We start from the raw sequence: 144,179 nt of genomic DNA, 5'->3' as shown, positions 1-144,179 counted from the left end.
AAGTTAGCTGGCTAAATGAATATGTGGGTACTTATCTGGCTAACTTATAACCAGCTTATAGGAAAGCTGGCTAATTTAATAGCTTTCTGGGGTATAAATTTTAGAGATGTGAATCGGAACTGGAATCGGTTCGGATTCCGGTTCAGATTCACATGTGGCTTTTTTCCCATCGGGCCCGATCGCGTTTTGTTTATCGGCTGCCCGATTTCCTACTGGAAATACGGCCTGAGTGCAGGAGGTCGCTCCCGGACCCCCGCTGGACATTTGGCAAGTTTTGTGGGGGTCAGGAGGCCCCCCCAAGCTGGCCAAAAGTCCCTGGGGGTCCAGCGGGGATCCAGGAGCGATCTCCTGCACTCGTGCCGTCGGGTGCCAGGAACAAAAATGGCGCCGATAGCCTTGCCCTTACTATGTCACAGGGGCTACCGGTGCCATTGGTCAGCCCCTGTCACATGGTAGGAGCACAAGATGGCGCCGGCCATCCAGTGCTCCTACCATGTGACAGGATCCGGCCAATGGCACGGATACCCTGTCACAAGGTAAGGGCAAAGGACGGCCCGGTAGCCGGAGGACGGCCCGGAGCGGGATATCGCTCCCGGGACCCCCACTGGACCACCAGGTACCTGTAAAAAGGTTTTGGGGGGGGGTCGGGAGGGTGGGGGAAGCTAAGGGGTTACTTTTAAAGAGTCAGGGTGGGTTTAGGCATTATTTTTGTGTGCCGTTTTTCCCGCCCTCCCCCAAAACGATAAGGGAAGCCCCACGATCAATATCATGGGGTTTTCCTATTGTTTTGGGAGAGCCCCCGATTTCTGACGATTTTGAAAATATCGACGATATTTTCAATCGTCCGAAGCCCGATTCACATCCCTAGTAAATTTAGGCCTAGAGTCATCATTTTGCTAATAGCACTTGTGATTTAAAAAAGGGACATGGTTAGGATACTTTTTCAGATATTGTAGCAGGTGGAGATAGAGGGTAGACCCGGCCCCATGGGGGCATATCTCTGGGAATGAGCTTGATGCCGCAGTCATAAGGGTGATGAGGTGGCAGGGTCCCGGTGCTCTTCATAGAAAAAATATTTGTATTCTCTACATATTGAGGAGGAAGTCCTGGAAGCACAGAAGCCATGATCACTGGGCAAGATGGTTCCATGGGTACTAAGCAGGAGTCAGCACATCCTTGCCTCCATCAGGCGAGTTCCAAAGTGGACCAATCAAACTGAGGTTGATGTTGGAGCTATGGCAGGCCTAATATCACAGGATTAACAGCTCTGGAAATGACATAGAAACCAATCTCTTCCATATGCAAGAGATCCATGATTAATGTCAGAGGGACAGTGGTCCAGGAAGGTAAAGCCAGTTTACCCAAGATCACACAAAAGAGAGTCAATGGCAATGATGAGTCTTGAACTCATGGCTCAGATTTTTACCTAAGTCTTGGTTTGCATATTAACAGCTATGAAAGAAAAAAAGAAGTGTGTGAACCGCACAATAAAGATGAAAACAACAGGAGTGGTACACTAAAAGTGCACTACTCCTGTTTTCATATTAACAGCTATACCACTTTCCCTCTTTCATAAATTAGAAAAAAAATAGATAATTCCACAGGTCATTCTCTCTAGCTTATCCATCATGTCTAAATTATTTTAGATTAGATACACAGTGAAGCTGAATTTTAACATGTGTTTGCTTTTTCACTATTGAGCAGTAAAATACAAGAACTGCTAATGTGACTAACCACTAAGTACTTGGAAAATGTGTTCAATGCATACCTAAAGGAGCACTATTTTGAGTCCGTAGCTTTTCTTTACAATTCACATCCAAATTGTCAACCAATTATAGTCAAAGGAAGTGCGTCAAAGCATGCACATTTGTTTTTTATTTATATACTGTACATCTAACATTTCATGCAGGGACATTCACTCTGATGGCACCGATAAATTCCAACAATCTTAAGTAATGTGGCCTGTTGAATACCCATGTAGAAATGGAAATGTAGAAGATATCAGCAGAAAAGGACCACTCGGTCCACCCAGTCTGCCCATTTATACCTGCCTACTAGGGATGTGCATTCATTTGAAATGAAATAAGAAAGGTCAATGATATTTCTTATTTCATTTCATTATATTTTCTACATTTTTATTGGTTTACTTCAGTTTCATTTTATAAATATATTTAGAAAAAAAAACTTTTGGGGTCCACCAATTCCTCCACCCCCAAAGAGTTAAAGTACTGGAGGCTAGGAACCACCCCGGCCCTCACCCCCATCTGCAGGGGTCAGGATGGGCAGGAAGGATGCCTACTCACCTCCTGCCCTGATGAAATCCACATACCAGGCAATGGCTTGGCTGGCCAGTGACATACTATGATGTTTAAAATGGTGACGTCTCAAGGCTGGCCTCAAGTCTAAATGTTCATTTCGTTTTTCAGAATTTGATTTCCTGCCTTACACTATGCACATCTGTGGTCTTTGTGTCTGACCTTGCACATGAATGAATTCTGCCAATGTTTTGGCTTTTATGGCTTCTGATGGGAGTTTGTTCTAGACATCCACAACTGTCTTGGTGAAAAAGTATTTTCTCACATTCTTTTTGATCTTCCCTCCCATCATTCATATGAAGATCCTTTGTCCCTGAGCTTTTCATTTTATGGAAAATGCTACCTTATGATACAAATATTCAAGTATCTAACGGCTTCAAACAATAAATAAATCTCCCCTTTCCCTTCCTTCATTGAGTGCCCTCAGTCTCTCTGTGTATGGTTTAAAGTGCAGGCTATGCACCATTTAGGTGCCCCTCCTTTGAAGTTCCTCTACCTTGTCAGTGTTCTTTTGTAGATGTAGACTCCAGAACAGAACAGGTGGGGGGGGGGGGGGGGGAGGGGGGTGTCTCACCTTAGATGTGTAAAGAAGTGTTTATTTATATATGGTTTATCCAAAAAGGCCCTAGGTGATTAACATCATATAACAACAATGCTACAAATTATAAGAGATCCTTTCCAAATGACATACTACAGATACTCTAGTTCCTCTTAACACATATAAAAGCAACATTACTTCCCTCTTTCTGCTAGAGATACCTCTCTTTATGCACCCAGATACACAATTAGGGCCGGATTTTAAAAGGGTTACGCGCATAATTCGTTCTAAAAAAATGCACATCCCTAGCAGCCTCTGATCCAGCTATGTTCAGCTGCCACTAGACAGCTAGATAAGTGACTTATCCGGTTAACTTGTGAGTGAGCATTTGGGTGGATTGGGATGGCTCTACTTATCCGGTTAACTTAATCGGATAAGTGGTGATATTTGCTTTTACCTGTTTAAGTTAACCAGATAAGTTAGACCTATCTCTAGGAACCTCTCCTGTTTCAAGGAATAAGTTGAAGAGAGCTATGTGGAGTACACTCAGCACTTCCTTTCGCTTCTTCAACATCTTGAGATGTATCTCAATGTATTCACACCACAGCCACAGTCTTGCCTTTTGCCTGTCACCCTCTCATTCTAGAGTGAATACCAAGCAAAAGTATTTCTTTATGACACCTACTTTCTCTTGTTTCTCTTCTTTATTAAACCTGTCCTTCCTTTTAATAGTTACTAGAACCTTTTTGATCTTGCTATTTTCAGTTATATATCTAAAGAAAGCCTTATCCCCTGCCTTTACTGATTGAGCAATATACTCCTCTGTCTGAGTCTTTGCCTGTCTGTCCTTCCTGCTTTCCTTTGTTTGTCTGCTCTGTTTCTGCAACTGTTTCTATTTCCTGAAAGCCATTTTTGCTCTTACTTATTCTTCTACTTCTTTACTGAACCATAGTGATCTATTTATTCCCTTCTCTTGCTAACATGCCTAATACAATGATTTGTGATCATTTCAATTCTCCTTTTTATTGCTGTCTAAATAGTTTCTCTGTATCTCTTAGTAGGAGTTTGCCCCAAATCAAAAATTGTGGGGTTTTTTTATGTTTTTAAATTTTACATTTTACATTTTGCTTTTGTTTTGTTTTTCTTTGTGGTAGTTTTCATTTCATTTGATGTTTATTTCTGCTTGTTTCAATTATGTGAAACAAACATCAAAAAGAACAGGAAAAAAATGGAAAAGGAACACATAAGGAAACTAAAGGGCAGTGTTCCCCCACCCCCTGCCATAATGAACTACCACCAAAACTTAAAAATGTAACCCCTTTAGTCCATTTTCCATGCCTCCCTGCTCCCACCAGACATCTCTTATTCCTTCTGTAAGGTCTCAGAAGTCCAAATGGGGTAGGAGCCATACTCAGGTGTTCCTGCTCTACTGTGTCCAGATTTAAAAATGGTACCAGCTGGTCCTGAGGCCTGTATCCTTTTCTTTTACAGCCATATAGCATATGGTCATTCAACAAAATGCACACAAATTGCAAACTGGTATCGCTTAGGGTTGTGAATCGTTTTTTGACGATTTTAAAAAATCGTCCAATATTTTTTAAATCGTCAAAAATCATTAGAGTGCACGATACAATAGAAATTCCCCCGATTTATCGTGAAAAATCATTAATGGGTTAGTGTCCACTAACGGGAGTTATTTGGGGGGAGGGCGGGAAAACCGGCACACCAAAACAACCCCTAAACCCACCCCGACGCTTTAAAACTAAACCCTTACCTTCCCCCACCCTCCCGAACCCCCCCCAAAACATTTTACGAGTACCTGGTAGTCCAGTGGAAGCCCTGGGACCGATCTCCAGCTCTCAGGCCATCAGCGCCATTTTGGCTGCCACTAATAAAAATGGCGCCGATGGCCAGATAAAAATAAAACCCACTGACCCTTTAAAAATGACCCCTTTGCTTCCCCCACCCTCCCGAACCCCCACAAAACCATTTTAAAATTACCTGGTGGTCCAGTGGGGGCACGGGGAGCGATCTCCCGCTCTCGGGCCGTCGGCTGCCACTAATAAAAATGGCCCTTTGCCATTACCATGTGACAGGGTATCCGTGCCATTGGCCGGCCCCTGTCACATGGTACGAGCACTGGATGGCCGGCGCCATCTTTAAAGATGGCGCTGACCATCTTTAAAATCTTTTTAAAGATGGACCAGACATCCAGTGCTCCTACCATGTGACAGGGGCCGGCCAATGGCATGGATATCCTGTCACATGGTAAGGGCAAAGAGCAAAGGGCCATCGGCGCCATTTTTATTAGCGTAGCCGATGGCCTGAGAGCAGGAGATCACTCCCCGCGCCCCCACTGGACCACCAGGTAATTTCAAAACAGTTTTGGGGGGGTTCGGGAAGCAAAGGGGTCATTTTTAAAGGGTCGGGTGGGTTTTTTGTTTATCGGCTCGGGAGCAGCCGATAAACAAAAAACCAATCGTGCCGGACTATAAAAATTGTAAGATTTGAATCGGAACCGGAACCGAACCGATTCCGGTTCCAATTCACATCTCTAGTATCGCTTGAAAATTTGTTGCAAAATAAATAACCCAAGAAACTGAAGAAAAATAAACAAAATGAATTTGAATACAAAAAAGTAAATTTTTCAAAACGTTGCACACGTAAAGTATAACATATACATGCAGAAGTAGCCTCCACTCATGTATTCCATATTTTATAAGAATCAAAAATATGCACATATGTTCACTTTCATGCACACATATACACGTGGAATCAGGCTCGGTCAAGGGGCATTCTGGGATGAGGCTACAGTTCCACATGTAAGTTGCTATTTTAAATAACAGATGCATACATTTTCCAACTTAACTTGCATATTTTTACGCCTGCTAATTAACTGGTCTAAGTGATATTAAAAGTGTTTATTGTGTCTTGAGTCCTACATCCTTCTGTTTTATTTCTATGGCAACAATAGAATGTGTACATCCCCTTATTAGAGTGGTTTTTCCTTTAGATTTCTCTTCTCATGTGCACAGCAAATAATTAAGTGGAGAAGATGAGCAGTATACTCGCTGGTAATAGACCATGTATCAATGGTATAGAGCTACGGGTTCTAGGATCTTTGTAGAGATGATCAAATCAAAAGCTCAGTGAGGATATTGGTAAAGCATTTCAAGATTTTTATTCAAAGCTTGCAGTAAATTTCGGTCTTCCTTGAACTATTTACACTGCATCATATAAATATAAATAGTCAAGGGGGAACAAAATTTACTGCAAAGCTTTGAATAAATTTACTAGGGATGTGCATTCATTTCATCAATTTCATACGTTTCCTATATAAGCATGTAATATGAAACGTATGAAACATATGAAACAAATGCACATTAATTGACATGTAATGGGAAATGTATGAAACGAATTAAACGAATGAAATAAATGCACATCACTAAAATTTACTGCAAGATTTGAATAAAAATCTGGAAATGTTTTACCAACATCCTCACTGATCTTTTGATTTGATTGTCTCTACAAAGATCCTAGAACCCATAGCGCTATACCATTGATGTCGTGCCTCGCGGCTGCGCGGCATCGGGTCTGCCGCGGCAGTGTCGGGAACTCTGGCCCATTCACCTCCGCACCTTGACGCAGGCTTCTGAGGAGGTTGCTGGCGGGGGAACCGCCTCAGAGCTTCCCTCACGGCGTCGGGCCGTTCCGCACCGCTCCCAGGACCAAGATGGCCACCCTGCCCTTAGGCACGAGGCCAAGCCTCCTCTCTAGATTTAAAGGGGCCTTGCACTCCAAATTGTCTGCACCTGCTCTTGATGGGCTAGGCACAGGGGAAGTATAAAAGGAGACTTCCTCCGCTCACTCCTTGACTTGGCAACAAGTCTGCTCGCTTCGGTGAGTCTCCTGGTGCCTCTGGTTCCTGGTTCCTGCTTCTTCTCGGGCAATTCCTCGGTGTGTGACTTCGGACTGGCAAGCGGTGATCCCTCGGTGTGTGACTTCGGATTGGCAAGCGGCAGTCCTCTGGTACTCAACCTCAGACTTATCCCAGACCTTCCATCTTCAGGGGCCCACCTAAGTCTCAGTGGCCCGGGCCCCTACGGGCTCCTCCTGGGGGGGACATGGGCTTCCAGTGGCGAAGATCCAGTTGGCCCTTGCATCGACCTCATGCCTCCTCGACCTCTCAAAGGTCCACCTAAGTCCCAGCAGCCTGGGTCCCTACAGGCTCCTCCTGGGGGGGCCACGGACTTCCAGTGGTGAAGATCCAGCGGGCCCTTGCTCCGACTTCACACCTCTTCTCCCTCTCAACGGCCATCTGAGTCTCCAGCACCGAAGATCCAGCCAGTCCCAACTTCTGTTCCGCCTCGCCACCCGATGGGGAACCTGAGGAGCCATTCCTAAGGTAATACCAACCTCCTGTCGGTCCAAGGGTTCATGTCCCCTCCTGGTCATAACAATTGATACATTGTCTTCTACAAGCGCGACATCTCAGGTTGTATATACAGTTAAATGTGAAAAACTATATGTTGGGAAAACAATGTGTGCAATTCAAACTCACATCTCAGAACACAGAAGTTTTCTAAAAAAAGAAAAGAAAAGAAGCTCCATTGGTGACTCATTGATACATGATCATAAGTTTGAGCAACTTCTTTTTTGAGTTATTGACAAGGTAGAGAAACATCTAAAAGGAAGGGATTTAAATCAAGAATTAAGCAGATGGAAACAGTGGTGCGTTTTTAAATTAAACACCATTGAGCCCCACTGACTCAATTTAGAAATCGAATGGCATCATTTTTTGTAAAAAAAAAAAAAAAAATGCTCTATTTTTAATTTGACAGCATACTTTTGAACAGATGCAATTTGAATTGGTATAAAACATCATGGAATTGAATGGACTGTGTCCATGATATAATATATTTTTAGATGAAAGTTAAAAAGATGCACATTTAATTCCTCTAGTATCATTCTTGAAGGATATTATTTTTCAAATTCACATCTTATTAAGACTATCAATGGCTATGATAAAAAGAAATGTGAAAACATCATTAGATGCGGATAGAGATAGGTTCATTTAAATTTCCATTTACCAATAAGCATAAGCACAGCTCCAAGATGCCATCTTTACGGAATCAATGTATCACATAAAATTCTGTGCAGTTCTAAAATCATGGGTGAGCAGAAATAAAGAAAAGACTGATATTTTTAATATTTTGTGTTTCAACCAATGACTTTATTTTCTGTAGGAATATACCCTGGAGAAGGGTTGGGCAAACTGGTGGACTAATTCTTCACTCCATCCATACTCCTCCTGCCTGGGAATGAATGTAGATTAATTCCTCCTTGAGGACACAGATGATCCCTTAGTTCCTTCCTGCTCTATGAAAGGCACCAGCTCCTCTGATGTTACATGGATCTGACTTCCTAGGGCCTAGGCTACTCCGTCAACATACAAAGGAAAAATTGTACTCAGAAAAAAGAAACCAAAGTAAGAGACAGGAAGGGTGGATAAAACTTCCTCCTCATTCAAAACAGGGTTGCCAAACTCATGGTAGACAGTAGATATAGGTACTCTGCTTCCTGTCTTTGGCCAAGTCTCAATCCCTGAGACCCCAGAATCCTTTAATTGAAAAGTAAACAGAGAACAGCAAAAGACCATGCTGTCCCTAATAGGGACAACTAAAGATTCCATAAAGTAACATGGTGGCATGGACTTATATGGGCTAGGAACTCTCCATTTACTACCCCCATATGGGGGAGTTAATCCCATTCTGAAGCTAACCCTACTCCTCCATACAACATGGATTGTTCCTTCTGGTAAAGATCCTTTACGTTCTCTACAAAATAATAAGGTATCATAACCATGGAACTTTTGCAAGACTTGATACCTAAGGAAACCACACCAGGATCATCATTTTCCACTCTTATAACAAAAAAAAAATAAATTTCAATTTTTAAAAAAATTCTAACAAACAGTGTTCAATGAAAGTTATTTGCAAGTTTTTTAAGTAAGTGATGCCAAACAGTGTAAACATCCAGATATGAACTTATAAAAATTAGCTACTTGCTTCAGTGCAGATTCAGATGTGGAAATGTCTTAGATATGGGCATATCGAAAACAGCTACTTAGCTTCAGTGTGACTTCAGATACTGATGGGTCCCGACACTGGTGTTTCAAACAATTGCATCATGAGACCTGTGCAAATAAATCCCAATGCTGCAGAATAGATTCAAGTGCTCAGCAATACTTACCTTAATTATTATTGTTAAACTTTCAAATTCAGCATTTAATAACAATGGAGTTAGTTTTCAAAGAGCCACTGGAAAGCAAAGTGAACCAGATAATTTTAACTGGTTATCTTTAGGAAATTTTTCATCAAACCCTAACAGGGTAGATTTTTGACTAAAAATTCTCCTAAATTTAGCCACATAAAATATAGCCAATTAGATTTAGGACTGCTATTTGTATGACTGTAATTGCTTACATTTAGCCAGTTAATGCCACGTATCAGTGCTAAACCACTTAAGTCATTAGAATGCCACAGAAACATCTCTGGCTCTGCCCATTTTTTACTAGCTAAATGTATGAATTTTATGCATTTTGCCAACTAAGGCCTAGATTTATCATTTTGCTATAAATTTTGCATGAATAAAGTCTGCGATAAAAAAAAGTGGGCATGATTAGGGTAATTTTTGAGTTATTGCAGCACATACTATTTTACTGCTTTGCATAGGTATTTTACCACAATCTGTGTTAAATTAATCACATCTGTGGTATTTTTCCTTTTTGAGCTGCTCCTGGAGAGAAAGAGAGAGAGAAACTCTGTAAAAGAGTTGCATATAAGTAAACTATTTATACCACTATAGGAGGGTGAACTAGTAACTCGAAGTAAGGTTTTTGTGCTGGTCTAGGGCAGTGATTCTCAACCGGGGTGTCGCCAAGCACTGGCAGGTGTGTTACAGCTCCCAGTGTCCAACTGCCACGGTTGTGCTTCCTTTTTCCTGCCCCTAGTGCCCAATAGGAAACCTCCTTCCTTCTTCCTGCCCCTGCGCAGGCCAATTGGAAGCCTCCTCCCTTCTTCCTGCCAGTGGGAGTAGGAAGAAAGGAGGAAGCCTTTGGCCAGTGGGGCTGGAAGAAGGGATTTCCCATAGCCCGGGGGTAGGGTGGTTTGAGGGGAGCTGGGAGGAGTGGCAGTGTTCAGGCCAGGGTGGCGAAGAAGCCCGACCTCGCTGAAGCAAGGTAGCCATGGGAGCTATTCCTTGTGGTGGTGAAGAGGAAACCCAACCCCCATTGGTACTACAATCTATCATCCTTCCGAAATTGGATTACTGCAACTCACTCCTTCTGGACCTACCCGCTAACACAATCAAACCACTTCAGATGGTCCAGAATGCGACTGCTAGGATCCTCACAAACACCAACAAAAGGGAACACATCACCCCTATCCTTCAGAACCTTCACTGGCTGCCAATTAAATTCAGGATACTCTTTAAAGCCCTCATGATGATCCACAAGGCTCTACACAACATCTCCCCCTTCAACCTAACCTTCCAACTGCAGCCACACACTTCTAATAGACCCATCAGAAGAGCGTACAAGGACATGCTGCACACCCAGCTGGCCAAAACCTCACTAAGGAAACGCGCCCTCTCCACAGCGAGTCCTCCCCTTTGGAACTCGCTCCCACCGGACCTCCGCCAAGAACCCTGCCCTCTGGTTTTCAAAAAGAAACTAAAAACATGGCTATTCAGCCAGGCATTCCCGGAGGGTTAAGGTCCGATGAAAGGTGCTTCACAGCCGTTCTTCCACTTATACCACTGTAAATATGTCATTGTAAATATGTTTTAATTGTACCAATCATGTTAGCTATCATGTTTTAATTGCATCCCTCTTGTTCACTGTAAGTTCGTATCAACCGAAGTTCGTATCAACCTTGTTCCAATGTATCTGCCCCTGGGGCGACAGTTCAGTTCTCTGTAAACCGGTGCGATATGTATTCTATACAGGAACATCGGTATATAAAAATTAAAAATAAATAAATAAATAAATAAATTGAAGCAAGACTGCCACAGGAACTCACCCCCGTGGCATTGAAGAGGAAACCTGACACCACTGGAGCAAGGCCATCACGGGAGCCCATCTCCATGGCAGCAAAGAAGCCTGATCCCAATGAAGCAAGGTCACCACAGTAGCTCATCCCTATGGCGGTGAAAAAGAAGACTTGTTGGAGTAAAGCCACGTTAGAACTGGAGCTCATCCATGCAGTGAAGGAAGAAGAGGTTTGGTGGTGAGGCTGGTGCATGCATGTGAGAATGGGAGCCTGGGTGTGGGTGTTTGCGTGGGTGTGAATGGGTGCCTGGGTGCATGAGTGAGAACTTGTGTGTGGTAGAATGGGTACCTGGGTGTGTGGGTGAGAACTTGTGTGTGTGGTAAAATGGGTGCATGGGTCAGCACTTGTGTATGTGGTAGAATGGGTGTCTGGGTGCGTGAGAGCTTGTGTGTGTAGTAGAATGGGTGCCTGGGTGCGTGGGTGAGAGCTTGTGTGTGTGGTAGAATGGGTGCCTGGGTGTATGGTTGAGAGTTTGTGTGTGTGTGGTAGAATGGGAGCGAAAGCATTTATGTGTGAGAGACAGACTGGTCAGGGAAGTGACTATGTATGTGAGAGACTGGTCAGAAAGATGATTAGTGTGTGTGTGAGAGACAGGCTGGTCAGGGAAGTGACTATGTATGTGAGAGACTGGTCAGGAAGATGACTGTGTGTGTGTGAGAGACAAAGACTGGTCAGGGAGGTGACTGGTGTGTGTGTGTGTGTGAGAGACAGAGGCTGATCGTGTTGTCTGAGGGGGGGGATATGTGTGTGTGTGTGCGAGTGACTGCATTAGGGCCCTAATGTTTGAGATAATGCCCTAACACATTTTGATGAATGACCCTGTAAATTTGACCTCTTGGAGGGGGCCATTTTTAACAACTGAGATTTAACTGGCTAAGTCATAAAGTTAAAAACAATCAAGAGCCAAGCTCTGTCGCTAAACAATTGAATAAACTTTTCAATGGGTAATGTATGTTTTGCAAGTGATTTTAAATAAAGTAAATACCTACACTATCAAATGGAAAAGTTTTGTTTGTTGATGTGATTTATAAAAAATATTTAATGGAGTCAGAGAAAGGTTTCATACTGAATGTAGGTGCCCTGCACCTCTGTAAGGTGAACATATAATCATCAACCTTCCTCCTCCTCCTCGATTGATTTTTAACAATAATTTTTTTTAAAAAAGATTTTTTTATATATATGCTTGTGTTATCCCTGAAAACACCTACAGGATTCTTCCGTGGCAATGTAATTTTTAAATGCAATGCTGCAAACTATTTACTCAGTGCTACTCAACGAGAATGTTAATAAAGGGTATAAAAACAGACTTCCCCGTTTGTGGTTGGTGTGTCCATCTTCTTCTGTGTTATCCCAACATGTTTCAGACAGAAATGCCTTTCCTCAGGGGGTTCGATGTTTCCCAAGACCAACTTCACGGAGTCTGCAACCCTCTTCTCAACTGTTTCTCCTGAGCTCAATGTGTTGTGCCCCAAAGCGATCTTCCTCTTCCGGGCGTTCCAGAGAGGAAGATCGCTTTGGGGCACAACACATTGAGCTCAGGAGAAACCGTTGAGAAGAGGGTTGCAGACTCCGTGAAGTTGGTCTTGGGAAACATCGAACCCCCTGAGGAAAGGCATTTCTGTCTGAAACATGTTGGGATAACACAGAAGAAGATGGACACACCAACCACAAACGGGGAAGTCTGTTTTTATACCCTTTATTAACATTCTCGTTGAGTAGCACTGAGTAAATAGTTTGCAGCATTGCATTTAAAAATTACATTGCCACGGAAGAATCCTGTAGGTGTTTTCAGGGCACCTACACTCAGTATGAAACCTTTCTCTGACTCCATTAAATATTTTTTATAAATCACATCAACAAACAAAACTTTTCCATTTGATAGTGTAGGTATTTACTTTATTTAAAATCACTTGCAAAACATACATTACCCATTGAAAAGTTTATTCAATTGTTTAGCGACAGAGCTTGGCTCTTGATTGTTTTTGATTAATAGCAGTTCGCTACTTCGGTGTATTTTTGGATATTTATTGGTAAGTCATAAAGTTAGCCTGTTAAACCTTTTGAAAATCAACCCCGATGTAATAATTAAAGTGCAAGCTAATGGAAAGGTTTATTTCTAAATGAAAATATTGTGCAGTGCCATCCAAATACTTTACATGCTATTTCACTGTAGAATGATTTGCATGGTTGGCAGGGGTAAAGGTTATTTGTTGGTAGATAATGTGTCATTGTATTCAAAATTGCACTATTCATTTTTGTAGTTCTTATTTAAAATACTCTACTTACAAGTGAAGGATCTTTGCTGAATAATAGTTATCTCCAAACATACATATTCATTTATTAAATATGTTACTAGAAATGACAAAGCTATAAAACTGGACTCAAAATTTGCCTTCAAGAACCTGGCCTGACAGAATTATGACAGTGGAAGGCCACAATATGACCATCCTGCTAGCACCCTTCCTTTCCTGGATTTTGAAGGGCCCTCTATTTCTCCCTTCATGCTGCTTTCTGAGGAGGGGCAGTGGCTGGAAACAGCTGCTAGTCAGACCTGCAACCTAGCCCCCAGTCCCAGTGATGGATCCTTCCCACCTCAGGCTAGGGAGTGAATCCAGGCAAAGGGTGGGGGAGAGTCCAATAACTTCCTCTGTTTAAGTCTCTGGTAGCCTCCTCCCTGATATCTTACATATGGTACTGGCTACTCTTCCTGCTCATTGCACCCATAAGTGCAGCAATATTCCAAACTGCGGGTTGACCTGGGAGGCTTAAGAATGGCAATATTCTCAGTATAAAAAGATGAAAGTTGCCACATTTAGGGCACACAGAAAAATAAACATGAAATGTTATATTGGACAGGGATTCCTACAAGACGAGTTCTATGGGAGTGTGCCAGGATGGGCCTACTCCAAAAGAGAATGACCTATACTGGTGATGTGATCAACATATGCTCTTTTATAAAAGGGTATGAGGGCCTCACTGAAGAGACATGGTGACAAGAATCAAAAGGAGATTTGGTAATAGGATTTTTTTGCAGGATTATTAATAGAGGGAACTCAGTTTTGAGGCCTGGGCTCCTCATAACAACAGAAAGATTATATTACAGGATAGCCATGGTGGGATAGGCCTGGAATGTCATGCTGTAGTGAGACTATGGGATGGGGTGTTTGCCGTGTGTGACCCATTAGAAAAAAGACACACATAAAGAGATACTAGCAAGTAGCAAAGAAATATATAGAGAGAGAGAAGAGAGAGAGAGAGAGAGAGAGAGAGAGATCATAAAAGGCAATGGCTATAAACACGCAACGTAGGCAGCAACACAATTTACTGATAAGAAACACAGTGATTATATTGGACCTTTTATAAGAATGATCCAGAGAGAAATATGAAATAAAGTTAATTAGCAATAGCAAAGATATGCCTTCAGTAACCTGCTCGGCTTGCTTGGACAGGCAATCCAATGAAGTTTGGTGAGTTCCAGTCTCCTGTTCCAGTCCCCTTTGGACAAGCAGGGCAACTCTGATGGTTCTTCTCAGGTTTGGGTGTCAGATCTGTCTATCCTGGGTCTGGGGACTTCAGCACTGGGGTCATAGTGGTCATCGTGGACTGAAATCTGGGTCGGTAGTCCACTCTGTGCCATCTGTCTGTCGTTGGGCTCTTCTTTTTATGCTTCCCAGATCGAATCTGGCCTCATTAAGGTGCAATGTTAGTTTCTTTGCTCTCCGCTGCCCAGTCACCACTGCAATTAGGAAGTACGGGGGAGGGAGAGGCCCATGAGTTACATATTACATGTCATGTATACATCCTTGTTTCATCTCTTATTGAAATAGAAACATACTTCCTCATTCTTGAGCTGACTGCACTTATTGTAATTACCTCCTCTTTCTGAATAGCAGTATGTCTCTTTAATGAAAGGGAAATATTTTCTTTGATTAAATACTTAACAGAAAAGCATTTAAAGTAAGATTTCAGAACAGTCTCTGTATTTCCCCTGAAAAATTATGAGACAGTTTATTCTAAGCAAGCTACAGAACCTCTCTTTTTAGGTCTATTTTGGTCTTTGAGGTAGTTCCTCATTTCTGGACCCTCAGTCATTCTTGGCAGATGTCCAGTTCAGGGCTTATGGCCAGAGATGTCTGATTTTTCTTATCTGAAGAAACAGATGGACTTCTGCAAGACTATTATTTCTTAGCTATCACAAGACTGTCTGGTTCTGATGCCTAAGTGTCAGCCCTAAGGTCTGAAATGGTTACAGGCTTGTCTTTTCTGTCAGGAGAAAATGTCTCCATAGTATCTCAAATGCAGTTTCTATGGTTAACACTACCTATAATATGCTGTATGAATCCTAATGCAATGTCTCAGCCTGCACTTGCCAGTTTATTAAGCAAAACAGTTAATTATAGAAAGCAAGCAGTTATGTACACTATGTGTGTGTGGCTCTTGCAGTGATCCATTTTATCTTGGGGCAACCTAACTCTCTGTATCCTTTTTTCCTAATTCCTAATTCCAAATACGCTTGCTTACAAGAGAACATTGGAAATGGTTAGCTTGTACAACTAATCTCTTACAATGCAATATGATGTTTTTTTTGTGAGATAAGGTGTTGATATTTGTCAGCTTTGCCCAGATGGGGACTGGTCTACCCTGGAGAAGTTTAGGAAAAATGATCTTGCCATTATTTTTGTGTAAACTTTTTATTCTGTATATGTCATTTTGTTTTAGTTAACGACATATGCTGTGGCCATGACTATCCAATATAGAGGGTGCAATTTGGTCTGCAAGATAATTTTCAAATTTAAAAACTCGAGCCACTGGTGGAATGTGGGATTGTAGATGAATTAGTTGGTGTGGATGGGCAGACTAGATAGGCAGAATGGTATTTTTCTGCCATAATGTTTCAATGTTTCAAAATTTCTATATTTCTATCTGCTTTGGAGCAAGTGCAAAGTATGCAAGTGAAAGGATCCACGAGGACTTCAAAATGAAATAAATCCTTGCCCGTACTTATCCTCCCTGATCTAACTTTGCCCCTTTTATCTACACTGAGAGGGTTACAATTGGTAAACACCGTTTTACTTCTGTGGGAAGTTTTGAAAATTAACTTCTATAAGAACATCTTTTATTCTAAATACATGCGTGTGACAGCGTTTGCAGACGGGGGGGACCCAGAAGCCAACTACCCGCCTGTATGCATGTTGTGTGGTCTTGATTTTATCCAGAAACGTTTGATACAGGTCAGTTTCAGTTTAAAAGATATGCCTTCTTGAAAATGTGTGATTAATGAGTCTCCCAGCTTGTGATCTCTGACACGTCTGAGTTTTTGCAATCTCTCATTGTGATTCATAATTTGTAATGTCTCAGTCATGGTTCATGATTTGTAAATCAGTTTTAGGAGTATGTGTGTGACTAGTTTACTGAGAAACAGGACCTTTGAACTTATTTAAAGTAGATACATGGTCAGTACAGAGTAGCAAGTTCAAAATATCACTCACTCTAAGGGCCAGAAATACTAAGCTGTTTTCCCATAGACACAAAGGACCTGATTCACCAAACTGTCTTTTTCTATAGGCGTCCATATACTAAATTGGATTAAAATGGACTGCTTTTGCATTGATATTAACACTTTGCATTAGCAGCACTGCTATCGCATGATGTACTTAAAAGAGTAAAGTTTGTGCATTAAAAGCAGACTTTTGTGTCTGAGTTAATTCCACAGGTAACACAAAAGTTTAACTACACTTCTGGGAGGTATAGTTAATTTTTTTCATTAATGGCGGTATTTACATAAATGCATTAATTAATGCAAATTGCACATTCCTGTAATAATTTTAAATGAACTGATCAGCATGTTTTTGTATCTAATTAGCTCATCTAATTTTTTTTTTTTGCATTAGGCCTTGTTAATGCTAACACAGACTAATGTTCAGTTTCACAGATGTCTGTAAAGCTGCACATTAACTATCACAGGCACTTAACGGGCATTAAGGCCTACGTTAATCCTAATATAATTTAGTATATAGATCCCATAGACCCAGAATGAGAAAAAAAGCCTTAGTGAATCAAACCCAAAATGGGAAAAACCCTTTCCTACATAGGACAAATGAAAGACTTAACGCATCTAGATACATATTGTACATATGCTTTCACTTAATTCTGAGGAACATTGTACATTTCATTCATCAAAAAGTAGGAAATCATTATTAAAAGTAAAAGAGCATTCATTATTGAAAGAATGGTTTGACTACTTCAGTAACTGGTAGATTTTTAAAGGCCTACGTGCGCCAAAGCCAGGAGATATGTGCGTGTCTCTGGCCAGCACGCGCCATGCGGATTTTAAAAAGTGGCCGCATATGTGCGTATCTCCCAGTAAGCACCCAAATGCAAAAAAACAAAAAATGGGTGGGACATGGGAAGAGTCTGGGTGGGATATGGGCGGTTCGAATCTGTAAGTAAAAATGTACACGCAAGTACTTACGTGCACAAGCGTGTGCCGGGTTCCTCTACCGCGTAACTTTACTTATGCTATGGAGGAGAAGTAAGTAGAAAAACAAAAACATCTAGGCTACTCAACAGGGTTTCAAGGGTCGGGGCAGGTAGGATAAAAGAAAGGATAGTTAGCTGGGAGGGTAAGGAAGTATTATCGTTTAATGGAGCAAACTGGGAATGGACTGGGGAAATAGATATTGCTGTCGGCATGCGTATCTTACAAAATCCCCCCACTTACACACTACACAGTAGACTCAGTATTGGCGCACACCCATATAAAACTGTGCGCACATGGATGCGTCCATTTTATAACATGTGCATATATGCACACATGTTATAAAATTGGCAGGATGTGTGTACATGTGCGCACAATTTTATATGGGTGTGCTCAAATACTGAGTCTACTGTGTAAGTGGGGGGGATTTTGTAAGATATGTGCGCCAATGGCAAAAACACACACACAAGTGCACCTGCGTGCCAGAATGAAAGTTACTGTATGTTTGTGTGTTCTAATTTCTTAGTTTCTTTTTGCAATGCATCTACTTGCTTATTCAATAGAACTTGGCTCAGCAATCCCAGTCCTCAAATGTCAGTCTACTTTAACCAAACCTTGAAAAAGAATCTGTGCTTGCCAACATATTCTAGTTCGGTACTTAAGAGTATCATAGCATAATTTTTTTTTCAGATTTAATAATTACATAAAGAAATTCTTGATAAAAGAAAAAAGAGAAGACATATTAATGCAAATTAACCATAACAAATAATAAAATATATTAACAATACAAATATTATCATGCTTTCTCTAATACCCACAATATAATTGGGAGATTCATAAGGAAAAACCTGAGAGCCAAGTATCATCAGGAAAAAGAAAAGGGAAAATTAAAAACTCAACCAACCCAGAAACAATATATACAGTATATCATTAGAGACCCAACACTCTACAGTCCACATCTTCATTAATTTGGAACTTCCCATTTCCATCATTTTCTAAGTCAAAATAAGAATAAAAGGTATATGGCTGCACTGTGCTTCCTGGAAGGCATGGGGAAACCTGCACAGTGTGGCAGTTGCAACCCTAAAGGGAACACGACGAATTTGGGGGGTTGGATTCCATGTGAGAATTTGATCTAATTTGAGTAAATGCACATAAAATCGCTGCTGGGCAGACTAGATAGGCCTTTTTGATCTTTATCTGCCATCATTTAGTATGTTACTATTTCCACTAAAAGCACTCATTTGGTAGTGGCATTCCAGTCATGTGGTTGTCTGGCCACTCATGTCAACATCCCCAACACCTATCTGCCTCCTCAGCACCTGTTGACTGTGTCACAGCTGATACTTCTGTGGCACTGTGCAATCTGTGGCATATATTTCCTTGTGTAACCATGTCCCAGTGGCATTTCTCCCTCCAGCATGCTCTCTCTCCAGATAACCATAGTGTCCCTGCCACTGTGACATCACTGACATTTCTTTCCTTCGTCAGGGTCTCAGTGCTAATCCCATTCATCTGCCAATTGCAGTGCATAACTTCTGCAGTCCTGCCTGTCAAACCTTCCTGGGCCAGATTTACATCCCTGAGAGCTAAAGATATGCGTTTGTTTGAAATGAATGGGTAATCTGAAATGAAACAGGACATTTTTCATTTTATTTCATTGAAAACAAATCAAATGGATAGTGCTCCTGAAAATAATAATATTTGTTTTCTTATCTCATTCCAGTCCTTGGGGTACGTTTTTTTCCCTGCTCAAGGCAAGCCAGTACAGCCACTGAAGCTACACTGAATGGCATCAGGATTGGATGGCACAAGGAAAGAACAGGAGCAATCAAGGTCAAGCATTTTTTCAACAAGCCCATCCCAGTTGGCACTTGCATAGACTGACAATAAGGTCCTCATTTTTATTTCAAATGAATATAGTGATTAGAATAACAGGTTGCGAACCAAGGAAGCCAGGGTTCAAACCTACTTCCATTCCTTATGACCCTTGCAAGTCACTTTACTCTCCATTAACTCAAATACAAACTTACAGAAATATGCAGTATTTTATATGCATCTTTTAGGAATACACAGGCTATAAAATGTGCATATGTTTCCTCATGCAATAATTCCTGCAATGCATTGAAAGCATGTACTTTTCCCACCTGTTTTATAAACAGATGCATGTATATTTTGGGCTGGATTTTAAGAATTATGCGCGGGCGTAGATTTGTGCGCGCAACCCAGCACGCACAAATCTACGCCCGATTTTATAACATGCTCGCGCAGCCGCGCACATGTTATAAAATCCAGGGTCAGCACACGCAAGGGGGTGCACAATTGTGCAACTTGCGCGTGCCGAGAAGCACAGCCTTCCTCCGTTCCTCTCCCTTCCTCTACCTAACCCCCCCTTACCTTTAACTTTTAAGTTGCGCCTGCCTCCGAGCAGGCGTAGATTGTGCGCGCTGGCAAATGGCCAGCCCGCGATCCCAGGCAAATGGTCGCTGTGCTTGGAGGCTCTGGCCCTGTCCCCTTCCCACCCCGGACCGCCCGCCCATACCCTTCCCATGCCCCGCCCCCTTTTTCAAGCCCCGGGACATATGCACGTCCTGGGGCTTGCGCTCATCGCCGAGCCTGTGCAAAATAGCTAGGCACGCGCAGGAGCGGGTTTTCGATGTTACGCGCGTAATATACGCCACGCGTAACCCTTGGAAAATCCACCCCTTTATGCGCAAAAAATGTATATATAACTTGGTCACATAAAACCCTGATTTATACGAGGAAGTCAGTATATTTTAAAATAATCACACATACTTGAAATTACCAGTGTGCCAATACCTCCACCAGTTCACCCAGTCCTTCTCCTGGTCATCAAGACCCTCCTAGTTCTTCACCCTGAACTCCCCCCAGTTCACCCAGACCTCCCACCCAACAATAGAAGACAATGTACACTGCTTTGAACTGCCTGAAAAGCAGAATATAAATCAAATAAATAAACAACATACACATGTACGTTTGATGTTTATAAAGTAGCATATACATGAGTACAAGCTGCTTACATATGTATATGCTAATTTTAAATGCATAAATGTTCTGACAATTAATTTGTTAGATTGTAAGCCCACTGGGGCACAAGGAAATACCTTCAGGACCTGTATGAAGTGCCTGAAAGGTGAAATATAAATCAAATAAATAAACTTTCAGCCATCACTATTTTTTCCCTTCATTTCTCTACTGGATTTCAGAAGGACAGGTTGTGCTTCTAAAGCTCTTTCTCAGAAAAAAAATGCTTTGAAAAGGAAAAGAAGTAGAACAGAAAATGTGGATTATTGTCACCCCATTTTCACTGAATAAGAGGAGAAACTGAAATGTTCTGTCTATTCAGTGTTACAGAGTTACTGTGGCATTGAACATGCAGAAGCAAGAGGCAGCATGTCTCTCTTTCTCTCTGTGTGCACTTCAAGTGCACAGAAAGATCTATTTTTATTTTAACAGATGCAGTGACCCCACACCCTGACTCCACAGAGAACACCAGCCTTTCTTTTCTTTCTGCTCTCTTTCTGTGAGCGGAAAAAGGAGTCAGTGTGTGACTCTCTTTCTGTATGCTGTGGCATTACATAATCAGTCAGCAAGAAGATTGTGGGTGACACACTTTTTAACAAAAGAGACTCTATGCTATCTGGGTGTCTCTGCTCTCTACACCAGTAGTTCTCAACAGGTGTGTCGGGACACTAGTGTGTCACAAGGTCCCGGGAGGTGTGTCACAAAGCCAGCAGAAGGCTGCTCTTTCCTCATCAGTCTGGGCAGGGGTTGCTCTCGCTTCCTTTTCCTCTTCTTGTCCCAGTGGGAGGTTGTTCCCTCCTCCTTCACCAAGATCAGAGCAAGATACCACCAACATCTGGGCCTGGCAGGACACCAACTTTATCTTCCCCTGCCTGGCCTGGTAGTGAGGCTGCTGATGCTCTCTTCACCCCATGGGGTCTGGATATGAAAGCAGGGGTATGAGGGAGAGAGGTGCATGCTAGGGATGTGAATCGTTTTTGAACGATTAAAATTATCGTCAGATAATTTTAAAATCGTCCAAAATCGTTAGATACGCGATACAATTCAAATGCCCCCAATTTATCGTCAGGGGCATTTGTATTGTATCGTTAAATAGGGCGCGGGAAAACCGGCACACCAAAAAAACCCTAAAACCCACCTGAACCTTTAAAACAAATCCCCCACCCTCCCGAACCCCCCCCCCCCAAAATGTTTTAAATTACCTGGGGTCCAGTGGGGGGGTCCCGACGCGATCTCCTCCCACTCTCTGGCCACTGCTGCATTGAGAAATGGCGCCGGTGGCCCTTTGCCCTTATCATGTGACAGGGCAAAGGTAGTTCAAGTACAGATCCCTGAGGCACTCCACTGTTTACCCTTTTCTACTGCGAAAATTGACCGTTTAATCCTACTCTCTGTTTCCTGTCTTCTAACCAGTTTGTAATCCACGAAAGGACATCGCCTCCTATCCCATGACTTTTTAGTTTTCGTAGAAGCCTCTCATGAGGGACTTTGTCAAACGCCTTCTGAAAATCCAAATACACTACATCTACCGGTTCACCTTTAGCCACATGTTTATTAACCCCTTCAAAAAAATGAAGCAGATTTGTTAGGCAAGACTTCCCTTGGGTAAATCCATGTTGACTGTGTCCCATTAAATCATGTCTTTCTATATGCTCTACGATTTTGACCTTGAGAATAATTTCCACTATTTTTCCCGGCACTGAAGTCAGGCTCACTGGTCTATAGTTACCCGGATCGCCCCTGGAGCCTTTTTTAAATATTGGGGTTACATTGGCCACCCTCCAGTCTTCAGGTACAATGGATGATTTTAATGATAGGTTACAAATTTTAACTAATAGATCAGAAATTTCATTTTTTAGTTCCTTCAGAACCCTAGGATGCATACCATCCGGTCCAGGTGATTTGCTACTCTTTAGTTTGTCAATCTGGCCTACTACATTTTCCAGGTTCACATTGATTTCGTTCAGTTCGTCTGAGTCATCACCCCTGAAAACCATCTCTGGAACTGGTATCTCCCCAACATCCTCATTAGTAAACACGGAGGCAAAGAATTCATTTAGTCTTTCTGCAATGGCCTTATCTTCCCCTAAGAGCCCTTTTAACCCCTCTGTCATCTAATGGTCCAACCAACTCCCTCACAGGTTTCTTGCTTTGGATATATTTTAAAAAGTTTTTATTATGAGTTTTTGCCTCTATGGCCAACTTCATTTCAAATTCTCTTTTCGCCTGTCTTATCAATGTTTTACACTTACCTTGACAATGCTTATGTTTTATCCTATTTTCTTCAGATGGATCCTTCTTCCAATTTTTGAAGGATGTTTTTTTGGCTAAAATAGCCTCTTTCACCTCACCTTTTAACCACGACAGTAATCGATGGCAGGTCTGTCTGTGTTCTGGTTGTATGTGACTGAGATAAGGTAATTTACTAGCCATGTAGGGATTTGTATCAGCCTTATTTGTTACATTTTCTCAATATGATATTGCACTAGTGGTGAATGTGCTGCCTTTCCATGGGTAGGGTTATTGCTATTTCATTTCTTGGAGTTAGTGCTGCTGTGGTATGGCAGGTTTTATAGACATGGACAGAGTGGAATTTTTATTTTTTTTCCAGGTTTTGTATTATTTTACAATTCACCTGATAGTAGAGGGAGTTTGTGAGATAACACCAGAATCAGAATACCTTTTTTGTATGGTGAGTTGTACAGGGAAATGCCTTAGTTCTGCTCTGTACACATTATTAGGAAGCAGGGGATTCCTGTGGATGCAGAGTACATGTTTATATTTTCTCCCATGATGGTCATGTGATCAGTGTGTCACTCATGTGAGCATCATCTCTCAGGTGTGTCATGATAGAAAAAAGGTTGATAACCATTGATCTGTACAACACTAGTACTGGTGCACAGTACAACAGGACACTACCTTTACTATAAGAAAATCCCTAGCCATTCCTAGTGACTAAGCAACTGGATCAAATGCCATCAGAGGTAGAGGTGGCACTAATAGCATTAACAATGGGAAAGGAAGGCTTTTCCTCCAAAGGAACATAGGGCAAGTGCAAATAGCGATACTGACGATAGCAGCAAGAAGACCAGGACTCCTCCACCCAAGCTAAAGAGAGTTTCTTTTTAGAGAGGGGAAACTACAGGCAGGGTTGGGCAAGAAGAAGCTCAAGCTGGAAAAGCATGCGCTACCTGCTCCCACCCTTATCTCTGTTCCTATGATGCAGTGGCAAGAGAAGGTAGAGTCAATGGAAAATGGTATCAGGAGTGGAGGGCAGGAGCACTAGGACTGGAACACATCTGAGACTAGGGATGTGAATCGTTTTCCATATCGTCTTAACGATAGAAATCGTGTGGCAGGGCAAGAAAATCGTCTTAGGCACGATTTTTTAGTTAAAAAATCGTTAAAAATCGTTTTTTTCCGATTAGTGCGCACTAACTGGGAGTTAGTGCGCACTAACTGAAAATGATACAATTTGACACTTTTCAGGTCAGTTAAGGTCAGTTTAGGAATGAATATGTATTCCTATTGGCTGCCCTCTTATTTATTCATGTTACCAAGTTTCCTACTGACAGTATATGGGGGATGGGAAATGGAAACAGTTGGTAGCTTGACAAAACAAGTAATGTGATCAGTCAATGTGACTAGAACTTGTGCCCTAACCCTGATACCAGGGGTATTGTGATCTTCCTGCACACAGTGCCCTATCCCTATTAATACCAGGAGTGTTGTGATCTTCCTGCACACAGTGCCCTATCCCTAATACCAGGGGTGTTGTGATCTTCCTGCACACAGTGCCCTATTCCTGATACTGGGGGTGTTGTGATCTTCCTGCACACAGTGCCCTATTCCTGATACCGGGGGTGTTGTGATCTTCTTGCACACATCCCGGTATCAGGGATAGGGCACTGCATGCAGGAAGATCACAACACTCCTGGTATTAATAGGGATAGGGCACTGCATGCAGGAAGATCACAACACTCCTGGTATTAATAGGGATAGGGCACTGCATGCAGGAAGATCACAACACCCCTGGTATCAGGGATAGGGCACTGTGTGCAGGAAGATCACAATACCCCGGAGGAGTGAGGGTCAGGCAGCTCCCCCCTGTCTGTGAAGCCAGCCTCTCACTAGTAATGCAGGGAGGGAGCTGTCTCAGACTTCACCATCCTCCCCCCCCCCCTCACCCACACACCATTCACTAGCTGGGACATGGGGGAAGTCAGGAGTGAGGGTCAGGCAGCCCCCCCCTGTCTGTGAAGCCAGCCTCTCACTAGTAATGCAGGGAGGGAGCTGTCTCAGACTTCACCATCCTCCCCCCCCCCCCTCACCCACACACCATTCACTAGCTGGGACATGGGGGAAGTCAGGAGTGAGGGTCAGGCAGCTCCCCCCTGTCTGTGAAGCCAGCCTCTCACTAGTAATGCAGGGAGGGAGCTGTCTCAGACTTCACCATCCTCCCCCCCCCCTCACCCACACACCATTCACTAGCTGGGACATGGGGGAAGTCAGGAGTGAGGGTCAGGCAGCTCCCCCCTGTCTGTGAAGCCAGCCTCTCACTAGTAATGCAGGGAGGGAGCTGTCTCAGACTTCACCATCCTCCCCCCCCCCCCCCTCACCCACACACCATTCACTAGCTGGGACATGGGGGAAGTCAGGGGTGAGGGTCAGGCAGCTCCCCCCTGTCTGTGAAGCCAGCCTCTCACTAGTAATGCAGGGAGGGAGCTGTCTCAGACTGGTATCAGGGTTAGGGCACTGTGTGCAGGAAGATCACAACACTCCTGGTATTAATAGGGATAGGGCACTGTAAGAGATGACTGTAGTAGATTGAATAAAGATCTGATGTTTCTGCTCTCCTCACACCAAACAAAAACAACACACAAGCAGAGAAGCCCTTCTTACAAAGCTGAGCTAGTGAGTTAAGTAGGAGGAAAAGTAAACATACTTGTGCCAGTGTGGCTACTTAAAAAATACACTTACCAACAATCAATTACATATATTTGAACTGTGTACAGTTCCAGCCAGGACCACCTTTCTAAAATGCACAGTGATTGGCAAATTCAACATGCACTAGCATTTCAGGTGCCTGCTAACAAAAATAATAAACAAACAAGTTCTAGTCACGTGAGTGCTGATCATTACATTACTTTTTTTGTCAAGCTTCCAACTGTTTCCATTTCACATCCCCCCAACCATTACCTCAGTATTAGCCTTGGTAACATCAATAGATAAGAGCACAGCCAGCCAATAGGAATACATACATACATATTCATTCCTAAGTGACCTTTACTGACCTGGGAAGTGTGAACACTTTGTTTCATTTTCTGTTGGTGTTCGTTAGTTTCCAGTTCCATTTCCCATCCCCCCAACCATCACCTCAGTGGTAACCTTGGTAACATCAATAGATAAGAGGGCAGCCAGCCAATAGGAACACATATTCATTCCTAACTGACCTTCAGTGACCTGGAAAGTGTTTATTTGTATCATTTTCAGTTAGTGCGCACTAAATCGAGTTAGTGCGCACTAACACGATTTAACGATTTTTAACGATAAATCGTTAGAATTTCTATTGTATCGTGTTCTATAACGATTTAAGACGATATAAACATTATCGGACGATAATTTTAATCGTTGAAAAACGATTCACATCCCTATCTGAGACATCATAAAAGCATGGGACCAGAACCATCTTTGCTTTTTAATGATGTTTCGTAATCACATTAAAAAGTATCAAGTTTGCTGATGTGAAGCAACCTACCATCCATTTCTATGACCTCTTTGCCTGGATACTCATGCAGCTTGATCCACTGTATTATAGTATCAATGAAAGGTATGGCTGAAATGTGACCCCTTATTTTTTTTTAGGATTATGTTTTCCACCCAAATATGAACTTTCGTTTGAATAGGGAATTTTTTTCAATATACCTGAGTTTTTTTAAATGCTACATCTGCAACCAGACTAGGCAGACAAATGATATTGGCAAATGCCTTCTGAATCTAGCTCAGGTTAAATTTTAATGGAGGGGAGGGTAATCAAAAAGGCAATTGCCCTTATTTCCCAAACCACAAGGCACCCTCTTCATAAAATTGAGTAATCACTAAGGCAGAGCTTCAGGGTGTTTAACATTGGCTGGGCCCACTTCTTAATTTCTGCCCTGGGCTGCAGTATATCTGTTGCTGGCTTCTGAAAACATTCTGCTTTTTAATTACAGTTTTTCAATTTACACAAGCTGCCTTTTACCCTATAGCCAGATAATTAATTGTGGCATTTTTTTCTATTTTGTGTGTATAATAAACTGGGCCTTGTTTTTGTGTATGTGCAGATGATCTTCTCCACTGTTAAATCCATATTCACTTTATTCCAAACTGAGGCCTCACTAAACCTCCATGACATATGTGTAATAGAAATATTATCATAATATAAAAGAATGAACATAGTGTAGGAATTTTAACAAGGAATATAAAACAACATCCAGAAAAATCTGAAATTATTCAGAGGAGGAGGAGGAGGATTATTAAGACCCTGGGGGGGGGGGGGGGGGGGGGCGATATTCAGCTGCATAGCTGCTAGTTACGTTAACTGGATATGGCTATCTGGCTAATTTAATGGGGATATTCAGTGGCGCGGACAACTTTAGGACAGCCCTGCAGCGCGACCAGAGTTAGCCACATTAGTTAAGCTGCTAACTCTGAATATCGACTAACTCTGCTCTGCCCAGAAGCACCTCCCGCCCTCCCCGGAACACCCCCAACTTGTGAGGCTAAATTCTAGCTGCACAAGTCAGTATGCAGCTAGAATTTATCTGCATACGGCTTTGACTATAGCTGGGTAGCCATTTAGATGGATAACTGGCTTTTGAATTATCCGTCTAAATGGCTTGTGAATATCTACCTCTAGAGCAGTACCACTGTGGCTTAGAGGTTGCTTGCAATGCTGTGACCTGCTTATAATGTGTTCTGGAGAGAGCAACGTGTTATGACAACTTATAAATTATTTATCCACATGATAACATGGCACTGAATCACTTGTCAATCATTTATAGTACAGCTCTAAAATGTTACTGATCTAAGTTATTAAATCCATTGTCAATCCATTCCAAACACAACAAAACACAAAGGGGTTATAGTTTGTTTATTCTTTCTTAAGTATGTTCACAGCTTGCAGAAATGCTATTTTTATTTACAATAAGGTTACTATGTTTGCATTCAGCCTCCACTAGGCAGCATTTTTTGAAATGAGTTCTTTAATTGATTGGATTTGGTGGGAGGTATAAAGTAGTGTGTGCCGTTTGCTGGCATCAATATTTTTTCAGTGCAGCATCCTCTCTCTTTACAGTACAATACAATTTATATTTCTATAGCACTCTTTCAAAAGGGAGTGGTGAGGTGGTTCATGATATAATAACATCGAAATATTATAAAATACCAACAAATACAAAAACACATTGACATCCTCAAACCCCAATCCCCTCGCTCACTAAGGGCAGGGGTAGAGGGAAGCACCCACTATATCAATATCCACCCCAAACAAAACAATAACAATTATCCTTTCCAAAAGGCCTGAAGGAATTCCCAAAGGGGCAAATCCCTTTGCTCTGCCCTTCGGTGGTGACCCACTAAGGGTGCATCACCACCTACAATGAACTTCTACTTATATTTGGCCCCGATGACATCAGCAGGAGAGGGAAGGACTGCAGAGCTAGGGCTACAGCAGCTGGAAGGAGGAACCAGGAAGACCTTCCAGCAGCAGAGGGGAAAAGGGTAAAATAGCTACAGGAGCCCGAGATGCAGCAGCTGTAAAAGAAGTCAGGAACACCCTCAAGCAGCAGAGGAGGCTAGAAAAGATGAATCTCTCCCCCTCCAACAGGTCTTGCCAGTAAAATCTCAGCTGTTTCCTCTCACCTGCAGCAGGCTTTTTTTTTTTTTTTTTTAAATCTTGGTTGCATAATCCTATGCTGGATAAGCGTGGTTAGGAATACTACAGATGTTTAGTGTAAAAATGTATTTTTGCTAGAAGCCCCTGCACCTGAGGTTTCTGATCCGATTGTGTTTAAAAATTTTGATTTAGGGCCTCATTTTTCAATGTCTTCTCCCACAGACACGGAATGGGAGAAAAGCTTCAATGAATCGGGCCCTTAACATGTTAACTGTACAAGCAGTGCTTTCTTTCTAGAAAAATAAGGTGCCAATATTCACATGCAGGATGCATTTTTTTTTTTTTTTTTTTTGGAGGGACTACAGGGTTTATCAAGCAGGCTCAGGAAAAAGATTCCAGTACTGCGTAACTGCAAGCACCGCCTTCAATAAAGCCCTGCACATCATACCATAAAGGTGAATGTCCAGAAGTTGCTCGCATAAAATAGCACATAAGCAGGTCTATGCTATTTTAAAAACCGCTACATACAAGCGTAAATCAGGGTGCATGGATAAATTTGCACATGTAAAACAAAAAGGGGCGGGCTGGGAACAATCCGGTCAGGGGCCAACATTTATGTTATATAACAACCTGCCAAAGTGAAGCATGTAAGACTTTTATTTGCGTATATTTATACCGGGTCGTTATCTGCTGTAAACGATGATAAATATCTTAAAAGTGTAAAAATGGCTGGGTGGGTGGCGGGGACTGGGTGAAATGGGGGAACTTCAGGCTGAACAGCCAGGAAGGTCCTTCCCAAGCTGGATGAACTGCTAGACTAATTAGTAAAACTGGTCATTTATTTGCCACACACATGTTAGAAAATCCCCTGATTTATGTGTCTAAATACCAACTAACAGGGGGGGCGGGGGGGAGTAAAACGTAAGTAAAATCTGCTCATGTATCCCTTTAAAAGCTGAAGCATAAATACGCACACACTTATCCAGCTAAATTTCAACTTAGACAAATTTGAACTTTTTTTTACACTTATATGACTATTTTACAAAGCAGGTTAAGTCTGAGAAATGCTACTTAGATGTGATTTTCAGACAACTGCCGCTACTTTTCCAGATAAGTCCAAACTTGCACGGCTTGTTATTTTTACATACATAAGCATTTGTGTGTGTGTTTATGTACTTATATTTTGTAACCTGCTCATATCGTATCCTCGCAGGTTATAAAATACACTAGTAACTTTGCATATGCCCATATATACGCGTAAATGGGCTCACGCAAGCAGTTTTGAAAATTATTTTCTTAGTTATTACACTGGTTTAATGACTTTATTCCACCTGTGAAGACTTTTCACTGAGACTGAGTTCCCAAAACTTAGGCCTCACTATATTGGCAAGCGTTAATTCATTTTCAGTCCAGCAAGAGAGCAGATGTACTAACCATAACTGGATTTATAAGGGGAAAGAAAGTAATTGGGGATGCTTTCATCACTTCCTAGCAGCATTCTGTTGCATTTTATCTGGCTGGAATTCTTCCCTGTGTTTGGGAGGTGGTTATACCTAATCCCACGCAGTCCATCCATTAGGTTTCTGCAAGCTCAGGTATAGGCAGAATGAAGAGAAACTACATGAGCACCTGAAATTCATAGCAACATAGGAGATAACAGCAGAAAATGACCAATTGGCTCATCCCATCTGCTCAGTTATTCCTAGCCACATTGCTTCAAACAGATCCCAGCAGCCAGCCATAGAAGCATGACTGCCTGTAGAATAGCAATTGCTTATCCAAGTCGCTTCTTGTGGTCTTTCTCATTGGCTCTCTACCATTCTGAGATGAGTATATATATTTTATCCCAACCACCCCCCACCCCCAATGTCTCACCATCAAGATTTGGAATAATCTAAACAGTTACCAAAACTAAGTGAGGCTGTTACCCAAACATCTGGCCTACTTGTTCGCCCATGACCTCGCTGGATAGTACCCAGCAACTGCCTACCTGCCAGCACTGAGTCAATTGGTTTCTGGGAAGTTGTAGGCCTCTAGTAACAACCTGGCTATCCTATTTTCTGCTGTAGGCAAGGTTCCTTATATTACTTTCTTCTAGGTAATCAATCGAGTTGCAAATTACTAAAAGTTGGCTTTTCATAATGCTTCTGAATTCTCTCCTGATATTTTCCTATCATTTTGTGTACAAATTTGTAGTTGATTTACTCTACTGGTATGGATTTTATGGGGATTATATTGTAATTACTCATTTCTCCAAATCTGTTATTACTTTCAGACAAATCACCAATAGTCAAATTTAAAAAGTAAGAGATTCAAAAAAGAGGATTGCTGATTGAACGCTGATCACACCAGTTGTCCCTCCAACTTTAAGCATCTTCAGCATTAACAATATTTGATTTACATTAACTTACTTAAAGGACTATGGTCCCTAGTCAATAAAAACAAATTTCCATAGGGACAGAGTGGACGAAAAATTGATGTTTTAAATAACTCCATCTGACCTTTCAAGAATTAACAACAAAACATGTTCAGATTTCTGCTGTATCTGCTCCCAGCTTAAACGTCCTGTTGCTGGTTTGTTATTTTAGTTTAGGCACAAGTACTCACATCGAACCATTTATTCATTTCCCAGTTCTGGCTAAACTAAAAGATGTTATAGTAAGGCCAATAAATCTTCACGTCAGGAAAGAAAATAAGAGGAAAAAGAGACCAGTATGGTTTTCAAAAGAGGTGGCCAAAAAAGTAAGGGCAAAATGTAGCTTTCAAATAGTACAAAGGATCCCATAAAGAAGAGCACATGGAAGAGTATCTGGTAAAGCTGAAAGAAACAGAGAAGGTAATCCAGAAGATGAAGGCAAAAATGGGAGAAAGGATAGCAAGAATGGAAGATAACTGAAAATAGACTTTTTAGGTATATCAGTGAAAGGAAAAAGTGCCGACGTGGGATGGTAAGATGAGGAGAAGAGGAGGATTGTGTTGAGGGTGACAAGGAAAGAACAAAAATGCTTACATATTTTTGTTCAGTAGTCACTGAAGAAGGGATTGAGATGGACCACTAATAGATGGCAGAGATAGGTGAAAGATCAGGGTAGGGTTGCTGGTATTGGTTTGCATGTGGGAATGTATATGTTCATCTACCCAAGCTGATAGAAACGTAGAGGAACAGACTCAACTGGGCAGACCAAATGGGCAAATTGGTCTTTATTTGCCATCATTTACTGGGTTACTATGGTTCTTCCTTGCCACAAGCTGTCCCTTGATAAGCATCAGGTGACACCGGAGGATATGCAGAGCATTAAATGCAATACTAGGCCCCAAAATAAGAATGGAAAAATAGTTTTAAATGAAAAAGTTTATTTCTGCCTATAGTAAGTGTACGGAGATTCATAATGTTCTATGTACCTGCTCAAAGCAAATCAATATAAATAATGACCAACATGCCATCTACTCTGTTCTATAAAGAGGCTTTTTAAGTATACACATGGCTCTGTAATTCTCATATTGAGGCAGCTTGATCGGAGTAGTGTTGATATGCAGAATGTCAACGTGATGAGAACTGTCTGATCACATGACAGACCATTTCTAATTTTTCAATTCAGAAGGGATTTTTTTGGGCTTCTGCACCCTGGATGAGTTCTCACAAACTAGTGTTATGATGGGAGTTGTGTTTTGTCAATAGAGGTTTGTCTTGCCTATTCTGTAAATAAACATGTTCAGTATTGCCCATTATCAGTTGAAAAAAAAACATATTCTGTAATTCAGTGTATAGGTTGTATAGCATTTGATTTGAAATACTTAGGCCCTGGCTCATCAAGGACTTTCTACAGTTGCAAAGTGGGAGAAAAATCTTAAGGCCTGATTTTCAAAAGCATTTACATGCTTAAAACTGGGTCTTACATGTGTAAATGCATTTTACCCAGGTAAGTGGGCTTTTGAAAATTGCTACAATACATGCCATAGAATTGTTCCCAGGATTTACTCACATTAAGTATACTTACATGTGTAAATGGCTTTTGAAGATTGCTATGATAATGTTACATTTACATGCATAACTCCTTTGAAAAATTCACCTGATAATGAATAAAGCTCTTAGTGTAATGCTATATAACACTGGTAAAAAGGAAATAGAGGAACCCCTTATGCATAATTTAAAAATATATTTTTTTTCAGCACACTTACAGCAATTTTATGCCTCTCTATTCCTATGAGATTGTTTTGTTAACCTGTCGAGTTCAATTTTCATGGATTGCACGTGTCCACTTTCATTTTTACACAGATCATTTCCATCATCTTCTGTCTTTAGGTGTCTGGCATTCCTCAGTGTAGTTTCCTTCTGCTGCTGCATCTTTTCTTTTTCAATCATACGATAATTGTAATAGTTCATGATGAAAAGAAATGTCCCAGAAGTTAGCATAATAGTTCCACATTTATAAAACATGTACTTGTAGTCACTAAAAGTGTCTACGAGAATCCCTGTAAAACACAAATTACAAGTGGCATTTTAAAAAATGTGATCAAAAAATGGAAATGGGCAAAAAGATTAATATTTGGTGTTGTGCTTATAAACTCCTCCCATCTCCTGGGCATTGAGATATATCAGACCATGATCCAAGATCATATGGAAATGATTTGCAAAAAGCAGAAGAAAGTAAGAGAGTCCCCAGTAAGATACTATCAGGGTCTTTTTTTCCCCCCCTATATTTTTGTTATCTTAGATCATGATCCAAAAACCCCCACCCAATAGTTAATCGTCAAATAATGGGCAAAGTTTACAATCACAATCCAAAATCATAATATTTTTGCCACTCTTACAATATTATAGGCAAAATATAAATTACAGATTGATTTTCTTTCAAGCTAATTCAATGCTTTAATGCAGCTATCATAATTTTTTACACAACTAAACACCAATGAGAAATGTATCTGTAACCAGAGTTATATATCCTGCAAAGGTGAAAGTGACAAACACAGTTATCTGGTTAGTAGGGATGTACATTTGGATAATACGAATGGGGAAATTGATCTAAATGAGATGATTTTCACTTCAGTTTGCATTATCCAAACTGAAAATGGTTCATTCCGAACATTTTGAAAATTTTTGTATTATTCATTTCAGCAAATATTGTATACTACTATTTGATAAAAGCATACAATATTTGTGAATAGCACATGCTATTTGTGGTAGTGTACACTATTTTCTGAAATAAATAATGGTAAAAATCTGAAGAAAACATGCTGAAAATGAAATTTGGTCAGAAAATGGCCCAATAACAAATTCCTAAAATAAAAATAAAAGGTAGAACATCCCTATAAGAAACATAAGATATATAAGAAGTTGCAATACTGGGTCAGACCAAGGGTTCATCAAGCCCAGAATCCTGTTTCCAACAGTGGCCAATCCAGATTACAAGTATCTAGCAAGTACCCAAACAGTAAATAAACCCCATGCTACCAAAGCTGGTAATAATCGATAAACCGATACGATGTGCAAACGGATGTCGGTATATAAAAAAAATGCAAATAAATAAATAAATAAATAAATAATCAGTGGCTATTCCCTAAGTCAAATTGTTTAATATCAGTTTATGGAATTCTCACACAGGAACTTATTTAAACCTTTTCTAAACCTAGGTACACTCATTGCCTTAACCACATCCTCTGGCAATAAATTCCAGAGCTTAACTGTGCATTGAGTGAAAAATTTTTTTCTCTGATTTGTTTTAAATGTGCTAATTGCTAACTTCATGAGTGCCCCCTAATCCTTGTATTATCTGAAAGAGTAAATAACTATATCTTTTTTGAGATGCGGAAACCAAAATTGCACACAGTATTCTAGGTGCATTCTCACCATGGAATGATTCGGAGACATTATGACACTTTATTCACCATTCCCTTCCTAATAATCCCTAAATTATGTTTGCTTTTTTTAGCAGCAGCACACTGAGCTGATAAGTTCAGTGTATTATCCACTATGACGCTTAGATCTTTTTCCAGGGTGGTAACTCCTAATATGGAACCTAACAATGTATAACTACTGTATGGGTTATTTTTCCTATATGCATCACCTTGCACTTGTCCACATTAAATTTTAGCTGCCATTTGGACACCCAATCTTCCAGTCTTTCAAGGTCCTCCTACAATTTACCACAATTCGCTTGTGATTTAACTACTCTGAATAATTTTGTGTCATCTGCAAATTTCTCACCTCACTGGTTGTATTCATTTCCAGATCATTTATAAATATATTAAAAAGCACTGGTCCAAGTAGAGATCCCTGAGGCACTCAACTGTTTACCTTTTTCCACTGTTCAATTTGTTTTGGGAGAGCGTGTTTCCATGAATTTCGTATCACTTAGGGGTAGATTTTAAAAGGTGCGCGCGGGAGTAGATTTGTTTGCGCAACCCGGCGCGAACAAATGTACTCCCAATTTTATAACATGTGTGCGCTGATGCGCGCATGTTACAAAATACAGGGTCGGCGCACACAAGGCTGTGCAAAATCGGCAGCCTGCGCGCGCCGAGCCGCGTAGCCATCCTCCGTTCCTCTGAGGCCGCTCTGAAATCAGAGCGGCTTCGGAGGGAATTTTCCTTCCGGCCCCCCCCAACCTTCCCCTCCCTTCCCCTATCTAACCCACCCCCCATCCCTAACTAATTCCCCCCCTACCTTTATTTTACAAGTTACGCCTGCCCAAGGCAGGCATAACTTGCGCACGCCGGCCATGTTCCGGTCCGGGGGCTGGTCCAGAGGCCACGGTGTCGCCTCCGGAACGCTCCTGGGCCGGAACCACGCCCGCGGCCCGCCCCCAAACGCCCCCGATGATGCACGAGCCGCGACACGCCTCCCGACACGCCCCCCCCCCCCAGGAAAGCCACGGGACTTACACGCGTCCCGGGGCTTGCGCGTGCCGCCGAGCCTATGCAAGATAGGCTCAGCGCACGCAGGGGGTGGAAGGGGCATCTTTTCGGGGGTTACACGCATATCTTACACGCGTAACCCTTTGAAAATCTGCCCCAAATGTTTATTTTGTTTCTTTAATTAAAAAAAATGAAACAAACATTAAAAAAAAAAACCAGAAAAGAAAAAGGGATCTCCCAAAGCCTCCAGTGCCCACAATCCATCCCTCCCATTCAGAAAAATGCTGGGGCCAGGATCCTCCCCGGCCCCCACTTAACAGGTGTGGGGGGGGGAGCCACAGATGAGGCCTCAGCCTTGTGTAGACCTAGGCCTCAGTAGGTAGACTTCAACTTGGCCTAGGTGCTATGTAAGGCTGAAGCTTGGAGGCCAGGTCCCGATGCCTGGGTCTCAGCTCAAGCCCAAGCCTGATGCCAGAGCCTGGCAAGGAGGCCGTGTTCAAATGCCAAGGCATAGGCCCAGGGACAGACTAAGGCCAGAAGCCCAGAGTTCAGGCATTATAGATCCTCTTCCATCATCTTCTTTCATCTTTTCTTCAAATGACAGCATCTGCTTCGGATGCACTAGAGTAAATTAACTCCTGCACATCCTCCCCAGTGGAGGGCACCATTTTGGTGTACAGTAGTTCCAGAATGGACCCTGGCATTGGGTTGGGCTCAGGCCTTGGCCTAGCCAAGTTCTACTCATCGGGTCTCGGCTCGAGTCTTGGTCTAGGCCAAAGCCTATGGGCTGGATTTTCAAAAGCCTACGCACGTAAATCCAGTGCATTTACACGTGTAGGTGGCCTTACGTGCACCGAGCACGTGCACCTGACCCCAGTTATAAAATTGGGCACATATGTTCATCCGCACGCCAATTTGAAAATCTACCCCAATGGGCCGGATTTTCAAAAGGTTACATGCGCTGGGCCTATTTTCAAAAGGCCCGGCAACGCGCATAAAGCCCCGGGACATGTGTAAGTCCCAGGGCTTGCAAAAAGGGGCAGGAAGAGGACGGTCCAGGGGCAGGGTGGGGTCAGAGGCTCCCTGCACAGTGGCCATTTGCCGCTGTGCTGGGGATCGCGTGCTGGCTCATTGCCGGCGCGGGCAACATACTTCAGCCCCAGAGCTGAAGTAAGTTTTAAAAACAACAAAAAAAAAAAGAAGAGAAAGGTAGGGGGAAAGGGCGGGGGAGGTAAGGATGTTCCCTCCGAGGCTGCTCAGATTTCGGAGCGGCCTGGGAGGGAATGCAGCGTGAGCTCGGCACGTGCAAGGTGCACAATTGTGCACCTCCTTGCGTGTGCTGACCCCTGATTTTATAACATGCATGCGCATGTGCATGCATGTTATAAAATCGAGCGTACATGTGTGTGCGCCAGGTATCGTGCACACATGTACGCCCGCACATACTTTTGAAAATCTACCCCAATGTGAGTGTTTCATAGTGTTTTCCATTTCATGTAAAAACAAATTCATACCCCTAGTAAACTGAGGAAACAGATCTAAATATTACCATGAAGGGAGCTTAACACTATATCATGCTTTCATTTAACAGAAGAGTTTATTTACTCAGACCCACACTGACAAATGCCTGACTTCCCTTTTCTCTGCTTCTCTTCCCCTATAGTGATATGCACAGAAAGAAAACAGATTAACTTGTTAAATGCAGCATGTTCCTCATAAAATTAGCAAATAAAATAAAGGGGAAAAAAATCCACTGGGAAATTACATTGAGGTAAACTTTAGCATTTTTATAAGAATTTAATGGAAATCATTTATTAAATGCAGCTTATTTTCAGTATGCTAAACTTGAATATGGGGTAAAAATCAGTCATGGAATTCTTAAGGTCATATTTTCAAGGTAGAGGGAAGAGAAGCAGGAAATGTTATACAATTAGATTTTTAGAAAACATTTGATGGTTTTGTGTCACAGGTCAATCTTTAGGTTACAAAGTCATGGAATAATTGGAAAATGGAAGGTTTAATTGAAATGTCAGTGTTTTTCTCCATTATCACAAAAAAAACCACCCCAAATCTGACACTGTGGGCAATGATCATGCAAATTAACATCTATTCAGTTGGAGCAATCAAAGCTGGTGTTATCACTGTTGATAATTATAACAAGATTGACTTGCATTCTTTTTTGGTCTGGTCAACTGATTTCCTTGGTTATCGTCTTAGACAGGAACATTATTGTTTAGGTGCACTTTTTTCTGTTAGGAAAGGTCAAATTAATTATACCTTAAAGCAATAATTTGTAGTAAGACTCATAATGAAATTTTGCAATGTAGATTTACATTAACCAAGGGTTTCATTGACACTCAAAAAACTAAAACACCAAAAACTAAAAAATTCTTGACTGTGAAATTACATATAGCTAAGACAAATCAGTTTCTAGCTGTTAGCATTCAACAGTGCAAGTTGAAAGTCTATTAAATATATTTTTCCATGAGTATCATTCATAAAGAACTCCAACAAAATGATGGCTTATAATAGGTTAATCAGGATAACATGATGTCTACTTAGTGGCTTTGCTTATAATGGACAGGTATAGGTAAAGCAATCACATATCACAGAGAACATGTTACTTAAATCCTTAAAATAGATCCCTGCATTGGATGAGTAGATACCAGAGAGCTAGGACAAGACAAGTAGTAATTTATTACAAGTACTCATAATGTATTCTGTTTCTGGTAATTAGTATATACTTATATATGTTTTGCATGACCATTTATAAAATAGAATTGTTGGGTAGAAATGTCTCCTTTCATATACTTGCAGTTAGTTCATTTATTCAAATCATTGAAAGGATTAAATTTGAAAAGTTATTTGATACTTAAAGATAAATAAAAATGCATGAGTCAGCCCTATGTATCTGTTGCGCTTCCTGACCAGGCCTGCTCACCTCTTTGTCCTGTCTACCAGCACCGGACTCCCTTCCGCCGCAGGCAGCTCGTGGTGTCCCCAGCTCCCCCGCTCACCGTCTCCGAGGTCGGCCTCACAGTCGCCAGACTTAAAGGGCCAAACACAGGAAACCCAAACCCGATGCCACTCAATGACATCACACTCCCTGGGTATATAAGGCAAGGCCCGTTCCCTTGAATGGTGCCTTGGCAATCGGGTCTTACACTCCAGTGTCTTTAGTTTGCCTGTTCCTAAGTCTCTCATTCCAGTGTCTCCAGTGTCTCCTGTTCCAGCGTCTTGTTCCAGTGTTTCCAGTGTCTCCTGTTCCAGCATCTCCTGTGTCTCCTGTTCCAGCATCTTATGTTCCTTCGTCTCTCCATTCCTGGTAGTTCCCTTCAGACTGATCTCACGGTATTGACCTTTGCTTGTTCACTGACTACTCCTGCTTGCTGCCCGGACCTTACCTCTGCCTGTTCACAGACTACGCTTGATCGCTGCCTGGAACCGACCTCTGCCTGACTACTGTCTACTCTGATCGCTGCCTGGAACCTGACCTCTGCCTGACTCGACTACTCTGGATTGACTACAGGTACTGACCCCTGCTTCGGCTGACCACTCTGAACTGTTACTCTGGCCTTGATCCTCGCTATCCACTTGGACACTCTTTTCTGGCCTCCTGCGATCTCTGGACATTCCTACTCTGACTGCGACCGCGCATCCTTGTTCGTGGTGGGCACTCCTTTACGCTTCCATGTGGATAAAGGTGAACCAGTAGATGTATTTGGATTTTCAGGTGGTGTTTTGATGAGAAGCATCTAAGGCCTAGATTTATCAAAATGCACAAAATATCACATGCGATAGGAAAAGGGGTGTGTTTTATGGTAATGGGCTGTTTATCGCAAAGTGTGCTATCTTAGCGCTTTGCATAGTTATTAGCACAAACTGCGATAACTTTTTCACACTTTGCAATAAGTGCCAGAATGGTTGTATTTCCTACCTACAACCACGGGGGGGGGGGGGGGGGGGGGGGGGGGGGGAGAAAGAGAGAGAGAGCCTAGCTATAAGGCCCTCATACTAGGTAGGTATTTATACCTCTATATGAGGCCCACCTAGCTACTCGAGGTGAGGTTTAGGTAGGGGTTAGGGGCCACTTTGACATTCAAAATGAGACGTACGAACAGAACAGTGCTCACTTGTGAAGATTTGCTGACCTTCAGAGTGAGGAAACTCGCCCAAAGATGAGATTTGTGCAATCTTCTCTCAACCTAGCTTGATGGACTCTCTACCTGGGTAACAAGAGAACATTGCACAAATCTTATCTTTGTTGTGTTTCTCTCTCCGAAGGTCATCAAATATTCACAAGAGAGCACTGTTCTGTTCGTACATCTCACTTTGAATGTCAAAGTGGCCCCTAACCCCTACACTCCTACCTAAACCTCACCTCGAGTAACTAGGTGGGCCTCATATAGAGGTATAACGTTCATAAACAGTTATTAGGTGGACTTGGGAAAACCAGCACTTATCCTTGGGAGTGAAATACAAGAAATAGATCAACTATTGAAGATCTGATGGGTATTTATGATCAGGACTGGCCACTGCTGGGCTCGATGGACCTCGGTCTAACCCAGCATGGCACTTCTTATGTTCTTATGTTTTAAGCTGTATTGTTGGGACTTTCTAACTCAGAGGTCCACTTTCAAACCAGAGAAGAGACAGGAAATCCCCTGGCCTCTATTAGGAGCCCACCTTTTATCACTGGGGGTGTTGGGTCTCCTTCCCTAGTGCCAGCCATCTGAAGGGACACTAACTCAGCTGTGCAGGGCTGAGGCAATAAGTATTATTAGATTTTTTTGAGAAGACCAAATAGAGATTTTAATAGGGATGTGAATCGTTTTAGGACGATTAAAATTATCGTCCGATAATTTTAATATCGTCTTAAACCGTTATGGAACACAATACAATACAGATTCTAACGATTTATCGTTATAAATCGTTAGAATCGTGAGCCGGCACACTAAAACCCCCTAAAACCCACCCCCGACCCTTTAAATTAAATCCCCCACCCTCCCGAACCCCCCCCCCAAATAACTTAAATAACCTGCGGGTCCAGCGGCGGTCCGGAACGGCAGCAGTCCGGAACGGGCTCCTGCTCTGAATCTTGTCGTCTTCAGCCGGCGCCATTTTCCAAAATGGCGCCGAAAATGGCGGCGGCCATAGACGAAAAAGATTGGACGGCAGGAGGTCCTTCCGGACCCCCGCTGGACTTTTGGCAAGTCTCGTGGGGGTCAGGAACCCTCGCTGAACGACCTCCTGCAGTCGATCTCCTGCCGGCGCCATTTTCCGTACGAAAACGATTCGCGGCGGGAAATCGCTCCCTGACCCCCGCTGGACCTCCAGGAACTTTTGGCCAGCTTGTGGGGGGCCTCCTGACCCCCACGAGACTTGCCAAAAGTCCAGCGGGGGTCCGGAAGGACCTCCTGCCGTCCAATCTTTTTCGTCTATGGCCGCCGCCATTTTCGGCGCCATTTTGGAAAATGGCGCCGGCTGAAGACGACAAGATTCAGAGCAGGAGCCCGTTCCGGACCGCTGCCGTTCCGGACCGCCGCTGGACCCGCAGGTTATTTAAGTTATTTGGTGGGGGATTTAATTTAAAGGGTCGGGGGTGGGTTTTAGGGGGTTTTAATGTGCCGGTTTTTCGATTTTTCGATTTTTAACGATTTTTAACGATTTTTCACGATATTTTACCCCCCCAAACGGCAACAATACGATTCCCTCCCCCTCCCAGCCGAAATCGATCGTTAAGACGATCGAGGACACGATTCACATCCCTAGATTTTAAGGCTGATCTTTTTGAAGATATTTTTGGTTGCAGTACAATTTTGTTGGAACACCCCAGACACATGTCCAGCATCCTTTGGGGGTTTAGGGTGACCCTACTGCTAGGACCACAATTGTGTGAGAAAGAGATGGAGAGACTGTTCCCCCTGTGCACCTTGGGCCTTGAGATTGAATCCTATCACCTATTGTCCCACACCCCACTTGAAGGAACCTGACCCCTGGGGTTATTGACCAGAAAGTGAGAGTTGTGGCCCCAGAACACAGTTTACCCTGCATTTAGAGCACCCACTGAAAAGGTGGCTAAAAACCCCTATTAATAAAAAAAAAACTTCATTTTTGTTGCTATCTTCAGTGCACAAATTGAACTATAACTTTTCCCTGAGGTCTGCCCTGGTATCTAATTATATCCACAATAAGAGGAGAAATTATAAAGATATCATAATTTTACAGATTTTACAAGGTCAGAATAAACAATAACGAATCACACCCAGTCTGCGCCACTCTAGGAGTTCCTCAAGGCTCTTCCTTATCCCCCACCCTTTTCAACATTTATCTTTTACCACTCTGCCAGCTCCTCACCAAACTAAAATTAACTCACTACATCTACGCAGACGATGTGCAAATATTCATCCCGGTGACCATATCTCTACTAAAAACTATAGAATTCTGGAACAACTGCCTCCAAGCCATCAACAAACTTCTCTTGAGCCTTAATTTAATCCTTAATTCCAACAAAACCAAAATACTACTCGTCTCACAAGACGACAGCTATGCAATGTCGAACATTCACCCTACTAGTCTACCATCCTTTTCTACTCAAGTTAGAAACCTCGGAGTTATCATGGACAATCAACTAAACCTAAAGAGATTTATTAATAACACCACTAAGGATGGTTTCTATAAACTGCAAGTCCTAAAACGGCTCAGACCATTCCTCCACTTCCATTCAGTACTCCGTTCAGTATTCCAAGCAATCATTTTCTCAAAAATTGACTATTGTAATTCTCTTCTACTCGGCCTCCCAGCTAATACCTTAAAACCCTTACAAATGCTTCAAAACCCTTCAGCCAGGATTCTGACTAAGTCCAATAAAAGGAATCATATTACCCCCATCTTGAGAAACCTACACTAGCTCCCAATCAAATTTAGAATCACTTACAAAGCACTAACAATCATTCATAAATCCATTCACAAGCTCATTACACTGGATCTCACTATCCCTTATCGACCACATATATCATCAAGACCGGTGAGAGCTGCTTATAGAGATACTCTCCTCGCCCCACCCATCAAAACTTCTCTAAATAAATGATCTCTATCTACAGCAGGCCCGGCACAATGGAATTCTCTACCTCCAGAACTCCGGGAGGAACCTTGCCTGATCACATTTAAAAAGAGACTCAAAACTTGGCTATTCGAACAAGCTTTTAACTTATGCCAATAATTCCCTCTTACCACACATATTGTTCATACAACCAATTCCATCAAACTCCATCAGATTTGAGCTTAAGTTCAGAGTCCAACGCCACAAACAACCAATCCAAATATGTACTACATGTACCGAGACTTTAATTCTTGCCAATATACACCTAGATCTTTAACCAGATTAATTTAATCTCTATAACAGACTCCTATTACTTGCTATTTATTCGTTGCACGTTATTCCCCCAGTTACTTTGATCCTAGTTTATCTCCCTTGTTCTATGTAATTGCATTCTTACATGCCTGTTCAATGTTCTAATGTAAACCGAAATGATATGTAACTCTGCTACATGAATTGCGGTATATAAAAATGTTAAATAAATAAATAAATAAATATCTTGAACACAAAAAAGTTGAACTTCTATATGACTTGAAATTAATTATGGGCCAGATTTTTAAAAGGTTACGCACGCTGGGCCTATTTTAAGAAGGCCCGGCGACACACATAAAGTCCCGGGATGCGTGTAAGTCCCGGGGTTTGCAAAAAGGGGTGGGGAGGGGGCGGGGCATGGGTGTGGCCGGAGGCTCCAGGCACAGCGGCCATTTGCCACTGTGCCCAGGATTGCACATTGGCAGTCGGCCGGCAGGCGCAAAAGGTAAGATAAAGGGAAGGGGGGTTAGAGTAGGGCTAGGGGGGAAAGGTTAGGAGACGGGGTGGAAAGTTCAGGCTAGGGGGAAGGGAATGGGGGAAAGCAGCGCGGCTCAGCCTGTGCAAGGTGCACAACTGTGCACCCCCTTGCGTTCACCGACCCAGGATTTTATAACATGCGTGCACCTGCGCGCACATGTTATAAAATCGGGTGTACATGTGCGCAACCTTTTAAAATCTACCCCTACATTTTTATCATTGTTCAAACATAACAAGGTAACAACTAGTTGATACTACAGGGAACATATTGTTTCAAACAAATTATTATTCTCCCCTTTTCATTTTTTCAGAACAAACTAGAAACACTTGGTCAATGTTATATATATATATATATATATATATATATATATATATATATATATATATATATATATAAAATGTGCTTACCTCCAACAGGTGGACCAATTAAAACTGGGAAGCATTCAGATAAGGTCACAATCCCGACAGCACTTGCAAAACGTTGTGCTCCAACAACATCCATCAGGGCTTCAAATAGCAATGCACAAACCATACCAAAAGCCAAGCCAAAAAATAAGGCGTATATTACTACACCTGTATAACTTGTAGCAAAGGGGCACATAAGATGACAAAATCCATTAAAAATAATGGCAATACTTAAAAAATATTGGACTCTTTGCCTCATCCACTTAATGTTCGCAATCAGTCCGGTGGTAGGTCTGGCAATCATATCAGCCAAAGCAAGCACAGATAGGAGGAAAGCAGATGAATATTCATCAAAGCCAAGATGCTTTCCATAGGGCACCAAAAAAACAATGGGAACAAAAAAGCCACAAAACAAAATCACATTTCCAAAAAGGTATATTAAGAAACCTCTGTGCTTAAAAAGTGAAAAATCAAGAAATGTATTAAGCTTATCAAAACAGTCTTCTTTTCTTTCATTTTCCTTTCCTGTCAATAAGCCAGAAACTTGAGGGCTGTCACATTTTAATGATCCTTCATGGGGTTTTTCTTGAAAATGTTTTCTTTTCTTCTCTTTACTGCAACCCAGTGCTGGTTGAATAGGTCTGAAGAGTGCACCAGCCACACTGCAGTTCAACAAGGCTCCTCCCAATATTAAAAAACTACCCCGCCAGCCAAAGGAATCAAAGAGAAACTGATTAAAAATAGCAAAAGCACAAAGCAGCACAGGAGCCCCTGCCATAGCAACACCAATAGCCATTGGTCTTCGTTTAAAAAAGTATTTCCCGATTATTATCAACGAAGGTTGAAGGTTGAAAGAAAGGCCAACTCCTGCAGTAAATGAAAAGAAAGATAAATGTTAATGAGGTGCTAGGACCAACATTTTGCTAAATGCATTCACTGTTGTAAATCTAACAGTTGTATGTAGCATCATTTTAGAAAAGAACACCTGTTAGCACTGGTTTCAGGGGAGGCCACCAGTACTATCCTAGAGACCCCGTCTACCACTCAAAGTGGCAGCAGCACAGCAGGAAAGCCATAGAAAGAAAAGGGGAAGTCAGTCTCCCGAGCCAAGCCCTCCTGTTCCTTCCTCTAGTAAGGTGACAATCAAGCAGCCCCCAGCAGCATGTCAGTGGCAGACAGTCCCGTGGTAGAGGGCAGGCAGCATCAAAGGTGGTGACATGGAACATCACAGAAATGATTTCCCTGCATAACCAGCCCCCGTACATCATGGAGAATGTGGAATTTGCGCAGCTGCTGCACCTTTTAGCCCAGAATTATAAAGGGCCTTCCCAGAATATATTCAGTAGACAGGTTATCCTCGCACTGTACTCTCAGTACTGTGCTTGCATGCAGACACAGTTGCCCAAGTTAAAGAGGAGTAGCATTCATTTCATAGCAACATCTGGACCAGCCAGGATGTTAAACATGCCTACCATTCCCTGATGGCATACTGGTGGCAATTGTCCGAGGGAGGGACAATCTACTGTTCTAGTAAGGGTGGATCAGCAAGGTGCAGGTGGGCTGTGCTGCCCACCCAGGTGATGGATATCAGCCACATCTTGGTCAATATCTTAGGAGCGATAAGGAAAATGATGGAGGGCTAGCAGATAGACAGAACAGTTGTTCCTGATTTTTTTTTTTTTTTTTTTTTTACAGATAATGGTGCAAACATAAAAAAGGCAGTGGAAGATGGGGAATATAAGGGATCTTTGCTGCATCTGGCAGTAAAAGAAAACCTGGGGCCAAGGATCAACACGGCAGCTTAGTCCTAAAGCAACTGAGAGATGTGCAAGAAAATAGTGGAGCATTTTCACCATAGGGTGAAGAGTAGACAGCAGTTCCATGAGAAGCAGGAAACAGTGGGAGTACCTCAGCACCAGCTCATTCAGGATGAAGGTATCATGTTGAATTCCGCCTGTCTAATGATGCAGAGGTTAATGGAGATATGAGCAATAATCCTAACAGCAACTATGGACATACCAGAAGCCAGATGCTAGTTCCGAGCTCCCAGTCGTATTTAAGAGTTTAGGGGAGATCCGCCTCGGGCAGGAGAGATAGGCTTTGCATGAAAGGGAGGCTTAGGGCAGGGGGACAGTGGAGGGGCCGGAGGTCATTTTTAAAACTTGGGGGTAGGGGCAGGGGCAGGTGTGGAAGGATGGGTGCCAACCTGTGCAAAAGGCCTTAAGCTTTCAAACTTTCAAGTTTCAATGAGAGGGCTTGAGGGAAGAGGCTAAGCTTAGCCACATAACTTTAATTGTCGATTTTCAGCAGGACAGTTATCTCACTGAATATCCCAGATAACTGATCCATTTTTAGAGATTTTTGAATATTGCCCACTTTTTATTCTAAGGTGCACACATTTTAAAAGTGTGTGCCTACTTTCTGAATGCTAAAAATCCAGTTAGTCGGATGCTCTAATTTTATCCAGGAAAAGATGCTTTAGGCAATTTTGCCCCTTGATGTATGACTTTGAGCACAGAAAGGTTAGATGACGTGACATGCTTAGACATGGGTTTTCAGTTCTTTGGTGCTAAAACATTTTAACCATACGAATTATGATGAAAACTATTGTAGACACGCATATTTCATATTTTGTTTATAGTAGGGTGGCAATAGTAATAGATTTAAGCAAACTAGATTTCTTTTTTTTTTTTTTTTATCTAGAAGGCAGCAATGCTATCAGGTTAGTGATAGAAAGTGTAACTAAATTAGAAATATTTTGAAAATGTAAAGCAAAACAAAATGTGTGTGTGTGGGGAGGGGTTGTTATATTAATAGATATATTAAAATGTAAATGTTAAAATGTAATTTCTAAGCTTAACCAGTTTTACTGTAAACCGGCATGATGTCCACAACTAATGCCCACATATAAAAATGTTTAAATAAATAAATAAATATATTGGCTTCAACAATTCAATCTCAGTATTGATGGGAGAGAACAATTACTGAAAATAAGGTCATGCAACGTTTTTTCTAGTTCATTAAGCTACAAAATTAGTTTGTGTAATTCTGTATTACCTGATGAAACATAAGGCTTAAAAATACCAAACATTTTCTAGGCCACTCAAACCAATCACAAAATCTAATGCAGTTCCTTAATTGATTCTTGACTTCAAAACAAATACAATACTTTGTGCCACAGTACAGAAACATTTTCTATCAGTTTCTTTTCCAAATGTAAGAGTCTCAGCCTGTTAGAAATATCATCCTTATGAAATTTTTCTTCAGTTGATAGGTTCTGAATTGGCATATCAGACTGGATTAATGGCACAGCCACGCTATCTCTAATTTTGAAAATGATTTGAAATGAAATAGGAAATTTTCTCATTTCCTATTTCATTTCTCCAGAATGCCCTTCCCTAACCCTTTAAACCCTCAGATGTATCTCATCTGACCCAATTGTCTTATCCACTTTTGTTTAGTTATCTCCTCACAAGCACATTTTTCTAAAAATCAGTTGAGGTTTACCTTACATATAATCATATTTGTGTTTGTTTTATTTGGTCCTGGCTCTTCCACAGTGAACACCGAACCAAAATATTTTTTAAGCATTTTCACTTTTTCCTCATCAGCCTCTACATATTCCTCTACTTCATCTCTGAGTCTCACAATGCCCTTTTTGCACTTCCTTCTATCACTAATACATCTAAAAATAAATGTAGTTCCTGGTTTTACCATATCCACCTAGAACATGGTTTTACCTTATCTGCCTAGAACATGGATTTTAATAATTTTAGAAATTTCTATAAAGAAAGAAAATATTTGCTATTTTTTATTCATTTGAATTTTTGCAATCCTGACTACTTTCCCACCTTCTCTTAGCTTTTGCAGATATTGTCTTGTCTTCCTCTTTCTGTGATCCCTTACCTTAAGAACATAAGAACATAAGAAAATGCCATACTGGGTCAGACCAAGGGTCCATCAAGCCCAGCATCCTGTTTCCAACAGTGGCCAATCCAGGCCACAAGAACCTGGCAAGTACCCAAAAACTAAGTCTATTCCATGTTACCATTGCTAATGGCAGTGGCTATTCTCTAAGTGAACTTAATAGCAGGTAATGGACTTCTCCTCCAAGAACTTATCCAATCCTTTTTTAAACACAGCTATACTAACTGCACTAACCACATCCTCTGGCAACAAATTCCAGAGTTTAATTGTGCATTGAGTAAAAAAGAACTTTCTCCGATTAGTTTTAAATGTGCCCCATGCTAACTTTATGGAGTGCCCCCTAGTCTTTCTATTATCCAAAAGAGTAAATAACCGATTCACATCTACCCGTTCTAGGCCTCTCATGATTTTAAACATCTCTATCATATCCCCCCTCAGTCGTCTCTTCTCCAAGCTGAAAAGTCCTAACCTCTTTAGTCTTTCCTCATAGGGGAGTTGTTCCATTCCCCTTATCATTTTGGTAGCCCTTCTCTGTACCTTCTCCATCGCAATTATATCTTTTTTGAGATGCGGCGACCAGAATTGTACACAGTATTCAAGGTGCGGTCTCACCATGGAGCGATACAGAGGCATTATGATATTTTCCGTTATGATATTTTCAGTTACTTCTCTAGAAAACCATAGCAGCCTCTATCTCCTCTTTACTTTATTTACTGTCCTAACAAAAAGTTAGTTGCCCTTATAATATCTCCTTTTAGCTTTTCCCCACTGTTCTTCTGTTCCTCTAGATTTTCTCATCCAACTAACCATTTCTTGAGTTTCTTCCCCATTTTAACAGTTAGTTTTCCTGAAGTCTAGAACCCTCACCTTGGAATGAACCTTCATCTCCTGCGCTCTAATACTGAACCACATCATCCAGTGATCACTGGATCCCAGATGATCATCCATTATAACATCAGAGAAACTGTCTTCATTAGTAAGCACCAGATCCAGTATCACATCCTCCCATGTGGTTTCTGATATCAGAACAATTCTTCTTGCAGAGAATCCAGGATTTCTCTGCTCCTAGAAGACATTGCAGCCAGGATGTTCCAATCAACATCCAGCAAATTGAAATCCTCTAGCAATAACACCTCAACTTTTATAGCAATTTTGTGAATATACTCCATTAAATCTCTATCCATGTCATCTGTAACTAATGGAGGTATTTATATTACATCAGTATAAATGAATGTTCCATTTCCTCTTTCCAGATTAACACATAGTGTCTCCTTCTTAACTCATAAGCCCTGCAATTCTGTTACTTTGATATTATTTTCTTTGTATAGTACCACACCTTGTCACTTCCTTCCTACTCCATCCTTCCTGAATAGATTGTAGCCTGGTATAACTATGTCCCAATCATAGTTTCTTGACTACCATATTTTCATGACAGTCACTACATTTAAATCAGCTTCTTCCATGGCTGCATCTAAATCCAGGACTTTATTTCCCATGCTATAAGCATTAGTATATCAAGCTTTCCAGATATTGTCTTTATTTCCTATTTCTATAAAAGTATTTGTTTTACTTACCTTAGGGATTAGTTCACTCATCCCCAATGATCCTAGTTTAAAGCCCTCCTCAGTAGGTTTGCCAGTCTGTATTGGAAGATGCTGTGCTCCTTTTTCAACAGGTGGAATCTGTCTCTACTCAGCAGTCCTTGAGACATCATCCTATGGTCCACGAAGCCAAAACAGTCTCATTGAAATCATCTGTGCAGCTATTCATTTATCTCTAGAATGTAAGGTTCCTTCATTGGTCCTTTATCTTGACTGGGAGGATAGAGGAGAATACCACCTGTTCACCTATCTGCTTTACCCTCTCTTCTAGAGCCATGAAGTCACGTTTAGTCTGATATGTGTGGTATCTAGCAGTATCATTTGTTCTAACATGGATAAGCAGCATCAGATAGTAGTCAGTAGGGATGTGAATCGTGTCCTCGATCGTCTTAACGATCGATTTCGGCTGGGAGGGGGAGGGAATCGTATTGTTGCCGTTTGGGGGGGTAAAATATCGTGAAAAATCGTTAAAAATCGTTAAAAAATCGAAAAATCGAAAAACCGGCACATTAAAACCCCCTAAAACCCACCCCCGACCCTTTAAATTAAATCCCCCACCCTCCCGAACCCCCCCCCAAATAACTTAAATAACCTGCGGGTCCAGCGGCGGTCCGGAACGGCAGCGGTCCGGAACGGGCTCCTGCTCCTGCATCTTGTCGTCTTCAGCCGGCGCCATTTTCCAAAATGGCGCCGAAAAATGGCGGCGGCCATAGACGAAAAAGATTGGATGGCAGGAGGTCCTTCCGGACCCCCGCTGGACTTTTGGCAAGTCTCGTGGGGGTCAGGAGGCCCCCCACAAGCTGGCCAAAAGTTCCTGGAGGTCCAGCGGGGGTCAGGGAGCGATTTCCCGCCGCGAATCGTTTTCGTACGGAAAATGGCGCCGGCAGGAGATCGACTGCAGGAGGTCGTTCAGCGAGGGTTCCGGCGCCTCGCTGAACGACCTCCTGCAGTCGATCTCCTGCCGGCGCCATTTTCCGTACGAAAACGATTCGCGGCGGGAAATCGCTCCCTGACCCCCGCTGGACCTCCAGGAACTTTTGGCCAGCTTGTGGGGGGCCTCCTGACCCCCACGAGACTTGCCAAAAGTCCAGCGGGGGTCCGGAAGGACCTCCTGCCGTCCAATCTTTTTCGTCTATGGCCGCCGCCATTTTTCGGCGCCATTTTGGAAAATGGCGCCGGCTGAAGACGACAAGATGCAGGAGCAGGAGCCCGTTCCGGACCGCTGCCGTTCCGGACCACCGCTGGACCCGCAGGTTATTTAAGTTATTTGGGGGGGGTTTGGGAGGGTGGGGGATTTAATTTAAAGGGTCGGGGGTGGGTTTTAGGGGGTTTTAGTGTGCCGGCTCACGATTCTAACGATTTATAACGATAAATCGTTAGAATCTCTATTGTATTGTGTTCCATAACGGTTTAAGACGATATTAAAATTATCGGACGATAATTTTAATCGTCCTAAAACGATTCACATCCCTAGTAGTCAGTAGGTCTGAGGATTTTTGGCAATCTCTCTGAAATATCTTAGATTTCGGCACCTGGCAGACAGCACACTTCCCAGGGCAAAATGCCTGGTGAGCAGATGAATGCCTCTGTGCCCCTCAGAAGTGAGTAACCAACCATTACTTCCCTTCACTTTCTAGGTACAGTGGTTGTTAAACACACAGGTTTGAGGTTTGCATGTTTTGGTTCCTCCTCACCCTGGGATGGCTTCTCTTCCTCCACTTCCAGAGCTACATACTGGTTCTTCAGCTGAAGGGAAATCAAAGTTGTTATGCAGGGTCTAGTAGCTGTAGTAATCTGGGTCCAGCTGTCATCTCTTGGTCCATTATCACCTTTCCTCTTGCTTGAATTTTCTATCTTTGATGCCTCAATAAGCATTCCATCAATGCAGTCCTCATTCTCCCAGATGTTTCTCAGTCTCACCATCTCCTCTCTGAGTTATGCCAACTGTTTCCAGAGGAAGCATATCTGCAGCCATCTTTCAACTGAATCAGTTCCTCACTGTGGATCAGGACATCTGTCTGGACAGCAGTAGAAGTGATAACAGCAGTGATAGCTATTGCGCCCGTGGGTTGCAAAAGGTTGCAACCTTTGCTGCTCACCTCTTTTTGCCCTGTAGCTCCAAGTCTAGGGAGGATGGCCGCCTCGGCTTCTGCATGCCACCTGCCATGGTGTTCCTGGGACGGTGCTGGTGCTCCCGGCAGCCATCTTACTTCTGGGGTGACCTAGGGCATGCACGATTTCATGCCTGCCCCCGTCTTAACCATGTCATGGCGGGAACCTCGGGGGCATCTCCACCGCATGACATCACTGCCTACATATATATAATCTCATTGGGCCAGCATACCATTGAGTTAGCAAGGATTCCTGACCTGCTCAATTCCGCCATTCTGGGACTTCACTTCACTGTTCCTGCACTCAGGGGCCTTGCTACATTCAGGGCTATCCACTTCTCAGAGAGCCATCTCTACTTGCAACACTTCTCTAACCCAGTGAGTCTCTTCCTATTTCCACAGATGACCCTTCAGTGCTCCTGTACCTCGGGTCTCCACAGTGCCTACTACTACAGCTGGCTACTCTGTTCAGAGTGAATACTGGATCTGCTCTACAAATTCCTCCTTCTTCTCTGTGTGGATTCTCAGGTTACCCTGCTCTGTGGTCCACTACTGGATCCACACTGTCTTGGGCAAACATCTACCACCTGCCTCCGGTAGTGGATCCGGAGCCTTTCTGCGGACCACTACCGGAGACAGGCTGCACAAGTCTCTATGAGAGAAGGTATTCTCCAAGTTACCCCGCGCTGTGGACCACTATCGGCACAACCTACATAAGCTTCATCTAGAGGAAGTATTACCCGACTTACCCCATGCTGCAGGCCACTACCAGAGAGACCAGCTTACAGGTCATCTACTCTGAACTGAGTCTATTAACCCGCTCCTCGGGTTATCTTGCTGTATAATAAACTATTGCCTCTGGTGTTTAAAATCACGAGAGGTCTAGAACGGGTAGATGTGAATCGTTTTTTTACTCTTTCAGATAATAGAAAGACTAGGGGGCACTCCATGAAGTTAGCATGTGGCACATTTAAAACTAATCAGAGAAAGTTCTTTTTCACTCAACGCACAATTAAACTCTGGAATCTGTTGCCAGAGGATGTGGTTAGTACAATTAGTATAGCTGTGTTTAAAAAAGGATTGGATAAGTTCTTGGACGAGAAGTCCATTACCTGCTATTAATTAAGTTGACTTAGAAAATAGCCACTGCTATTATTAGCAACGGTAACATGGAATAGACTTAGTTTTTGGGTTCTTGCCAGCTTCTTATGGCCTGGATTGGCCACTGTTGGAAACAGGATGCTGGGCTTGATGGACCCTTGGTCTGACCCAGTATGGCATATTCTTATGTTCTTATGTTCATCACTGCTGAGACCCCGCCTGTCGTGGTGAGTCCCCACAGGCCTCCTCCCTGTGGGTGGAGTCAGCTCTTGCCACGGCTCAAGGGCCCACTAACTAGTTCTAAACACACATAGCTTTGGTGATACAAGGTTTCCCAGCTATCCTTCAGCTGGGAGCTTCTGGTATCTGTTGAAAGAAAAGAAAAAAAATCTGCCAAAGTCCCTGCCTTTTCCTCAACTAACCTGCAAGTAAAATTAACTAGCCTAGGGAATCTAACTTCCACCTCTACACTCAGAATCCCTGCTTGTGATCCTGTTTGCTTGCTCTCATGATGCTTGGAAGAATGAAGTGTCTAATCTTATTCTTTCAGACTACAAAATATTTATAAATCTATGAGGTATATAGTTTTGTGTTATTCCCTTTGTAGACTCTTGTTTCTAAGGTATAAAAGTAAACCATAACCACTAGAAATTATTATTACCACAAAGATCAACTATGATGCTACCATACCAATCAAGCTGAGAATAAATGTATTTAATTTGTTCTCTTTACAAAATGCACAAAATGACTCAAATCACTTGCTATGCCTCCCCTTCTTGGGTCCAAGCAGTGCTTTACTCCAACTAATGCCTAGTTGTAGGAAACACGGCATGGTCGGTGGACCCCTAGCCTGAGTTGGGGTTGACGCTACCTAAGAGGGTAAACCCCCACAGGTCCCCAACATCAGGAGGCGAGGCCGGAGGAAGACAGGGGCCAGCTGGAGCTTCGCCAGTACCAGTCCTCGTTCCCCATGGGTTGAGCCCTTGGGTGCCAGGACCAGCTGGACTTAGGTGAGCCCCTGAGGCATGAAGTAGGTACCGGTCCAGAACTGGGGCGGGGCACGGCTGGAGTCGGATGGCTGGCAGGCAAGACGAGGCAGGCAAGGCTCTGGAGCCAGCAGCAGGAGGAGGCGGCAGGCGCCTGCCTAGAGTCAGAGGGCCAGCAGGTCAGGGATGGCCAAGAGCCCCGATCCCACCTCAGGATAGACTAGCAAAGTGAGGTCCAGTCCAAGGTTCCGAGGCAGGCAGCAAGCAAGCAGAATAAGGTCCAGTCCAAGGTTCAGAGGCAGACGGCAGACAAGCAGAGTGAGGTCCAGAGGCAGGCAGCTGACGAGCAGAGTGAGGTCCAATCCAAGGTTCAGAGCCAAGAGATTCATCCGAGAGATGCCAGGGAGAAGGGCGCAAGGCCTGGTCCTGGAGCAGGAGACAGGCACTGGAACAGGAGTCAGGTACTGGAACAGAAGTCCTTCAAGGAGAAGCGCAGGATCCCGAGAGAAGCAACGCAGGAGACTCGTTGCCAAGCTGTCTGGGTACGGCCCGAGGGAGTCTTATGTAGTCCCGCGCTGATGTTGTCATCCTCCAGGGTTTCCCGCTGAAGGCCCTTTAAATAGCTGCCGGTGCCTCGCGCGCGCCTAATAGGAACTCTGGGCGGGGCCGGAAGCTGGCGGTGTCTCATGCGCTGGGGAGGCCGAGGAGGCCCCAGCATCGGCGGGTGCGTGTGGAGAGGACTCAGAGAGGTAGGCCATGGCAGCCGATGTCCCAGGCAGGGCCCGGAGGCGTAGCCGAGTGGAAGGAGTCGGCATGGGGGTTCCACGGGCGGTAAGTGCAACACTAGTAATTTATCCTAATCTATGATCTTAATCTGTTTACCTATGGTTTCTAATAGACCTACTATTTCTTATAATTTTGGTTTGGGTTAATTTCACACTTATTTGCCACTAATAGGTACAGTTTTACACAATTTTCCAAAACACTTGTTTAGTTTAAAATATGTTTTTCTATCTGTTAAGAGGTTAATTTTAAAAGCCAGGTGTGCACCAAAATCGGGAGATAGGCACACATGTAGCACATGCGCATGTCCACCTGATTTTATAAGCCACCCACATGCGCGCACAAGTCCCAGTGCTCAAATAGCTTGCATTGGGGGAAAAAAAAGGGCAGAATGTGGTCATGGTGTGGGCATTCTAGGATGGGGCCAAGTGTGGTGCGCACATGTATCTATGTGCCTGGGTGCATGCCCAAGTATATTTGAGAGTAAAATTATTTCTGCTATGGATGAGGTATAAGTCTCAATAGAACTATTTCCAGGCATCTATGAAGTGTTTGAGGGGTGAGGGAAACTGAAGGGAGTGCAGGCTAAAGAACCAGGGAAGTTTGGAGGACCTAGCTATAAACTGGACAAACTGGTGGATGAACTGGTGAAACTGGTTATGGCGTGGACATGCACCTGTTATATAAATTCCCTCATTTGCATGGGTCAAAGCCGATGATACGCAACTATGCGCACACACTTGTAAAATTAGGAGCATACGCACACCAGTGCAATTTTATAACATACACGCGTATGTGCGCACAGGATATAAAGTTGCCACGTATCTGGCCATGCGCCCACACAAACACACATATGTGCAACCGCCCCTGTGGGTATTCTATAAAGAATTCTGTTGCCTTAGCTACTAAAAATCAGACCAACTAAAAATAAATTGCCTGAAGTGTATATAATGGTATTACTTAAGCTCTCCCTGAACTTTACTTACGTGTTTTCCACAAATGACTAAATGTATTTAAATTTCTTCCTTATATTTCTCTGCCAATAAGTTAATATGTATAGGCCAACCCTCTACTTAGTGGGTTAGAATATAAGGTTAGAATGCAAGGTAGAGGTGGGTGGGAGCTCCTGCCCTTCTGCTCTATCATTTTAAGCCTAAAAAGTTAAAATACCCAAGAAATAAAAAAAGGAATGCAAAATATCTCTCTTTCTCAAAAATAAAAAGAAAGAAAGCAATTAAGAAAAAATATCTTTCTGCAAATAAGGTAGCAGCAGTTGAATTTAAGCCAGAACAATTTAGCTGTTTGAAGCTCAGCTCCTCCAAGAATGGCAGATTTTTCTTAGCTTGGCTGACCTGCATATTTATTGTGAATACCCTGGAAACCAGACTGGCTAGAGGGTACTCCACTACCGGCTTAAGAAACACTGCTTTGATAAACAAAGTAACATGTGCATGCAAGGCTTCATGCTCCATCACACTCAACTCATGTTCAATAACCACAATACACAAATGTTGGGCATAAAAGGCTGCAGCTCTATGTGTAACACTTAACCCGAGCAGTAACTATTATTAAAAACATTTAACCGAACTCCCACCACCACCACCACCACATCCCAGCAGTGGACAACCCTCAAGCCAACCTGGGGCTTCAGACACCCTTTCATGAACCGTGCCATGGACTGAGTACCCCATTGCCAGTTCCTCTTCAGCAAGTACTAGGGATGTGCAGAGGAGCCGCATACGTTTCATACGGCATTCGAATTCGTCGGGGCCAGATACGTTATATCCGTTCAAAGGGGCCCCCCGATCCATTCTTATTCGTTTCCCTTTTAATTTAATTAACTACAACCCCCCACCCTCCTGACCTCCCCCCCCCCCCAAGACTTGCCTAAATTCCCTGGTGGTCCAGCGGGGGTCCCGGAGCATCTCCTGCCCTCGCTCCGTCGGCTGCCGGCACCATCTTGTGCTCCTACCATGTGACAGGGGCCGACCAATGGCAGCGGTAGCCCCTGTGACATAGTGAGGGCAAAGGCTATCGGCGCCATTTTGAATACTGGCAGCCGACGGCCCGAGTGCAGGAGGTCACTCCCGGACCCCCGCTGGACTTTTGGCAAGTCTTGTGGGGGTCAGTAGGGTCCCCCAAGACTTGCCGAAAGTCCCTGGTGGTCCAGCGGGGGTCCGGGAGCGATCTCCTGCACTCGGGCCGTCGGCTGTCAGGTTGTTTAAAATTGCCATTTCAACGGCCGAATGATTCAGCTGCAATTCATTGTATTCGTGGGAAATCACGATACGTTTCGCAACGCAACAAATACAACAAATCCGGCCATATACATTGCGGATTCGCAATACGTTGCAAACGAATGCACACCCCTAGCAAGTACCCCATTGCCAATTCCTGACCACAGAGTGCTCCACACTCCACGCTCTGCTTCAGATGTGGCAGCCCCCCCAAAGCCACTTTGTAGCACGCACACCCTTACAGTAGTGTACCAACAACTTTTCATTGACTTGGGTTCCCACCCCAAGCTGTGACAATTTCCCTATAACTCCAATACAGATTAGGTTAGATGGGAGGAAAGCCTCTTCAGCTGCAAAATCAAAAGAAGGGGGCAAATCAACACTGCTCGTCTGAAACTCGCAGCAACCCCTTCCCTTTTCATTACGTCCCTGTGGCCACTCATCAACTAAGGGACCTTATTCCCATACCTAGGAGCTGTTGATTTCTAGGGGTGTGAATCGTGTGATCGATCGTCTTAATGATCAATTTTGGCTGGGGGGGGGGAGGGAAAACTGATCATCGTGTTTTGTTTTGTTTTTTTAAATCGTTAAAAATTGTAAATCGGGGGAGGGCGGGAAAACCGGCACACAAAACAACCCTAAAACCCATCCCGAACCTTTAAAACAAATCCCCCACCCTCCCAAACCCCCCCAAAATGTTTTAAATTACCTGGGGTCCAGTGGGGGGGGGGTCCCGGCGCGATCACCAGCTCTCTGGCCACGGCTGCATTAAGAGAAATGGCACCGGTGGCCAAAATGGCGCCGGCGCTACCTTTGCCCTCACTATGTCATACGGGCGACGGTCGCCCGTATGACATAGTGAGGGCAAAGGTCGCCCGTATGACATAGTGAGGGCAAAGGTAGCGCCAGCGCCATTTTGAATATTGGTAATACGGCCCGCGTGCAGGAGGTCGCTCCCGGACCCCCGCTGGACTTTTGGCAAGTCTTGTGGGGGTCAGGAGGCCCCCCCAAGCTGGCCAAAAGTCCCTGGGGGTCCAGCGGGGGTCCGGGAGCGATCTCCTGCACGCGTGACGTCGGGAGCCAGGAACCAAAATGGCGCCGGCGCTACCTTTGCCCTGTCACATGATAAGGGCAAAGGGCCACCGGCACCATTTCTCTTAATGCAGCCATGGCCAGAGTGTGGGAGATCGCGCCGGGACCCCCCCCACTGGACCCCAGGTAATTTAAAACATTTTGTGGGGGTTCGGGAGGGTGGGGGATTTGTTTTAAAGGGTCAGGGTGGGTTTTAGGGTTCTTTTGGTGTGCCGGTTTTCCCGCGCCCTATTTAACGATACAATACCAATGCCCCTGACGATAAATCGGGGGCATTTGTATTGTATCGTGCACTCTAATGATTTTGGACGATTTTAAAATTATCTGACGATAATTTTAATCGTTCAAAAACGATTCACATCCCTATTGATTTCCAGTCAACCTGAGATAATTGTGGATTGGGGGAAGAGGACATATACACACAAACTTTCTCCTCTATCATGTACACATATTCTAACACACACGCTCACTCTCACACACACTCTCACTCACATGTTCATTCTCATTTACATATGCTCATTTACACTCTCATTCTCCCATATACACATACACACACATGCTTGCTCTCTCCTTCTTTTATTGATTTATTTTTATGCCGCCTTATCTGCAGTTCTAAGCAGCTCACAATGGAAACATTCATAAAATTACAATAAAAACCAAAACATATACAATAAAGCTAAAATTTTCTGAGACCGCATATAGACAGTATAATAGTCTTTTACCATATGACAAAAAAAACAAGGTTAAAGTGATGCAAATGCTGTAAGGAGTGAAGTTTGTGAGTTACTTAGCTAGTAGATTGAAGGCTCTTAAGTAAGGCGGCCTTCAAACGTCTTTTGAAAAATTCATAAAGCAGGTTTCCTTATGAAGTGCAAGTGGTAGCTGATTCTACCAGGTTGGACTAATTATATACAAGAGCCTCTCTCTAGATTAATCAAGCCTCACTGAACGATGACTAGGAATATGACTAGGAATATCTAACAGCTGCTGATTGTCTGATCTTAATTCTCTAGAGAGATGATGAAATTTAAACATAGCTCTAAGGCTAAAAGGAGCATCATGGCAAATGACTTTACAAACCATTGTGAGGATTTTAAATTGTATCCTCCATATTACTTGAAGCTAGTGTAGGGAGAATAGGATTGGTGAAATAATTTCAAAACTGGAGGAACCAGTAAGTACCTGTAAAGATTTTATTGCATACTGCAGTATGCATTTTTACATATACACACACACACATTGATTTATATATCTTTAAAAATATATATTCTTCACTATCATAGATTGATTACAGAAATACATTCATAAAATCACTAATAAACATAACATATATACAAAGTCCAAAAGTAAGCTGCGTACTTTAAACGTACACTCAAATCATTTTTTATTTATTTATTTAATAGTTTTTATATACCGACCTTCATAGTAAATAACCATATCGGATCGGTTTACAATTAACAAGAAAATAACTGGGGTAACAATTCAAGTACAGCAAAAAACAGTAGGTAGGAATGAGTCAAAAAGTTACAATCAACAGGGTAAGAGAACTTGGAAGCTTGCAACAAGCTGGAAAGAAGATAAGGCAGGAAATAAATATGAGGTGATACCATAGGGCGTACGGGTTAAAGCATAATGGTGCTTTAACCTGGAGGTGTCAGAGTCCATTAGTGAGTGTAATCACCATAACGGGTAAGAGTGAAGGACAACTAGTGATTGTCTGGTGGGTCGGCGAAGGCTTGGTGAAATAGCCAGGTTTTAAGTCTTTTTCTAAAAGTTAACAGGCAAGGTTCCACTCTAAGACTTGAAGGGATGCTATTCCAGATGGATGGGCCAGCTATCGAAAACGCTCTGTCTTTGGTCGTCGAGAGGCGTGAGGCTTTAGTAGGGGGAAATTTCAGGGTGCCTTTGAGAATATCTCTAGTTGGTCTGTTAGAGGAGTGGAGTTTGAATGGGATTTCCAGGTCGAGTTGAAGATGATGATGGATAGTTTTATGTATTACGGTGATTGATTTATATAGAATTCTGAAGTTAACTGGTAACCAGTGTAGGTTTCTGAGGATGGGAGAGATGTGTTCGCCGCGACTGGTACTTGTCAGCAATCTCGCAGCCGCATTTTGTAACATCTGCAGTGGTTTGACAGTGGATTTGGGGAGGCCTAGGTAGAGGGCACTGCAGTAGTCTATTTTGGCGAACAGTAGCGCTTGGAGGATTGTCCTGAAGTCGTGGAAGAATAAGAGTGGTTTTAGTCGTTTTAGAATCTGTAATCTGAAGAAACAGTCTTTGGAGGTTGTGTTGACCATTTTCTTCAGGTTTAGACAATTGTCTAGTATTACCCCAAGGTCTCTAACCTATTTGCAAGTAATGTGAGAGATGAGTGGAGATGGTGGGGAGATATTGATTTCGTTTGAAGAGATGTGGAGCAGCTCTGTCTTGGAGGCATTAAGAACCAGGTTTAAACTGTTTAGTAGATTAGTGATGGATAGAAGGCAGTTGTTCCAATGGGTGAGCGCTTTTGAGATTGATTCTGTTATCGGGATTAGAATCTGCACGTCGTCTGCGTACAGATAATGAATTAGATTGAGGTCTGTTAACAGTTGGCAGTGGGGGAGGAGGTAAATATTAAAGAGGGTAGGAGATAAGGAGGAACCCTGAGGTACGCCAAGAGTTGATTTAGTTAGGGGAGACTCTTTATTGTTGATTTTGACTTTGAAAGTCCTATAGCTGAGGAAGGACTTGAACCAGTTGTGTGCAGATCCGGAGATGCCGATATCTGCTAGGCGATCCAGCAGGATGGTATGGTTGACGGTGTCAAATGCCGCCGAGATGTCTAACAGGACTAGCAGAAAGGAGTGTCCTTTGTCTAACCCCATGATAATGTGGTCAGTAAGTGAAATGAGAAGGGTTTCCGTGTTGCGTGATTTCCGGAACCCATATTGCGATGGGTATAGGATCTTGTGGTCTTCAAGATATTCAGAAAGCTGGGTGTTTACCAGTTTCTCCGTTAGTTTGGCAACGAATGGGAGGTTAGAGATGGGTCTGAAATTAGCTGGTACATTAGGATCTAAGTTGTGTTTCTTGAGGAGGGGCTTGAGTGAGGCGGTTTTTAGGCTGTCTGGGTATTTTCCTTCCGTTAGCAGGCTGTTTATGATACCGGACAGAGGTCCTGAGATCACATTTGGGATGAGAAGCAGGAGTCTCGATGGGATGTTATCAGCTGGATGGCTTGATGGTTTCTGCCTTTTTAAAAGGGATTCAATCTCTTTGGTGGAGATTGACTCGAAACTGTCAAATTTGGGTCTAGTAAGAGCCTGGGGATTCTCACATGGCTTGGGAGGTGTAGTATTTGAAGGCAGGAGGGTGAGTGTATTTAATATTTTCTGTTGAAAGAATGTGGCGAGCTCATTAGCCTTGGTAAGAGCTTGTTCATCTGGAATAGGTGGAGGGGTAGATTTGGTGATTTGTGTCACGTAGGTGAATAGGGCCTGGGCATCATATTGGAAGTGATGTATTTTGTTTGCATAGTATTCCTTTTTTTTCTGTAGAATGGCGGTCCTGTAGTGATGTAAGAATCCCTTGTATGTAGAAAGGGTCGAAGTGTTAGGGGTTTTTCGCCATCTGTTTTCTTTATGGTGTAAGGTCTGTTTCATTTGTTTAAGTTCAGCGCTGAACCAGGGTTGATTTCCCTTTTTTGTTGGGTTGATTGATTTGGAGACAATAGGGCACCATTTGTTTGCGACTGTTTCTGTAATCTTTTGCCAGGAGGATAGGGCTGAGTCGGGGTTATCTAGGTCAAAGTTAGAAAGTTCTTTGGAGAGCTGATCGCTGAGAGTGTCAGATGGACATGCTTTCCTAAATTGAATGGTGGAAAGGAGTGGGGCGGTGTGTGTCTGTTTGTGTGTGGAGAAGGAAGATTCTATCAGGAAATGATCTGACCAAGGGATTGGGGTACAGGAAGGTTCTACTGTGCAGGTGAAATTGGAATTGATGAATATTTGGTCCAGAGTGTGTCCAGCTTTGTGTGTGGGGCTGTTGATGGTCTGAGTAAATCCCATAGTGCTGAGGGTGGTGAGGAGGGCTTCGCAGTTTGCAGAAAGAGGTGTTGCGTTTGTATGGAGGTTGAAATCCCCCATGATCATTGTTGGAAGGTCTGAGTTAATATATTTCACAATGGATTCTATGAGAGGTGAGGGGTCCGTTTCTAGAACTCCCGGTGGAGCGTAGACTAGCATAATTTGTAGATGTTTTGACTTGACTAGACCCAATTCCAATTTGGACTCTGTCTTGATTGAATGTGCGGTCAGTCTGAGTTCTTTCTTGGTGGCTAGAAGAAGTCCGCCTCCTCTTTTTTTGAGTCTATGGAAGGTGAAGATGCCATATGTTTGTATAGGTAGTTGGTTGGTTAAGGCAATGTCCGAGTTTTTTAACCAGGTTTCTGTGATGGCACAGATGTCTGGGCTGGAATCCAAGAGGTAATCATTGAGAATATGTGTCTTCTTAGTTAAGGATTGCGCATTGAAGAGGGTTACTGAGAGTAGCGTGAGGCCTAGAAGTTGGTTCAGTGGTGATGTCATGATAGGGATAATTCTTTTTTGTATGACGTTGGTGGAGTTAGTTGAGGGGGTTCTCCTTTGGTTGTGGATGATTGGGATGTTGTAAGTGTGCATGATTGGGATGTTGTAAGTGTGCATGATGAGTGGAATTCTGGAGGAGGTTTAGTCTGAGATGCGCTTGATTGGGTCTGGAGGCAAGGATTGTCTGATGCTGGTAGAATGCTGAGTGCTGAGTGCTGGGCGGTTGTTGTCTGATGCTGGTAGAATGCTGAGTGCTGAGTGCTGGGCGGTTGTTGTCTGATGCTGGTAGAATGCTGCGTGCTGAGTGCTGGGCGGTTGTTGTCTGATGCTGGTAGAATGCTGCGTGCTGGGCGGTTGTTGTCTGATGCTGGTAGAATGCTGCGTGCTGGGCGGTTGTTGTCTGATGCTGGTTGAATGCTGAGTGCTGAGTGCTGGGCGGTTGTTGTCTGATGCTGGTAGAATGCTGAGTGCTGGGCGGTTGTTGTCTGATGCTGGTAGAATGCTGAGTGCTGGGCGGTTGTTGTCTGATGCTGGTAGAATGCTGCGTGCTGGGCGGTTGTTGTCTGATGCTGGTAGAATGCTGCGTGCTGGGCGGTTGTTGTCTGATGCTGGTTGAATGCTGCGTGCTGGGCGGTTGTTGTCTGATGCTGGTTGAATGCTGAGTGCTGAGTGCTGGGCGGTTGTTGTCTGATGCTGGTAGAATGCTGAGTGCTGGGCGGTTGTTGTCTGATGCTGGTAGAATGCTGCGTGCTGGGCGGTTGTTGTCTGATGCTGGTTGAATGCTGAGTGCTGCGTGCTGGGCGGTTGTTGTCTGATGCTGGTTGAATGCTGAGTGCTGAGTGCTGGGCGGTTGTTGTCTGATGCTGGTAGAATGCTGCGTGCTGGTCAGTTGTTGTCTGATGCTGGTTGAATGCTGCGTGCTGGTCAGTTGTTGTCTGATGCTGGTTGAATGCTGAGTGCGGTAGTACACTTTCTCTGGATAATCTGCCGTGTAGGAGCAGGAAGTAGGTTGTGAAGGGACCTGTGACAGGTTACAGCCGCTCCAACTTGGAGGGAGAGTGAAAACACGTAATGATGTGGGGTGTGGAAGTTGACCGGCTAGAGAACCGTAAGGGCTGAGCAGTATCAGAGTTCAAGATAAGGGCTGTCCTGCAGGGCTACACTAAGGGGCACACAAAGGGGCAGGCCCCTTTGGTGCGCTCCTTCGGCGCGCGGCGTTTGGCGCGCGGCGCCGGGCTGGATACTGATTTAAAGCCCCTTAAGGGCTGGCTCCTATTGGTGGAGCTGGATCGGTGGGCGGGGCTTTTTTTCGCTCACCTCGTGGCCTCGCGAGAGGCTTGTCCCTGGTCCACCTCCTCTGGCCCCGATGGGCCTACGCCGATCGTGCGGGGAGGGCCGACCCGGATCGAGGAGGCAGTGCAGGGCGGCGGCGCTGGAGAGAAGGGATCGCCTGCAGTCTTTTTCGGCCCTTTAAAGGGCTCTGGGGAGGCGTCGGGGCTTCCGGGGAGGGCTTAGCAGTGCCCTTCCAATTGCAGCTTCTTTGTTTTTAAATTTGCCGCGTTTTTTTTTCTGTTTGCTGTTTTTTTTGTTTTTTTTTTTTGTTATTGCTCACCTCGTGGCCTCGTGAGAGGCTTGTCCCTGGTCCACCTCCCCTGGCCCCGATGGGCCTATGCCGATCGCGCGGGGAGGGCCGACTTGGATCGAGGAGGCAGTGCAGGGCGGTGGCGCCGGAGAGAAGGGCGAAGAAGAAATTAACATTGCATTTTAAATCATGTTAAAATGCAATGTTAATTTCCACTAAATATGGTTAAAAGGTGATGCCAGAAAGACTATTCTAGCTGAAAGATCAACCCCGATATTTAAAAAGGGCTCCAGGGGTAATCTAGGAAACTATAGACTGGTGAGCCTGACTTCAGTGCTGGGGACACAAAATTATGCAGAGTAGTTAAATCTCAAGTGGATTGTAATTGCAGGAGGACTTTGCTAGCCTGGAAGATTGGGCTTCCAAATGGCAGATGAAATTTAACATGGACAAGAGCAAAGTGATGCATTTAGGAAAAAATAATCCTTACTGTAGTTATACAATGTTAGGTTCTATCTTAGAACTAGGCTTCATAGTGGATAATACATTGCCATGTGTGCTATGGCAATCAAAAAAGCAAACAGAATGCTAGGAATTATTAAGAAGGGAATGGAATAATAAACAGAGGATGTCATAATGCCTCTATATCGCTCCATGGTGAGACCATACCTTGAATACTGTGTGCAATTCTTGTCACCGCATCTGAAAAAGGATATAGCTCCCTGGAGAAAGTGCAGAGAAGGGCGGCAAAAATGATAAGGGGCATGGAACGGCTGCCCTATGAGGAAAGGCTAAAGAACTTAGGGCTGTTCAGTTTGGAGATGACTGAGGGGGGTTATAATAAAAGTCTACAAAATCATGAAAGGACTTGAACAAGTTAATGTAAATTGGTTATTTACTCTGTCAGATAATAGTAGGACCAGCGGGCACTCCATGAAGTTAGCAAGTAGCTCATTTAAAACAAATCAAAGAAAATTATTTTTCACTCAGCACATTGCCAGAGGATGTGGTTACAGCAGTTAGTGTATCTGGGTTTATAAAAGGTTTGGATAAGTTCCTAGAGGATAAATCAATAAACTGCTATGATGGTAAGTAATAAGCAATAGTAGCTTCTGATCTTCTAATGTTTGGGTACTTGCCAGGTATTTGTGACTTGATTGGCCACTGCTGGAAACAGGATACTGGCTTGATGGACCCTTGGTCTGACCCAGTATGGCATATCTTATCTACTTATGTTCTTATGACAAATAAGAGAAATTCTCACAGAAGGAAATATGCAAAACAGTATTGTTAGTATTAACAGTGGCTGAAATAGAGCACACAATACCAAACTGTTCTTGGGGTTGTCATTCTGCTTACTGAATATGGGTAGAAGAATAGGGGTTTTTTTTTGCCTTATTGATCATTATATTATAATTCCTGAGCATGAATCTATACAGCTCTAAATAAGAGTCTAATTTCAACTTGTGCCAATGCCTCTCCAAGGATCTAAGTTCAGGCTTAGCAATTCTCATTGTATCATTATACCATGAAGAATATCTAGTCCTATAGCATGTCAGCACTTTAAATGGAGCAATAGTATCAATTGAAACACCCAAGGTCTCTTTCTAGTTAATCAATGCATCATCTAACAAAAGACTTGTTGACACTTTCAGCTTGGGTAGCTAAGTAGAAGGAAGCTGGTCAATGCCTACTTGAAGCTGTCTAGACAATTTCACTAGTAAAGAAGTTTTGATCTTATAAATCAAAAGTGGTATCCTAATTTGAAACTGGATTAAATAATAATCAGACAATGGGACCTCAATGTTTGCCGGACAATATTTATGGTAAAAGAGTAAGTTACGACACAAAAAGGCTAAATCCCAGTCTATGCGTTGGAAAATCAGTAATCTGAATCCATCCAAGAGAGGCCACAGAAAGTCAAGAAATCCTCTCATGCAGTCAATAGAGGGAGGACATCAATATGTAAATTCAGATCACCAAGAACTAAGATGTCCTTCCTATCTTCTTTCATAGTAAGTAAAAACTCCAACATGAGTGCACGGTGAACATTATGAAAATGCGGCTGCCAAACACTACACCACAGTTGCGAAAGGCACGGCATTGCTGTGAAGAGAAAAAAACAACTCAGAACGAGCAAAAAGATAAGTGTCTTGCTGTTAAATAATGTCGGGATATTGTCGGGATGAAAGTACCTGTCACACAGGACATATAGAGTGATGTTCTGTTAAAGGAAAGAAAGTTCGGAACGGCGTGAAGTTTTCCCGTCTAGAACTCATGAAGGGCTTGAGTAAAATGATTTATAGATAATTTGTTGTGGCAAAAGCTCATATTGATGGTAAAAGCTTACAACAATTGAAGACACTGCCACATGTAAGGTCTCTATTAACTGGAGACATTAGAATTGCCAGCTGTGAGAAGGAATAAATTATTAAAGACATTCTCAAGAATTTACAATTGGAAACACAGCTTTAATAAGTAGTAACTATCATAAAACAACTTTAAGTATTTTTAAAGAAAAAACAAAATCAAGAGGGTAAAAGACCAGTGATTGGAACAATTGGCTTATAAGAAGTTTCTGAGACATTCGGATCTTTTTACCAATACTGAGGTCTTCCCTCTATTATAAAAAAATTTTTCAAGTAAATTGTTATAGTTAATAAAGTTTTAAAAAAAATTTTAACAGTTAAATCCTACAATAGAGCAATCTCATTTATAATGATTTTTTGCAGCAAAGAGTCTAATCATAACTAGTTATTTGTTCGACAATATTAAGGGATTCCTTCACTATGATCATGAAGCCGCCACCACACTTACCTAGGCACAGGTGAGAGAAACCTGAGTAAGTAGGGAGTGGTAACTGTTTAAGCAAAGTTACGCCTGAGGCCAATAGCCAGGTCTCAGTTATGCAAAAAAATAACAGGTCTTGTAGCTTGCATCAAATCAGTCAAGACAGGGAGTTTTCTGTGAATTGCCTGAATGTTTTCAGAAAAACATTAACATACCTATGTAACTGAGTACTTGTGCATGATCTCTCACACACTCCCTTACTTGTGCATGATCACTCACACACACACTTGCCCACTCATACTTTCTTACACATGCATGTCCACAAACTCTTTCTCCACTCACTCACCCTCACTTGTCTCCCGCTCCCGCTCCCACATACACTTACTCTATCACAAATACTCACAAATACTCACTTATTCTCTCTCTCCATGCAAAAGCAGCCTCCTCCTTTAGGACCATGCAGCTGACCAGACTCCTTCTGCCTATTTTACACAGGCTGAAAACTACTGCTCCTCCTTCCAGCCACATGGCTAATGGAACACCTTCTCCTCCTGCCACACCAGTGCAGGCCCAGGCAACTTTCTCTTCCAGGGCCCATATGTGCTGCTTTAGGAGCAGGCTTACCAGGCATGCACCCAGGGTTTTCTGGTGTTTGCCCAGAGACCCAGAAATTCCTTTGGAATTCCAGAGTCTCTGGATCAAATCTGGAGCCTTCTCAGGTATACTTATTCTCCTGGTGCGGATTTGAACTGCAGGTGCAGGGAAGGAAACCCCCTGTGTCTCTTATGTTGGCATCCCCCTTCCTCTGACAGATTTGTGGAGTTTGTGAGGTGAGCAGGGAACCCGGAGCCATGCTACTCTTGGCAGACACCAACTCCCACCTGTCTTCCATAACTGTTTTCAACAAACTACAATCATCTCCATTGCTATGCTACCAAAGTTGAAACTGAATAAATGTATTTAGTTAATTTTTTTATCCCATCCTTCAGGTAGCGATCAAGACAGGTAACAATATAAAACAAAACACTTTCAACAAATAATAAAAAACAAAATGTAAAAATTAAAACAGTATTCTGGTTCAGAATAATAAAGCAGCAAATAATGTTTTGATTATAATAGCAACCCTTGCTCATTTTTTTTTCATCTCTGTTTAGCTTTATAGAATCCAAGACTGAGATTTTCTTACTGTGCAAATTAACAAAGTGCAGTATAGTACAATATCTACTGTATAAAGAGTAATGAGAATGGAAATGGGGTGGGAAACCATCTATCCATTTAGCAAAAATTATCAATTAAAACTGCTTATTAGCTGATCATTAATTTTGCCAGTGACATAGACCTAATTTAATATAATCTCATTCTATTACCGTTAATTAGCATCTGATGGCTTTCAACTGAGTGTTCATCTCACTGACTGGCTAGTAAAATTACTTTATTTTATGTTCTCTACTAATTTTATGCTGAAATCTTAAATCTAAAGCCTTTTTTCTGGTTTGTAGCTGCGATAATGGGGCTCTTGAGGCCTACATCATTAAAAACAGTTAGGATCAAATTTCTGGATTTTCCCTTGGCTACATAGTTTGTTTGCTCCCATAAAAGAAAAAAGTGATTCAGTGTCAGGGTGACACCTAGACAAGACATGCAGTGGAAGTCCAAATCAACCAGTTAGATTGACAGATTCATGCTCCTAGTGGCATAAATTACCTTATATAATATGAAGATAATTTTCAAAACTTTGTATGCAGGTAAACAGTTGCTTGCCTGTGCAAAAAGCTTTTAAAAAATTGCCCATCCCTCAGTGCAGGTAAAAAGGCATGTGCTATTCACAGCATGTGTATTTAACTTGCAGGGAAAATGGGGTCAAGGTTAAAATTACAGGAGTGAAAGTACATGCGCAGAAGCTCACTTTGCACCCGTTTCAAAGCATGGCAGCCCAAATTGTGAAAATCAGCTGCAGGCCCCACAGACAATATCCATATTGCCCCACTTAATGACCAGATATTTATATCTGAACTCAGATTTGTAGAGCCGCAAATTCATACTAGCATGATGCACTATTTTTAATAAATTAATTACATACATATCAATTATGTAAAAGCCCAAAATGCATGCTTATTTAATTTCCATTTATTATCTTATATACATAGCCTCACAAAGCTCATATTTCATTATAGCATCAGATAAGCCTATATTGTGTGTCTGTGTGTATTTTTATAGTAAAATATTTTAGCTGTCACTGCTACATGAAAATTGTGTAGCCATGAGTCAAATTAGGAAGTTCATGTTAAATGCAACAGAATAGTTATTTTTTTCTAGCCTGTGTCTGGAGTTTTCTTTCTTTCTATTTCAGGGGTTCCCAAGCTGTTAGGGAACGAGAACCTCTTTTCAACCTCCAAAAATTTAGCAGACTCTCATATGTGTCTCTCTAATTTTTTCATGCAGTTAAATGCCATACGGAACACTGATTAATGTAATAATAACATGCGCGCCAGAACCATTTGTAATGCATAAAACTTAATATTAAATATGGAATGGATTCTGATACAAACTGTGCTATCCCTCCTGCCCGCCTCATATGGCCTCTTCATGAGTGCTGCTCCCTACGTCCATCATGGCCCTTTCTTAATTTCTTTCCCTCCACCTATAAACCCTTCCTGAGTGCTCATTCCCCTGTCCTCTCCCCTCCACAAGTACTTTCCCTGCTGCCCTGCTTGCTTCCACCTGTGGCACCTTCCCGAATGCCTTCCCTTCTCTCCTCCCCTCCTGTGTGCTTTTCCCTGGTTGTCACCCTCAAGGCTCCTTCCTGAATATTTTCCTTCCTGTACAGCTTCCTCCCTCCTGCCATTCCCTCCATGACCTCTTTATGAGTGCTGAAATCCCTTGATGGCCCCATCCCTTCTCCATGGCCCCTTCCTCTGTGCCTTGTGTCCCCTTCCCTGGTCCTTCATCCCTCTCCTCACGGCCCCACCCTGAACATTTGTTTTATTTATTTATTCGGCTTTATTACCCACCTTTTTGAATAAGAAATTCTCCCCAAGTGGAGTCCAACATATTCAAAAGGTAACATATAGTCTAAAGGAGACTAAACAGTTGGACTGAAGGAGTCTTCAGTAAGGACTAAACTTGAATTCCATCAGTGACAGGACTCAGCTATGTAACATCAGAACAGGACTAAACTTGAAATAAATCAACATGACTAAGAATACAACACATCTCAGTAAAATCAACAAAGGACTAATTATATAAGAAATCGAATATACGGTATACAAAACATGTTAAAATAAAAAATAAAATAAAAATAAATACAAACATCTCAGCACAATAATAGGTTGTAGCAGCATTTTCAAAGCACTCATACAAATACAAACAACTCAGTAAAACATTAGGCTGCAGCAGCAGCAGCTTTAAGGCACTCCTTTATGTTGCATAGCAGTTTATAGCACTTCCTCCTGTGCTTTTCCCTCCGAAGGCCCTTTCCAAGTGCTTTCATTCCTACGCTTTCCCTCTTGCCCTCTCCTACCTAGGACCCCCTTCTCTGACCCTTTCTGAGTACTGATCCCACTATGGCCCTTTGCTTCCTGCACTCTGACCCCTGACATGGCCATACTTCTTTCTCCCTCAGTACAAATTGTTTCCCCTCACTATCAGGCCAGCAGGACAGCCAGAGCACATGTAGAAGTGGCCAGAAATGATCCTCAGGGTTATCACCCTGCAGTGCTTGCTACTGCCTCTGGTTGTGTGGAGCAGCACCTGGTAAAGGCGCTGGTGACAGTACACGTCCCCTCCTCCTCTCGGCACAGCTTCAGTCTCCTCATGGTGGCAATCAATTGCGCTCTTCCCCACCTCCTCTCCGCATCAATTCCTTTTTTTCTCTCCTCGGCATGGGATCAGGCAGTGGGATTAGGCAGCAGGAGCCTTAGAGCAGAGTTCCTCAGAGGTGAGATCCGCCTGCTCTTTTTCCTAGCAGTTGCACTTTGATTGCCTGTCTTCTGGCAGACCCCTTGTGATGGTCTCGGGGACCACTGTTCTATTTCATCTCCAGTTCTGTCAGTATTTGTTGCTTTATCATTCACTCTACTCTTCCAACTCATAACTTTGCCCTTCTTTTACTATTTTCTATTGTAACCAGCAGCCGGTCTGTTACTATTAAGGCCTGAGTGAACCCTTAGTTTAGTTAGTAAGAGTATAGGTTAGTGAGTGAGGGGAAGATCCATTCAAATGTAGCCCCTCCCTTTGAGGGGTTTGGAATGTCGTCTCCCTGAGAGTCTATATAGCAGTTCTCTACAGAGAACTCGGGAGGCAGTCCCTTATAGTTTGCTGAGAGTTAGGTGGTAGTGAGGAGTTTTGCTTGAGTTGCTTTTCAGCCCAGAGTTGCCAGGCAAACTCTGCCTGGGGATACTGACCAGGATCGGGCGGGTTTTCATTATCCGGTCTACTCACTGGCTGGTTGGGATTTTCCTTCTGGGTATATTTTTCAGATTTTAAGATTTTAAGTGGTAGGAGCCTTGTAAGAACCGGTAGACCATCTGGGCACGGGGAACCCTGTGTTTGGAACTGTGCAGCTTAGGGAAGACCTGCCCTCCAAACTTCCAAACAAGGATGGAGGTGTCAGTGACCTGCTGCAAAGAGGAATTCCGGTGTTAGTCTTTTTCCCTTCAACAGAAACTATGAATTCAAGATAATGTGGAATGGTTTAGCGCTGCACTCCATTTTCATACACCACAACGGAATTTTGCGCTCTGCAAATAAAGGTTTACTGACAATTCTGTCTCCCAGCTTGGCCCATTTAAACAGTGTCAGAGAGAGAGAGTCTTGTCATTGTCCGGACCCAAATTATGGAACTCTTTACCACCTGATCTAAGGCTCGAGGGTAGTTTTCAGATATTTAAGAAGAACTTAAAAAACCTGGTTGTTTCAGCAGGCTTTCGGTGAGCAAACATGAAACATTAAAGACCCTAAGGATATTAGGTTATTACCTTGGTCACTTCCCTGACTTAATGTTAATTTTAAGTTCTTTTGACTATTTTAACATGGTTTATTTTACCATATTGTTTTATTTTACTGTTGTATATGCTGAGGTAGATCTTTAAAAAGTACACCGGATTTTATAAGATACGCGCGTAGCCACACGTATCTTATAAAATCCAGGGTTGGCGCGCGCAAGGCTGCGCAAAATCGGCAGCCTGCGTGCGCCAAGCCACGCAGCCTGCCTCCATTTCCCTCCGAGGCCGCTCCGAAATCAGAGCGGCCTCAGAGGGAACTTTCCTTCCGTGTCCCCCCACCTTCCCCTCCCTAACCCACCCCCCAGCCCTACCTAAATCCCCCCTCTACCTTTGTTGGGCAAGTTACGCCTGCTTGAAGCAGGCGTAACTTGCGCGCGCTGCCTCGCATCCCCTGGCACAGGCCGCAGAGCCGGGGGACTCGGGACCGCCCTCCCGGCCCGCCCCGAACAGTCGCCATGCCCCCAGACCCGCCCCGGACCGCCCCAGACACACCCACCGACACGCCCACTTCCGCCCCTTTTACAAAGCCCCGGGACTTACGCGTGTCCCGGGGCTTTGCGTGCGCCAGTGGCCTATGCAAAATAGGCAGGCCGGCGCACGAGAGCCCTGCGCACGTAAATCCGGGAGGATTTACGCGTGCAGGGCTTTTAAAATCTAGCCCTTTATGTTTTGATTTAAGTTATACATTTTATTTTGTTTGATACTGTATGAAGATATATTTTAATGAAATTGCTATTCATGTATTTTAAATTCTGTAAACCAGTATGATGTTTCCATGAATATCGGTATACAAAAATAAATAAATAAGATCTAGGAGGAAGTTTTGGCTGCTCTTCCTTCCTGTCTGAAGCAAGGTGAGCTGCTTGCTGCAAGGGGATCCCTCCCCTCAGGGATCCAGAAAGAAGAAATAAAGAGACTTTGTAAGAACCAAAGAGACCTAGAAAATCTGCTGGTGAATAAGGGAAACCATCAATCACTGAGGACACCCATCAGGTGTTTTCACCCACTCGGGAGAGAGAGAAGATTTGCTCGCTTGTGCCATAGACTATTTTATATTTTTGCAAGATTGGAAGGGGGTTTTCAACCAGTTTAGAGACCCTACCATCTTGGAACTCCACTTAACCAAGCCCTGGACGATGGATGTTTCTCCGGCTCTGGTATGTGAGTCTTGCACAGACAGAAGGAAAGAGACCAAAAGAGAAGAAAACAAAAGAATTCTGTGGTGCTGTAGTTTGCTATTGTACCATTCATCATTGGTGTTTGAACAGTAAAGACTTTAATTTTGGACACTAACAAAGTGGTTCCAGAGTGGTTATTTGAGCACACAGCACACAGCGAGTACATGTATCCCTCTCGCAGGGGACTGAGACCGAGAAACAGAGGAAGTGAGACTTCTCTCCCATGGGCAACACAAAGAGAGAAAGTCACCCCTAGCACTTGGGTCCTGAAAGTTAACTCTTTCCCCCCATAAAAAGGATCCACACCCTGGAGAAGAATTCCATGAGAAGACTAATCAGGTATCCCTGCCCCAAAGAACTATAAATAGGTTTATGGCCCCATCATAATTTCCCGAGGTGGGTTATACTATCTTTTCCTCTTCCCTTGCCCAAACCAACCCTTGTCCCTGTTTTTCTCCCCCTCCTTTTCCTCAAGAATTCCTCTCTCTTTTTCATTCCCAACCTTCTCACCTTTGCTTCCCTTTTTCACGCCTACCATAATTCTCTCCCCTCCCCCCCGTTCTCTGTACAACAGTCTTTTCCCCTTTCCCCATCCCCTTTCCCTTTACCACTCACCTCCTCCCTTCCTCCACTGATATAACTGATGAGAGCTTGTCGTTCTGTTCCTTACTAGAGATTTACCTAGCTCTGCTTCTTCCTCTGCAGTCGGAACTGCACGGGGCCAGCAGGTCTGGCGAGACTACAGAGCCCCACGCCGTTTCTATTGCAGAGGAAAGCCAGTAGAAGGTGAAGCAGGAGCAGCTGCAGATACGCCAGCTCTCTGACGCCCCTGCTGGCAGGAGGGAAAGCAAAAACGAAGACTGCAGTCACGGCACACCTGCACTTCAGCCATGGTACACAGGTTGGGAAACGCTGCTCAACAGTTAGTACTTTAAGAACATAAGAAATTTGCCATGCTGGGTCAGACCAAAGGTCCATCAAGCCCAGCATCCTGTTTCCAACGGAGGCAAAACCAGGCCACAAGAACCTGGCAATTACCCAAACACAAAAGCCCTAATTTGTCCAGTTCAGTTGTTCGATTTGGAGAAGAAGTTCATAATCACATGGCATTCATCACCTAACTGAGGAGACTATGTGCTATCACTTCTTTTTTACCTAAGGGCATCGATTCAGAAAATACAGGACAAAACGAGAGCACTGTGGAAGGAAAAAAAAAAACCTGTGCTTCCAGCAATGATTCCATTGCAGACATTTAGCTGTAAAATACCTGGAAAAACTCCAATGCAGATGTAGAGCTGTAGAATACTGTCGCAGAATGATGCTGAAATCATCCCTATCCCACAAAGGAGTCCTCCAATGATGACTATTGGTCTGCTGCCATATCGCTTCGTTAAAATGCTGCTAATAAGACCTACGCCAAAATTGAAAATAAAATAACTTTTAAAAAATATTTCACAACTATTGCATAGCATTATTACTCTAGACATTGCAGCTTCTAGTGAAAATATTCTTTTTGATCCATCCTGTGGATCAGTCACATAAGCTGAGTGGAACTGAAGACACGCTGTGAAAGAATTGCTATATTAGTACAATACAGTTTTACGTCCTTAATCCAATATGCTATTCTACATTAGAGGCAAATATCCAATGGGAAACCCCTTCCACACCAGTCAATAAAACTAAACAAAAACACCCACAGCAAACCTATAAAATGTGCTATATTATTTTATTTAGAGAAATTGAGGAGGGTATTGACAAATTCAAAGAACTGAGTATAATTTAATTTGTCCACAACTACCACATTATCAATCAAAATATGTATACAAATCAACAGGACAAACATCCTAGTGGTCACTGTGTTCACTCTAAGGTGTGCAGGAGGCCCATTGATAGCTTTTCTCCCTACCAGGAGCACTCCAACCATCCTTCATCCTACAGTTTAAACTGTGAGGGGTTAGCAGCTTTCAAGGCCTATAGGGTCCTGTGTAGTTTAAATTGCAGGATGGCTGGAACACGCTTGGTGGTAAGAACAGTGTTAGCAGTCTCCTGCACTCCTTAGAGGGAATGTTGTTGCTGTGCTATGGTTGCTGTGCTGTGCAAACAGATTGATAAGAAAAACGGGAGGTGTAGCCTAGTGATTAAAGGAATGGACTATGACCCTGAGAAGCCAGGGTTTAAATCCCATTATCATTCCTTCAGGCCGATACTGTAAAACGTGCAGGAGAGCCGGCGCTCCGTGTTGAACGCCCGATCCCCCGACGTACGCCCAGACACCTCTCCTGGGCTCACAATTCTCTATTTAAATGAGGTGTCACGCTAATAAGGAGGTGCTAGGGACAATAGCTCGTCCCTAGTGCCTCCTTATTAGCAGTACAGGTGGCTGTCAGTGGGTCCGACAACAGATGCTCAATTTTACTGGCGTCTGTTTTCGAACCTGCTGATAGCCATGGGCTAGGAAAACAGATGCCGGTAAAGTATAAGGGGTAATAGACGCGCATTAAAAATGCACGGCCAAACAGGTGCTGAACTGTGCTCTCGGCCATGCGCACCAACTGTATCGGCCAGCTTGTGATCTTGTCCAAGTCACTTTACCCTCTATTGTCTCAGGTACAAATTTAGGGGAAAATGCTTAGTAAATGAGGGGATAAAGAAATAGCTATGGTACCTGAATGAAATCTGCTTTGAAGCATCTGAAAAGCAAAATATGAAGCTAAAAAAATATAACAGTACCTATTCATGTTATCATATTAATATAGTAGCTACAGTAATTTTCATTGCCTAAGGTGGCACAGATATGCTTAATTGTTGCTAGAATAAGTAAAAAAAAAGAAAGAGGCCACTACTCAGCATTTATTTCAATGAATAACATTTTACATTTGTTTGTTATATTTTATTTACTGTAAAAAAATGTAAAGTTCTTATGGCTGAAATGTGTTGCTGACATCACTGAAACTCAAGCCCTCCATCTATCTATATAACCACAACATGAACCATTTTAGCAGAAGCCTTCTTTATATTCCCATAATGACCTACTGATAGAGTATATGTCTGGCTATAGAGGGGAGAGGGTAATTCCATTTCCCCTATGTTCTGAAAATCACATCTATGGATACCAAATCTCCAACAGTGATAGTGAACTAAACAAAGGCATTTTACAAAAAACTGGATGAAGTTAGACAAACTGGAGATAAAAAGCTCTTTATTCTTACATGAATCCATCCGATCATCCAACATTTTCATCAGCATGTTGCAATGCGTAGAAAGGTTTTGGGCAGGGCCAGATTAAGGCCAACTGATGCCCTAAGCACAACCCAACCATGGTGCCCCCTCAGTCCTTCCATTGTTTAATTGACAAGATATTAAGACTCAATAAGTGCTGAAGGTGAAATAGATTAAAAATTCAGTTTTCTTCCAGGCCATCCCCTAGGCCAGACCCCACTTCTATTTGAAATATCAGCTTTTAAAAATATTATTTATTTAACACTAAATAGCAGTAAGCAAATTATTTACTTATAACTAGAGGGCAACAGAAAAAAATGCAAATTTTCAACACTTTTGTGACCTCCTTCCCTTGGTACTCTGTGCATGTACTTATTTTGCTTACTGGTTAATCCAGGGCTAGTCTTGGGCTATATGAGTATATATAGAAACTACCTTTTTTGGCATTTTTCATCTCATTCACGCTCATCTTCATGGTTTCATTAGACTTTGAACCCAACTGTTGTCAGTATTCTCACAATTTTGACGATCCCATGGCTTTCAAAGTGCCAGAAATGTTTCAAGTGTAGTTTGCATTGTAACTTCTCCCACTTTTATTTTTCCATGTGCATCAGTCTGGTGTGGCAAAAGTCATGATGCAAGAATACCTGACAGCTAAAGTGATATATGTGTTTGCATTTTTATTGATGGAACAATGTAGCATGATGAGGTTTTGTTTTGGTTTTTTTACCATCTAGTACTTCGGATACATAAACCGTCAGTTAAGGTCAAAACTATACAAAGTACTTTATGAATTTTTTGAACTTTCTACCTGAGGCCTTCCATTCTTCACTGACAAAAATAAATCACTTTTAAGAACAAATACCATGAAACCTATAATTATTTTTTTCATGTCAAAAAAACAAGTCATAGTAAAAAAAAAAAAAAAAAATGCCTGACAGACATCCTGTAAGATAAATTTCAGTAGCATGAAAATTCTAACAAAAGGAGTTGATCTGTAGACTACAGTCTCTGCTAGCTGCGTAGTACAAATCAACTCCTTTTCATCACTTATAAGTTCTAAAATCCTTTAATGATGTCAATTTTACAATGAATACCTCTGAATGTGTCTGTAACACCAACCCCTAACCCTAGCCCACCTCCCAAAAACTCACCCTGAATCAAAGTACTCCCCTTACAATGGTCCATATATAGAGTATCAGACTCAGCCTTATAAAGATTCTCTCTCTCCAGACTCCTGTGCCTACTGAGGTGCTGTAATGCAGTGGTCCCCAACCCTGTCCTGGGGGGCCCACCGGCCAGTCGGGTTTTCAGGATATCCACAATGAATATGCATGACAGAAAATTTGCATGCATTGCCTCCTTAACATGCAAATTTTCTCTTATGGTCCTGCGGGGGTTCCGGGAGCCATTCCCTGCACTCACATCCTCAGCTGCCGGTTTCAAAATGGCGCCGATAGCCTTTGACCTACTATGTCACAGGGGCTACCTGTGCCATTGGTCAGCCCCTGTCACATGGCCATCGGTGCCATCTTGTGCTCCTACCATGTGACAGGGGCTGACCAATGGCACCGGTAGCCCCTGTGACATAATAAGGGCAAAGGCTATCGGCACCATTTTGAATACTGGCAGCCGACGGCCGGAGTGCAGGAGGCCACTCCCGGACCCCTGCTGGGGTCCGGGAGTGGCCCCTGGTCAGCCCGTGTCACATGGTAGGAGCACAAGATGGTGCTGATGGCCATGTGACAGGGGCTGACCAATGACACCGGTAGCCCCTGTGACATAGTAGGTCAAAGGCTATCGGCGCCATTTTGAAACCGGCAGCCGAGGGTGTGAGTGCAGGGCATGGCTCCCGGACCCCCTGCTGGACCACCAGGGAGTTTTGGTAAGTCTTGGGGGGGGTCAGGAGGGTGGGGGGTTTGTTTAAATTGGCTCCTTTAGGCAGCCGAATAATTCAGCAAAGATTCGTTGTATTCGTGGGGAATCGAGATACGTTTCACTTCTCCATTAATACAACGAATAGGGCCCTATATGTTGTGGATTCCCAATTCGTAGGGAACGAATGCACACCCCTAGTGTACAAATATGTACGTGCACCTAGAAAAAGGTGGTGGAAAAGGTCATGGGTGTGGGTGTTCCAGGGGCAGGACCAAGAGTGATGTGCATAACCACAAATTTTGCAAAGGCAACTTTGCTGCTGCTCCTCATGAGAGGGAGAGGGACAGGGAGAGAACCTCTGTATAGAGTCAATCTGATACTCTATTTAAATGTACCACTCTAGAGGGACACTTTTAATCGATGTGAGTTTTCGGGTGGTGGGTTGGGGTTGGAGGGAGGGTGTTACAGACACATTCAGAAGTATTCATAGTAAAACTGACATCAGTAAAGAATTATAGTCCTTATAAGTGATGAAAAGTCTAACAAGAGAAGTTGCTTTGTATACTGTAGTGCTAGCTGCATTGAACAAATCTACTCCTTTTCATCACTTATAAGGACTATTATTCTTTATTGATGTCAATTTTACTATGAATACTTCTGAATGTGTCTATAGTAACACCCCTTAACCCCCAACCTACCTCCCAAAAACCTACCCTGAATTAAAGTGCCCCCTTAAAATGGTCCATAGAGTCTTTTAAAGAGTCTCTCTCTCTCACACATGCACAAGTTACACATATAAGGCTGTAGAAGACGTACCTGCAGCAATGGTACTTTAAACATCATGTGCATACTTTATAAAATGAGGCGTGTTTATGGGCACACATGCATCCCTTTAAAAATTTACCTGATATTGCCTTCTCCTTTCAGTTATGCAGATTGAAGAACATGTAGTCCTTCTTCCAAACCTTAGTTTATTTTAAGCTCCTTCCCACTGTAGATGGTTAGAATTTAGTCCCAAATACTTATCAGAATACAAGAAGTCCCAATTCTCATAACTCTCCTGAAGTCTTTCTGAAACATCTTACTGAAGATCTCCTTTTGAAAGAACCAGTGGGAACTCTCCTCTCAAATGCAACACACTTGAGTCAGTAGAAAAACAATGCAACTCCTTCCCTCTGGTAATGGATAGGAATCCATTCTTCTCTGATGAACCTCTTCCTAGGTTACATTCAGTCATTGGTACCAAGGGCACTCTGTCCCAAAAGAAACAAAAATAGACTGACGCAAAAGGGGATAAGATAAGTAAGAGACAGGAAGGGTGGAAAAACTTCCTTATCTCCCAAAATGAGAATATAGTCAATGAAGAAATATAAAGAGAATATCCTCTGCATCATTTCACTGACTGATCTAGCTACTAGAGGTGAGATAGAGAGCGGCAGAATCTTCCCTAGCCCTTAGTCTAACCTTTCACAGGGACTCCCCAAATCCTCTGTGAAGGGGTAACCAAGAGTCTCACAGGGAAGGTTTTCAAAATGGATCAAAAAGAATAAATAAGCCAAAATAGGTCAGGAAAAACTGACTCACAAGAGGGTAACTCAGGAGACTCCAACAAAAATAAATCATCAAAAATAATTAGTAGAAGGCAGGTACATCCTGTCTTCTGAAAGTTTAATCCAAAAGTCTAAATGAACAATCCACCAAAAATTCATGCCCTAAGATAGTGGCAAGGATTTATATACTGCTAGAGCACACCATCTACATCACCCATCTTGGGGAATCTTTATTAAATCTCTCTGAACCTCCCCAGCTAGATAGTACATTCCTTTTGGTAAAGACACCAAAGATTTCCTACACATATTTATGGCAATCAAGGAATAGGAGTAGAAAAAAATATGAGTACATTTTCATAGACTACAATTTTTGGGGACTTGGCTTTAAATTTTTTTTTTTTTTGACTGTGACATTTCCACCTTTTGAGGGATTTCTTTGAAAGCATGATTAGTGAAATGATATATGATGATAGCTTGTGCCGTTTGAGCCTATATGGGAGTAACCATTCTCAGTCTGATTGCTCGGCACTAATACCGATACCTTCCATTGAATTCCATAATTATTAGTTATTATAGAAAGATGGTTTAAATTTTGGACACAAAAGAGGAATAAGTGTGAGGAACCACAAGCACAGTACATCAAGGTGTGTCAAAGTGCATCAGCTTATTGCTTTAGTAATAGTGGTGCAAAGTGCAAATAATGAAAGTTATTAAATCCATGAAGTTATCAAACTTGCAGCAATTCCAAAAGGGTCATGAAAGTCAATTCAAAACAAAATTAATTCCCCTGACATGGCCATGTTTCACCAGGTGACTTATTTGGGGGGGGACATAGCTGCAAGAAAAGAAAACATCTACAGTAAAACTCTTAAAAACAAAAAGGCATCACCATGAAATATTACAAATGATGTTCAATCAGAAATGAAATAGATTCAAGAAATAAGCATACAAACCCCTACCAGCTGGCACCATTCAAACTGAAATGAATTTCAAGTAAACATTATGCTGCTTAATGTCGTCTAGGAGGAACAGGATCCCAGCTGTTGAATAAGAGCTGTCAAAAATGGCAAGAAAGAATCATGTGACTCAAATCAACAAATCAGAGAAAAAATAGCAATCAGAACAGAAAAAAGCATAGATAAATCCATCTAGAGACAGACAGTTGTATTAACAAGCAAACCATTCAATATCTCTATTGAGACTGAGAGGCTCTCGGGACTGTAGTGTGAAAATCCAGAATTCTTCATGTTGAATTAAGGTTCTATCATGAGTACCCCCCTGTGGTCCCTTGAAACCACATCAATTGCAAAAAAGCACAAGTCAGAGATTGCATGGTATAATGACAATCACTGAGGAACCAGAGGGGCATTCTCATTACTGAATTTTGATATTTCACATTTTTTTGTTTAGAAGTAGTAAGGCCATTTGATAGTACTACTACTCACATTACCTGGTGCTGGACTTTGAAAACAACCTACGCCATAAAAGACAAATTCACTCACGCATATGGAGTGACAGATTCAACATATATTAACATTCAAGTCTCTGTAACAAGGAAACTATGCATGCAGAGTGGCAAACTGACATCTTATTCAAATACAACTTGAAAGGAGTAATTAATGCACTCTACAAAGACTGAGAATATGTAACAAGTTATAGACTATAGTTTGTATCTTTTCTATAACAGACTACTCTTGATTACCACAAAATGTGGATCATAATAAAGGAGAATATCAACATTTCATAGTGAGTATAGCTTTAAAACTGTGAGAGTAGGGAAGCTCAGAGAGTTACACTGAAATAGTCTATCAATGATCAACGTCAGCCTGAACTGATGAAAGGAAAAATTGATGTTTCAAAGTACTCTCTTGCCTTACATAAGGAGCACCATCAAGTCACCACACATTGCCCAACTGACATATTTCACACCACAGAAACATAGAAGATGGAGAAAAAGATCTGCTTTGCCCAGCCAGTCTTTCAATTACAAACTAGTCTCTAGAAAAAAAAATGCTCTACATACAACAGGTGTAAGTAATGGGTCTCTCTGTTTATTTTTCCTGCAGTTAATGTTTTATTTTTCAGATGCTGTAGCTATTCGACCAAAGGTCAGATAGTTAGAAGGACATTGCATATACAAGAAGGTGAAAAGTTCTGACACAGAAGGTCTACTGATGTTTCAAAAACTAATGAGCTGTCTGCAGGAGGAAAAATGTACTTACCTCTGCAGTACATTAGAAAAATCATATAGCGTTCTCGAAACTTATAAAACTGTCAAACGTAGAATGTCATATTAAGTTAGTGGGCGCCTTCTGTATATCAAACCTCTTTATAGTAAATCTAGGTGATGGTAAAGCTATTTAATCTATAGTAAATCTAGGAAGTCTTGCACCCTAAAAAAAATATCTGTACAGACTTTATTTTAGATGTCAAATTCTGCAATGAAAACTCCTCTTTTTAACAGAAGTCTTTTGTGGGCTGTGATATCACAACCAACTAAGACTCCAGTCTTCTTCACGACAAATATGGTCACTAGAACTTCTTGAAAGGCAAATGTGTTGGCTCCTAGCTTATTTATTCGTAACCCCTGGGCTGACGTCCTCACTGAGGAGTCCATGGGCACACCTCTATTTCAAGGGCTTAAGATGTTCATAATTCCTATACCTTCCATAAGCCCACAATTTTCCAGGATTCCCTGTCAGAGGGAGATATCTGATAGTTGTTTTAAAAATCTTTAAAATATACAGTAGTAATCATGAAGAATGATCAATGTGGTTCCAATATAACTTTAATGATGGTTGATTTTAAATTGAGATAAATGACAATATATAAGTCCTAGTTTCATACAGTCTATTACATTATGCAGGTCCAATAAAATCTGTGACTCTGTAATGATATTTAATTTGATTTTTTTTGTTTCCATATCCCATCCCAATTTCAGGGGCAGTTTTGGAGCTTCCTCCCAAATTCATAGACTTGATGCTTAAATTGGTCTAGATGGCATAATTCAAAGTCCCATTACTCAGACCTTGATTCAGAAGTCATGAACATGCTTTTAACTTTTTATCCAAGCTCCTCCCAGAATATCCTGAGGATATGGTAGTGGTCAACACTGTATAGATGCCATTGTTCTCTTTTCTTCCTGTTGTCTTTTCCTTCCAGGAATAAATGAGAATCCATTTCTTTACATGACCTCTGAAGGGTCACTGGACCTCTCTTGGTAAGAGACTTCTCTGAATAAAACTACTCTTCCAATAATGGTATCTAAATTCCCTTGGCCAGGGCAATTTAGTTGACTGGCAAAAATAAAACTGGTCTTCAATACAGAAGCAAAAAGAGAAGGAATGGTGAATAAAAGCCTCATTCAACATAATTCTAAAAGACAAAAAACAGTATTCCATGCGAGAGGGAAAGAAGACACCTTTTCTATTTGTCCAGCTCAAGCCTTAGTCCCAAAGGCCCATGGGTCTTCTTCGCTCAAAAACAAAAGCAGGAACAAAATCAGAAGAAGGAACAACAACATCCTGCCTCCTCAGAAGTCTCACTAAAAATCCACACCCTCTCTAGATGTTTCCCTCTTTTACATCAGTAAGAAGCAACCAACACAGCAGCCCACATGGAGAAGCCTTAATCTGCTTAGAATGCTTTATCTCTGTCTACCATAATGGTATGGTCTTCTTAGTAAAGAGACCCAGTGGGGCTCTCTACATATTAAAAGGAGAGACCTGTCTATTAAGGGCAAAAAGAAATAGGTGCAACCATATAACAAGCTGATGTAACTAAAACGAGACTAATGGCTTTCCTTGCGGAAGCATTCCATGCAACACACCCCCATACTGCAAAACTTCTTAAGGTTTGATTCCCTTTGATGTCGCATTTAATCATTCTTAATACATTCAATGACAGGAACAATTACATAGCAGGAACTTTTTTTTTTTTAATTTATTGGAATCATTTGCCTTAGTCATGGCAATTACAATCAGAATGAAAATGGAGAGTCTTTCCCATGTTTTTGTTCTAGCTGGGACACCTGAAAAGAAGTCTGGGAAACACTTTTGCCATTGGAAAGTGTTTCAACAGTTCATGTGATCAGTTGTGCGTAGAACAGATTTATTGAAATTTAATTCACAAGTTGCTTCTTATCCTCTAAACAGCTCCCCAAGAGGCTGCCATAATCACAGGAGTGGCACCTAGGTATCAGACAGGTGAGAAGATGCTAAATATTATTTATTTCTCAACAACATGAGAAGCCTGCAGCATCTCCACAAGGGATTCAGGAATTGACAGAGGAAAGGGCACAGTACAAACTCATCTTTTTAGGGTCATGATAATATTTCTAGTGCGCATCGATAAAAAGTTGAAGTATCATCCTGTGATCAGACAAATCCATCATGTAAAGGGCAGGCTGAGCCAGTCTTGGTTTCATTTCCATAACATCTATGAACCTGCGCTTCCAGTTCCTCAAGAAAAGCAGGATCGCAAGACCGCAGATGCAACAGGTTAAAACCAGATCTGGGCTCAGACAGTCCCTTATGACTTGGAGCTATCTGGTCACCTTAGGGTAATCAGCAGCAGGTGGGTGCTGCCCATGGATTGCCTATAGAAATCCTTTGTCTCTCAGAGGTTCGATCTGTGAGGAGCATCAGCAGTGAACATGGGAACTGCCCAAGATAATTCACCAGATTGTAGCATCTCTGCTCCCTCTATTCTGCCCTCTCCCCCCAAAAAGGCTCTAATTTAGAGCACAGAGAAGTTCTAAACGAATCTACAGTGTAACAGATAATGCAATATCCAGAGTTTTCAAGTTTTCAGCTCTTAACATTACAATATAAGAAAATTCTAATGACTATAAAAATTAAGGAACTCCAGTAAAATTTACTTTGTGATACAAATACAACTTTAATCTCACCCCCAACACATTGTACTTATTGCTATTAATCATTCAAGTTTAGCTCCTGAACGATTTAAAATGTATATTTTATTGGATGCATAGCAAATTTGTATTCACTATTCATTAGCACATTAAAGATTATGTCAAGAGATCAGGAATCGTGGTACAAAGAATGCAACAATTTGCCTAAGGTGAAATAAACTCAAACACGGTTCCATTTATTAGCTGTCCAATTACTATTCACCTTGAAATCAATTCTCAGTTTGAGTTTTCAAAATAAAATACTTTTGACATGTTCCTGTAATGTAATAATGAAAAAGCCAAAAAGAATACATGTGGTAAACTTCAAATTTCAAGTCCAGTCAGCTCTTCCTAAATGTAATTCTCAACACAAATGACCATTTCAAGCGTTCCTGTAATCTTCCTCTACATCCACCAGTCTCCAGTTATCATGCCACGTTGAGCATTATAATGTCTCTCTCATAAAACTCCTAAGAATTTTCTCCCCCCCTCCCATAGCCCACCTGCACTTTTAGCTCTTTCCTGCCCCCTTCTCCCCTTACATTCAACCTCCCCCCCCTCTCGAATGCTCCCTTGGAACTGCCTAGGCCGCTCCTGATGCTACCGTTGCCAGCATAACCTTCCAGTTTTGTTACCATGCTTATCGTTAATATACTACATTAATCTCTCTTGAATTGCTGTTAATCCTGTTTCATTTTATTACGCCTTTTTCATGTATTTCCCTCGTCTTGTTATTACAGTTCCATGTATTTCTCTTTCCTTATTACAGTTTCATGTAAACCGACATGATGTACATACGAATGCCGGTATATAAAAACCTTTAAATAAATAATAAATGAACAACCTGATGCTCATTCCTGGGCAAGTTGTCAGTACTTCCTTACTATGAGGCCCATGTATTACGTTATGGAATTTTTTTCACAGAAGGACTTTTTCACTTCAAAAATTGTGCAAAATACTTAGAAATGTAAGCATTTGACATGATTTTTGGGTGAAAAGCCCTCTTTTGAAAAATTTCACAGAAGTAGTCTTTGCAGTAGTTAATGTCCGCACGAAGTCTGCATGTGAAAATCTGTGCAAATCCCACAATAATGAGCTGCTGCAATGCGAAATCGTGCAAAACAGCTTGTCACAGGGTTTTTTTGTTTTGTTTTTTTTTTAATTGGCTCATGAAAAAGGCTTCTCAGGCATGTTTCAGAACCAAAAAAAATACAACAACTAGGCACCAAGAAAGGTGTAGTCATATTTTTGGTGCTTTATGCATAGTGGTGCGTAGCCTTAAAAGGGGCCTCACAGTCTGTTTCTCCTTCCCCCCACTGATATTCCGAAATCCCCGGCGGTCCTCCACCCTGATCTCTGAGCACCTAACAGGGCATAAACTTACAAAAACCCAAGAAGCCTGCCACGCTCTGCCCCCTCCAAGCCCCACCTTTTTTTCCTCCAAGGTGGCCCCCTGGACCCTCCCAAACATCCCCCATATGGGAAAGGTCTTTGCTCCTGCCTCCCCAGCACCCTTTTCCAAAATGGAATTGGCTGACCCCCCCATTTGCCCCAAGCAAGTGGCAGCGAGCACACATTTCATTTTCCTTTTAGAGGTTTTTTTTGGCTTGTTTTGTTTGATTTTAGTTTCTATTCATTTTGTTTATTTGAAAAGAATAAACATCAATGGAACAGGTTTAAAAAAAGGGAAAAAAAAGTGACTGGGCTCCTCCCTTTCCTCACCAAAAAAAAAAGAAAATCTGGGAGCTGCCAAAATACAAACATTGAACACCACCGCCCCCCCCTCCCCTCCCCAAAGCCTTCTACCCTTTCTATGGTGTCTCTAAATTCCACATGGGGGAGAAGTGATCCCCCAGCCACTCCTGCTCCACCTGATCTGAAAATGGCGCCAGCCAGCTCGGTGGTCATACAACGTAAAGGCGCTGGTCTCAAGACCAGCCAGTCACTGTGCATTTTCAAACCAGGACCCGGAAGGGCAAGAGCGACTGGGGATCAGATCAATTCTGCCTCATTTGGACCTCAGAGATCCCGCGGAAGGGATACGAGGCATCTAGTGGGGGTGGAGTGGGGGGATCCAGGAGAAAGCCTGGGGGGGGGGGGGGGTCAATTTTTAAATTTCAGCAGCACCTAGTTTTACGCAGTAGCGGCTGCAGTAGCAACGGCAGAAGACTGGGCTGCAGGGACTTTTTCCCTATTGTCATTTTCAGAGGGAAAATGCACAGGACCGTCCTCTTTGCAAACTGGTGCAAAGTTTGCAACAATCCACATCATTTTCTAAACTTGTCCCCTATGTGGACCAGACAATGCATTTTTCTGAGAAACAGTCAATAGGCCACCTCATCAGCAATGTATGCACATACTTCCCAGCCCACACAAACCCAGGGGACTTTCAAACACCTGGCAACCATGTACATTGTGTTTGAATGTTGGCTTGATATGCAGCAAAAAAAAAGCAACAGTTTTTTAAAAAAATGGCGTAAAGTGCATCCATTTGCAAGTTGCCTAGTGCGCATGTACATTTTTTTTAAAATGAAATGTGTGTAGCTTCCAAACTTGCCCCTGAAATATCCCCTCCCACCCCTGCAATCCTCTTTTCTCTGGAGCCAAAAAGTATGTGCATTATGAATATTTGAATACTTTCTGGTGACTGAGAAAATCACTTAAGCCAGATGCAGCTGATTTGAGTAGGTGAAATTTTTTTTTTTTTTTGCTCACATGAAAGAAACCTAAGAGGTGAATTTTAAAAGCCCAGCGCGCACATCAGTCGGAGGATGCGCGAATAAGTCGAGCTGACACACACACCAACCCTATTTTAAAAAGAGACCAGATACACACGTAAAACCTGCTGCGCGCACATCTGAAAAGTTTCCAGAAAGGGGCAGGGCGTTGACGTGGTCTGGGCAGGGAATGGGCGTTTCTGGGCCTGGCCAAGAGATGTGCGTATAAATAGTTAAGCACCCCGGCGCACGCCGAGGTCCCCAGTCACGTAACTTTATTTCTGCTAAGGAGGACGTGTATGCAATAAAATAAAAGGATTGAGCCATTTCTGATAGGTTTAAACGATCCGGGGTAACTGGGGGAGTGTAGGCTATTAAACCAGGGGGGGTTTGGAGGACCTAACTCTCAACTGGGTGAACTGGTGGACAAACTGGTTAAACTGGCAATGGCGTGGATGTGTGCCCCTTTTAAAATTCCCTGACTTGTGCAGTAGAAGCGGGATTTACGCACCTATGCACGCGACCACTTAAACTTCGGCACACTTGCACGCAGCCAGGCTATTTTATAAGATATACAGTCATTTTATAACATACATGTGCATATCTCAGCATGCATGGGTATGCTCTCACATATATGCACCCTTGCGCCGGTTTGAAAGATACTGTCCCTGCCTTTGCAAATTTACTGTACAGTGTGTGTATTCAGTGCTACAATAATTGGCAGCTTCATGCGTGTAGTGATTATGATATTTCTATATTTTTAAGTGTGAGAAATTTTCATACATTTCATGTTTGTGGCATGACAATATTAAATATTGTACAATGACAACATATAGCGATAAGGTCATATGGGTGCCATTAGTCCACTTGACTACACAAATATAAATGTCAACAAATTAGTTCACTCTGCATTGGCCTAATGAAGGGAGAATAGATCTCAAAAAACAGTCATCAATGTATTTGTTAGTCTAATAAAAAGGTATCACCTGCAACTTGATATTTATTTCTACCATATAGGCCAATAAAGTTACAGTAGTGTAAAAGGCTGATAAAAATGATGGGGGTAAAATGTGCTGCAAATACAATGGAATGGTTGAATGTGTATGTGGGGGGGGGGGGGGGGGAGTTGGGGGTGTGTGTATGTGTAGGTGGGCTCTGTATCTACAAGGTGGTCCATGCAAATAAGTGGATGAGGTGGATGCTGTTTGTGTATGTGATAAGTGTGGTTGGGTCAGTGCATTTGCTCTGTGTGTGCACATGAGTGAATGAGTGTGTGAGTGTAAATGAGTGGATGAGTGTGAGTCCATGGTTCAATGCATAGACTGTGTGTGTGTGTGTGCGCGCATCAGTTAGTGAGAGAGTGGGTGTAAGTGATGAATGAGTGGGTGGGTGGGTAGATCGGTAGGTCAAATATTTCTCAGTGAGTGACTAGGTGGTCTGTGTGTGTGCAGTGAGTGGGTGTGACCATGTAGGTGAAGTGAAGTCCACTTCCCCCCCCCTAGTCTCTTCTGTGACCTCTTTCCCTTTCTCACCGCCAGTCTCTTCTCTAAACCTTGCCTACCCCCTCCCTTCTCCTTATCCCCATTTCCTTCAACCATAGCTACACTTCTGCTTCATTAGGTGCGGCCTGTACTTCCCTCCAGACCAACAACTGTCAGGTGAGTACTCACCTCCTCCTTCAATCCCATATGATCTATCTGTATTTTTTTAGTAATGTAAATATCAACTAAAATATGCAAAGTTTTTTTTATATTATATTGATACCAATGTATTTTATTCTGACTTTACTATTTTATTTTTTTTACTGTCATCATTATTTGAAGTTTTAGTTCTTTTAATTTCTTTATTTTTATTTTGAAATAATTGTAAACCGTTTTGTTCAAATCCATTTGTTATAACGGTATATAAAAACTTGTAAATAAATAAATAAATATGATATCTCCAACCCCACCCTCCGTTCCTCATTCCTATAGTGCCTGCCTCCACCACATGTATTCTGGGTCAACTTAGTGCTGTAATCTTATTTCCTGTTAAATATTTTAGGAGGTGCACCAAGTACTAAGTTACCAATATTCCATCTCATGGACAATGGTCAGGTCCAAATGTCCAGTGATTCAGTGGTGACAGTGGCATGCCTTGCCACATTCGATACAGAGCTTGGCTTTTTGAAAATAAATTTTATTTTGTGATTGTTAAATCCTTTTTGGAATAGATTTAGAACCTAGTTCAACAACCCCTTAAAAGGAAGTGAAAATGTAGCAAAAACATGCTATTTCTGTCTGCTTCTTTGTCTTTTACCACCTCATTATTCCTTATGGGTGACTTTGCTAACTGAACCAAAGGACAAAATGATGAAGCTTTGTGACCAAGTCCAGATTCAAAGGAATATGTCACCTGGCATTTTAAGTGCTGCTCCTGTTGTTCAATAGAATATTGCTATTAAAAAAAACCAAAAACATGGAGGTCATGACCTTGGTAAGTTTTGTATATTTTCTAGAAATGGAAGTACACTCACTATACTGATAACTCAGACATAATTATAGCAGACGCATCAGCCCCAACGGCTCCCCTCCCTTCCTGCAGGCAAGAAAAGCAAAGTAATATTGTGTCCCATGGCTTGACTGATCCCCAAAACATAGTACCAGTACTTCACCTAGTAGGTGCCAGTTACTGGTTGCAATGTTTGCATCTTTTTTTTTTTTTCCAAATTTTAAAATCCATTATTAAAGCATATTCAAACAAACAAATATTAAACAGGCCTAAAGCCCAACATGAACGTTCAAGTCATCATAAGAACAGCACAATCATTTAGCATAGCTTCTAAAAACACCCATTCATTTCTATTCTTCCATAGGTAGTACATAATTAACTACAAGAAGAACTCCCAAAGGGCACATCCCACCCCTGACTCCCACCTCCCACAAACTATTCACAGCATAAACATTATGGGGCGGATTTTAAAAGGGCCGCGCGCGTAAATCCTTCAGGATTTACGCGCGCAGGGCCCTCGCGCGCCTATTTTTCATAGGCCGCCAGCGCGCGTAAAGCCCCGGGACGCACGTAAGTCCCGGGGTTTCCTGTCGGGGGCGTGTCGGGAATGACGTGGTGTTTAGGGGGCGGGGCGTGGCGTTTCGGGGGCGGTGACGTGGGTATGGTTTCGGCCCGGGGGCGTTCCGGGGACGTGGCCGTGGCCTCCGGAACAGCCCCCGGGACCGGACCACGGAGCGGGGCAGCCGGCCGACACGCGCAAAGTTACGCCTGCTTTCAGCAGGCGTAACTTTGCCGACAAAGGTAAGGGGGGGGGGGTTAGGTAGGGGAAGGGAGGGGAAGGTGGGGGGAGGGCGAAAGAAAGTTCCCTCCGAGGCCGCTCCAAAATCGGAGCGGCCTCGGAGGGAACAGGCAGCGCGCGCTGGGCTCGGCGCGCGCAGGTTGCACAGATGTGCACCCCCTTGCGCTCGCCGACCCCGGATTTTATAAGATACGCGCGGCTACGCACGTGTCTTATAAAATCCAGCGTACTTTTGTTCGCGCCTGCTGCACGAACAAAAGTACACGCTTGCGCAAGTTTTTAAAATCTGCCCCTATGTGAAGAAAAGAACCAAACTGGCTCATTAATGGAACCATTCCATATTCTCAGGTTCTGCACCTTTTATTTTTTTTTTTAACTCTTTGTGAGAATAATTTTATAGCTGCATGGGTAAGAAACAAGTATGCATGGACTTATTATGCACAGACTTTAATCTGAATTTTCAAAGCAAACACATGTGCGTATGTTTGCTTTGAAAATACCCACGTAAGTGAGCTGGTGCATGCACAAAGTCACCCACACAAAGTGCTGATTGCTCTAGCAAAGGCATACTCGTGCAGATGAATTTACACACTTATTTCTAAAAATATGACAGTATGCACACATATGTCCCACCTCCTGCCCCACTCTGCCCTCCTCCAGAACACCGCTCCTCAGTATTCAGAAAAGTACACTTGAAGCCGGGCTCTGTGTGTATGTTTAAACGTATCGAGGCCAGGTTTTATGCATGGAAATAGCTTTGAAAAGTGTTTTATTTCTTTCTGCCTCCGACTTCATGAAAGGTTCCCAGGATTTTGGCTATATCAGCTAGTTTTTCATTATCTCCAAAGTCATTTTTTTCAAAGAATACCTTTCCCAAATGTAAATGATCCATGCCTCCGGCTTTTGCATCTTTAATAATTCCTTGCTCCCTTTTATCAAATGCATTTGGTTTCTTGGAACTGGCAGCCAAGAACAATATAGACTGATTGAACAAAAAGACAGAGAAGAGGGAGAAACAGGAGCACTGATACTAAAAAGAGCAGGGCCATCATGATAAAGGGCCCCTCAAAAAATTGGTCCTAACATTAGTACAAAAGTTTAATTCTTGTCCCCAGTGAGTTGCTTGCTGGCATTGGTCCATCGCTGAATTTTGATCTGCACGATGACCCTAAGAATGAGAGGATTGCAAGAAGTGCTTTCTTCTAAACACATTCCACCTCTTTTGGAGTGTACGTGTACATTATACAAACCTCCCTAGAATACTAGTGCGTTTACCAGTGATCAGACAAGAAGTGGACACACTACACAATAAAAAAAAAAAAGATCTAAATCATACAAAATGTCATTCATTATAAAGAGAGCACAAAAGCTACTTCTTCACCAGATAAAGAATATTCCCTGTCATACTGTAAGATAGTCACCTTTACTTGTCAACATATCCATCTATGGGCCTTATTCTCTAAACGTTTTGCATAAGTCTAGAATGGGAAAATTCCTTTTTGATTAAGGCCCAATGACTCTACAGTAGCATTGTGAGATAGTTTTGCATCCAGGAGTTCAGGTTCCCGCAACCCCCCATAAGCTTTCATAGTCCCCTCCATTCCTGCTGCTGCCACTTCCCTTCACCTTGGAGTTGGAGAAGCTATTGGAGGATGGTCCTGGATCTGATGGCAATGGCAGTCAGTGAGTAACAGACCTGAGCAAGCATGTGCTCATGGGCCGCGCCTCTACCTCACACATGCAATTCCTTCTGCTCTAAAAACACCAAGGGGAGGACAGATGTCACAAAAAGAGACCGGGAGCACTGCAATCCAGGCAGCTACCTCATTCATCCCACCTCTAGACCTCTTAGCTATCTCTTAAGTTGCTTGTAGGCTGATGTACTATGTGTAATGTTTGCCAGTCCCAGGGTCATCCCACAATCGGTAGCACTCACCCAACAGCCTCCAGCATAAGAACATAAGAAAATGCCATACTGGGTCAGACCAAGGGTCCATCAAGCCCAGCATCCTGTTTCCAACAGTGGCCAATCCAGGTCATAAGAACCTGGCAAGTACCCAAAAACTAAGTCTATTCCATGTAACTATTGCTAATGGCAGTGGCTATTCTCTAAGTGAACTTAATAGCAGGTAATGGACTTCTCCTTCAAGAACTTATCCAATCCTTTTTTAAACACAGCTATACTAACTGCACGAACCACATTCTCTGGCAACAAATTCCAGAGTTTAATTGAGCGTTGAGTAAAAAAGAACTTTCTCCGATTAGTTTTAAATGTGCCCCATGCTAACTTCATGGAGTGTCCCCTAGTCTTTCTACTATCCGAAAGAGTAAACAACCGATTCACATCTACCCGTTCTAGACCTCTCATGATTTTAAACACCTCTATCATATCCCCCCTCAGTCGTCTCTTCTCCAAGCTGAAAAGTCCTAACCTCTTTAGTCTTTCCTCATAGGAAAGTTGTTCCATTCCCCTTATGATTTTGGTAGCCCTTCTCTGTACCTTCTCCATCGCAATTATATCTTTTTTGAGATGCGGCGACCAGAATTGTACACAGTATTCAAGGTGTGGTCTCACCATGGAGCGATAGAGGCATTATGACATTTTCCGTTTTATTCATCATTCCTTTTCTAATAATTCCCAACATTCTGTTTGCTTTTTTGACTGCCGCATCACACTGAACCGACAATTTCAATATGTTATCCACTATGACACCTAGATCTCTTTCTTGGGTTGTAGCACCTAATGTGGAACCCAACATTGTGTAATTATAGCATGGGTTATTTTTCCCTATATGCATCACCTTGCACTTATCCACATTAAATTTCATCTGCCATTTGGATGTCCAATTTTCCAATCTCACAAGGTCTTCCTGCAATTTATCACAATCTGCTTGTGATTTAACTACTCTGAACAATTTTGTGTCATCTGCAAATTTGATTATTTCACTCGTCGTATTTCTTTCCAGATCATTTATAAATATATTGAACAGTAAGGGCCCCAATACAGATCCCTGAGGCACTCCACTGTCCACTCCCTTCCATTGAGAAAATTGCCCATTCAATCCTACTCTCTGTTTCCTGTCTTTTAGCCAGTTTGTAATCTATGAAAGGACATCGCCTCCTATCCCATGACTTTTTAGTTTTCTTAGAAGCCTCTCATGAGGAACTTTGTCAAACGCCTTCTGAAAATCCAAGTATACTATATCTACCGGTTCACCTTTATCCACATGTTTATTAACTCCTTCAAAAAAGTGAAGCAGATTTGTGAGGCAATACTTGCCCTGGGTAAAGCCATGCTGACTTTGTTCCATTAAACCATGTCTTTCTATATGTTCTGTGATTTTGATGTTTAGAACACTTTCCACTATTTTTCCTGGCACTGAAGTCAGGCTAACCGGTCTGTAGTTTCCCGGATCGCCCCGGAGCCCTTTTTAAATATTGGGGTTACATTTGCTATCCTCCAGTCTTCAGGTACAATGGATGATTTTAATGAAAAGTTACAAATTTTTACTAATAGGTCTGAAATTTCATTTTTTAGTTCCTTCAGAACTCTGGGGTGCATGGCTGGAACTCTGCCAGCGCCACCGATGCTGGGTTCCTTTAGGCATGGTTGCATGCAGAATGGCACCTTATGAAGACTCTGCAGTGGGTTGTTTGCTGCTTTGTGAAAAGTCCACAATTTAATGCTGACTTTTTCACAAAATGTAATCTCATGAAGCAATTTATTATTTAAATGAGCCAGCAAGGTCCCAGCTCTTTTTGTTAAAAATTTTTTAGCAGTTTAGTATATCAGTCTCATAATAAGGAATTCCCCCCCACCACCACCCAGTTTCCTTTCGTCTAAAATGCAGCTTATGAATTTCCTTTTTTTTTTTTAAGAAATTTGATGCTGCTACCTGTGAACCTTGAGCCCTACATAACTTTCTCTAATGTTTCCAAGCACTTGAGGCTCCCTCCTGCAATGAAAATGTGGCAGGAAACAAGCCACATCATGAGAAAGAGATTAAAATGACTTTCACTGCCAGCCAGAGGACTGCGTGACTGATTTCCACACAGTGTACAGAAGCAGAGCACTGTGCAGCCCGGAATTCACCCTTGGCTAGCTAGTGTGGTATGCTTGAACTCAGGTCAGCGGAGAGGCCAGGTACAGGCAGAGACTCCCCAAGGGCAGAAACCAAAGAGCCTCCCAGTAGAGGCTCCTGGCTGATGACATACCACAGATAACAAGGGATGGTATAGGTAACAGTGGCTGGTTTTAGGCTTAGGGATGACATGAGCAGAACTATGCAGGTGGGTCTTGTGTTGCTTGTTTTCACCACTCATTGATGGATTTATATCGCAGGTTGCCCTTAGGCATGTGGACAACCGTCTGCCTTCTCCCCTTCACCCCCACACTCCCCCCTCCCACATCATGGCTCAGTACTGCAGCTGATGATGTAAAACAACAGACTCTTACAACAGAGTGGCTGCCTCAGAGCTGCCCATAAACACTTGCCTACTCTGCCTATTGGTAAATCGGCCCGGCCACTGTGGAGAAACAGTAAAAGAATTAACCACAAGCTTGATATGTAGGAGATATTGTCATGGATGCAAGAAGAATCACTACTGTTCAAAGAAGCAAAACTAAAGTAGGAAAATCTTTGTGAAGAAACCTCATGACCAATGCAGTAAATTCCGAATAAGACTACAATATATCTTCTTCAAAAAGCACATAAAGGTGAATTTTAAAAGCCAAAATTGAGAGATATGCACACAAGTTGGACCGGTGCGCGCTGAGCAAATTTTAAAAGCTACCCAATTACATGCGTACTTGCCGGGGCAGGGCATGGTCTGGGCATTCCTGGATTTCACATTGAAATTAGCGTGTAAATGCTTATGCGCAGAGGCGCAAGCTTGGGGTCCCCTGCTGCGTAACTTTCCTGCTGCTGTGAATGACATGTAAGTTGTAAAACAAAAAATTCTAGGTAGATCAGTGGTATTTTAAAGGTTTGGGCTAACAGGGGAGTAGGAAGGCTCTTAAACTAGGGGGGTTTGGAAGTCCTATCACTTACCTGGGTGAACTGGGAACAAACTTGGAAAACTGGTACTGGTGTCTATTAAAATCCCCCTACTTACATGGTAAAAAGCAGCATTTCCACGCAAAGGCAAGTGGCCAATTAAAATTGTGTGCACATATGCGTGCATTCAGGCTATTTTATAACATGTGTACATACAAATACATGAGTATGTTATAAAAATGCCACATCCCTGGGCACAGGCTGACGAACGTGCGCACGTGCACCTGTTAAAGTTACCATCATAACTTTCTAGCAAAAAATGAGTTTCTCTTTAATTTTGAGGTTAGTGCATACCTGTTTTCTTGTTAATAAATATAAGGGTAGATTTTCAAAAACTTGTGCGCGTTAACAAACGGGGGATATGTGCATAGCTGGGCCTTGAGGGCACCGCGCACATTTTCAAAGGGGCCCGGCCCCACGCGTAATCCCTGTAACGCGCAGAACTGCTGGGCCTCTTTGAAGGGGTGGGCCGGGACGGCGCCATTCATCGCTGTCCCGGCGCACACAGCTTACTTCAGGTCGGGCCGCGAAGTAAGTTCGAAGACAAAAAAAAAAAGTAGGATTTAGGTGTTGGGGAGGAGAGGGGAAGGGGAAGGGGAAGGGGAAGAGGAAGGGAGGTTAGGTTAGGGGGTAGGGAAGTTCCCTCCTAGTCCATTCCTTAATTGGAGCAAACTGGAACTGGGGAAAGCCGGGAAGCGTCACCGTGTGGAGATTGCATAATTCACCCCCCCTTGCGCGCGCGGATTACAAAATCTAGCACGGATGTGCATGCGGCCCCCGGATTTTATAACATGCGCGCGCCGGCGCATGTTATAAAATTGGCGTGTCCATGTGTGCATGCCGAAAAGCACACGCACATGGACGTGTGTGCGCTTCTTTAAAAATGTACCTCATAGTGTTTTCTATGTAGCATATTTAGTAAATCTAACTCCTAACATTCAAAATGTAAAAATATACTTTCTTTTTTCATTGTCTGTTTTTGAGGTAACGGGGTTACATTTTTTCTACAGATGGTCCCTATGGAAAGCAATAGTTATCTAAATGTATTTATTTATTCAGATTTATATTACACCCCCCTCCCCAGCTGGTTTGGATGCCTGGCAGCTCTCCTTTTGAATCCAGCTTGTAAATTCACATCTTGAAAACAAACAGGCTAATTTACCCTGGAAAGAAGTATAGGATCTTTTACTAAGGAGGTCACCTCATCACTTGGGCCCCAGCCACTTTCCCTGGAGATAATATAGAAACCTCTCCCTTTCTCCACTACCACTGCCAGTGGGAAGTGTCTAAAGCACCAACACACCACCTCTGCTCTCTGACCTCTTCCATAAATGTCTGTGGAGGTACTTATGTAAATAGTAAGAGAAAGGGGCTTTCTGGAGTCTATCGCACCTCTAAATCAAAGTGCCTTTATTATTATTAGGGATGTGCATGCAAAAAAATCCCCTTTGTTTCATTTTTGTATTTGTGTTTTTATGTTTTAGCACACAAAAGCAGGAACGAAACAAAATGACATTGTGTTGTTTTTTTTGTGTCATTTCAGGAAGTGATTCAAACAGAACAACAAATGTCATGATTTCCTGTCATTTAAAAAACAACAGCACATCTCTATTTATTAGATTATATTTGAGTTTGTATGAAACACAAGTCTTTATTCTACTAGCCTGAACCCATTTTTTCCAATAGCTTTATGAAACTTTATGAAAAGTAAAGAAATGTTTCTAAGATTTTGCAACTAAGGCATGGAATGAAATAAAGTGGTGACACTTTTACAAACTACGCATCTTTACATACTGCACAAAAACAGCAATTGCTGCATTAGTTTAATTCTATGCAGAGAATTTGGCGGTAGAGCTAGAAAAACGGGATCTGAGAGGAAAAACAGTACCACAACCAATGAATGCCAAAGGAGACTTCTCTTTCCCAGACTACTAACTTCATCTGCATGTTTAGGGCCAAGCAACAGATCGATTAAGGTTGTATGTTGCAGAACCAGATTTACTTCTGGCATGTCACTAGACACCTGAGTTCGGGGGTGGGGAAGGCAACTCCTCAAACGGCAGCATCAGGGTGAAAGGGGAACTCCCCTCCATAGGTACTCCATGATCAATGGATGTCTCTCTTCCTCCTCCTTTCTCCCTCACCCACTTTGGACCTGTCCCTTCAAAGGCATATGGTGTCCTCCAGACACAAGGCACCTCACAAGGCAGGCATTCCTCTGCCTAATAGGAAATCCTACCCTGGCCAGCTGTTGATATCCTGGCCAGAAATATGGACTGCTTCAGTCCCTCCATCATATGCATATTCAGGGCAGAAATTTTCAGTGTGGTTTACTAACTGCATCTCTCTGTGAATGTAGCATTTTTCCAAACTAAGGGGGTTATTACATGCGCACGCAAGTGCCGGCGCGCGATCCCCCTGGCCTAGCGACCCTACGGAGGCCTCTGGCCACGCCCACGCCCCACCCCTTTTGTCAAGCTCCGGGACATAAGGGCGTCCCGGGGCTTTGCGCGTGTCGCCGGGCCTATGCAAAATAGGCTCGGCGCATAGGGATTTTAAAATCTGCCCCATTATGTATAAATAAATATAGAGTTGTTTCACATTTAAGAATCGTGCAAATAGGAGTTACTTAATTATATTCTACTGTCCTTAGGTCTCCTATTTTCAGAATAGATCAGCAAGCTATTCAAGCTATTTTATAAACATAAAAAATACACATATTTTCGGTTTCACATAACATTTACCTGTGCCAAAAGGGCGGTCTAGGGGCGTGGAACCAAGAGAAATGCATGAAAGTTGCTATTTTATAAGAGATTTATGCAAATACATTTGGCAACTTATTCACGCTATTTTACAGCTGTTAATTATCTTGTGCAATTGATATCAGACTTATCTATTGTTTACTATTGGTTGGGTGGGAGGTCTGGGTGAACTGGGGGTACTAGGAAGGTCTTAATGAACTGGAGATGGAATGGGTGAACTGGTAAAGGTATCTTCAAACTGATTTCAATTATATGCACATTTTTTAAAATATACCTATTTCCATGTATAAATCAGGGGTTTACATGAACAAGTTCTATTTTATTTTGTGCATAAAGGCCCTGATTTTCAAAAGCATTTACATGCTTAAAACCAGGGTATACATGTATAAATGCATTTTATACATGTAAGTAGGTTTTAGAAAATTGCTACAATATATGCTATTGAATTGTCCATAGGTTTTACCCACATTAAGGGCCTTATTTTCTAAACGTATCGCGTGCGATACCAAAATGGGGGCAGAGTCAGCCCCGGAAGAGGAGGAGTCGGGGCGTCACCGGGGCCGACTCCGCGAAGATGCCGCGGACGATGAAAAGATAAAGCCCTTTTCGCGTCCTATTTCGCTCCCAATAGCTACACCTCCTATGGTGGCACTGTTGGGTGCAAAACCAGCAGCGATCGCACCACAATGGTGTGATCGCTGCCGGCTAGCGCAGGCCTGCCCCTCATTCCCTAAAGTATCGCAGGCCTGCGATACTTTAGAAAATGAGGCCCTAAGTGCACTTAACCTAGGTAAATGGCTTTTGAAAATTGCTACAATTATATGTTGCATTTCCATGTGTAACTCCCTTGAAAATTCACCTAAAAAGATACATGCATATGTTTATAAAATAGGTAGGGAAAAGTATGCGCTTTCAATACATTGCTGATATTCATGCATACTGAAACATATGCATATTTTATAAATCTGTATGGACAAGATATGTAATGCACAGATTATAAATTATTATAGTAGATTTCTGCTTGCCCAAAGGGGCTGAATAGAATTGTGTGAAAGTTATCTCTACATAAGTACCTGAGACAATGGGAGATAAACTTTCTTGCCCGAGGAGTGTTAGTGGGAGAAGCAGGATCTCAACCCAGACTGCCCTGGTTTTCTGCCCATTGCTGTAACTTCTAGACTACTCTTCCTCCCAGGCCAGGATTCATTATTCCGTGCGGAATAATAAACCCTGCGCTACAGGGAGGTGGGGGGCAAAGCAGGGGATGGTCGGGCAATAACCTGCAGCTGGCCGCACCACGGCGGTGCGGTTTTGCCTGCCACAGTGCGGTTGGCTACAGGCTATCGTGGGCATAGCGCCACCATAAAAGGATTAAGATTAATATTAAGATTAATATTATTAATATTAAGATTCATATCAAACTCAAAACAATTTTAAAAATCTTTAAACACGCTTCTTTCAAATTGCATTCAAAATTACACACACTAAATAATCAGTTACTCTTTATATATTAATCATATGGCACCCTATTAGTATTAGTATTATTCATTTTTTTAATAATTATGGTTTTGTTTTAAGTTTGTTTATTTATATTATATTTTTTTGTAATTTTTAATTGAGCTTTACTTTATATTCTGAGTTTTTTTGACTGATATATTGTACACCGTTTTGATAAACTTTGTTTGTAAAAGTGGTATATAAATATTTTTAAATAAATAAATAAATATTTCCCGCGCTACTGTTCGAAACATTATCGCTGGCAGCGGTGCTGCCGCTGATTACCATAATTCCCTCCCTAACTCCACCCTGACTCCTTCCCTCCCCCTAATTTAGATCTTACTGCTGCGATAAGGCCCTATCGCGCCTTAGAAAATAACCCCCTTGGTGATCTACTTATTTATCATTCTATTTATTTGTAGCCCACCTTTCTCAATAATATTATTCAAGACTGGGTATATAGTAAAACAAAACTTCAAAGAGGACACAACATAAATAAAACACAATTTAAGATAAAACACTTTTTCCCAAATAAATATTCATCTTCACCAAACCTAAAAGATCATTTGAACTTTTGAACCTACTAGAAATAGCTACTAATAAAATTAGCTCAGACTCTGGATGGAATTGCCTCAGATTATCTCAGTCTAATTTCCAGTGAACAAGTGTGTCCACAGGATAAAAAAAAAATACTATTACATTTTGACACCAATTCAAAACTTTTTGGTCAGTCTTTAACTCTGTCCCTCCAGAACAGAGTTAAAGTACAAAGGTGTGACAGTGTGTGAAGGAAACTCGCACTACCCCTGACCTTGCTGTCCTTTTTCTGTGGATAAACGGAAGTTTTCAAGGCTGTCAATCTAGTGTCTTTCACAAGCTTTAAAACTACTAGAAAAAAAAACACTTTTAACAAGAAAAAATGTCTTTAAGTAATCATCCCAGCAATAAAATCAACCAACCCTGTAAGAAAAAAAATGTTACTATAAGGCAAACAGATGGCAGATTTTGCTCAGTTTTTAACCCATATTCAAAACAAATAAACCCTAGAAGTCAAATAGCCAGCCATGTAAACTTTTAAGATCTACACACCTCTGAGAAGCATGATTTCTTGATAGAAGTGAAGAAACCTTCTTGTCCCATATTTGCAAAAACGATGAAGTTGCAAATGTTCTAATATCAAACAGGGGTCCCAGATTTCTGATATTTACACAGTAACATTTTTAAAATGAAAAATGTTAGTGTAATTCAATACTATAACCTTGAAGTGTAATAGGTCATACTAGAAATTGGACAGAAGTGAAAATCATGTACAAATCAGGCTTTTCTTAAGTGCTGTTCCTGAGATGGGGGATTTTTAAATGTGAATGGCAAGGAGAAAGAAGACCATTACTGGTTATTCACATTAGAGATGAGACCCAAGTCATCAGAAAAAAATAGTTTTTATTAGGGATGTGAATCGTTTTTCAACGATTAAAATTATCGTCCGATAATGTTTATATCGTCTTAAATCGTTATAGAACACGATACAATAGAAATTCTAACGATTTATCGTTAAAAATCGTTAAATCGTGTTAGTGCGCACTAAGTAATGTGATCAGTCAATGTGATCAGTCAATGTGACTAGAACTTGTGCCCTAACCCTGATACCAGGGGTATTGTGATCTTCCTGCACACAGTGCCCTATCCCTATTAATACCAGGAGTGTTGTGATCTTCCTGCACACAGTGCCCTATCGCTAATACCAGGGGTGTTGTGATCTTCCTGCACACAGTGCCCTATTCCTGATACTGGGGGTGTTGTGATCTTCCTGCACACAGTGCCCTATTCCTGATACCGGGGGTGTTGTGATCTTCTTGCACACATCCCGGTATCAGGGATAGGGCACTGCATGCAGGAAGATCACAACACTCCTGGTATTAATAGGGATAGGGCACTGCATGCAGGAAGATCACAACACTCCTGGTATTAATAGGGATAGGGCACTGCATGCAGGAAGATCACAACACCCCTGGTATCAGGGATAGGGCACAGTGTGCAGGAAGATCACAATACCCCGGAGGAGTGAGGGTCAGGCAGCTCCCCCCTGTCTGTGAAGCCAGCCTCTCACTAGTAATGCAGGGAGGGAGCTGTCTCAGACTTCACCATCCCCCCCCCCCCCCCCTCACCCACACACCATTCACTAGCTGGGACATGGGGGAAGTCAGGAGTGAGGGTCAGGCAGCTCCCCCCTGTCTGTGAAGCCAGCCTCTCACTAGTAATGCAGGGAGGGAGCTGTCTCAGACTTCACCCTCCTCCCCCCCCCTCACCCACACACCATTCACTAGCTGGGACATGGGGGAAGTCAGGAGTGAGGGTCAGGCAGCTCCCCCCTGTCTGTGAAGCCAGCCTCTCACTAGTAATGCAGGGAGGGAGCTGTCTCAGACTTCACCATCCTCCCCCCCCCCTCACCCACACACCATTCACTAGCTGGGACATGGGGGAAGTCAGGAGTGAGGGTCAGGCAGCTCCCCCCTGTCTGTGAAGCCAGCCTCTCACTAGTAATGCAGGGAGGGAGCTGTCTCAGACTGGTATCAGGGTTAGGGCACTGTGTGCAGGAAGATCACAACACTCCTGGTATTAATAGGGATAGGGCACTGTAAGAGATGACTGTAGTAGATTGAATAAAGATCTGATGTTTCTGCTCTCCTCACACCAAACAAAAACAACACACAAGCAGAGAAGCCCTTCTTACAAAGCTGAGCTAGTGAGTTAAGTAGGAGGAAAAGTAAACATACTTGTGCCAGTGTGGCTACTTAAATACACTTACCAACAATCAATTACATATATTTGAACTGTGTACAGTTCCAGCCAGGACCACCTTTCTAAAATGCACAGTGATTGGCAAATTCAACATGCACTAGCATTTCAGGTGCCTGCTAACAAAAATAATAAACAAACAAGTTCTAGTCACGTGAGTGCTGATCATTACATTACTTTTTTTGTCAAGCTTCCAACTGTTTCCATTTCACATCCCCCCAACCATTACCTCAGTATTAGCCTTGGTAACATCAATAGATAAGAGCACAGCCAACCAATAGGAATACATACATACATATTCATTCCTAAGTGACCTTTACTGACCTGGGAAGTATGAACACTTTGTTTCATTTTCTGTTGGTGTTCGTTAGTTTCCAGTTCCATTTCCCATCCCCCCAACCATCACCTCAGTGGTAACCTTGGTAACATCAATAGATAAGAGGGCAGCCAGCCAATAGGAACACATATTCATTCCTAACTGACCTTCAGTGACCTGGAAAGTGTTTATTTGTATCATTTTCAGTTAGTGCGCACTAAATCGAGTTAGTGCGCACTAACGCGAGTTAGTGCGCACTAATCGGAAAAAACGATTTTTAACGATTTTTTAACTAAAAAATCGTGCCTAAGACGATTTTCTTGCCCTGCCACACGATTTCTATCGTTAAGACGATATGGAAAACGATTCACATCCCTAGTTTTTAATAATGGGCTAGGTAACTCTGATCCTTGCAAGGTGTAGTTTTCAGGTTATACATCATATATTCACAACTTATTTCATATGTATACATGCATACATATAGATACATACCTACATACACATAACATGTTGTGCAATTTTTTAAAGTCGAGTTTTATTAAGACCTAAATTACTATATCAAATTTCCATATTTTCTCACATATCCAAAACAGCTAGTAATATCTTTAACAATAACAGCAATCAATTACATAAAGCAACAATATTTATCATATTTGCTCTTCTGCCTGTTATTCCAAAGGACCTCAAGGCAAGCAACATAAAAAAATCACATATCAAGTAGAACAATATAAAATCACATTCAAATCATAAAAACTTAAGATAAAAAAAACCCCACAATAGTATACTCTAATTCGTCATACAATGATCTCCTTTATTCATCTATCTCTCCCATCCTTAGAATACAAGACCCTTCATCCTCATTACCATGCTATCTACTCAACAATATCATAGCCACAAATCCCAGCAACCAAGGCTTGTCACCAGGGCCACCCCTGTGAGAAGAATCTGATAGGAAAAAGCCTGGATTTAAAAAAAAAAACCCATGCTTTTAGTCGCTTCCTAAAGTAACGTAGTCTGGATCAGAACATATATTCAGAGGTATCTCATTCCAAAGCAAGGGTCTGACCATATTAAACACGGCTTTGTGAGATGACACAAAAGATCCTGTTGTAAAGAAAGTAAAGTTCTACAAGGTGTCAGGAAGCTAAATAAGGACTCTTCTTCTTGAAACACATATACAGCAAGGAGACAATGTAATGGCAATGGTAATATTTATTTTGATTAACCAATTTTCAGAATACCTTCAAAATGGTGTACAATACTAATAAAATATTAGAATGTCACATCACTATTATACAACAAATACCATAAAATACAAACTACAATTCAAGGAACAGATAATACAACTTACAAATAAAGGGGTAGATTTTCAAAGGGTTACGAGCGTAAGATACATGCGTAACCCCTGAAAACCTGCCCCTGCGCGCGCCAAGCCTTTCTTGCATAGGCTCGGCGGCGCGCTCAAGCCCCGGGATGCACGTATGTCCCGGGGCTTTAAAAAATGGGTGGGCTGGGGTCGGGGGCAGAACACGATTGTTATACAATCGGGCGTAGATTTGTTCATGCCGGGTTGTGCGACCAAATCTATGCCAACGCATAAGTTTAAAAATTGCGCGTATCTTATAAAATCCGGCGTACTTTTGTTCACGCTGGTTGTGCGAACAAAAGTACACGCGCGAGTACTTTTTTAAGATCTACCTCTATGCGCGTAAATCCAGGTGTGGTTACGCGCACCGAGTCTATTTTGCATAGGCCCGGCGACGCGTGTAAGTCCCGGGGCTTGAAAAATGGGTGGGATGTGGGCGGGGAGTTCTGGGGGCATGGAGTGGGCATGCCCAGAGATCTCTCCACTGCCGCTGGGCCCGGGGATTGTACACCGGCACTCAGCCGGTGCACGCAAACTACGCCTACAAAGGTAGAGGGGGGATTTAGGTAGGGCTGGGGGGTGGAGGGAACAGAGGAAGGCTGCGCGGGCTCGGCGTGCGCAAGTTACACAATTGTGCACCCCTTGGATTTTATAACATGCGCACAGCTGCATGCTCATGTTATAAAATCGGGCATACATCTTAAAATCTGGCCCATAGTATTTAAAAAACAAGCCTCCAACATGTTACAAAAATATTGGCAGATCAAAAATGTCAGCAAAATTCATTCAGAGATAAATTAAAAACTTGTTAAAGAGCCATGATTTAATCAACTTCTACAGCTACAGATAATTACTCTCAGAGTGCATGTCCAAAGGCTAAGAATTCCAAGCCAATGGTTCCACATACTGAAATGTTGACTGTCTTGCTCCTTCCAAATACATTTCTTTAGGGGAAAGTAATCGCAATAATCCCTTTTGAGAAGATCTTAGATTACATGCAGGTTGGTACAGAATCAACAAATTAAAAAAAGATAGGCAATCCTGAATTCACCATTTAAATAGCAACCAGTGTAGCTTCTCCAGATCTGGAGTGACACAATCCCTTGGCTTTGTACCGGTCAAATATTTGCTGTCATATTCTAGAGAACCTGAAGTCTTTTAAGGACAGGTTGAAGTAGCCTTTGGTATAGAAGATTACAGTTGATCCTGCTAGATTTTAATGCATGAATAATAGTTGTCAAATTTGGACCTAGATTCATCATTTTGCTATAAATTTCACATGAATAACACCCACAATTAAAAAAAGTGGTGTGGTTAGGGAAATTGTTGAGATACTACAACTTCTGCTTTGCATAGGTATTTTATGAGAGAGCGAGAGAGAGAGATTGAGATTCTTTATAAGGCTGTCATATTAGTCAACTATTTATACCACTGTAGGAGGGTCAGCTAGTACCTCAAGGTGAGGTTTTGGTGGTGGTCTAGGGTTTGGGGGGGGGGGGGGCAGTTTTACATGCACAGTCTGATGTACGAACAGCACAGTACACATCAATGAAGATTTGATGTGATCTGGAGTGAAGAAACGTACACAAAGATGAGATTTGTACAGTGTACTCTCACCCTAGCTTGATAGCAGCTAGGTAGAAAATGCATTAAACTAAGTCGAGAGTACACTGTACAAATCTCATCTTTGTGTACCTTTCCTCACTCCAAACCACATCAAATCTTCACTGCTGTGTACTGTGCTGTTCATACATCTGACTGTAAAACTGCCCCCAAATACTAGACCACCACCAAAACCTCACCTCAAGTTTCTAGTTGACCCTCCTACAGTGGTATAAATAGATGACTACTATGCATTCCACCCCAGAATCTGTCTCTCTCCACACCACTCCACTCCTCTCCTGTCCAAAACGGGATTTGCGATATTTATCGGAAATCCCATTTTGAGCATATTGCAGAGCATAATGCCAAGAAAAAGGCTGTAGTTATTTCTGGCATTATAACTTGCATTACGCCATCTCATGCAACTTTAAACACTCTTTATTTTCATAAGCACTGCCCAAACTCCTCCCATTTGTCTAAAATTTAAAATTTGCATATGCATCTCATGATGCGTTATTTATCATGGGCATTATGGAATTATCATGGGCATTAGGGCCCTAATGCCAAAGATAACATTCTAACGTGATTTGATGAATGACCCTATTGGTTTGGAAACCAAAGGACATAGCTAATGAATATGCCATAAGACCATGAACATGACCTAACTACTGATATTTCAAAGGTCAATGAAAGTTTAGAGAGTTTAATATTACTCCTAAACGGTGTGTCTCTTTTGGTTTTAATTCTACCCTCTGAATAGAAGAGAAAATTGCCATCTCTTACTCCTTCCTAGACTTCTGCAGGTTTAGACTCAACATAGCAAATGACAACCAATTAGCTTCCCTTTCTGGACATTAAATAAGATAATTGCTGATGCCTGGTATTCATCCACAGGGATATATAACTGTTATGACCGTCGGCCGCAGGCGGCTGCGACCGACCCAACTCACGTCATGTATTGCCCTGCTCTCCTCTCCAGGTGATCTCGTGGCTGTGGCTAGCCGCTACCGCCGCGTACCTCCGGGCTCTTGAGACTCCTTGTGGTGGCTGGGACACCGCCGACTCACACGCCAACTCTGGGCCTTCCTAGAAGCATGCACCACCGGGCCTCCTTTTAAAGGCCCGATGGCAGGAACCTCAGGGGCGTCCCTGACTGATGACATCACAAGTTTGGGATTTATAAGCACCTCCCTTGGCCTACGCTAACCGACTTGGCAACGAGTTCCATCGCCTCAATGGTGCTTGTTCCTATCTCTCCAGACCTGTGGTTCCTATCTTGGATCTCCATCTGCTGATCTGGACTCTGGCTTGGATACCCTCTCCTCATGGCCTGCTTGCACTTCCTATGGGAGACCTGGTCTCCAGGCTTCCCCACTCCTCGGGGTAGCTCCTGCGCTCCTCACCAGAGGTCCTGCCTGCTCGCTTCTCCGCTCCTTGGGGTTGCCTCAAGCACTGCCCATCAGAGATCCCATCTCTACGCTCTCCCACTCCTCGGGGCAGTTTCTACCTTACCACACAGGAGACTCTGACTCTACGCTTCCCTGCTCCTTGGGGCAGCCTCTACATCACTTTATCTGAGACTTGATTCTACACTTCCCCGCTCCTCAGGGTAGTGTCGATGTTTTTGCACCAGTGGCTTATTCTATGCTTCTCCGCTCCTCGGGGCAGCCTACATCACTACATCAGAGACTTGACTGCGCTTCCCTGCTCCTCGGGGCAGTCCCTACTTCATCACACCAGAAACTCTGTTGCTATGCTGTCCTGCTCCTCGGGACAGTCTCTGCATCATTCCTCCAGAAGTTCCTGTCTTCACGCTCTCCGCTCCTCAGGGCCTGCCTAGCACTCCTCTGACTTGGAGGTTCCTGCTCAGGTACACTGTCTCTTCAGTCCTGCCTAAGTACTGTGACTCCTCTGAACTGTGCCTCTTCGCCCCGTTCCTCAGGACACCTCACAGTATCTCTCAGTGCAGGTACCTGCGATCACATGGCAGTGATGCAGGATGATCTCACTCTATGAACTACAGTGGTATCCCCTGCTGCAGCTGACCTCGCCTCCCGACAGTGAGGACCTGTGGGGCTCCACCCCTCAGGTAGTATCAACCTCCACCTCTGGCCAAGGGTCCACGGAACCCACGAATCCTAACAATAACTAGATGCCCTCTGTATAAACATACAGAGTCAAAGGCTTCAGATAGGTCAGATATAAGTTTCTACGCCAAAAAAAATACACGGCTTCATATACTACCCAAAAACACTCTTCTCATATGTTGCCACACTCACCACCCCTATTCCTCCTATCATCCCGGAAGAAGAAGCACAAAACAAATCCACTGAGCTGGCAGTCTTCTTCGACAACAAAATAAAAAATCTTCTTATCCCGCTAACATCCTCCAACCCCATTCACAACTCCCAGCCTCCACCGGACCAAAACCATGCCCCATCGACACACAAACGGTCCCTAGAATCTTTTGATACCACATCATCTCTGGAAATAGAATCTATCATCAAGAAAATGAAGCCCTCATCACACCCAATAGACCAAATTCCGACCAAACTCCTTCTTACAATTCCTAACATCATCGCCAAACCTTTGGCCGACATTATAAACTGTTCACTCACAAACGGAACAGTCCCAGACGCTTTGAAAACAGCCTCGCTGAAACCTTTACTAAAAAAACCCAACCTGGATCCATCTAATCCCACAAAATTTCGCCCTATCGCTAACTTACCTTTCATAGCCAAGCTAATGGAAAAACTAGTCAATACTAGACTCACAGACTACCTTGAATCCCACGACATCCTATATCCATCACAATTCGGTTTCAGGAAATGCAGAAATACAGAAACTCTCCTACTTTCATTAACTGACAACATCCTGTTGGGTCTCGACAAAGGTCAATCATACCTTCTAGCTCTGCTAGACATCTCGGCAGCGTTCGACACAGTGAACCACACAATCCTCATCGACCGTCTCACGGAAATAGGCATCTCAGGTGCTGCACTCCTCTGGTTAAAATCCTTTCTAAGCGACAGATACTACAAAGTAAAAATAACCAACAAAGAGTCGCACCCTATAGCTGCCAAACAAGGAGTTCCCCAGGGTTCCTCGCTCTTGCCGACCCTATTCAACATATATCTGCTCCCCCTATGCCAACTCCTCGATAACCTCAACCTCACATACTTCATCTATGCGGACGACGTGCAGATCCTAATCCCCATCAAGGAACCCGTCTCCGACACGCTAAACTACTGGAATAGCTGCCTTCACGCCATCAACCTCCTTCTCACAAGTCTCTGCCTCGTTCTCAATACGTCCAAGACCAAACTGCTAATCATTTCCCCTAATGATAACAACATACTAGCCATCAATACTAACATACCTCTAGTAAATCAAGTGAGAGACCTTGGAGCCTTCTTAGACTCCAGAATGAACTTTAAAAAATTCATCAACACCACCACCAAAGAAGGCTTTTACAAACTACAGGTATTAAAACAACTAAGACCCCTCCTTCACTTTCATGACTACCGTTCAGTCCTTCAAGCCATACTATTCTCAAAGATAGACTACTGTAATGCGCTGTTACTTGGTCTCCCGGCCTCTTCTACCAAACCTCTTCAAATGCTACAAAACGCCGCAGCCAGGGTCCTCACAAACTCCCGCCACATGGACCACATCATCCCGATTCTAAAATTACTTCACTGGCTACCCATTCGCTACAGAATTCTCTTCAAGACACTTACTATTATCCACAAAACCTTATTTCAAGAATCCTCGCTCCAACTCACCATACCCCTCAAACCACACTCCTCTGCAAGACCCACCAGATCTGCATATAGAGATTCCCTCCAAATTCCCCCCAAAAAATCAATTTCACACAACTCTATTGAAAAACGGGCAGTATCAATTGCTGGTCCGCATCCCTGGAACTCCCTCTCGCCAGATCTCCGCCAGGAACATTGCCACATCACGTTCAGAAAAAAACTAAAAACTTGGCTGTTCGCCCAAGCATACCCCTGAAAAGCCTCAGGGTCACCCACACACAGTCTCTTACCCCACGGATGCGCCCATTTCCGCAACTCTAAGGAACTGTTGTCCGACCAACTGGACTATTTTATAATTTGTTTAATTTCATATACACTATGTAAATGTGTACATAATTCTTATCCTGTAAGCACCCTCTCCTCCTTTTACCCTTCTCTCCAGTTAGAATTTGTTTAACCTATCTTTTTCTCTAACAGCCTAGTTCCACATTCCCTGTTATAATGTAACTTTTTTTTTTGTTTGTTTTGTTTTTTTGTTCGCTCTATTTAACTGGTTCCCCCTAGTTTAATGTAAACCAGTACGATAAGACCTGGTCTTGAGCATCGGTATATTAAAAGGATTTAAATAAAATAAATAAGTAAGTAAAACATTGTTCTCCTCGTCTGCAAGCCTTCACACATCATCCAGAGCCAACATTTCCATAGCCTTGTTGGAGCCCAGATTGTCTAGAATGGAGGATATATTCTCTTCCAGGAAGTTAGATAGTTTCTCTGCTAATTTGCTCCATAAAGGAAAGGCAAAGACAGGGCAGTAGTGTTTTGTTAATAATACCAATTTAAACAGATAATATGTTATGAAATTTATATCAACCAATAAAAATTAATGAAAAAAATAGGCAACATCAATTATGAACTATGGTTTATGTTAAACAAAGCTTATCAACAACTGACTAATTGGAAAATTAAGAATTGTTTGATCCTGTTCTTGTAGAAAGTTGTGAGTAGTTACTCAGCTCACAGTACTTATCAAACATAATACCTTTTAAACATAATCAGAAATACTATACTATGGGCCTGATTTATTGAAATTTTTCTTTTATTCTGTGACTATGGGAAAAAGTTTAATAACTTGAAACCTATGTCCCTTTCCACAGTTTTTCCATTTAAGCTGAAAGCAAAGAGAATGCAGTAGGTTATTGATAAAAATGATTTATTTTTTTTCCACTCACCACCACCATATATACAGGCCAACATGATGGAAGAAATCCATGCAATATCGCTGAAAGATGTATCAAAGACCCGCTGGATTTCCCTGAAGAAGACCGTAATAGATCTTGGGAAAGAATATGAAAATCCCAGGGAAACAAAAGCTCCACACACAACAGCCCATCCCCAGCCCCCATCCGGAGGGGTGTAGCCCAAATCTGTGGTTGCTTGAGGAGGCATGGTTAGAATCTGAAAATCAAAGTGTAGGATTGGGTCAAAGCTACAACAGTAACAAACGCTTCAGTTAACCATAAGTGGAAGGAGTTTTCTTTTTGTATTTGTTTTGTTTAGGCAAAATGCTGGGAATATTGGATTTAAAAAAAATATATAATTTTTCCTTGAATATTTGGGATATTATGGGGTTTTTTTTTACTTCCTAAAAATGTACAAATTCAGTTACAACACAAGAACATAAGAAGAATTGCCATACTGAGTCAGACCAAGGGTCCATCAAGCCTAGTATCCTGTTTCCAAGTCACAAGTACCTGGCAAGTACCCAAACATTAAATAAATCTCAAGCTACTATTGCTTATTAATTAATAGTAGTTTATGGATTTTTCCTCTAGAACTTATCCAAACACTAACTGCAGTAACCACATCCTCTGGCAATGAATTCCAGAGCTTAACTATGCGCTGAGTGAAAAAGAATTTTCTTCGATTCATTTTAAATGAGCTACTTAGTTTTCACAAAAGAGTCTGTAACTTCCCAAAACTGGCATTTAACTGATTATTTTGTGCAACATTAACTGTTATACCTTAACTAGAACCAGAGCGGAAAAAAAAAATATGTGATCAATATTTAAACCTCTTATATAGCTTTACAAAATGAGAGACAAGACATTGAAATAGTTTAGCTGACATTTCCTTGAGTCTGAAGGCACAAATAAAGTTTGAATTAGTAGAACTGTGAACAAAAGAGAGAAATGACTTTTGTAATATATATGTGTGTGTATATATATATATATATATATATACATACATATACATACATACATACACACACACACACATTCCTTGCACTTTACAGAGGTTACGAATGGTTTGGTTTTACACAGCCTGTGTGCAGGAAAATGCAAACTGATTAAGAAAAGGAATCACAATGCTAAGAAAGCTCAGCACTGTTCATGATAAAAGGGAACATTTCTCATGCAGGAATTCTACACAGAACTACCCAGTCTGGAAGAATTGTATCTGATAAATGCAGATGACAGGAAACCCTAATAGGTGAAAACTTACCAGGTCCTCCTCTCCCTTCTTGCCTTATTCAAATGTGGACAGATACTAAGAAGTTGTAGGAAAGCAGAAAGAGCAGAGTTTAATTTCAGTAAGGTAAGATACTCCCAACCAACAGCTGAAGCCAACAGGGGTGGAGCCAAAGCCGCCCCTTCACAAGAAATCCTGGCAAGGTGGATGTAGGCAGCTGAAGGTTTTCACTCTCAGCTAATACCTACATGAAACAAATGGTTGTACAATTCCAAGGACAGACTTGGGATGGTTAAGATGCATGTAGAATAAAGCAGTGGGTCCCAGGCCTGTCCTGGAAGACCCCCAGGCAGTCAGGTTTTCAGGATATCCACAATGAATAAGCATGAGATAAAATTTGTATACTATGGAGGCAGTTCATGAAAATTTTATTTCATGCATATTCATTTTGGATATCCTGAAAACCTGATTGGCTGGGGGGGCCTCCAGGATCTACTTAGTGCTTGGGTGCTTGCCAGGTACTTGTAGCCTGGTTTGGCCACTGTAGGAAACAGGATTCTAGGCTTGATGGTCCCTTGGTCTGACCCAGTATGGCAATTTCTTTCGTTTCTTAAAGTAATATGAGATATGTGTAGTACGGCACGTTATTCTTTCCAACAGATTGCCCAGATTTTTATTAGGTGTTTTGTTGATTCCAGTTAAGAAAAATGTATGTGTTTTATTTTTCAGTAAACTGTTAGGGCCAGATTTTTAAAACTGCACGCGGGCGTAGATTTGTGCGTGCAACAGGCGCACACAAATCTACGCCCGATTTTATAACATGCTCACGCAGCCACGCGCATGTTATAAAATCCAGGGTTGGCACGCGCAAGGGGGGTGCACAGTTGTGCAACTTGCACGCGCCGAGGTGCACAGCCTTCCTCTGTTCCCTCCACCCCCCCCCCCCCCCACCTTCCCTGTTCCCTAACCCACCCCCCAGCCCTACCTAAAACCTCCCCTTACCTTTAATTTTTAAGTTGTGCCTGCCTCCGGGCAGGTATAGGTTGCGCACGCCGGCCGGCCCACGATCCCGGGCACAGTGGCAAATGGCCACTGTGCCTGTAGGCTCCGGCCCCGCCCCCAGACTGCCCCACCCCCTTTTTCAAGCCCCGGGACATTCGTGCGTCCCGGGGCTTGCGCATGTCGCCAAGCCTATGCAAAATAGGCTTGGCGCGCGCAGGTTTTCGGGGTTACGCGCGTATATTTAAACCTCTTATATAACTTTACAAAATGAGAGACATGACATTGAAATAGTTTAGCTGACATTTCCTTGAGTCTGAAGGCACAAATAAAGTTTGAATTAGTAGAACTGTGAACAAAAGAGAGAAATGACTTTTGTAATATATATGTAATGTGTGTGTGTGTGTATGTGTATGAATATATATACACACACACTCCTTGCACTTTACAGAGGTTACGATTGGTTTGGTTTTACACAGCCTGTGTGCAGGAAAATGCAGTCAAACTGATTCTACTGATTCTAATCCTTTGAAAATCTACCCCTTAATGTTTTCAAAGTTTCCCTTTGTCTTGTATGAGACACAGTAATCTCATGTATATTCATTGTGGATATCCTGAAAATCCGACTGGCTGGTGGGCCCCCAGGAAAGGGTTGAGGACCACTGCTATATCTGATTTCCCTAGTTCCTTGAAATAAATGACACTGTAATCAAAATTTCAAGAGAAGTATGCAATTTGGGAACAACAAAGGACACATTGTTATTGCTCTGATCACAAAAATATAAAGTGGTTAAGTTCGCCTTCTACAAACTGTATATGCTACATTGACTTAACCATACCTAACTGAAAATGATTTAAAAATGGTTAATTCACTCCATCGTGTCATCCTCTATTGATTATTTAATTCCCTATATCTTGGTCTTCCAGAGTCTACCCTTTGACCACTACAACTAGAGCTGAATGCAGCAGCTTGGGTCGTGACTGGCATACTAGTGTAACATTTTTATTTATTTAGATTTTTATATTCCGCTTTTCGCACTTTTTTCAGCACTTCAAAGCGGATTACATTTAGATACTGTAGGAATTTCCCTATCCCCAGAGGGCTTACAATCTATCACACTTATCGTGATGAGCCTTCATTGGTTACCTATTGTGTGGAAAATCAAATTCAAAATTCTCCTGATTTTCAAAGGTATCAAAGGAATAGTGCAAGCAAGTTTTAATGCTACCTTTAAAATCTACCAACCACAGCAAGTACTCTGAGATCATCTTTTCAAAATGTATTATCTGTACCATCATTTTAAAAGATATGGTTAGGTGAATTCTGGGAGAAGTTTTTGTTTTCAAGACCCTCAGCTTTGAAACTTATTACCTGGGAAGATTAAGGACAAACCTACTCTAATGAAATTCAGGCACATCTATTTCTTTAAGCCTTTGATATTTAACTTTTATTCTGCATAATGTCAGGTTAAGTAGCTGCTTATTTTTATATAATGGGGTTTATTATTTTAATGTAAAACATTTTTATTCTTTTATAAAAACAATACAACAGTACAGAGAGCATAGAGACTCTGAAACACTCTCAGTTAGCATATCAAGACATTGAAAAATAAACATATGTAGAACAGTTCCTGCCTCTTCCCCCCCCCTCCCCATCCTCCTGCCCCCCTTTCCCTGTTCCCCATAACATAAAACATCCATATATGCTACAGAGATATCTAAAATACTGTCTAAAAACATACCATGTTGGGACCGTCAGTCAGGTCAATGTCACTCATTTAAGATCAGACTGCGAGAACGATGCGGGAGAAGTGGCAGATATGAATCCCAAATAGTCAAGAACTTCTTATGTTTTGGAGACTGTCGCATGACTGCTGCATCCATTTGCATCATACAATGGAGGCAATTACGCCATGTCCAATACGGCGGAGGGGTTGCTTCTCTCCAATGCAACAAGATGACCTTCTTGGCCACCAAACAAGCTTTACGAATAAACAGAGATCCCAGATCACGCACACGCAATGGATAAATGCAACCAAAAAGCAACCAAAGGGGCGAGAAAGGAATAGGAACCCCCAGCACAGTCCCAAGATAGCCAACCACCTTCATCCAAAAAACCTGGAGAGGAGGGCACTCCCAAAAAGCATGAGATAAGGTGCCAGGCCTATGTCCACATCTCCCACAAGCAGTAGAAAGTGATATCCCAGAATTAAATGCCCCTTGGGCAGAGATGTATCCCCGACAAATGAATTTATATTGCATTTCTCTATAATACATGTTTACCAAGACCTGGGATACTCGTCTGAAATATGCTCGAATAATGAACTCTGTGACCATAAAAACCACATCCCTGTTCCACCTGTCTACCAGGATAGAGCAAGTATCAATGACAGTTAATTGCTTGAGAAGGCGATAATAGATTGCCAAATCTATGGTACCATCGTTGTCAAACAAAAAAACATTATCCAGGGAGTGGAAGGTCGATGCTTGCCGGGAGGTAGAGGGCAGCGCGCCACTGTAATGTTGAATTTATAAATATGGGAAGACCTCCTTGGCAGATATGGCGTATAACTTCTGTAGGGTAAAATCTGACCTTCTGGGGTCAGTACATGGCCCAACTGTGTGATTCCCTTGCATCCCCAATGGTGAAAAGCATCCGTCTGTGATCCTGGAGGGAAGTCTGGATTCCCTTGAACTGGTAAAAGATAAGCACAGACTCGATCCGCTCGTAATAGACGCATAAGTCGAAACCATGACTGACGAACGGGTTTAGTAATAATATTGTGAACAAAAAGGAGGGAAGCTTATTGGTCGCTAGAGATGTGAATCGTGTGATCGATCGTCTTAACGATCGATTTCGGCTGGGAGGGGGAGGGAATCGGATCGTCGCCGTTTGGGTTTTTAAAATATCGTGAAAATCGAAAACCAGCACACTAAAACATCCCTAAAACCCACCCCGACCCTTTAAAATAAATCCCCCACCCTCCCGAACCCCCCCAAAATGCCTTAAATTACTTAGGGTCCAGTGGGGGGGAGGGCGGGAAAACCGGCACACTGAAACAACCCTAAAACCCACCCCGACCCTTTAAAATAAATCCCCCACCCTCCCGAACCCCCCCAAAATGCCTTAAATTACCTGGGGTCCAGAAGAAGGGTCCCGCTGTGATCTTCCACTCTCGGACCTCCAGTGATTGTAGAAATGGCGCCGGCGCTACCTTTGGTTTTTCCGTATGGAAAAACGATTCGCATGCAGGAAGTCGTTCCCGGACCCCCGCTGGACCCCCAGGGACTTTTGGCCAGCTTGGGGGGGCCTCCTGACCCCCACAAGACTTGCCAAAAGTCCAGCGGGGGTCCGGAACGACCTCCTGCAGTCGAATCGTGTTGCCATACGGCCGGCGCCATTTTGCGCAAAATGGCGCCGGCCGTATGGCAACACGATTCGTATGGCAAAACGATTTGCGGCAGGAGATCGCTCCTGCATGCGAATCGTTTTTCCGTACGGATAAAGCCCAGAGGAGATTTTATTGGTGGGGGGCGGGGGTAAAGTTAGAATCCCTCTAACTTGCTTGAGAGAGCAGTGGGGCTGGCGCCATTTTGCGCAAAATGGCACCGGCCATAGACAACATGATTCGACTGCAGGAGGTCGTTCCGGACCCCCACTGGACTTTTGGCAAGTCTTGTGGGGGTCAGGAGGCCCCCCCAAGCTGGCCAAATGTCCCTGGGGGTCCAGCGGGGGTCCGGGAGCGATCTCCTGCCGTGAATCATTTTTCCGTATGGAAAAACCAAAGGTAGCGCCGGTGCCATTTCTACAAGCACCGGAGGTCCGAGAGTGGAAGATCACAGCGGGACCCTTCCTCTGGACCCCAGGTAATTTAAGGCATTTTGGGGGGGTTCGGGAGGGTGGGGGATTTATTTTAAAGGGTCGGGGTGGGTTTTAGGGTTTTTTTTAGTGTGCCGGTTTTCCCGCCCTCCCCATTCCTCTCCCCCTTTTTACGATTTTTTGACGATAAATCGGGGGAATTGTTATTGTATTGCGGCTCTAACGATTTTTGACGATTTAAAATATATCGGACGATATTTTAAATAGTCAAAAAACGATTCACATCCCTATTGGTCGCAGACTGTAAAACAAATGCGAGTGCTAAGGGATCAGTTAATGTGCCATCCGCAAGAACAGTGATAAAGGTGGATGTGCCCAGCACCCAATCTCTGACTATCCGAAGGTTGCAGGCTAGATTATAAAGCGCTAGATCTGGGACTCCTAAACCTCCCCTGCCCCACTGCTCTCTCAACCAAGTTAGAGGGATTCTAACTTTACCCCCCCCCCGCCAATAAAATCTCCTCTGGGCTTTATCTAACTGTAACAAATCTACTCGTCGCATCTGGAGGGGTATATTCTGAAATAAATAGAGCCATTTCGGTAGAATAACCATCTTAAAGAGGTTAACCTGGGCCCCCAAGGACAACGGCAAGGAGGCCCAAGTATGCAACTTATCTTGAGTAGCCTTAAGCAAAGGTTGGACATTCAATTTATAAAGGAGATTCAGGATACGAGGATAGTAATCGGAAGATAAATAAAAGAATCAACTGACCATTGGAGAGGAAAATTGGCCCCCCAGTCCTTCTGTAAGTCCATCAGACAAGCCAACATTGTAGATTTGTTCATATTGAGCCTCAAGCCCAAGACGACTCCAAAAGCCCAAATTATTTGAAGCAGGGGATGAAGCGATCGATGTGGGTCAGTGATGAAAACCAATATGTCATCCGCAAAAGCGGCATACTTAAAAGTTACAGACTGAAATCGGACACCCCGTATCCCCTTAGCTAACTGTATAGATCGTAACAGGGGCTCTAACTGAAGTACAAACAATAGCGGTGAAAGAGGGCATCCCTGACGGGTACCTCTAGTATTGACAAAAGTCTCTGACAGAACCATTCGCTATGACCACCACTTCCTGAGCCTGATAAAGAAGGCATATCGCGCCTCAAAAGCCCTCAAATCCCATCTTATGCAGCACATGGAAGAGATACCCCCACTCCACGCGATCGAATGCTTTTTCAGCATCGAAGCTCATAGCTGTCAATATTTTGCAAATATTAGTGAGAGCATAACATTTCCTAATGAATCCCACTTGATCTAGCCCAATAAGTGATGGGAGTACTCCCGCAAATCGATCTGCCAATATTTTAGCAAAGATCTTTTGATCGAAGTTTAATAGGGAGATTAGGCAATACGGTTCAGGCAGTAAGAGGTCTTTCCCAACCTTATGGATAAGTGTAATATTTGCAATATTGATATGAGCAGGGAAAGAACAGAGCTCTAAATACTCTGTGAAGACATTAACCAGGGGGCCACCAATCACATCTATCAAGCACTTGTAAAATTCTGCACCATAACCATCTGGTCCAGGTGTCTTAAGGTGTTTGGCTTGTCGAATAACCAAAAGGACCTCCTCCAGAGTAATAGGCCTATTCAGCCCCCATTTCTGATCCTCAGTAAGTGACGGGAGATCCAACCGAGAACAGAAATGATCACAAGCCTCACTATCCCACCCTTCATAGAGTAGAGGTTGCAATACAATTCCTTAAAGTGCTGCAAAATGCAGTGGTCTCAGTAAATGTCTGACCCGAGGGAGAGCGTAGCGCTGGTATGCATCGAGAGCCCTGAACAGAACGTATCAAATTTGCTAATATTTACCAGATTTATTACTATGTTGATAGAGCTTGTACTGATAATATAGGACACTTTTGCGAGCCCTCTGATGCAGCAATGTATTAAATTCCCCCTGAATGGTCAAAAACTGTGCACGAGCCTCACTCGTATTAGCTCTATTCAAACGGACCCGCGCCCTATTTAATTGGTGAGTCAAAGTCAAAATTCTATGCTCAATGGCCTTCTTCCTATGAGCCATGTAAGAAATAATATCGCCCCGTACTGCCACCTTAGTGGTATACCAAAAAGCACTGGGGAGGTTACATGCTGTGCATTTAAGTCAGCATAGTCCGCCCACTTAGCCCATAAATACTCTTGAAATTTAACGTCATCGGCCAAGTAGAATGGAAAACACCAGTGAGAGGAGGCGGGGCTAGATGAGCCTAACACTATATCTAAGCTTACTGGTGTGTGATCAGAAATAGTAATTTCATCAATAATCGCTGCACTCACCTTGGACAAACCACTTATGCTAACCAAAAAGTAGTCTAACCTAGAAAGAGTACCATGTGCTCTAGAAATATGGGTGAAATCTCTTTCACCTGGGTACAAGACACACCACATGTCCATCAGCTGTAAGGAGTGTCATAAAAGGCAGAATATAAATTAAAGAAAAAAAAAAAACAAACCTCATGAAGACTCATTGTGAATATCCTTTAAACCAGACCCATTTTGTGCCACTTTAAGACTAGGAGGTTCATTCCTACAGGATGTAGAGATGTTTTTTGAAATGTTTCATTCGTGTAAAAAAATTAACCAAATGTTAAAAAAACAAACAAAACTAAGCACAACCCAAAAAAAGAAAATGGGGCCTCCCATTTGTCTCCACCACTCACCCTGCCCACCCAGAAAAATGCTGGGACCAGGATCCCCCCAGCCTTCATTTACCCAGTCCAGTGCGGATCTGCCAGCGAGGCTTTGGCCCAGACCAAGATTCAGGCATCAGGACCTGGTCTCCAGGCTGGGCCTGAGTTTCCTTAGCATTGGGACCCGGCCTCTGGGCCAAGGCATGGTGCTGGAGTTGGGCCCAGACTCCGGCCTAGGCTGAGGCTCAGGCATTGGGATCCAGCCTCGGGCCTGGGTCCGGGCTCCAACCTAGGCCTGAGGCCCAGGCATTGGGACTTGGCCTGGCCCTTGGATACTCGATGGATTAGGTAAATTACTGATTGGGGGGCTCTGGTAACATCTGAGACCCCGGCGTCTTGCTCGGACCTAGGCCACAGCCCCTGCTTTGGGCCTCAGCCTATGCCCTAGGTGAGGCCCCAGCTTTGGTCTTAGGCAAGAGGCATTCATTTTAAATGAATATAAACAAATAAGGTTTGTTCCATTTAGGGGGCCTACCGAATGAAACAAATTGCCCTTATTAATCACATTTTTTAAATTCTTTTAAAACAAATGCACATCCTTAATGGGATGCAAATACTTATTAAATCAGGCAACTGTGAGTACCATAACAGGAAAACAAACAGCAAGTTTGCTTACCTGTAAAAGGGTTCCTTGTAGACTGCAAAATGAATTAGCTATGAAACGTGAGGTGACATCATCCAATCTTTCTGTCCTCAGTAAAAGTTTAATCAATCATATACTATGATTCGTGTGTGCTCATGCTGCCTCATGACATCTTCAATCAGTTTCAGGGCTTAGCAAGTTTTAGTGGCATAGGGAGGTAGATAGGAATTAATAAGCATGGCTATTTCATCTAGTTATCTATGGAGAACCCTTTTTACAGGGAAGTAAACTTGTTTTCGCAATTGATAAGCAGGGCTGAATTACCCATGACATGAAGGGAATCCTAAGCTGAAGGTTGTACAATGAAGCACTTCCTGAACAAGCAACCCAGCCCCATCAGAGGAGAGTGGATTAATGCTTGAACAGGTTGTGCAAAATTGCTAGTCAAAAAATGCTGTCATCTCTTGCCTTACTGTCCAGTGCTGCAGGAGATGAAGCTTGTACCATGGAGTGGTAATGGGAGGAGCCCTTGCTCAACTCAGCCCAGTGAGAACTTGAGGATGCTTCACTCTAAGAAAGGAGCAACTTCTACAACTGAATTCATGGACACATTCCCTGAATGCTCTCTAGAGATCCTGAATTTTCCAGGCCCAAGATTGGTTGGACCCTAGGATTCATCTGCCACAATTATAGCTGTTAGCCATGTCATGGTTCAGGCTGACACTTATAGCAAACCTCGTGGGCATCTGTGATTGACATCCGGTGCCCACAGATGCAAGACTTGAAGCTGCTAAAGAAGGGGGGAGATGAAAAAGAGAAAATACCAAAAAAAGGAAAAGATTCTAACCTAACTTTAAAAAGGCTTCATACCACAGCCTTTTATTACTAATTCTGTAATCCTATTCTGTAAAAATCTTGCTAGTGGATCTGGATCAAAAAATATACATTTAGCATTCCCCATTTTAACATAACATTACAAGGAAACTTTAAAAGAAACTCTCTGCTTTTTCTCAAGAAAATATTTTTGTATTTGCTGAGCAGCCCCAGCTACATCAAGAAAAATGGTGAATTTTGACCTAAAAACAAACTCTAAATCTAAAAAAAGCATTTGTAGGGTCCACTTTTCATCAGTCTCTAATGCAGAAGAACATAAGATATGTCATACTGCGTCAGGCCAAGAGTCCATCAAGCCCAGTATCCTGTGGCCAACAGTGGTCAATCCAAGTCACAAGTACCTGGCAAGTACCCAAACATTAAACGGACACATTTTCAAAGGACCGCATGCATTACTTGCGTGGCCAGGCCTTATGCGTGCCGTGCGCATTTTCAAACAGGTCTGGCCATGCGTGTAAACCCTGGTACGCACACAAGGGCCTGGCCTCTTCAAAGGAATGGGCTGGGGGGGGGGGGGGGGCGGACGGCGCCATTGTACGCTGTCCCAGGGACAAGTGAGCCAGCAGCTGGCCAGCGCACATAAGTTGCTTCTATTCCTGAGGCGCAGTAAGTAAAACAATTAAAAAATTAGGGGTCGGGATGGAGAGGGGAAAAGGAAGGAAGGTTGGATAGGGGGGTAGGTAAGGTCCCTCCCAGTCCGTTGCTTAATTTGAGCAGACTAGAAGGGAACTGGGGGGAGGCCTGATTGTGTCGCCACATGTCCTCTTACAAAATTAGGCCCCCCTGCATGTATGTGCATGCAGCCTAAGGGTTTTATAATATGTGCGCACACCAGGAACCGCGCAGACATGTGTGTGCGCAAATACCTTTTAAAATCTACCCCTAAATGAATAGATCCCAAGCTACCAATCCTTATTGATTAATAGCAGTTTAATAACTTCTGCTCTAGGAAATAGTCCAAATCTTTTTTTAAACCCAGTTACAATACTGCCATAAACACATCTTCTGTGTGTTGAGTGAAAAATAATTTTCTCCAGTTTGTTTTAAATGAGCTACTTGCTAATTTCATTGAGTGCCGCCCTAGTCCTTGTATTATCTGAAAGAGAAAATAACCAATTCACATTTACCCGTTCAAGTCCTTTGATGATTTTCTAGACTCTATCATATCCCCCCTTAGCCGTCTCATCTCCAAGCTGAACAGCCCTAACCTCTTTAGCCTTTCCTCATAGGAGAGACGTTCCATCCACTTTATCATTTTGGTCACCCTTCTCTATACTTTCTCCAGTACAACTATATCTTTGAGATGCGGCAACCAGAACTGCACACAGTATTCAAGGTGCAGTCTCACCATGGATTGATACAGAGCCATTATGACATCCACCATTTTATTCGCCATTTCCTTCCTAATAATTCCTAATATTCTGTTTACTTTTTTGACTACCACAGCACACTGAGCCAACAATTTCACAACAGCAGAAAAGGACCAAATGGTCCAGAGTGCTCAGCAAGCTTATGGTAGCATCAGCCACAGGATACAGGTCTCCCCCCTAATGGTAGCTTCAGGGGGGGTGGCATCCACCAATTTACCAAAACGTCAAATTCAGGGCCCTTGTTGGGTGCTGTCTGAGTCCAATGCCCTGTTACTGCTCTCTGCTTCAATGGCAAGAAATGTTGGAGATGCATCACAAGTATAAGGCTTATTGGTTAAGGGAAGTAATAGCCGCATCAGCAAATTACATCCGTGCTTGTTTTTCCAGATCATAAAATTCAATGTCTTGTTGGTTGCTGTCTGAAACTAATTACGCTTTTCCCCCTGCTGTTAAAGCAGAGAATAATAATAGAGTTGCATCAACAGTATGAAGGCTTATTGGTTAAGGGTAGTAACCGCCACACCAGCAAGTTACCTCCATGTGCTCTTTTCCTCATTTCCATCCTCTAGTCTTTAGGGATCCACAGTGTTTATCCCATGTCCCTTTGAAATCTCTCACCAATTTTGTCTTCAACACCTCCTCCAGAAGGGCATTCCAGGCATCCACCACCTTCTCTGTGAAGAAATGCTGTAATGTATAGAATAGGGATGTGAATCGTGTGATCGATCGTCTTAACGATCGATTTTGGCTGGGGGGGAGGGAAATCTGATCGTCATGTTTTGTTTTTTTAAATTGTAAAAAATCGTAAATCGGGGGATGGTGGGAAAACCGGCACACCAAAACAACCCTAAAACCCACCCCGACCCTTTAAAACAAATCCCCCACCCTCCCGAACCACCCCAAAATGTTTTAGATTACCTGGGGTCCAGTGGGGGGGGTCCCGACGTGATCTCCCGCTCTCAGGCGACGGCTGCGTCAATAGATATGGTGCCGGTGGCCCTTTGCCACCGGCACCATTTCTATTGACGCAGTGCTATGACAGGGCAAAGGTAGCGCCGGCGCCATTTTGGTTCCTGTCACCCGACGTCACAAGTGCAGGAGATCGCTCCCGGACCCCCGCTGGACCCCCAGGGACTTTTGGCCAGCTTGGGGGGGGCCTCCTGACCCCCACAAGACTTGCCAAAAGTCCAGCGGGGGTCCGGGAGCGACCAAGTCTTGTGGGGGTCAGGAGGCCCCCCCAAGCTGGCCAAAAGTCCCTGGGGGTCCAGCGGGGGTCCAGGAGCGATCTCCTGCACTCATGACGTCGGGTGACAGGAACCAAAATGGCACCGGCGCTACCTTTGCCCTGTCATATGGTAAGGGCAAAGGGCCACCGGCACCATTTCTATTGACGCAGCCGTGGCCCGATCGCGGGAGATTGCGCTGGGACCCCCCCACTGGACCCCAGGTAATTTAAAACATTTTGGGGTGGTTCGGGAGGGTGGGGGATTTGTTTTAAAAGGTTGGGGTGGGTTTTAGGGTTGTTTTGGTGTGCCGGTTTTTCCGCCCTCCCCCGATTTACGATTTTTTGACGATAAATCGGGGGAATTGTTATTGTATCGCAGCTCTAACTATTTTTGACGATTTAAAATATATCTGACGATTGTTTTAAATCGTCAAAAAACGATTCACATCCCTAGTATAGAAAAATCCCCAGATGCAGATGGGATATCGAAACTGGATCCATGTCCGGGTGACAACGGTAATGCTAAGATAAGTGTGGAGTTTGGACTTTACTCTCGCTGTTAAGATATTTTCTCTACAAAGACTGCTCTTTTGGGGACCTTTGATATAATAAAATAAAATGAACTATCCAGAGATCTGGTAATAGATTTTTAATATAATGAAATAATAAAATAAAGTTGGACTTATGAGTAAAAGCAGTTTGTGACTCATACATACTGTGTACCTGGAGGTCCCACAAAAAGAAAAGAAACAGAAAAGTAAAAGAAATTTCAATATAATTAATAAATTTAAATTAACTTGGTGATTAATGTTGGATTTGGTTGTGTAAGGCCCCAGATTACATTGTGTTCTGGGCTTGTAGTTTGTGATTGGAAGAAATATTTCCTGACATTGGTCCCTGGGGTATCATTTCGTGACCTCTAGTTCTACTAGAGGTCAACTGCTCCTTAATTCAAGGAAAGGTCCCAGATCAACTCAAGATAGCCGTTCTGAAACCTTTACTAAAAAAACCAAACCTTTCAACGGATGACCCTGCAAATTTCCGCCCTATCGCTAACCTTCCCCTGATCTCAAGAGTGATGGAAAGATTCATCAACAAGCAACTGTCGGAATACCTGGAGGATAACAACATTCTCTCCCCTTTCCAGTTTGGCTTCAGGAAATCACAAAACACTGAAGCTCTTCTAACATCATTATCTGACAGCATCCTTATTAATCTCGAAAAAAAACAACCTTACCTCCTCGCTCTCCTTGACCTATCCGCCGCATTCGACACAGTCAACCATACCATCCTACTCGAACGGCTATCCGATATAGGAATTCAAGGAGAAGCTCATAGCTGGTTCCAATCGTTCCTGGAGAACAGATTCTACAGAGTAAAAATCAATAATGAAGAATCACACCCTATCAAATCAACTAGAGGAGTACCACAAGGATCATCTCTCTCCCCTACGTTATTTAATATTTACCTGCTTCCACTATGCCACTTACTCTCTAACCTCAAGCTAAAACATTATATTTTCGCTGATGACATCCAGATTCTCATGCCCATCACAGAATCACTGCAAAAAACTTGGGCACATTGGAATAACTGCTTACAAGCTATCAACACTCTGCTATCCAGCTTGAACCTCATACTCAACCCAAACAAAACAGAAATCCTCATCTCACCTGACGAAAACCATACCCTTACCAACTCCCAAAGCGCAACACAATTCTCAAAACTAACTATTAACCACTCCACCTCCGTCAGAGACCTGGGGGTGCGTCTCGACAACAAATTCAACCTTAAATCCTTCATTACCAACACAACCAAAGAATGCTATTTCAAACTCCGTGCTAAAAAATCTTAAACCTCTTCTTCACTTCAGTGACTTCCGGCTAGTAGTCCAGTCTATAATTCTGTCCAAACTGGACTACTGCAACTCTCTACTGCTAGGTCTTCCAGCCTTATCCACAAGACCATTACAGATGGTGCAGAATGCCGCAGCGAGGCTACTCACTAACACAAATAAAAGAACTCACATAACACCTATTCTTCACAGCCTTCCTATAAAAGCTAGAATCACCTACAGGACATTATCAATGATCCACAAGGATATCATGGGCATCGCCCACCTAAATCTAAACTCACAACTCCGCCCTCACACATCACAAAGACCCATAAGGTACAACTACAAAGGTTCCTTATATGCTCCCCCAATCAAAACTACACTAACAAAACTAGCACTCTCCACAGCCGGGCCCACCCTCTGGAACTCATTACCGCCGGATCTACGCCAAGAGCCCTGTCATCTAACTTTTAAGAAAAACCTAAAAACGTGGCTTTTCAGGCAAGCCTATACAGAATCTCAAGATCACTCAGACACAGGTCAAAGAGAAAAATAGTCCAACATCAGATCCTCGATCACCTATACCCCCCTCAAGAACCAACCACGCCAGATCTGAACAACACACCTGTTTAAGACTCCTTCTCTGATTCATCAGTCTTCTTTAAACCATGCATAACTCGGACTTTTTGCACATCAACAAGGTCTATGTACCCACATATCACATTCTAGACTACCCCTTTAATTATTCAAGATATTTATTCACGTTTTAAACATTCCTTATATTTATCCACGTCCTGTTGACAAGTTATTATTATTATTGTATATGTAATATCTAATTTATATTATTTATATTTGTGTTATATGTTATATGCTACTCATATGTTAAGAAACGCTGTTTAATGTAATGCCCTATTGCGACAGTTTTGTTCTATGTAAACCGACCTGATTCGATACCTGTATTGAGAACGTCGGTATATAAAAATCCAAAATAAATAAATAAATACTGATTTCTTTCCAATGGAGAAGGTTTGTCAAATGTACATCATTAAAACCTTTCAGGTATCTGAAGGTCTGTATCATATCTCCCCTGCACCTCCTCTCCTCTAGGGTATACATATTTAGGTCCTTCAACCTCTCCTCATAAGTCATTTGATGGGGACCCTCCACTATTTTTGTCACCCTTCTCTGGACTGCCTCCATCCTGTCTCTGTCCCTTTCGAGACAGGGTCTCCAGAACTGAACATAATACTCCAGGTGAGGCCTCACCAAGAACCTGTACAAGGGGATTATCACTTCCTTTTTCTTACTGGTTTTTCTTCTCTATGCAGCCCAGAATTCTTCTGGCTTTAGCTATCGCCCTGTTACATTGCTACACTATCACCCCAAAGTTCCACTCTTGCTCCATGCATAACAGCCCTTCACCCCCCATCACATACAGCTCTTTTGGATTACCACACCCCAGATGCATGACTCTGCACTTGTTGGCATTGAATCCCAGCTGCCATTTTGTTGACCAAGCTTCCTTAAATCATGTTTCAATTCTCTTTACTCCTTTCGGCATGTCCCCTCTGTTGCAGATCTTAGTAGCATCTGCAAAAAGACAAATTTTACCTTCTATCCCTTCCACAATTTTGCTCACAAAGATATTGAACAGGACCGGTCCCAACACCAATCCTTGTGGCACTCTGCTGCTTAACACCATTCTCTCTTCACAGTAGGTTCCATTTACCATCCACTATAAAGCCTAGACCTCTTTCCTGGGTGGTAACTCCTAATGTAGAAGCTAATATCATGTAACCACAGAAAGAGTTATTTTTCCCTATTTGCATTACCTTGCACTTACCCAATCTTCCAGTCTCACAAGGTCTTCTTGCAATTTATCACAATTTGCTTGAGATTTAACTACGCTGAATAATTGTATCATATGCAAATTTAAGCACATCTCTCATCATGCCCCCTTCCAGATCATTTATAAATATATTTAAAAAGCACCAGTCCTAGTACAGAGCCCTGAGGCACTCCACTGTGAAAACAGACCATTTAATCCTACTCTGTTTCCTGTCTTTTAACTAGTTTGCAATCCACAAAAGGATATTACTTTCTATCCCATGACTTTTTATTTATTTATCTATCAAGTTTTATATACCATCATTCGGTAATGCCATCACAACGGTTTACATATTTAAAACAAGGGATATGAAAGTTTACAAATAACAAAAAAGGAAGAAGCCTCTCATGAGGGTCTGTGTCGAATGCCTTCTGAAAATCCATATACACCACATCTACCTGTTCACCTTTTTCCACGTTTATTCACCCCTTCATAAAAATGTAGATTTATGAGGCAAGTAGATTTGTGGGTAAGTCCATGCTGGCTGTATCCCATTAAACCATGTCTGTCTATCTAAATGTTCTGTGATTTTATTCTTTATAACCAAGTTGCTCTTGAAGAAAAGCAGTTAAGTCTAAAGTCTCTTAGGATAAATCAGATTTAACAGAAGAACTTACAATGTGTTCGATTCCTCTTACTCGGAAGATTGAAAACATTCATAATAGGAGGAGTTGCATCATTAGGGACCTTCAACATTTCAATATAAAACTTTAACATATTCCTAGGTGCTATTATGAAAACTTTGGGAAATTCAGAAAATGTAAATTTAACTTTGTTGAATAATTTTCCATATCTTCGAACTTATAATGTACAATCTCACTGTCTTTAATTAAAGCTGTTGAAAAATTCTGCTAAGTAGTAAATTGTGCTTCCAGTCTATCAAACTTCTTTTCATATTTGCAACATTTTTGGAAATGAGAGCCCATTTGAGAATGCAACTCCTATAAAGAAATCAAAGTTCTATCAATTCTATTTGTGAGAGATTTTTACAATCTCGAGATGGCTGTCCAATGAGTCTCTACAGTTATTTGAGGTCTAATTAAGGCGGAGCAGGAGTTCACATCTTGGGTCCCTAAGGCTAATCACAGCTCTTCCTTCCTAATAGGTCATCCCAAGTCAAATTGGGCAAGCACATATCTGATACTTTCTATATTGATACAGGTGACCCTGAAGGTTCAGCCCTCTCAGCAATAATATTTATATACTCCCACTGTGTAAATGACTGGAGAATTTAGAAATGTCTTTCTTCTTGTATGCTGACATACAATTTTACATCCCATTCTCTAAATCACTGGAAAATACAGTATCAACACTATTGACCTATTTGAAAACAATACAGCAAGAGCTCTCTCATCTTAAACTAACATTAAACCCTAGAAAGACTGAAGTCATTTGGTTAAGTAGAAATCCTTCTAAAGTTACACCTCCAATCCTAGCCTTGGGTACTTTTCAAATTATTCCCACAAGCCAACTACAGAATTTAGGTATCCAACTGGATGAAAACTTTACTATGAAAAAGCACATCAATAAATTAATACAGGTTATGCCAAGTTACATATATTACATTGGTTGAAACCTAAGATTTCCATACTGTACTGCAAACTATTTTCTCAAATATAGACTGTTACTCTGTCTTCCCACATTTCTCTTGAAACCACTATAACTATTGCAAAATGCCTCAGCTAGACTTTTATTAAGAACTAGGAAATGTGATCGCATTACACCATCACTGATCTCGCTGCACTGGCTGCCCATTCAATCCTGAATCTATCAATATATTGAAAATCATTCATTCTAGTAATACTGGTATGATCAGTATGACATTACAACCATGCATACTTCAGCAAAAAATTAAGATCTCAAAATAAAGGACTATTGACTGTTCCACTATTCGGAGTACAGACTCAAGTAAAAGACCGTGTATTTTCCATAGCAAGTCCAAAGCTTTGGAACTTTCTACCTGGGATGTTATGTGTTATACCAGACAGAAAGATTTAATTGTGAGCTAAAAACATGGCTATTAAAAAATGCATATAACCTAACTTAAAAACATCAGAATGTAAAAGAACTACAGTACAACAACAATATAGACAAGAAATATTAAAGCAAGAGGAATAAATCATAATGAGACATAAGAATCTTAAAACAAAGCACGTTTATTTAGACATTTTATATACTGTCGTTCCATGTAATGATCACAACGGTTTAACAGAAGTAACATTATAACTATTAATCAACAAATCTTGATGGTTTACATAGGTAAACTTCTTTGCAACAATAACTTAACATCAGCTCCAGGGTATAATGTGATTTATTGGTTGGCAAATAGGGATGTGAATCGTTTTTCAACGATTAAAATTATCGTCCGATAATGTTTATATCGTCTTAAATCGTTATAGAACATGATACAATAGAAATTCTAACGATTTATCGTTAAAAATCGTTAAATCGTGTTAGTGCGCACTAACTCCCCGTTAGTGCGCACTAACTGAAAATGATACAAATAAACACTTTCCAGGTCACTGAAGGTCAGTTAGGAATGAATGTGTGTTCCTATTGGCTGGCTGCCCTCTTATCTATTGATGTTACCAAGGTTACCACTGAGGTGATGGTTGGGGGGATGGGAAATGGAACTGGAAACTAACGAACACCAACAGAAAATGAAACAAAGTGTTCACACTTCCCAGGTCAGTAAAGGTCACTTAGGAATGAATATGTATGTATGTATTCCTATTGGCTGGCTGTGCTCTTATCTATTGATGTTACCAATATGGTTGGGGGGATGTGAAATGGAAACAGTTGGAAGCTTGACAAAAAAAGTAATGTAATGATCAGCACTCACGTGACTAGAACTTGTTTGTTTATTATTTTTGTTAGCAGGCACCTGAAATGCTAGTGCATGTTGAATTTGCCAATCACTGTGCATTTTAGAAAGGTGGTCCTGGCTGGAACTGTACACAGTTCAAATATATGTAATTGATTGTTGGTAAGTGTATTTTTTAAGTAGCCACACTGGCACCAGTATGTTTACTTTTCCTCCTACTTAACTCACTAGCTCAGCTTTGTAAGAAGGGCTTCTCTGCTTGTGTGTTGTTTTTGTTTGGTGTGAGGAGAGCAGAAACATCAGATCTTTATTCAATCTACTACAGTCATCTCTTACAGTGCCCTATCCCTATTAATACCAGGACTGTTGTGATCTTCCTGCACACAGTGCCCTAACCCTGATACCAGTCTGAGACAGCTCCCTCCCTGCATTACTAGTGAGAGGCTGGCTTCACAGACAGGGGGGAGCTGCCTGACCCTCACTCCTGACTTCCCCATGTCCCAGCTAGTGAATGGTGTGTGGGTGAGGGGGGGGGGTGGATGGTGAAGTCTGAGACAGCTCCCTCCCTGCATTACTAGTGAGAGGCTGGCTTCACAGACAGGGGGGAGCTGCCTGACCCTCACTCCTGACTTCCCCCATGTCCCAGCTAGTGAATGGTGTGTGGGTGAGGGGGGGGGGGGGGGGGAGGATGGTGAAGTCTGAGACAGCTCCCTCCCTGCATTACTAGTGAGAGGCTGGCTTCACAGACAGGGGGGAGCTGCCTGACCCTCACTCCTCCGGGGTATTGTGATCTTCCTGCACACAGTGCCCTATCCCTGATACCAGGGGTGTTGTGATCTTCCTTCATGCAGTGCCCTATCCCTATTAATACCAGGAGTGTTGTGATCTTCATGCATGCAGTGCCCTATCCCTATTAATACCAGGAGTGTTGTGATCTTCCTGCACGCAGTGCCCTATCCCTGATATCGGGATGTGTGCAAGAAGATCACAACACCCCCGGTATCAGGAATAGGGCACTGTGTGCAGGAAGATCACAACACCCCCAGTATCAGGAATAGGGCACTGTGTGCAGGAAGATCACAACACCCCTGGTATTAGGGATAGGGCACTGTGTGCAGGAAGATCACAACACTCCTGGTATTAATAGGGATAGGGCACTGTGTGCAGGAAGATCACAATACCCCTGGTATCAGGGTTAGGGCACAAGTTCTAGTCACATTGACTGATCACATTACTTGTTTTGTCAAGCTACCAACTGTCTCCATTTCCCATCCCCCATATACTGTCAGTAGGAAACTTGGTAACATGAATAAATAAGAGGGCAGCCAATAGGAATACATATTCATTCCTAAACTGACCTTAACTGACCTGAAAAGTGTCAAATTGTATCATTTTCAGTTAGTGCGCACTAACTCCCAGTTAGTGCGCACTAATCGGAAAAAACGATTTTTAACGATTTTTTAACTAAAAAATTGTGCCTAAGACGATTTTCTTGCCCTGCCACACGATTTCTATCGTTAAGACGATATGGAAAACGATTCACATCCCTACAACCACACTCTCCTTGCATCTCACACTTACTGCCATTTCCCTGTCTAAAGCTGATTATATTTCTGCATTTCAGCTTATCATTAGAACTTAAGCTAATTCTCCCTGCTCCTTATGTGAACACTGCCTCATATATTTATTTATTTAGGTTTTTTATATACCGGCATTCATGAACAAGTCACATCATGCTGGTTTACACAGAAACAAGTTTACATAGAAAATATGGTTTATGGTTTACATAGAAAATATAAAATTTAAGTCACTTTTCATAATTCCTCTCAGTCAATATTATGTGAAACTTTATATTACTTTAATGAATTTTACTCTTTAGAGAGCCTCAGACTGCTTTTGTCACAAACTATCTGTTCAGCAGTTTGCTCTTAGCTGTTTCAACTGATGCTCTGACTACAATTCTAAACTATAAGCAATTAAAAATATGCTACTGTATCAATGCCTCATGATCTCTCTGAAGGACTAATGCTTGTACTTTTGAGTTTCTATATTCATATGTCAGCTGTTAAAAAATTAACCCCTTTGCTTCAAGTGAGGACAGCTTAGATATAATTTTGATGTGCTTTCTCTCTTTTTAAAATAACTTTAAACCCATTGAACCAGGTCACTTCACTACTCCCCAAAGTGTCCTTCCACAACGAAGATCGCAGCCAAGCTGACTGTTTATATGGCTACAGCTTTGCTTTGGGCATTCAAAACTATTTAGAATGTTGAGCAGCCTTGCTAAGGGGGAAAACCCAGACTGGATCAGGGAAAACCATCTGGAATGTAGTTAGTTTAGCAAAAAACAAAAAACAATGAGGATAAATAAGATATTTTTGGGAAAAGAAGATTTATCAAATCAACTACACACCCACATAATTAAAATCACACCATATTGTACCCCAAATACAAAATATCCCACTTTTCAATTTTAGTATTCCCAAATTTTACTAAAAACCGAAGAGGCTCTTTCACCCCACTCTTCACCACAAATATTCATATCTTCCCATCCTGCTGTATCTTCAAAGGTAGCCACCTTCCTTTTCTTTCCAACAGTCACAGCTGTATCTCAGGTTCTCATAGGTAAACACCCCACAATCTCTTGATCTTCATAGATTAACCCCAACACAGAGGCCTCAATGTTTCACCATCTGCTTGGCTTCATGAGGGGGAAGCTAAACTCACTTGCAGCTTTAAAATAAAAACATACCACATCACCATCATTTCTCTTACACAAACATCCCCATAAACACCATCTGCATATTTCAACATCTTGTATTAAAACCCTTTTCCAAATCTTACATTATCTTAAAGTTCTTCATGGGTACAAATTACTCACTAACACGTTTTGAAGAGTCTGTGTCTTATGTTCTCAAATAGTAGATCTCTGCATTTAACAGATTCAAAAACATTTCACCAAGTTGTTATAAATCACCATTTACAGCACATGTTTCCACATTAAAAAAGAAAGAGAACTCATTGCACCGAACTTAACCAAATCCTTTTTTTTCAATTTTTTCTTCATGGCCACTGCGCCATTACTGACTGCTACAGGTTCCAATTTGAAGTTTCAGAACGCCGTGGCTGCGCATTAGATTATATCCACCCCTAATCTCATCCGGGTACTGAATCTCTGTCACTCACCACATAAAAACACACCCTCCCCATCTGGGAACTTTCCAATACCACAAACCTTTGAACAGAAAACTTTATACAACCACTCCTGCTCATTCTCATTGACTTACCACAAAGGATTTTCATATTCCTCCCTCAATTATTACTGTCAGGTCAAGCGCATTACTCCCCATCTTGTATCATTCTAATGCCCAAATCACCCTCTCTAACCCAATCAATTCCTTATAGGCTTCCCAAAAAGATCTTTTCTTCACACACACACACCATTGTATCTACCTCACACTCACATCCCCTCATCAAACACACAAATCTCTGTTTCCCACCCCTTTCTGCATATCCCTAAAAGAATGCATCCCATTCTATTGTGGCATTTAAGCCATCAGGTGGGACCGACTCCCACCAGTAAATACATTTCTGTTCAACTTGACGAAGTCTTAAAGAAATATCCCCCCTTCTGGGTAATTGGACTTGCTGGATAACAAAAAAAAAATGTCAAATCATCTACTGCATGATTACACAAAAGCCAATGTTTTACCAGGGGAGACTAAGTGTTTAGTCCTAATGCAGCTTTTATGTTGAATAATTCTGCTTTTGATTGTTAATCTCATCTGTCCAATATAAATCTTTTGACAGGGGCACAAGACTGCATACACTACCTTGTTAGTCTCAAGTGTAATGATCATTCAAATAATACATATATAAATGTTGCATTAATGGTGTGGGAGGATTCTGTATAAATATAGTAGTACTGTCTGGTGTTTGGGAAACTACACTCTAAAAAAAGGTAGAGAGTGCTCTTATCTCACTCTGTTTTTAAATTTCTATATATATCAATACACATTCACCTCCAAATAACTTATCAAACTTTTATCATCATAATATAATATTGATTTAACATCTATAAAATTGTAAAAAAAAAAAACCCCATCTTTTAATGTAGGAAAAATCTTTAAATTCCAATTCTTTATTAAATAAATCTTCTGTCAAAAAATTAATATTTATAATAAACCTTTTCACAAATCCCACCTACCCCATAAAAACAACCCTATTTATACCTCAATCGTACATTCATACACCATTCACCTCATATGATAAACTACCCTTCCCTCGCTATCTTATCCCTTAAAATATATGAAGCCAATCCTATTATCTTCCAATCGATGAGCTAACCCTTTCCTATTAACTAACTTAATTCATGCATACACAAGGCTGTTTTTTTTTTAACACCATTAACACCACAGTATCTCCATATAGGTTAAAACTATCATATAAACATGTACATTATCTCACTATTTTACAATAACACATCCATTTCTACCTAGTAATCAATAATACATTGTTTCAAAATCACATTCAATGTTTATATACACATGAATCAGTTAATTAGCAGTATTAGCACATTAATGTCTCTATGTAATGTACTTCCTCTTATACTGTATCTTAAATGATGATATTCTTTACAATGTCTCTCTGTTCCTGTTATGCATATATCCCATTCCAACAAGGCACTTGTTTCACTTGAATAGCTTCCTCAGGGGATTTTAATCCTTCATCAGAGAACATCCCATACAGTGTTGGCACAAACTAAAAAAATTTTAAAATAAAAAGAAACTCATGAAATGTAGAACTTTAATACCTATCGATACACAAACTCAAATCCATCAACAAAACCACATACTTCGCTAATTTTATTATTCAACTATAATATTTACCTTTAAGAAATAATCATACATTTTTTTAAATTATTTCCCTCAGAATACATTAAACAATTGATTTAAAGATGTTACACTATGTTTCCTTTTAGTTTTACTCTGTGTCTTTTTTGATACAAAATACAATATTTCTTATAAGTGCTCATATTAATTGACACTTTTTGATAACATTTATATTTAAATAGGTGTCCTTGGCCCTTAATTATATGCCACCTATACTCTTGTTTCATTTATTTTAATCATTTTCAGACATTTTTATACCTTTTTAGGGACATTTGAAACATCACTGTTTCTAGGTATTTCTCACCTTTAAAAGTCAAGTTTGGGGTCATGAAAAGCCTCCTAGAGATCCAGTGTGCTGTGCCCTGGGGTGTCGTGGGCGACCTCCGAAGTCACTCCCAGGTTGCTAGTCCCACTCCGAATGGTCTCCCATTCTGAAACTTTTGCCCCATGGTATCCTCAGCTGTTAGTCCTAGCAGCTACTTTGGTTCTGTAGGGCCTTGCTGCAGGCCTCCTGGCCTCGGGACGGCCTGTCCTTAAACCCAGGAACTGCTTGGCTCAGAGTGCCACCAAGTTCCACCCAAGTAAAATACAAAACAACAATGCATAATCAGAAAGTCTCAGTCCCTCTTATCAACTTCTTTTACTAACAGTCACCCCAAAAGGTCAAAAGAACTCCCTTTCTTATATGGCTACAAGATTAGGCTTTCTCAGCCAAATCACCGCCCTGCTTGGGAGTTGCTCAACCCACCCCAACTCCCCTCAGTTGTGCAGCAGGTTGCGGTCTTGCCAAACCAAACAGCAAACTCGATGCAGCTTAGCTTAAGAGAAAGAACATTCTTCCTAACACTTTAAAACCTCCCTTCTCCCAACCAGGTCACTCACTCTGTCTCCATGGCAGATTCTGAGGACTCCTCTGTCAGAGAATTCACCTCCATCTCTTCCTCAGCCTCTGAAGAACAGGTCTTTTCAGACCACCTCCATCATTCAGGCACACCCTTCTCCTCTATTGCCATGGGTTCAGGTGTGCCAGATTCATTACTGCTTGATTCAACTGCTTGCTCCACCTCTTCTCTGGCCCATAGGTTCAGCTGTGCCTCCGTAAACCTGGGAATTGTAGTTCTTCTCAAGCCCTTCAACACCCCCTGCTGTCTAACTCAATGTGCCTTCCTCCCCGATTTGTTTGTTTGTTCTGGGTTGAAATATGCCCCCTGCTGTCTAACTCAATGTGCCTTCCTCCCCGATTTGTTTGTTTGTTCTGGGTTGAAATATGCCCCCTGCTGTCTAACTCAATGTGCCTTCCTCCCCGATTTGTTTGTTTGTTCTGGGTTGAAATATGCCCCCTGCTGTCTAACTCAATGTGCCTTCCTCCCCGATTTGTTTGTTTGTTCTGGGTTGAAATATGCCCCCTGCTGTCTAACTCAATGTGCCTTCCTCCCCGATTGTTTGTTTGTTCTGGGTTGAAATATGCCCCCTGCTGTCTAACTCAATGTGCCTTCCTCCCCGATTTGTTTGTTTGTTCTGGTTGAAATATGCCCCCTGCTGTCTAACTCAATGTGCCTTCCTCCCCGATTTGTTTGTTTGTTCTGGGTTGAAATATGCCCCCTGCTGTCTAACTCAATGTGCCTTCCTCCCCGATTTGTTTGTTTGTTCTGGGTTGAAATATGCCCCCTGCTGTCTAACTCAATGTGCCTTCCTCCCCGATTTGTTTGTTTGTTCTGGGTTGAAATATGCCCCCTGCTGTCTAACTCAATGTGCCTTCCTCCCCGATTTGTTTGTTTGTTCTGGGTTGAAATATGCCCCCTGCTGTCTAACTCAATGTGCCTTCCTCCCCGATTTGTTTGTTTGTTCTGGGTTGAAATATGCCCCCTGCTGTCTAACTAGGGTGTTGGTTTTCTCTTTTTTAGTACAACTCTGCTTTTGCGGCCTCAAAGCAGGTTTTACCTCATTACAGTGGTTATTTTGTTTTGGCTTATAGTTTAGGTTTATATGTATACTTTTATTAGGATTGCTGGGATTCACTTTGGGTTTTTAAAACATTTGATTCTTCCTCTGATGAACCCAACCTTCAATTGGAATTTTATTTGTATTTACTTATTTAAAAAGAAAAACAACTTTATTCATTTACAGCAGTGCCATGGTCCAGAAGTGAAGTTAAATTGATGACACCATCATACTGAGCCTTACTTTCATCACCGGGAGCTTGCCTAAGGCTTCCAGTAGGTGTAGCAACTGCTTTTTTTTATTTCATCCGCAGTTGTGCGAGTGTTTCAGTGCTGCTGCCAGTATTGGGAATAAGTGGTGGCAGCAGCACTGGGGAGCTCACTTGTTTCGACCCCCCTCCCAATCTCAAGGGCATTTCCTGACTGTGGGGAGAAGCAGAGACTGAAAATGTTCCTGTGGCTAGGCTGCAGTAGCACATTGCCTCTTCTTTCTCTCCCGTCTCACAGAGCCTGCTGGACAGCTCTGAACAGACCCTGAATCAGGTAATTTATTAAAAACATTTTTGTTTTCTTATTACATGAACATCTTATAATTTGGCATTAAGCCTCCACTCATACCTCCCCATGGCTTACCTGCCACCGCTTCATCTGCTGTGGCCACATACAGCGCCACTCCCTCGAGAATATCTGGTCCCACTTTGTGTCTCAGATGATGTACTATAGCTGTGGAGGTAATGGGGCAAGGGACAGGTCTTCCAGTCTCCCTTTCTTACTTGTCTATCCTTGTTATTTTCTTTACAGGCTGGCCTTGAACTCCAAAAAGTGGTGGGCCACTTGCTGCTCTGTCTCTATCCACATTTGCCTGCCACCGCAAAAGCAGTTCATAGTTCAAAAGGACACTATGAGCAGATAATTAATTCTCTTGCATGGAGAACGTGTAGGCACATAGCCACTGTCTGCCCTCAGGGCCCCTGGTACCTGGTCAGGTTGCCACTTGCAGGGGGGGGGGGGGGGATCTGTTCCCTCCCTTCCCATTTCCCCACCCTTCCTCTTCCAATTCCTACTCTTCCATTGAGTAGTCTACCCTCCCCCCTCTGCTGGCTTGCTCTTTCCAACCCCTTGCCACCTCCCTCTCTCTGTCCTGCAGCACCCTGCTACCTCTGGTCCATTAGCAGTCTGGCATCTGTCCTCCTCACTGATTTGCTCCCAGCCTACTCTCCTCTCCTACCTATCTTTACTCACCCCAACCACACCTCTCTCATGCCCATGCTATCTACCTACCTACCTACATACATGCATTCATACTCTCTCTAAACAAAAAAGGACAGACAAATATTCACTCTTCTTTCATTCAGAGACAGTGTCCAAGGTAATAAGTCACACTGAGCATAACATGGGTTTGTATGCAGGTTTTAGTATGAGTTGTTCAGCACTCAGCTTACGCAGGTATGTAATATGGGTTGGGTTTTAGCACTGAAAAGCTTGTGCTAAGAAACTGGATATACTCATCACAGCTGCATGCAACTCTCATGTAAACAAAAGCATTGGTTATTACTGGGCATGGGCAATGCAGAAAGCCATTTTATTAGGGAGACCTTTTAGCATGTTTTCTAACATCGGCATCTTAAGTACAGGGTCAGGGCAGCAGTAAAAATGAAGACACGTTGCTGGTGGCTATTGTAGTGCTATGTATGTGCTTCTCTATGGCAAACATGGATTATGTATGTTTTTTTTAAGGTTTGGTGCAGTTTGTAGATAAGCCCAACAATTAGAGCATCAGATGCTTTCAAACAAAGACGAGCAATGGAAGAAAGAGAAAGATGACACTTTATTGCTGAAGGAAGAGGGTGTGAGAGGAGAAGACAGTACTGGCTCAAGCTGTTCAGAGAAGGCAGTGAATATTGCACCAGAGGACAACAGTACTAGGGTTATCAGAGACAGATGGGATGTGAATATATGGACTGAGGGCCAGGGCACTTATGTCTGTCTACAACAACATAAAAAATATTGATCCTTTAACTGATCATAACATATCATTCCAGATTTCATCAAGCTTACATTTTCTTGCTACCAACCTATACCAGTATTAAGTGGCTGTCATAGGTGGCATGAATCAATTATTGTTTTCAAGGAATTTTAGCCAGCTACTGCAAACTATAGTGAAATGGGTCAGGGAGTACATCACATACCCACAGCAGCTTACAGAGTGGTAGGAAATGAAGCACACTTTTTTTTTTTTTTAAATATAACAGGCATGCCAAATGCAATGGGTGTAATGACTAGGGATGTGCATGCGTTTGCGACGAAATAGGAAAGAGACAATATTTCCTATTTTGTCACATTTCAGGGGGGGGGGTGACAAAACAATAAGAAAACCCACGAAATTGTGTGTGGTTTTATCGGGGGTTTTTTGGAGGGGGGGGGGGGGGGAAAGAGAAAGGGCATATAACAAAAAAAACCCCAAACCAACCCTTCAAATTTAATTAACTGCAATCCCCCACGACTGACCGAAAGTCCCTGGTGGGCCAGCAGGGGCCCCGGGAGCAATCTCTCGCTCTCGGGCAGTCAGCTGCCAGTAATCAAAATCATGCTGATTGCCCATACCATGTGTCAGGGGCTAAGGGCCATCAGTGCCATTGGCCGGCCTCTGTCACATGGTAGGAGCAATGGTCAGCCAGCACCATCTTAAAAAAATGGTACAGGCCATCCATTGCTCCTACCATGTGACAGGGGCCGACCAATGGTACTGACAGCCCCTGTCACATGCTAAGGGCAAAGGGCCATCAGCATCACTTTGATTAGTGGCAGCCGATGGCCCGAGGGGGGAGAGCGCTCCTGGGACACCGCTGGAGCACAAAGGAATTTCGGCAAGTTTGTTTTTTTTTTTGGGGGGGGGGGGGTCGCAATTAATTAAATTTGAAGGGTTGGGTTTCATTTCGGGGGCAGCCAAAATAAAATCTACCCAAACCACAGGAAAACAAAATTTCCCACAGCAGGCCCATAACGAAGGCTGAACCGAAAGGGTCGGCCGAAGCACAGCTCTAGTAATTACCCTCCCATCCGCACCGGGGGAGAGAAAGGGCACAGTTTTACAGGAAGCATCCCCATTCCTTGACTGTACAAGTTAGGGATAGGAAAATAGCAACAGTGCCTGAATGGTGAAATATAAATTAATGTTTTATCCTTTGCTAGCTTGAAATTTATCAGAAGGGAAATAGTGCAAAGACTGGCTGCTAGGTAAGTTTGAAATAGAAGTCAAACCAAAGCAGAAGCTAAAAAGTTAAAATGTAAAGTTTCTGGCATGCGTAGCAAAAGTAGAACAGAACTGCTGGTGCATAGTGTCAAATGTGAATACTATTCCAGTATGCATGAAAGTTTGCTGGCATGGGCACCAGAAGCAGAACAGTACTCATTTCCTGGTGCCAAGAGTATTAACCCACTATACAGTCAAAATGGTAGCTGTCTGGGGTGGGAACATACAAGCACTATAGGTAGATATTAAATGGTAGGTAGGACATCTTGTTTTTGTAACATCACTTTTTTGACCCAGCCACTCTTGTTATTGGGTGTTAAGGCATTGCAGGGTAGATGGTAAGGTAATGGACATGTTATTTCTTTGCAAGAGATGGTGGTCTTGTCCCAATCTAGAGCAGGAACAGCACCAGCAAGTCACTTTTCAAAACATCATGTATGTTCTGGTACATGAGTACCAGAACATACATGTTTTGAAAAGGCAGTTGCATGATGTTGACTGGTCTAGAAAAACAGTACAGTATTTACCAGAGAAAGTTGCAGATGATATTATGGTGTGCTGCTTGCTCCCCAATATAACCCTACAACATGGTATTTAAGATGGAGATCTGGCCCTAAGAACCAGAACCAAACCTGTATGCTCCTGCCACCACAGGAAATTAGTGCCTTTGAGATCATAGCAGAAGATTGTGTTGGTATGGTTTTAGACATAGTGGGAGGAGGGGGCAAAGAGGGGTGGATGGAAGACAGTATTGTAACAGACAGTTGTCTCTTCTCAGATCAGCACAAAATGCCAATGACGATGAACAGTAGAAGAAATAGATACAGTGACCACCGCACCTGCAGTTTTTTAAAAATATGCAAAGGAGAAATGATTTTAATAAAGTGACATTTGTATGATAGATGGATAATTCCAGGACCAATCTGGAACCCTCTAGTCTGAGGCTGACATTTTAGCACACAACAGTCAGCCTCAGAATAGAGGGTTCCAGATTGGTCCTGGAATTCTGTGGCCCATAGCTGCTGGGTCTGACACACCCTTTAAAAACAAACTCAGTAGGCTTAGGACAGAGGTGCCCAGGCCAAAAGAGGAAAGGCCCATAACCCATTTACAACCAGAAAATAAAACATTACACGTAGATAAAGTATATAGAGGGTAGTGCTCATGCTATTTCCTTATCCTATACCCACTTACATCTACCCACCTGGGACCTATGACACATCTGTGGCAAGACCACAGCACCTATCCATTGGAGAAATTACTTACCTGATAATTTTGTTTTCCTTAGTATAAATAGACCTAGATGGAGGCAGAGCAAGTGATCCCAGCCAGCCCATCTTCTCTTCAACAGCAATTATGGATAGACAAACAAAAAACTGATAAGCAGAACTCTACTCAACCAACCATAAATACTGAACTCACATAAGATTCTAGGTAGCCCAAGCTAGGGACTGGATAAACACTTATCAGTAAGCCCTTGGGACACAGAACACCACAGGAAGACTGTTGCCACACTCATGCAGCAGCTGAGAGAGGAAAGTTGAGTCCATCTGTATACACTAAGGAAAACAAAATTCATGCAAGTAATTTCTCCATTTCCCAGCATGGAGACAGATAGACCCAGGACTAATGAGATGTACCAAAGCTGCCCATGGTCCAATCCACACCGCACATGCAAAGGCTGCATCCTGTCGGGCCTGCACATCCAGACAAAAAAATCTGGAAAACGTATGTAAGGAGGACCACAGCACAGCTCAGCTGATAGACGGGAAACAACAGACTAACCTCCACCCATGACAGTGCCTGAACCCTAGTGGAATGACCCCTGAGTAGGCAACAGCTTTCAGCATCCACATTTGCAGCCGTGACCACCACCTTAATCCAACGAGATATGGTAGCCCGCAAAGCCAGAGTACCCTTCTTGCTCACACCATGCAGGACAAACAGGCGATCCATCTTTTGAAAAGACTCAGACCTACAAAAACCACACGACAAGACGCTTAACAGCCAAGGAGCTCAAAAGGCAAAACTTCTCTACCTCTCTAACCTTATCCAGGGATAGCAAGGAGATGGACTGAATCAAATGAAGATTACCTTGGGCAACAAAGATGGAATAATATGCATGTGTAACAACCCCCCCCCCCCCCCCCAAAGTTACCAGAAAGAAAGGCTCCCAGCAAGACAAGGCAAGGCCTACAACTCAGAAATCCGACATGCAAAAGATATAGCCACCAGGAACACAGTCTTCAAAGCCAACAACCATAAGGAAAGGCTATGCAGTGGTCAGAATCTAGGACCTGCCAAAATGTCCAGCACCAAATTAAGACTCCACAATGGAACTGGTAACTTCAAGAGAGACCTAAAGTGCTTCACTCCCTTCAAAAAAACAGGCCACATAAGGATGAGACAGGGAAACCATTCATCAAACCTCTGAAACAGGCAAGAGACGTAACCTACACCTTCAAGGAATTAAGGGCCAAGCCTTTATTCAAATCGATCCTGCAAAAAAAAAAAAAAAATCAAAAATAAGAGGGATCTTAACTGAACAAGGAAGAACACCCCGCTCCTCATACCAGGTTTCAAAAACTCTCCAAACACGCATATAAGCCAAGGAAGTGGAGAATTTGCGACTGTGGCGTCCCTGTTGAAGCAGATCCATGTGTGGCGGAAGACAAAGGGGGGGGGGGGGGGCCTCCAGCAAGAGTCACTGAAAATCCCCAAACTATGGACACTTGGGCCAGTCCGATGCCACCAGTACTAGCCCCCTATGGCCTTCGCTCTTGCGAATTACCCAACCCAGCAAGGGTCATAGAGGAAAGGCATAAAGCAATCTGTCTTCCAGCCAGACTTGTACGAGCACGTCTATTTCCAGGGACCATGGCTCTCTCCTGTGACTGTCGAAGTGAGGAACCTTTGCATTTCGAGAAGGCGGCAGCAAGTCTCGGAATGGAAGGCCCCAGCGATCCACAATCAGCTGAAAGGTCTCAGCTGACAACACCTACTCTCCTAGGTCCAGACTCTCTGCTGAGAAAGTCTGCTCTTACGGTGTCTTTTCCTGCAATGTGAGAGGCCAAGATCTGCAGATAACCTTCTGACCATTCCATCAGCTGGTCTATTTCCTGCAACACTTGCTGGCTCTTGGTTCCTCCCTGGCGATTGAAATAGGCCACTGTCATCACATTTTCAGACATCACGTGAACCGCTTGATTCTGCAGCCTGTGGATAAGTGCAAGATGATGCATATGGGGAAAAATAACTCATGTTATAGTTATACAATGTTAGGTTCCACATTAGGAGCTACCACTCAAAAAGATCTAGGCGTCATAGTGGATAACACATTGAAATCTTTGGTTCAGATTAAAAAAGCAAACAGAATGTTGGGAATTATTACAAAGGGAATTGTGAATAAAACAGAAAATATCATTATGCCTCTGTATCGCTCCATGGTGAGACCACACCTTAAATACTGTGCACAATTCTGGTCACAGTGTCTCAAAAAAGATAGTTACGATGGAGAAGGTACAGAGAAGGGCAACCAAAATGATAAAGGGGATGGAATAGCTCCCCTATGAGGAAAGACTAAAGAGGTTAGGACTGTTCAGTTTGGAGAAGAGACGGCTGAGAGGAGATATGATAGAGGTGTTTAAAATCATGAGATGTCTAGAACAGGCAAATGTGAACCAGGTATTTACTCTTTTGGATAATAAAAGGACTAGGGGGCACTCCATGAAGTTAGCATGGGGCACATTTAAAACTAATCAAAGAAAGTTCTTTTTCACTCAACGCACAATTCAACTCTGGAATTTGTTGCCAGGAGATGTGGTTAGTGCAGTTAGTGTAGCTGGGTTTAAAAAAGGATTGGATAAGTTCTTGGAGGAGAAGTCCATTACCTGCTATTAAGCTGACTTAGAAAATAGCCACTGCTACTAGTAGCATGGGATAGACTTAGTTTTCAGGTACTTGCCATATACTTATAACCTGGATTGGCCACTGTTGAAAACAGGATGCTTAGCTTGATGGACCCTTAGTCTGACCCAGTATGGCATGTTCTTATATTCAAATGCAAGCACGCCAGCCGTATCACCCAAGCCTCCACCTGATGTTCCAGCGGGACTCTTTGGCATTCCAGCTCCCATGGGCTGTTAATTCCAGACAGTGAGCCCCAACTGTGGAGACTTGCATCTGTTGTGAGTACCAACCAGGCTGGAGAGGACAAGGGAATTCCTTTTCTCAGATG

The 144,179-nt window shown here is 42.6% G+C and overlaps 1 protein-coding gene across 4 annotated transcripts; it reads right to left on the bottom strand.

The window, feature by feature from the left end:
- Positions 1-28,400: 28,400 nt before the first annotated feature.
- Positions 28,401-135,846, bottom strand: LOC115091128 (monocarboxylate transporter 2-like). 4 transcript variants are annotated; one of them, XR_003856627.1, is made up of 6 exons: positions 111,698-111,802; positions 110,425-110,650; positions 73,741-73,884; positions 43,515-44,378; positions 37,390-37,467; positions 32,704-32,836 (listed from the first exon to the last, which is right to left on the bottom strand). XR_003856627.1 is itself a non-coding variant. In XM_029601054.1 (5 exons), exons 3-5 carry the CDS (start codon positions 73,802-73,804, stop codon positions 32,550-32,552), a joined length of 1,215 nt encoding a protein of 404 aa, XP_029456914.1. In that variant the 5' UTR covers positions 73,805-73,884; positions 134,496-134,618; positions 135,054-135,325; the 3' UTR covers positions 28,401-32,549. The 4 variants fall into 4 exon arrangements, 3 of the variants coding, with proteins under 3 accessions (XP_029456914.1, XP_029456913.1, XP_029456915.1); XM_029601054.1 differs by lacking the exons at positions 37,390-37,467; positions 110,425-110,650; positions 111,698-111,802 and adding exons at positions 134,496-134,618; positions 135,054-135,325 and having other exon boundaries at positions 28,401-32,836; XM_029601053.1 differs by lacking the exon at positions 37,390-37,467 and having other exon boundaries at positions 28,401-32,836.
- Between the last annotated feature and the right edge of the window lie 8,333 nt (positions 135,847-144,179).

Source organism: Rhinatrema bivittatum, chromosome 4 (assembly GCF_901001135.1).
Source record: "Rhinatrema bivittatum chromosome 4, aRhiBiv1.1, whole genome shotgun sequence".
NCBI classification, from domain to species: domain Eukaryota; kingdom Metazoa; phylum Chordata; class Amphibia; order Gymnophiona; family Rhinatrematidae; genus Rhinatrema; species Rhinatrema bivittatum.
The sequence above is the reverse complement of the archived record's forward strand: the minus strand, read 5'-3'. Positions and strand labels throughout refer to the sequence as shown.

Excerpts from the sequence above, each read along its gene's own strand:
- LOC115091128 (XM_029601053.1), bottom strand. The coding sequence starts at position 110,641 with ATGCCTCCTCAAGCAACCACAGATTTGGGCTACACCCCTCCGGATGGG. Across the intron at positions 73,885-110,424 it reads GGCCTGTATATATGGTGGTG|GTCTTATTAGCAGCATTTTA; the intron begins GTGAGTGGAAAA and ends ATTTTGGCGTAG. Across the intron at positions 44,379-73,740 it reads CTGCATTGGAGTTTTTCCAG|GAGTTGGCCTTTCTTTCAAC; the intron begins GTATTTTACAGC and ends CATTTACTGCAG.